Source organism: Rhinolophus hipposideros (assembly GCF_964194185.1).
Source record: "Rhinolophus hipposideros genome assembly, chromosome: 24".
Classification (NCBI taxonomy): domain Eukaryota; kingdom Metazoa; phylum Chordata; class Mammalia; order Chiroptera; family Rhinolophidae; genus Rhinolophus; species Rhinolophus hipposideros.
Window position 1 is genome coordinate 10,685,372 of NC_138070.1, and position 144,179 is coordinate 10,829,550.

Here is a 144,179-nt window from a genome sequence, read left to right on the forward strand (position 1 = left end):
GTGAAGACTGGCGCCTAATAGTTAGCCATTATTCTAATTAACTGACCAGCTTCTGTAGAGCAGGGCCGAACCAGCACTGAGAAATACCCTGATGGCTGCTCCCTCTCTGACCTGCAGCTCGCCCTGAAGGTCATCTTCAGAATTGCCTAGGACTTGGCCCAAGTTTTGGTTGTGACAATGTCGCAGCTCAGGCTTTCCCTCTGACTAGTTGGAGAATGTGCTCCCCTCCGCACTCTCCCCTTTCCCAAGACCACTTCCCAATCAGCCTCCTGCCCCCTCTGTCTCAGGGTGGGCTTCCTGGGGGTGGGGGGTGGGGGGTGTGTGCCCTGGCGTGTGACAGTGGGCCAATGCGCGAGAAATTCCCACGTGTACTGAACAAATGACAGCGGTCAGCCAAGTTGAGTTCACTTTTTAATGTTTTAACCATAATGCAAACAGGCAGAAATAGACTTTTGTTGAGTTCCACCCAATGAGAAGATGAGAACTATACAGAAGAAAGGCATGCGGCAAACACAGCCTGGGCAACCTCGTAAAGAGCGTGGGGTGGGTGTCAGTCCTTCAGGGAAGGTGCCGGGAGCACACGGGACACTTGGCGGAGATCAGCAGCATCGAGAGCTCAGAGGTAGGGGGGAAGGCCGCGTTCCTGACAGTGTGTGTGTCGTGAGATGTGACACAGTTCTGCCCGCCTCCCCAGCTCCCCAACCCCGGAATGGAACCCCCAGGTACAGCGGTGTGAGCAACCGAATGAGCGTGCTCTCTCGCTAGCCTTCCAGGAAAAAACCACTGCTGAGCCTGGAGTGGGTCTTTACAATCACAGCGACAACAAGACAACAAGGAAAACAGGGTGGAGGTGGGAGGCAGGGCACAGGTGGGCACTGAGCCTCCATGGATCTTAACCAGAACGGATGTTGAGGGTATCGCATGGTACTGACGTGGAGCTGCCAACGTGCTGTCTTGGGAGGGAGTTTGTGAAACCACACTTTTTAATTAATTCCTCCATCACAATCCTTGCAGTCTCAGTTGGGCAGCTGATAATGGAAACAGCCATTGGGCTGAGGAATGCTCTGCTTAGTCCAGAAGGCCTAGGGCAGCCAGGAGAGATTCTGTGGCCCCCCAGAGACATCTGGCGATGTCTGAAGACGTATTTGGTTATCACGCTTGGGGGGACTGCTACTGGCATCATCTAGTGGGATGGAGGGCAGGGACACCACTCAATGTCTTCCAATGCCAAGGTCAGCCCCCACCACAAAGAGTTCTTCAGCCCCAAATGCCACTAGTGCAGAGGTGGACAGACCCTGGGCTAGAATCCCCTGTAGCTGAGGTGTCGAGTCGGAACACTTGGATGCCCTGGAGTCATTTTCTAGAAGACTGTGGAAAGCAACATCGGAAGGAAGATTGGTTCCTGCCCGCCAGGGCCAGAGTGGGCTCTGTCCTGGGCTGCACAGACATTCCCTACTCGTTCAGAACCACTCAGATCATCTTGGACAAAACGAACCCATACGCATAACAAGTCATATTTACGCCTGACCGCCCCCCTTGCACGTGGCTTTGACAAGAGCAGAGACCCCAAGCACATGTTCTTTCTAAGGATGCAAGTTCACCTCGGTCCTCAGGACAGAGACACATCCGTGTTTGGGGAGAGGTGGCTGTGCCTATTGCCACCAGGTAGGGAATGGCAGTGGACTGAGGACAGGGTAGGTGTGAGAGAAAGAAGAGGCCAGGCAGGCGTTAGCCCCCCAAAGGCCAAATTCAGGTTCCTGGGGATCACGTGTGTTGAGTTCCTGGGAGGCAGACTGTCAGACCTGTGTTTCCTCCATGCCAGCTCCTGGCCTTTCGTTCTTGAGCCTTTAATTTGGATGCAGGAGACATTGTAAGGGTTGGGAGAAGAGAGGGAGTGTGGCCAGGTCACATAGGAAGCCCAGATTAGTAGTAGTTCTTCCTTCTTGTCATTGCAGGCAGTCGCAGTTTAATGTGCCAATGCAGACAGAAGGCGTTGTGGGAAAGCGGGCCTAGAGACATGCTGGGATCGGGGCCGTGGAGATAGAAATACACAAGTCAACACAGCCTGCAGAAACCAAAATCTTACAGCCACAGTTTTCCGCATTGCAGGGATTAAAAGGCTGCCCTGGGGGCTGGTGCTGTGGGGGTAAAGGGGCCCAGACATCTGGCTTGACCATTCTGGCAAAAACCACTCTGAGTTAGAACAATCTAACTTGTTTTGGACTCAGGGCAAAACCTGACCTCCTTTTGGAGCCCAAAGCAGGTGGCTGCTGAGAGCAAATCTGGCAAGAAAATCCTGTGTACTGAGTCCAAGGTCTGCTGACCTGGGGTCAGTTCTCTTTCTGTGCTTCTAGGCCTGGCTGGACCTTGGAAGGATTGACCCTGTGGACTCAGGGAGAAGCTGGTTATCATGTCAGCATCTCAAACTCATCTTTCCCTTGAGCCTGTTTGTGTTTCAAAAGGCCCCTTTCTCAACCGAGAGGCAAGAATCTTGACTTTCTTGTTTGTTTTCATCTTCCACAACAGATCGGTCCCAAGTCCTGTTGATTCAACCCTGGAATGTCTTTTATCACTACATCGGCTTCTTCCCTCATTCCAGCCTTGGTTACTACAATCAAGTACCGATAGGTCAACGGGCCGGCCATCATGCTCTATGCTGCGGTCAGAACATTCTTTTCCAAGCATAATGCCAGTCGCCATATTTCCCCCTTTCGTAAACACTTGAGGACTCCCTGTTGCCTACCAAATAAAGTCAAAATTCAGTAACATGCCACTCCCCTCTCCCCATCTTCTGGTCCCTGACCACCTTCCCAGCATCTCTCTCACCATTCTGACCCTCCTCAGCCTTCCAAAGCTGGGCTATGTCTGAGGCCATGCCCCATTCACCCTACGTGCTCCCTGTCCATGCCTTTCTTTTCACTGTTTCTACTTCCTGGCAAACCTGTCTCCCCAAAGCCGATGGAATCCCACCCATTTCTCAAACCCCAGACATTTACATCAATTCTAAGATTGGGTCCCTACATGCCAGACTCTGTCTAACCTGTAAGAAAAGAACTGTGTTTTGCTCTGTATGCTCCACCATGCCTTCTGATTACCGGAGAAGCAGGAAATGTTATAGATGAAGTGAAAACATAGAAATTGATTGCTTACATGGGCCAAGTGTTGTACCTGGGCATCTTAGGGGCAGTCTCTCATTTAATCCACCTTGTTATACAGGTGGTTATGCAGGCTCAAAAGGTTAACAATTCACCAGCCTACAGCTGTCTGCAGAAACAGAGGGAGCGTTAGCATTTGGACTCAGGTCGGCTTCCAAAACGCCATTTTAGTGGGTCTGAGCATTCCCCTCAAAAGAAAGCTACCTGGCTGTCTCCCTCTGTAGAAACCAAGAGAAAGCCATCTCCTCTCAGGGAGCTTAACTACTTCTGCTTCTTTCCCAACACTAGGTACGGGAATTACAGTAATGATAGAACATGACAGTTGCAGCTTTCCGGTTACTGGGGTTGGATGACCCATTCTTCCTGGCCAAACTTACTTTTGTTAAATGGGGTTGGAGCTACTGCAGGCCAATTCAAGGGGGAGAGGTAAATAAAAAGTCTATAACCTGGGTAACCCCCAAATGCCCAGTGAACCCTATTTTTGCTCACCTGTTGTTAAGACCAAAGTGTGCACCTATTTTTGGCTACTTGGACTGAACTAAAAACCACCACAAGAGGGCAGCACTTACACACCCTGGATCAGAACTAAATCCTAAATCAGAACTCTATTCTCCACTTCTTAGGCTTCTTATAGCCAGGCTTTTGGTACCAGGGATTCTGACAAACGAGAGGAAACAGATCAGCCCAGTCTCCTGTCCTCTAGCCAGTTGTGAAGCAGCTGTGTTGGGGTTGAAAGGTATTTACTTAAAAAAAATAATTCTTCTTGGGAACAAAAATTAGTCCTGGTTACATAATAATTTCTTTGGCCTTTCCGATAAAACAGAGTGTTATTTCCACCTGTCTGCCTATTGCTAGAGGAACAGAGATATATGAAGAAGGTGCCTGGCACAGAGTAAGTACTCACACGTATTTATTCGTTGGTGGAAAAGCATTCTTGCATAAAGCTTAATTTAGAGAGGGAAGCACGCTCCCTCTTTGAGGGAGGTTGAGCACAGCAGTTCAGTCCGTGGGGAGCTTTGTGATATCTTAGCAGGTATCTCCAAAAGGCTCAAGGGGTTGGAAAGAAATCCCCTAGGAGGAAAGCTACTAGGAGCCAGAATTGTGTGGGGTTTACAATAGGCTTCGCTCCAGGGTCGAAAGGGTTGGGGAGCATGCTGAGTGCTTGTTCTCTATGCCCATGGAAGCCTGAGCAGGAGCAAACAGGATTAAAGGCAGGCAGGGAGATTATAACTCTGTCCCAGGGATGGGACACCAGCGAGAGCTGCGAGGGTGGGTGGGGAAAGGCGAGATAGAGTTTGTCCTTGAACGTTAAGAGTCTTGGAAGTTGTCCCCCCCTCAACACCTCTTTGGCACCCCCATACTAAGGCCCTTCCAAAGAAGGCCAGGGTACTTTCTCTTTGGCAACCCCCCAAATTGAGCATCAAGAAAGAAATGCCCATTGTGCAGTATATAAAGGAAGTGCCATCTTTCTGTGTGACAAAACCAAACCAAACAGAAGGATGGGACTGGCTGAATGCTTCCCTTCCAATGCTGGGGGCACAGGGTAGGTCCCTGGAGGCTGTCCCTTGTGTGTGGGGCCACTGGGATTTCTTGGCTCTCTCTGGACTCTGCCTGCTATTGCTTTTTAGCACTTAAGTGTATAAAGGGACTCTTCCAGTGCATTTACTTGGAGAGGGTAAACTCAGTAGGTTGCCTGCCAGGCAGAAATTATACCTGCCCTGATTCCTGCTAAAGACTGCTGCCAATTTTTGATCTGAGTTAAGGATAATTTATTTGTCAAAATTATTTTGTCAGGTTAAACATTTAGGGGATCACTTTTAGAAAGCCAAAAGACTGAAGACCAGGTTCTTCCTACCCTGAGCTACGGTCCTGTAGGAGAAACCATGCGGTGTTCCATTACGCTTCCCTCCCCAAACCGGTTCCACTGTGACTGGCTTCCATTATTTTACCTCCAAGGGTGAAACAGCCAGCCCCATGTGGGAGACTAAAAACAGAACCATGACATCCTTCCTTCATATTGTTTCCAGTCTTCACAGCTTTACAGGTTGACCCATTTATACCTTTTAGCTTTATAACAACGAGGGGAGACTGAGGACAAGTGACTTGTCCAAAGTCACCAGGTGGCAAAAGCGAGAAGATTCTTATTTCCAGCACGCTCCCTGGGACCACACTACTTCTGGCCTCGAGGGTGGAATTGCCTCTGAGGGCCAAATCAGATGACTCCGGCTGGGGTGGGGGGAGCGGTTGCCCCATCCACTAGATGGGTTAATTTCCCAAGGAAGACTCCGCTAACTGGAGCCAGAATCTAAATACATCGAATTCGTTGATTTCCCCCTTTTTGTTAATCATCACATGCCCTTCTCCATGCCTGACCCTTTATAACCGGGACCACTTCCAAGTGTTACAGGGACACTAGCACAGACCCTTAGTTATGGAGTCAGCAGAGGCTGGGGCGCGGATCTTGGCCCAGGGGGTCTGGAAGCAACACACTCGCAAACAGACGAGAGGATGGTCGCGCCCCAGGCCCGCTGCGATGCGCACACACGCACAACCAGAACATCATTATAAAAAGGGTAAGGAGGGACTTCAGTGGCCGAGGGACTGGCTCAGAAAACGCTTCTGTGTTGCCCCTGCAGCCTCTCCAGGGGAACCGCAGAAAACCAGCCGTGCCACGAGCGATGCCCATGTTCCAGGGCTTTCACGCACCGCTGACGTCTCCTTGTCAGGAAGGGTGGGGGTGGGGGGACAGTTTTATAAGAGCCACTGCGGATTATAAAGGCATTGCATTGCAGCAGGAAAACTCAAGGAGGAAACCCAAGAAGGGAAGGGACACTGAGAGGCGAGAACCCAGAAGAGGGAAACCAGGACACGCGGCGACAGGACGAGAGGCAGAGCGGGGGCCACGCGCGGTCCCGTAGGAAAGGTTCAGCAGTGTCCACGCTTACAAAACCTGCTGCCACCCCGGCCGGAGCGCATGGGGCGGCCCCCCTGCCATCCGTCTGGGCAAGAGGATCCGGTTAGGAGTTAAAAACTCTGTGGGAAGAGAAGTGGGCAGGGGGTTAGTGCCACCGGAGCAAGACTGCTCTGTTTGCTTCAAGACCCAGAGAGAACCACCTAAACTGGGGGCAGCGGCTTCCACTGTCATTTCCTCTGTAGCCCCAGTGTCCTAGACGGGACCTGGCACCTCGTTGGGGCTTGTCTTGAATGAACGAACGAATGAATGAATGAATGAATGAATGCTTGCTCACTGACACAACTACCCAGGAAGGGGGACATTTAAAGGAGCTTTGTGACAACCGCTGGAGTTGTGATCTTAATGGCAAAGCACGCATCTTCTGGACATAAAAGTATGTTTTTGAGGCTGCCGTGTCGTCAGGGGAAAAAAGGGAGGATGCTGGAGAAATGGAGTGTGTGACCTATGCTCCCGAAAACGAGACGGCTGAATTCCTACCTAATTTAATGTAAAGGACACTGGGGTCTGCAGGCAACACGCCTGCAGAGGCGAGAGGATGGTCGGTTTCCAGGCATTCTGTGGCAGGGAATGGGGGAAGTGAGATTACAGTCAAGGCTCCTGCACTGAGGTCAGGTTTAAACAGTGAGATTCAACCCCAATATTGTGGGGCCCCGGATTGTTTCCAGCAATTTCCAGTGGAGAAGTGAAATTGGCAAAATAATGCCACTTGGGATTTGCATCAATGAAACGGGTTCCCAGCAATTTGCCACGCGAGAGAGGTGCTGTCAATGCTGGAAATACATCGTTCCATTAGGGGGAGCCCCAGGCAGAAGCTGGCATCCAAAACTGGGGCTCCCACACTGGAAGGGGTCTCAGAATCTCCCAGAGGGCTTGCTGAAACACAAACTGCTGTACCCTAACATAAGAGTTTCCGGTTCAGCTGGTCTGGGGTGGCCTATTTGCTTTTCTAACACATTTCCAGATGCCGCTGTCCCAGGAGGACCCCTCTGTGGGAAAGCCATAGTAATGAAATCAGACATCCCTGCCCATCAGGACCCAGAAGAGAGGGCTCTGCCCCCCCTTTCCTGTGGGATGGGGCCAGCTTACTCGTCGGTGTCTTTTTTGCTCTCCTCAATGAAGGCAATGGATTCAGATCTAAGGCGGTTTGTCACTTCGTACGTTCTCAGGGTGACCCCGAAAATATCCTCATGGTAGCGATTATCATCCTAGGGGACAAAAACAGTCAGGAAACAGCCCTCAAATGCCAGCCAAGGTCACCAAGAGGCGGTAGACGTGCCGACATGCAGGAATCGACTATCCCTAAAGAAAATGGTTCCTAAAGAAAGGAGGCCTAACCCAGTACCCCCTGGAGGCCCGTTGGTCTCCAAGACTGTTTCAGCAAAAGCCTTTTTCCTCCAAGGCATTCTCCAAGGGTTCTAGCCAAGATGGCAGAAAACACTTATGCTCCTGTCCAGGAACAGCGCTGCTGCTTTGTCAATTCTGAGGTCACATGGAAACCTCACCATTTTCCCCATTCCTCCCAACTCCTTACTCCTGCATGTTCAGACCTGGGCATGGCTGGGTTTAGTATGAAACATCACAGCCCTTAGAGACCAGCAGGGATGGGAGAGAAGAAAAAGTACCCGCTTAGCACTCAGGGAACACCTTCCCCGTTGCCAAAGTGGAGAATTCTTGGGCACAGTGATGCACTGATTTAAGTTCAGAAGGTTTGAAAGAGAGTTGTTCATGTGTAGAATGGCTTCATTGTTTTTTTGTTGGGTTGGTTTTTCATCCTTATTCTGCAGGGTTCTCAGGAATCTATTGAAGTATCTCCTGAGGGTAACAGCAAAGAGACTGAGTGAACGGGCCCTCTGCAGCTCTCCTTGGATCTCTGACATTTCTACCAAAAAGCTTTTCCGTTTTTTAATCTACTGGGGTTTAGCATCAGATTCAGAGCAAGGGCTTCTTCTGCAAAAAAATGTTGATTATTGTTCATTTAGGGAAGTAGGGAGAAAAATGGGATCGCTCCTGAAGCTTCGTGTAAGTCTAGATTCAGTTTTTTCTCTTTGGGGCAGTTGGTCACACAGTTAGGACTTCGGATGTAGGGCGGCTCCTAACCTTTGTGCAAAATAGGAAAAGGCATGTCTCCATCTGGGGTGGACCCAGTTCCATGCCAAGGTGAATGGCTTGGAGAACTAAGCATGGGACAGCTTTCAGCTCCCACTTGCCTCCCTTAGACAGACCTTTTTGTGCAGTGCCCAACCTGCACAACTGCACAGGAGAGTGCTACTGCTTGGTTCTGGGGGCAGGAAAACTTGGGTTAGGATGGTTTCTGTCTTGCTACGCAGTAGTTCATCCACTCGTTATTTTCACACACCACAGCTCCAACCATATTTAATACACTTACCTGCACACCCCACCATCCTTCCTTCTCTCTCAACTATAAGGGTAAATCCTCTATCCCCAGCCATAAACGGAAAAATGGGAGCAGGGATGTCATCATGGCTCCCCTAATCATTGAGACAGCTGGGGTGAGGAAGAAGAGACAGGACATCCCGGGGATGCCGGGAAAGGGATCCAAGAATCCAGCCCATCACTCACCCTCAGCCGGCTGATGAACACGCCAGCGTCCTCCACTGAGAGTTTTCCCTGCTGGGTCATGATGCGCTGGATGGCTTTGAGGACATCAGCGGCCATGGTGACGTCCCCGCAGACATAAATGTGGCCCCCTTGCTCCTTCAGGGCTCGGTACACGGGTTCCGCCAGCTGCTCTTGCAGGATATCCTGCACGTACTTCTGTGGGGAGCGTGAGGACCAGTGAGGAGCCGGGCTGTGTAAAGCTCCTGTGCAGCTCACTCCGTCACAGGGAGCAGAACCTGACACGGGAGCTTGTGGGCAAGTAGTACAGTTCTTCAGGTGACCCCAGGGGATTGTCGAGTGTGAAATCAGGGAAGAAGGAGATCCAGCCTGAGGCTGTATGAATAAGCTGCTTTCTACTTCTGCTGAGGACCCTCTAGGCAGCCACGTAGAACACACCCGAGAACCACCCAGTGGAGGAGCATAAGCGGGGGCGGGGCATTCTCTACCTGCTCCTCTCTGCAACAAGCAGTGGTCCCCCATGGGGTGTGAATGCCTGTACACTTGTAGGAGCGGGGGTTCTTACTGCAGGCATCCTAGGCGGGAGTGCCAGAGAAGCCCCAGGCGACAGCAAGAGATGGGGCAAGGTGAGGAGATGTCAGGTTATTCCTGTGCAAAGCCGGCTGCTGCAGCAATAGCTGGTGTAAGCAGTGGGCTAAGAGAATATCAAGCAGGCCCAAGGGTGTCCAATGGGATAAACAGCCCTCAGGGAATTTGTCTCAGTTGCTCCTGATGTCTTTAAGTTGTGTAGGAACCAACCCCTCGCCCGCCCCACCGTCCCCACCAGTGATGCTGACATTTAGCTAGTTAAGTCCTGGCAGGCCTATCGCGGTGGTTAAAATGTTGCTGTGCTTCTACACCCCTTGTCAAATAGCCACTACCCAGACCTCCAGAACGCTCCCCGCTCCCGTTGTCCTGGCCCCTTCCCTGGACCATCCCCCCGCCCACCAACCCAGACCTCCCCAAGTTCCAGTAGAAACAGGCTCCCATCCTGTGGCTTGTGTCCATTCTGACTGGTAGGGCTTCTTATGGGCTGTTTAATAGTGTGGTTTTTTTTTTTTTATATTCACATTAAAACATGTTTTTCATTGTGATAAAATGTACGTAACATAAGATTTACCATTTAACCATTTAAAAGTGTGCAACTCGTGGCATTAAGTGCATTCACAATGGTGTGCAACCATCACCTGTATCTAGTTCCAGAAACTTCTCATCACCCCCACTAAAGCCTCGTACCCAATGGCAGTCACTCTCCATCCTCCCCCCGCCCGCCCCACAGTCCCTGGCAACCACAAATCTGCTTTCTGTCTCTATGGATTTGGCTGTTCTGGACATTTCATGTAAGTGGCATAATATAAGATGGGCAATTTAGCATATGTTAAATATTCTACATTGATGTTTGTAGGCTCCCCGCTTCCTAAAGTACAGAGCAATTTCATGGAGGAGCATGCAGAAAGGGTAAAGGGGTTTCTGGGAGGGGGCGTGTGGGCTGTGGAGGGGACCGAGGCCAGGCCGGGGTTACCTTTGGTTTGTCTGGCTCCCGGGAGTAGGCCGTGTACAGTTCTCTGAAGACCCCCGTGCTCCTGGCCTGTAGGGTCTCCTCCCTGTAGATGTGATCTATCTTGGATTGCCGGCACCCAAAGACCAGGATCATAGGGCAGGGGCTCATTCCTGGGGACCAGGAAGACCTCGTGTCACCGACAGCTCTGACATCTGCTTTGAGGTGGTGCTGGGGGGTGGGGTGCTGGAAACCTCAGTGCTGCAGGTGCCATACAGCTAGGGGCCCATGAACGCTGGGGCAGGCCAGTATATGCTCTCTCTCTCTTTCTCTCTCTCTCAAACAGGTAAAATGTGCTCAGACTTTGGCAGACCTCTCTTCTCTGGGTCTCAATCTTCCCTCCTGCCCCGTGTGGGAAGTGCTAAAAGCCCAGACGTTGGAGCTGTGGCGCCTAGGTTCCAATCCCAGCTCTGGGTGACAATGAGCACCTTCCTTAATGCTCTGTCTCCGTTCCTCATGTCCAACATGGAAATAATAATAGCAACTACCTCACAGGGTCATTGTGAGACACAAATACCAAACATCACAACTCTGCCTGGGACAGAGCAAATACTTTATAAATATTAGCTCTTCCACTAGAACGACAGTTCCGCAGGGGCATTTTGTGTTTTTAAAGGTGCTTCTGTCTTGTTCATTGCTATGCCTCTAGTGCCTACAAAAGTGTTTGCCATTTATTAGGTGCTCAAGAAATCCCTATTTAATGCATGCCGCCACTGTGGGTTTCTTTTCCTCTCTCCTCTCAAAGCTGATCTGTGCGTCTGTCACACAGCAAAGCCTGCTGTTGAGTAAGAGCCTCTGAGAACCTCATAAACACACATGTGATAAGGCTTCATGCTTACCCTTTCTAGGGCTGCTAGGGCTGCTTGAATTTTAAGAAGGGGGTCCTATCTTAACAGTCAGAGAAATGTGGAATTTCAGTCCCTAGGATAAGCTGAGTGGGAGATTTGTTTGGACAGGTCTTTTTTTTTTTTTTTCCAGGTCAAGTTGTCCTTTCAGTCTTAGTTGTGGAGGGCACAGCTCAGCTCCAGGTCCACTTGCCATTGCTAGTTGCAGGGGGCACAGCCTACCATCCCTTGCAGGAGTCAAACTGGCAACCTTGTGGTTGAGAGGACGCGCTCCAACCAACTGAGCCATCCGGGAGCTCAGCGGCAGCTCAGCTCAAGGTGCCATGTTCAATCTTAGTTGCAGGGGGCGCTGCCTACCATCCCTTGCGGGACTCGAATTGAACTGGCAACCTTGTGTTTGAGAGCCCATTGGCCCATGTGGGAATCAAACCGGCAGCCTTCGGAGTTAGGAGCATGGAGCTCTAACCGCCTGAGCCACCGGGCCGGCCTGGACAGGTCTTTTGAATTACATCATGGGTCAGGTCACTACCATGCCCTCCCCCCCACCCCTCCCCCAGGCAGTAATGCATTGGAGAGAGAATGCCATCACGTCTCCGGGCTGCTGAGACATAGGTGGGCCTCCCCAGGTCCAGCGGTGGAAACCAAGTGGCTACTGGACCATGACCCACCTTTGTGTTGGATATCAAATTGCCGCTGCTGCCAGAAGCTTCGGAAAGGGGCGATGCCGGTGCCCGGGCCCACCAGGACGCAGGGCACTTGGGGATTTCGGGGCAGGTGGAAGCTGGGTGCTCTGTTCAAGGAAGAGAAAGCCAGAAGGCTGGCTGAGGCAAATGGGCTCAAGAACAGCTGGGTCTTGGGAAGACCCGGAGGCTGGCTTGGGTAAAAACACAGCAGAACTTGCAGCTCTTCAGCCTGGGCCAGGTGCCCCCTAGGGTGGGACGTCCCGCAGAGTTGGGGAATTCCCAAAACAGGAGGTCCTCAGAGTTTGGCTATCACTCCATTTCTCAATTATCCCCTTTGCTGAGCTGAGCCACCAAGGGCAGTGGGATTGATTTAACTCAGGGTTTCCCTACCTCGGCACCGCCGACATTTGGGGCTGCATACTTCTCTATGGTGGGGGCCTGTCCTGGGCATTGAGCAGCACCCCTGGCCTCCTCACCCACTAGATGCCAGGAACAACACCCTCCAGCTGTGACAACCAATACTGCCTCCAGACGTTGCCAAATTTTGTCCCTGAGGGTGCACAATTACCCCCAGTCGAGAACCAGTGACTTAAACATCTGTGAGCTCTCCTATAATCAGGGAGTCACAGACTTCAGTGTACAAAAGAATCACTGGGGTGTGTGAAAAACGGGTGCAGATGTCTGGGCAATGCAGTTTAAGTCTGGACTCAGAACTCTGTATTTTTGAAGCTCCCCTGACGCTCTGTGCACCATCCCATGAATGTTCTACCCTCAACAGTTGAGAAAAATGGCTGGCCGAGGACACCAGTCAGATAAAGACGTCCCTGGCTGACAAAGCCGGACCTAGCGTGGGACTCAGCTCAGGCATATCCTTTCTCTTCGTATTTTTTTAAAGTTATATTTTTCATTTGGTTGGTTGATTGTGATAAGAGCACTTAACATGAAATCTATCCTCGTAACAAAATTTTAAGCGTACAATACAGCATTGTTATTACCTCTAGGCAGGAATATCCTTTAAAACTGAGTTTGGGCGGAAAGGCTTTGATTGATGGGGTTATGGGCAGGTGTTTGGATCTTACCTGTCTCTAAGAATCTGGGGGTACCTGGGGTGTCCAGTAGAAGGTGGATGGAATTCCCTGGGGTGCAAATTCCATGAAGGCTGAGCCTGCATTTGCCTGGTTCTGTTCTGCAGCCCCAGCGTCTAACGCAGTACTTGCACTTGATACATATCTGTTGCATTGACTTGACCTTGAGTAGAGGACGTCCTTAGCTTCTGTCTCATGATCCTGTTTCCTTGACAACTCGGAAGGATGCAGAATGCTGACCTCCATCCCGTCTGGCTCAGCCAACTCTCTAGAACCCTTCGGGCTGGTCCACCCACCCCAATTCAGGACATCAGTGTGCAGATTTGGGATGACTGCTCCTTTCCCTTCCTTTGCCACTCACCCTCTCACGAAACAGGGGACCACTTCATCAGACTGTATCCGGTTGAGCCAGGAGGAGCACACGCCGTGGTGAATTGGTCCTTCTCCATCTGGCAGAATAATCAGGGTGGTTTGGCTCACCTACTGCCCCCAAGCTTCTCCGCCATTGGCCTCCCTCCTCCCTTCTGTCCAGAAGGCTCACAACCCCATTGCCAAGTTTCTGTCTTGGAGCTCCTTCCTTTGAAGGGAAAGAGGAAATGGTATAGCTGGGGGGTGAGCGTGTGGCTGGGAGAGTGCCCAGGGTTCTGCTGGGTGCGGGTGGGTCGGATTCCAATCCTGCCCACTGAAAGGGCCTTGGTTAGTGTGCTCTCGGTGGCCTGCCGGGATCCTAGTCTCGGAGCTCTCCCAGGCACCGTGCATTTGAATTGCTTTATCAAGGAAGAAAAGCATGGGAGGAAAATGTCAGAAAAAAGTTGGGTGATTTGACTGACCTACAAGCAGTGGGATATCCTGCAGCAGAGAGCTCCCTTCTCCAAGGAAATGGGTGATGGTGGCTTGTTCTAGCGCCTGCTTTGAAGGTGTAAAAAGGGGTCTCAGGTTTGGGGAGTAATACACATCTCACCTCCTTCCTTCCTAATTCTGCACGGAGTTGGCTCTGCCTAAGGGGACAGTTTGCCTGCTCGGCTCCTTCCCTCAGTGTCCTGGTTTGGGGGTGGGTCTCTGCCCAGGGGTTTGCAGACCTGCAGAGGCCCCTGGGGGAGGGGGAGCGGAGGCGGGAACGCAGACTCAGAGCCTCTCCCAGCGCGTGTGCCCACCTCGGGTGCGGTAGGAGACGATGGCCACGGTGAGGTGTACCTCCTCAGGGTACATGTCTGGGGAGGAGCTGATGGAATAGTAGCGAGGCTGCAACAGGTTCAGCTGGGTCAGGAGCAGGGTGGCCGGCATCTGGATGGACCGGAACTCCTCCAGCACCTCCACGATGGTGGGGTTCTTGCCCCATTTCCATTCCTCGTATTCCTGCAAGCCCTGGGCCAAGGAGAGGGGCAGAGGAAAACTCGTACTCAGCTCCGGGTACAAATATCCAATGAGGGCTTGAGCAGGTCCGGGGAAAAAGGCCAATACAAATAATACTAGTTCACACTTACATAATAATTGTTCTATGCCAGGGGTTCATTCTCCTTACGACCTCATGAACTAAGTGTGATAAGTGTGATCGTTATCCCAATTTTATAGATAAGGAAACTGGGGGATATAGAAGTCCCCTGGCTACAAGGTGGTGATGCTGAGTTTTGAATCTAGGTCGGGGGTGGCAAGCTTTTGCCTGCAAGCCAAACCGGGCTCACCACCTGCTTAGATGTTTAAATGGTTGGGTGGGAAGGAGGCGGGGGAATAAGAAGAGCACTAGTCCATGACACAAGAATTCAAATTTCAGTGTCCATAAATAAAGTTGGATTGGAACCCAGGCACACCCACTCACTTATGTATTATCTACACTATCGGTGCTATAACGGCAGAGACGAATAGTGGGACAGAGACCAAATGGACCGTGAGGCACTTACTACCTGGCTAAATATTTACTACATGGCCCTTTATGGAGAAAGCATGCTGACCCCTGTTCTAGGCAGTCTGGCCCCTGAATCCTGACTTCTGACCATCACACTCTCCTGCCACATATAAAGGTCAAGAGAGACACTGTGGAGGAAGTCATGGCTTGCAGGTATAGCATGCAGACCTGTGACTTGTGGGTTGGCCAGGCTGGAGTTGCTTCTGCACTGAGCATGCTCAGACCGTAAACGACAGCCCTGAAGTGAACAGGTTAGGGTGTGGGGGACCATGTTCGGGGGAGTGTTGACAACAAAGCCCAGCTGTTACTAGGGAACAGAGACACTCCTTGGGGGCTCTGGAGTTATTTTTCCTACATCTCAGAAGCTGCCCTGGGCAGTCCTTATTGCTTTTGGGAGGCTCAGATTTTGAGGAGAGATAAAACCCATTATAAGTGCATTCTACAACAAAGACTTTTCCCACATCCCTAAAGACCATCCTTGCTTTATTTATAGGGGATGGCATCCTTGAGGACGTGCCTTCCAGATCTCTAGCCTCATTGATCTCCCACTACAGGGGCACGGGATTGGCCAAGAGCCCCAGCAACTGCTCTCTGAAAGTGACATCCACCTGAAACTGACATGGTCACTTGGGTGGCCCTTCTTTAGACTGCAGAGGCAGCCCTGGACTCTTCCATTCAAACTTCCTTTCCTTTCCTTCACTTGGCATTAGACTTGTTTTGAGGTCTGATAGTTCTCCCAGCCTTATCTGACTCCCTTCCCATTTTCCTCACACCGGTGTTTCCCTTAATAAAAATCCTCGCTCATTTAATCCCATCTTAGAGTTGGTGCTCTTCAGAAGAAATGGACTAATCCATACAATTATAGCAAATTCTACTTTAAATAATCCCATGCAAACAGTGCAAGCTCTGGTTCCTCTTTACATTAGCCATCCCCCCTCATTAATTTAGAATTTTAAATCGAAGTTCTACATGTTTAAAAAGTTTAAACTCTGCACAGCTTATAATGAAAGATAATGCTCGCCTGTTCCACCTCTCCAATCTGTTTCCAACTCCCCAGAAGTAACCATGTACAACTCTTTTAAGTGTTTCTTCTGCTGTTTATTTTCATATTTCTAAATAATATGCACTCCTTGAATTAGCCTCTTCCGCACTGACCACCTCTCCTGGCCAACAGAAGAAAGCTAAACCATTCTTTGGTTTTTCCAGGTAGCATTTGGATCTGAGCAAGGCTTTGCAATAGCTTGGGGGAGATGAGTCTTTGGTTTCTAAGCAAGGGTGAGAGAAGCTGTGTTAGTTGGGTTCACTTTGCCATCAGAGGCCTTCTATACCTTGAAGTCCTACTTACAGTGCCTCTGCATGGGAAAAGGCTTATCTTTAAAACAGAGCCCAATGGGATCCTCTGTCTTTTTCTTCTAAGCACTGGCTAATATGGACACTCAAGGGTCCCAAAGGAAAGAACTTTGAGAATCAATGATGTCACTCTTGTTCTGTCAAGCCTTAGAACCAGGGTGGATGGTCAGGACGAGCCCAACTGCACTAGCCAATATGGTGACTTTCTGCAAACTGGAAAATGGCCATCCTTACCCAAGACTGCCATCTGCTGGAAAAGTGTTGTAATAACTCTACGTCTCTCCGAGGACGAGGAGGTGAAAGGCGCCCCCTAGAGGTTGTAGGAGGCCAGGGACCCACCTTGCTGAGGACCAGCAGATGCTGCCTCTCTTTCTCACTGGTGGCCAGGGAGGCAAACTGCTGCAGCTGCAGTGGTGTCGGGGGCGTGGTGATGTCCAGGTAGTACTTGAAGGCCTGGAAGATGGTGCAGGGCGGGAGGCGGTGCTCATCCGTCCAGTTACTGATGACTCCTGTGGAGGCACAATGGAGGTTAGGGGAGCGTAGGGGAAGGAGAGGGTCTGAGCTCTGAGGGCTTGGGCTCAGCTCAGCTCTCCATCTTCCATCTTCCACACCTACACCCAGGCTCCTGGGTCCCGCGTGATTACCTCATGTGTGCAAGGAGCCTATCCAAAATCAATCGAGCAAACTAGTCCGAAAGTTTTAAAATAAACAAATATTAAAATAGCACGAGACAGTCCCCTGGCATTCTATGCAGTGAGCCACCAACTGCGTGTGAGCTGTGAGTCTATTTTGGCTCTGTCTGTCCTCTCACGGTGTCAGCCTCTCCCTCTTTTGAGTGGGATGATAGTGTTTAAAATTACAAACATGGTTAACACTTACCTAGTACTTTCTACATGGAAAGTACTATTCTCAGCACTTTATATTATTAACTCACATAGTCCTTCTCATCTCCCCAAACTCACAAAACCTAAGTGATAGGTGCTATTATTATCCCCATTTTGCAATTGAGAAAAACGAAAGCATAGAAAAGTTCAGGAATTTGCCCAAAGTTGCACAGCGCATAAGCATGACGTCAGGCAGTCTGGTTCCAGACCTTGTTCTAACTACTATACTATGCTGGCTCTGTGTACTTTTCATCTTACATAACGCCTACACACAAGCCTCTACTTTATCAACCCAAGATAAAAAAGCATAGTTCCAACACGGAGTAAGCAAGAACTGTCTGGGTTGGATGGATTACGAGAAGGTGTGTCTCCAAAGTGGTGCCTTCCTACGGGATTTTCAGGAGGCTTTGTCTGCATACTGTTTTCACATTCTGACTTTATACCCCTGCTCCTTTGTAAAGGTGATGGATCACAGGCTGTCATGGAAGCCACTGCCGTTCCTCATGCCTGAGCCCTGAGCTCACCTGCATCCATTGAGACAAAGCATTGAGAGCGGTTTGCCTCTGAAAGTTCTTCAATGGGGATGTCAAGAATGATCACTAAAACAGGTGATCTTGACATAATGACGTCAGAAATGTGATTCAATTCTTAACTGACCATCGAGCTTCATATCGTGCCTTTTGGTTCTCGGAGTAGGCAGGGTCAGATTCCGGTTGCTATTTACTTGTGGGGGCAGTGGGGCGGTGGTCACAAGGAAGGAGAAGGAGTGGGCACTGCACAAGTCAGTTTCTAGCTGATAACGGAAGGTAGAAGCCCCTTTGCCCACCGATGAACCACGGATGTCCTGGCCAGTGGACCAAGGTCGTTCAGAAAAGAGAAATGGGGCATCTTCCATTTCATAAACTGGAGGTGACAGAGACCCACTCTCCTACCTGGATTGGCGATCGGGAAGAAGAATGGCTCTCCTCTTCCCCAGACACCAACTGCCTCTGGAACTTTCTGGAGAAGGGAAGGGCCCTTGGGAGGGGCCAGGTGGGGTGCCCCGCATGGCCATAGTTACCAAGAGCTGTGTTCCGCTCCTCCAGCAGCTCCACTTTCACCAGCTGGTTGACCGGGGGTGCATCCTCCAGCCGTTCAATCAGGGCGTTCACGAGGTCCTCGTGATTGCCAGGGAAGACGCCCAGGTGGTCCCCAGGCTGGTACTGCAGTTCCTGATTCCCGTTGGTGTGGAGACGCACGAAGATGGTTGATCGGCTGGAGGGAAGGACAGGGGGCCAATCAGAGAAGGCCCACCCGCTACTGCCCCCTTTCTTTGCTCCTTTGTCTGTCCTATGACTGCAGTTCCCCTCTCCCCATTCTCCTGAGGCCCTTGCCAACCAGACTTCTGTCCCCATTATCCATTCACGGCTTGTAGCAAGGTCATCCAAGTGCTCTTCATTGCAAATCCAATAGCCGGTCCCAGGCTGTTGGTCATGACCACGGGTGCAGCACTGGACACGGCTTCTCGTTTCCTCCTCGTCATGGATTCCAGCCCCCAGGCTCTCCTGACCTTCTCTCTGGCTGCCCTGCCTCAGTCTCCTTTGCTGGTTCCTTCTCATCCCCCCAAACTCTGGGCATTGGAGGCCCCCAGGGTTCAGTCCACAGACTTTTTGCTTTTCTATCTTCCTGCTCCTTCTTTCCTTTTCTCTATAGCAGTTACTATCATCTGACCTATAGTAGAGTTTACGTCATTAGCTGGTGTGTGGGTGTCCCCCCCCTGGTTCCCCCCCTTTTGGCTCCCCCCCACCCCCCGGTCTCCAGGACAACATAAACCCTCGAAGGCAAAGAATTTGTCTGTTTTGTCCACTGTTCTATTCCTGGCACCTAGGACAGGGCACGGTACATAGTAGGTGCTCAGGAAACATTTGTTGATGGAAGGAACCTCAGTCTCCCAGCTGCTGAAACAGGCTCTGTTCTCAGTACCAATCAAGGTTCTCTTAGCAACCACCACCCCCTTGGTGCTGAAACAGTGACGTCCCCATTTTGTGAAATTCCATTTCTCTTAGGAATCCCAAGCTCCATACCCTTCTGCAACCAGGGTCTTCATATTGTTATGGAAGAAGGAAAAGGCCTTGGCCTTCAGCTTGGATTCTTGTCATATACAAATGCACAGATACTATAGAATTGAGAGATCTAAGGAGAAACCCAGAGAGAACCTCATTTATGCCTGCTGGGTCACGCCCTTTCACATTGATTTTTGTATTTCAGGTGCAGGAGGCCTGGGCTAAGTGAATGGCTTCCAGAATGAATTCTCAGATTATGATTATTCCGGTCTTTGATAGAAGTTTCAGTACAGATATTGAGTTTTTATACAATACCTGAAAACTTTGGGATTGATTACGTTGGTAAATCAAATCCTCTGATGTGCCTTTTCTTCATTGCCAACTGGTTTTCAGTGGAGAGACACTTGATATTCAACATGAAGTTGGTACATTCTCCGTGGTATGTAAATTAACACTTGAATAGACTAATGGGACTCGTTATTTAAAGGAATTTTTGGCACAACCAAGAGCCTTTTGTGCTGCAAATAGCCACCATTATTAAAAATAGCTGTGCTGGCACGTTTGCTTTTTGGGGTGTCAAGTGTTTTCTTGAGGCAAGGAACCCCTTTCCTTAGTATGGTGGGGAACTTGGTGACTGAAATGGTGAATGGGGGTGTGAGAGTGTGGAATCCCACTCTCCTTTCCTAGATGGATTTTGCCCTCTCTGAGGTCCTAATTTTTGTCAATTATATGGACTTGCCTGAGTGGTTCTGCTCTGAGCTCACACCCATCTTGGTTCCTGGAGAGCAAAGACTTCACAAACCCTTGCCAGCTCCAGGAAGGGAATTAGCAGAGGCCCACAGCCAGCAGGGGGCGCTGTGGGGTCGCTAATTTGGGAGCATCTTGAGACAACCACAGGAAGCCTTGGAAAGGCTCGCAAATCAATTCCCACTTTCTCCCAGATCATCACGATTCCTTTCAGAAGTATATTTGCCTCTGTTCTTTTGGCCGGTACAAAATAGAAATGCGGAGGACCCGAACTTGCTGAGCTGGCTCACGTTCATAGCCACTTCTCCCAAGTCCTCGTGAATGTGGCAGAACGTGGTCAGGCAGATAAGGGGCAGGAACGGGGATGAGGCTGGCAGGTGGGCCCAGGCTCTGTCTGGGCTGGGAATTTAACCAAGGGGACTTTGCAAGCCACTGACCAGGTATGGCTTGTTGAGTGGCTGCATGGTCCCAGGTCACCTTGATGAGCCGGCCCTTGAAGCTTTGCAAGAAGCTGATCCCTGGCGGATAGCACTAGCCTGGAGACAGACTGTCTTAAATCTCAGTTCTGTTGGGGGTTTCTAAGTACAGGATTTTGCAGGCCACTCATTCATTCATTCATTCATTCATTCATTCATTCATTCATTCATTCATTCATTCATAAAGCTTGGGGCACGCATAGATCATTGAAAGTATTAGGGGAGGAAGAAAGGGTAGTATTGGGGAGTTAGCAGCCATCTGGGCCCTCTTCACTGCTCCCTCAGAGTAGCTCCTGTTTGTGATATATTTATATCCATATACAGAAGCATAACACACACACACACACACACACACACACACACACACATACGTGTGTGCACTGGGCAGTGGTTCAATGACAGTTTCTCAGATGAAAAGAATAATTTGCTAATGTCCAGCATTAAATAAAAAAGAAATGAAAGCTAATATTCATTCTTCAGTGAAAAGTGTAAACATTGTCCATCACGAGCGGTTTGAGTTAATAAGGTTCATTTCATTCAACAAATTTATATTACGTGTCAGGCATTGTTCTAGGGTGAAAGACTGATGGAGAAAGACAACAAAGTACCCCATTCTCATTGAGAAGTAACTTAGAAAGATCTCAGATGGGGTTGGTGACATGGATGGGTGGGTGGTGATGGATTGGGGGCACTGGGCTAAGAGACTACCAGATAGGATGATCAGAAAGGCCTCTATGGTGATTTGACATTTGAGCAGAGCCCTGGACAATGGGGAGCGTACATGCAAAGACCTGGGGGAAGAGTGTTCCTGAAAGGGGGAGTAGCATGTGTCAAGGCCCTGAGGTAGGAAATAGCGTGGCACGGTCAAGGGAGAGAAAAGAGGCTGGAGTGTTTGGAAAGTGAACAACGCAGGGGTGAGTAGTGGAACCAGAGAGCTGGGCGGAGGCCAGATCAGGAGGGCCTTATCATGACCTGTCATGGCAAGGAGTTTGGAAGTTTCTGACATCCAGCGGGAAGCCATTGGAGGGTGTGAAGCTGTGGAGGGAGAGGCTTCCATGTACGTTTTAAAAAGATTACTCTGGGTGCTATTTGGAAATTAGATCTTGGAGAGAAAAGCCAAGAAACCAGGAGACAGACTAGGTGTCTATTGCAGCCAATCAGATCCTAGGTGATCATGGCTTTGCTCACGGTGGCAGCTGAGAGTGGGATGAGCAGTGTGAGAGGTGAGGAGGACACTTGAGGTTTTTGGCTTAAGCCAACTGTTGATGTCCTCTGTTGAGATGGCGAAGGCTGGAGAGAGGCAATTTAGCTGAGGGGAGATGGGAATCAATTCTCCAATCAAAAACTCTCTACTGTAAGGTCCTGCCACTCTCCAAGATAGTCCAGTGCTCTGGTCCCTTCTGCACTTTTATTCCTGCCATTCTCTTCCTAGATGTCCCTTCTCCAGTCTCGCTAGCTTATCTAAAGCCTACCCTGCATTTTCCCTCCTCCTTCTGACTTCTGGGACTTACATCTGTACCCCACCAATTAGTGCTCCATTATAGTCTCTTCTGCATTGTTTGCTAATTGTTCATACATTAGAAAATTTATTTCTGGGCCAGGCAGTCACTGCGGTCACTTTTCTCTTTAGATTTGCAAGGACCACCCTTGCAAAAGGCTGTTTACTTCCTCTTAAGCACTTTGCTTGCAATTAAGGGTCTCTAGTGTGGTGATTTGTGATATCCAACCCAACTGTGGCCTTGGGCAGGGGAAAATGGGAGAAAATGTTATGCTTTTTCACTCAATTATTCCTTAAAAAAAACCACCCCAAACCTTAAACAGCTGCCAATGGTAGTAAGCCTGAAAATAGGTAGTGCTACAGAGCATGCTTTTAAAGAGAAAAACACCTAGACACAATTTGATCCTGTTTGGTGCTAATCCTGTCTTCCAGTTTCTAACCTTGTTGAAATAGTTTCTTGTAAATCACTCAGCCTAGAGTCAGTTGCCCTTTCCAGAGGTAGGAGAGGGGTTTATTCTGGGACTTTGGTCCAACTTAGCATCAAAACATTTGCAAATTAACTTGCTTTTTATGGTTTAGGGAGTCATTTTCGAGATCGGGTCTTTTAATGTTTCTTGCTGAAAGACATTTCCAGGAGATTCTCAGTCCCTTCTCTTACAACGCTACTTAAGTCATACCTTTCCATGGGACGGAAATGGAAAGTAAGATGTGTAGTGTTTCACATGCAGAGTGCTTCTCTATATCGAAGGTTGTTAGACTCTGAATATTGCTTTTAACTAGTTCTTCAGAGGGATCCATTTCCCAGCCCATTTCTTTAATGTTTGAGGACATAGGAGACGACACGGAAGCCATGGGACTTCATCTTGTTGATCACTTGGATCAACGTCTTTCAGTCCACGTAAGAGAGCACGCACACTCAGTTTGCAGGTTACATGAAGCTGCGCTGGGTAAGGAATAGCAATGGGAACACACGATCCACGATTTCTTCAGAGCAGCCTTGCCACGCGGTGGAGACCATACATCTAGGCGCTCAGCATATTGACTTTGGAGTCAGAGAAACGACGTCTGTGTGACCTTGAAAAAGTCACAGACTTGCCTTTTCTAATTGTCATTTCTCATACTTAAAATGTGCATGGTATTGGCCCCTACTTCCTGGGCTGGTCAGAATTATGGGAGATCCTCCAGAGTGGACTCAAAATGGTGCATGGAACACAGAAAGCATTCGACAAACATCAGCCACCTTTATGGCCACTATTTTCGTGCTCGGTAAGGAGTAGGGGCTCAGAGGACCCGAGGAACTTGCCCAAGGTCACACAGCTGTCGCAGGGCAGAGCTGGGGTCAGAACTCAGGGCTGTCCAGCTCAACAGCCCACTCTTTGTCCTGTGCTTTGCAAAGGATCAAGATTTCAAAAGATTTTCATGGGCTGTAACTGCAAAGTGAAAAAGATTCCTTTCCATGGGGATCGATGCCAAGATGTTCATTAGTGCTACAAAAATTACTTATACAAGGGGGAGGACGGACAGCCTTGGCTGGACCATTCTGAAAAGACGTGATAGCTAAGAGTAGCAAAAATATAAGCTTCATGGGAGATCGGCACGGCTGATAGAACAAGGCCCGCAATCTCGGGCAATATCAGTGTGTCATGCTCAGATCAGGGATGGTAATAATAGCCTGAGCACACTTGGCAGAGATCACAGGACCTCCACTGCTCTGTGACCAGGTCTGAGAATGACATTCCCAGCAGGACAGAGCGTCCTGGGAAACAGGTCTTAGGAAGAATGACTGGAAGAAATCAGGACCCAGGAGAGGAAGGTCAAGGTCCTTGGCTCATTGGAGGTCTCTTATGGGGAAGACCCAAATTGGTTTTAGTTGTCCCTGGAGAGTGTAACTGGCATCAAAATGAAGTACTAGTTAGATAGACTTTGGAGCTAAGCCATAGGGAGATAATGACTAACAACAAGGACTTCAAAACACAGAATGGGCTGTTTTGGGCAGTAATGAGCCTCTTGTCTTTCCAAAGGAATTTAAGCAGAGTCTGGGTAGCCATGTTTTCAGGACTTCAGAGAAGATTCATTTACAAGGAGCAAGTGCCTGGACTGAGAGATTTCTGACAAGGATGCTATGGTACAATTAGCAGCTCTACAAGGGCGTGGTCTATATTCAAAATTCACCATAAAACCATTCTCTTTCCTCTTCCCACCATCTCCTTTTCTGTCACTCCAGGTTGGAGTTTGGCCAAGGCAAAGCAGGAAAGCAAGATGCTACAAAGCAACAAAAGGGTCTCCATGGCACTTGGGTTGGTAACAGGAAGCTGGTTCTTAAGAGTCAACAAGGACTCCTCCCTTCTTGTGGGGACATCTGGAGCAGAGGTGGGTAACCTGATTGAACAAGGTGTCCCTACCTGGATTTAGGACTCTGAAGGTTTTGACGGCTGAGGAGACGAGCAGCTGCGACCCGCTTTTTGTGGACACTGGACAGACCTGTGGGAAGAGCAACAACAGTCTGAGATGGCTTAAACCGTTGTCAATCAAAAGTCTGCAGCTTCTACTGACACTCTACTCTCGCTTCCACTGTGTTCTGGAGTCAAGGGAAGAGATGAAAGAGAAGAGGTCAGAGAGGCATTGGGCGGGGTGGGTGGCGTGGCTGCGGATAATGCAGAAGACAAAGCAAATCTGGTTGAACGTAGTTGAGAAGAGGATGGTTCAGGGTAACATGCCGTTCTGCTGGAGAGAGAACCTTCCATGCCTAGGTTTTGCTGAGCATGGGGCAGTAGCAGTGTATTCATCTTTGGAGGACTGCACTAAACGGGGACCAAACTACTTTCTTCTAAGGACCTTTCGGAGGTGTCTCTAAGGACCTTTCCTTTTCCCCCACTGTCATGAATGCCTCCCCAGGAGGGGGGTGAGAGGTACCTTGTGTAAGTTCCGGAGCTTCGGCCACGTAGGTGAGGCGGAACTTGTTCCTCTTCCAGCTGCGGTCATTGCTGATGAGGGAGTTGTTTGCTTTCTCAATGTTGACATCATCTCCCACGCAGAACACATCACAGGCTGCCTGTGGCGCACATAAGGCTTTCAGAGACCTCTTTCAGCCAAGGCCCTCCATCCACCCTTCTATCTATCCACCCACCCATCCCTTCCTTTTTCTTTCCCTTCCTCTACTCCCTCACCCACCCACCCATCGACCCATCCATCCATCCACCCACCCATCATCAATTTATCCATCCATCCACCCACCCACCCATCCTTCCATCCATCCACCCATCTATTTATCCATCCACACATTCATTTATCCATCCATCCATCCATCTGCCCACCCATCCATTTATGATCCATCCATCCACCCACCCATCAATTTATCCATCCATCCACCCACCCACCCACCCTCCTTCCATCCATCCACCCATCCATTTATCCATCCATCCATCCATCCATCCATCCATCCATCCATCCACCCTCCCACCTACCACCTACATATCCATCAATCCATCCACTAATGCATCATATATATTTTTAATGCCTCCCATGTGCTGGACATATCACACTATTGATTTTAGGACCTAACCTCTATTTAACACATAACTCTATGTCACTTCATGAAGTGTGGATGACCCTTGAAAACATGATGCTAAGTGAAAAAAGCCAGTTCCAAAAGACCACAAAGTATATGATTCCAATCATATAAAACATCCAAAAGAGGCACTTCTACAGAGACAGAAAGTAGAGTAGTGGTTACCAGGACTGGGAATGGGGTAGGAGCATGGGGGAGGGGTGATGCTAAAGGACATGGTGCCTTGTAACAGGCCCCGCTTCTGGGATGCTCCAAGTTGGCTGGTTGAAGTCAAGAACCATACAGTTGTCTCAAGGTGCGAAAAAAGCCAAGTTATCTCTATTCTCCTTGTCTAGGAAGAAATGCAGGAGCAGGCTCCCCACACAGGTATCGTTATAGCTCAGGGGCCTCAGTTTCCTCTCTTGCTCTCTACGATGAAAGGTGTCAATTCAATGACAGAAGACTGCATAGTTCCCTTTCTGCTGGGGCTGCTGATGAGAGTATATTCCAGGCCCCAGGAAGGAGCAGGTAAAGGTGGGTCCACCGTCATTGCTGTTTTGTTTTTTCCCAAGGTGGACAATTGACTCATGTCCCACATATAGATGGAAGGTCCTTATTCATTTATTCTCCTGTGACCTCATGTCTCGAATAGTTCTGTTCAACAGGATGTTTTATTAGGATGGAAATGTTCTGTCCTGTCTGATGTGGTAACCACGCGCCACTTGTGGCTACTGAGGACACGAAGTGTGGCTAGCGCTGCTGAGAAATGGAATTTTTAACCCAATTTAATATACATATATAATCTAATACAGAAGAATAATTATAATATATTAAATTAATACAGAATGAATATATAATATATAAATTAATTCTACTTGATATATAATTAACATATTATATATATTTATATATATGTATATATATGTATATATATATACACATATAGATAGAGCAAGAAGAGATAATCCCTATAACATAAAATTCACCATTTAAAAGCGTACAATTCAGTGGTTTTTAGCATACGTATAAGGTTGTACAACGACTACCACTATCCACTTTCAGAACATTTTCATGACCCCAGAGAAACCTTGTACCCATGAGCAGTAACTGTCATTTCCATTCCCCTAAAACCTTGGCAACCACGAATCTATTTTCTGTCTCTATAGGTCGATCTATTCTGGACATTTCACAGACATGGAATAATACAATACAGGGTCTTTTGAGACTGGCTTCTTTCAAGTAGCCTCATGTTTTCAAAGTTCATCCATGTTGTAGCAGGTGTCAGGACTTCATTCCTTTTGATGGCTCAATAGTATTCCATTGTGTGAACACACTACATTTTATTTATCCATTCATCATATTTGAATGTGAGGTACTTTAACTTTGCATTTAAAGAGCCACATGTGGCTAGTCGCTGCCACATTGATCAGTGAATATCTAGTATAAGAAGAATAAGCTTGTCAAAGTGGACAAATCGTGAGATCTGTGTTTCAGGTCGAGACATGGCCCCTGGCTTGGTTAACCAACACTGTGTGTTTCGTCTACTTGTCTACCAAAGGTGAGTGAGGGATGGATTCTTTCCAGCCCTGAAATTCCAAGACTCCATAATATTTTTCATAGGCCAACTCCTTAGTCATAATGCATGAGGTTGGATTCAGGGTGGAGAATGTGTGTCTTAAGACCACCTACACGCATCTGAGTTGGTTAAAGCTGTCTCCTGGCTGGATACATGGGGGAAATACCAGGGCTTCTCTCAAGTCTCTTCTGTTTCTGATGGTTTAGGTACTCTGTCTTTGTGGGTCGTGGGGGGGATGACTTCTCCCCCAGGGTCTCTAGATCTGGGCACGTGGTTACCTTGAAGACCTTCTTGGCCCAGGTCCTGAAAGCCTCTTCCTGCCCACAGAGCTCATCCCCCTCCCTCATCTTCAGGATTCTCTCTCCTCCCAGCTCTTCCAGGAGGGTGTCCACGGCGTGTCCAAAGGCGCAGAAGTGAGGGTATGCCCGTGAGCCCAGGCCGAACACCGAGAACCTGCCAAGAAGACAACAGAAAGTCTATGCTAGGATACTATGGGGGTATTTGGGAAAGGGGTGTGTGGTGATACAGACAGAACTATGTACCCCCCAAATTCATGTGTTGAAGCCCTAACCCAGCATGACTGTATTTAGAGATGAAATCTTTAAGATGGTAACTGAGGTTAGGGCCCTGATCAAATAGGACTGGTGTCCTTATAAGAAAAGGGAGAGACACCAGAGCCTGTCTCTCTCTCTCTCTCTCTCTCTCTCTCTCTCTCTCTCTGCATGTGCATAAAGAAAAGGCCACGTGAGGACACAGCAAAAAGGTGCTGTCTACAAGCCAGGAGGAGAGGCCTCACCAGAAACCGTCCTATTGGCACCTTGATCTTGGACTTCCAGCTTCCAGAACTGTGAGAAAATAAATTTGTTGTTGAAGCCCCCCAGTCTGTGGTATTTGGTTATGGCCACCTGAGCAGGCTAATACTTCTGGTATCTCAAGAAGGACTGTGTTTAGGTCAGACAACCCCAAGCATATCTGGGGAAGGCCATCTTAAAACCTGGGAGCCCTGTGGCTTCTTCTCCCTTCCTCTGGTCTCTGCTGGGTAATACTATCCTCAGAAGAAGATTCCCCATTGGTTCTAAGGCGGATGGGTTGGGGTTCATGATGACCCAGAATCACTGGCTGTTTCTTGTGTGTCCGTTTCTAAGCTGGATTAATTGGGGGGAAATTAGTCTACATTATCGGAAGAAAGCTTGAATTCTACAGGTTTTGTAATTCTACAAAACTAGATCAGTTTTAAGTACCAAGATAATGAAAACTGTAACATTGAGATGTTCGGGGACCTGTATTAATGAGATCAGGAGGACTGTTAAAACCCGTCAAACGACGGTGTATAAACAGGTTTTTCTAAAAGGGCATGAAAGATTTATAAATATAAATATGCTAGCTCCACCCCTTGCAGTGCCTGTCAAATGAATCTGCCTCGCAAACCGTCTTTGCATATATACCTCCAAGAAAATGTCAGTGCTTGCATCAATGGGGGTCAAGTTAATAAGAGCTTTCTCTATGTTGAGGTGGGGTTGCGGTGAAGTATGGGAAGTGGAGGGCTATGACGGAGACGGCCCCTCTTGCTAGTTCACTGTGTCCTACAGACACTATGTGACACTTCCAGGGCTTGATTCCGGCTGTAGTTCTCAACCGCATTGGGCGACTGGTTCTCAGGTGGGACGAGAACCCCCACCCTGCTTGTTTCTCAGGTCAGAGTGTTCTGCTGTGGATGTCATCTCAGACAGGCCAAAGAGTGGAGCTGTTTAACCTATTCCACGTAGGATCTGCCTCTGCCCCCTGAATCTCCTTTTTAGGATGAGGGGGCCAAGATGGTGAAAGATTGAGATGGGGGCTGAAGGAAGGAGGTGAGAAAGCTGGGAAAGGCCTCTCTGTCATTGGAGAATGAACCTGAGATAGGTTTAGGTGTCCTACAGATCAAATGAAGGTTAACAAAGGTTAACATCCACTCCTTTCAAATCCACATTCATGCGTTCTCATCTCACTCTCCTCTTCTTTGCTGCCCTCTTCCCTCCCCCCCAGCCAGAATTCCAGACCCTTTCCAATGAAAGTGTGTGGGATTAGGCAGCATTTTCCCCATCACTCCTTCATCTATGCTCTTCCTGGACCTTTTCCTCAAAGGACAATAGCTTGATGGGTAGAGAGAGCTGGTGACCAGGAATGGAATGGTTTGAGGGGTGCCCTTAGTCTAAGTAGATTTGGAAATCCCTAGCATTTGTCATGCCATGTGGTTAAGGTATGGCTCCCCCAACCTTCCCATTTTTATGTTCACTACATCCGCCATACTTGACTACCACCCAGAACATTAGTTACTTATCACGCTGTTTAACTTGCTTTTCATTTGTGCTCACCAGCTCATCAAGCCCACTTGTGTTCACTAACAGATGGTTCAGGTGATTAATTCATTAATACGTTTCCTGAAGCACCTGAAGACCTGCTTCACAGTCATGACCTAGACTCACGTTTCCATCACAATCTTCACCTCATGGTTTCAAAATTCTTATTTTAAGCCTCCAAACCAGGAGTTGACAAACTTATTACATTTGGGGCCAGACAGTACCTATTTTGGCTTATAAATGTCAAAGCTATTATGTGGATACTTACATAACAAGAAAGAAAACTTCCTGCACATTTTTTATCGACAAAGTTAAGCGTATAATAATAACGATAATAACAATTATAGTCGAGTACAATTGTTTTAGTAATATAGTTCTACCAATGAGAATGTAATTCTTTTTTTCCGAGGGTAACATTTTGCTTCATTGGGGCTCAAAGGCAGTGCATTTTTAAACATCAAATGAATTGCAAAGTTGATCTATAAAAACCACTCTTGGCTCATGGGTTGTATACAAATATACAACGGCCAGGCTGGATTTGGCCTGCAGGCTGCAGCTTGTCACCGCTGCTCTAAGCCACGGTAGATTTAACAAGGGAAAAATGGGTCTGTCACACCACAGATGTGAAGTGTCAAGCTAAAAAATGTACTGATGTCCAACCTATAGAATGTACAATACCAGGGGTGAACCCTCGCGTAAACTATAGACTTTGGGTCTGTGTAGATTCATCAGTTATACAAATATACCACTGTCATGTGAGATGTTCACAGTAGAGGAAGCTGTGTGTGTGTATGGGTGTGGGTGTGGGTGGAGGGCGGGAGCGGCAGGGGCACTGGGCATATGGGAAATCTCTGTACCTTCCCCTTAATTTTGCTATGAACCTAAAACGTGTATTGATGGACATAATACCTCAACATTTGGGAATCCCGTGCTCTGTATTGCCTACTAAGTATGGCCCTCAGCCGGTGTGGAGAAGGTTCAGTTAGTGAAAGTGAGAGCGTGGTGGCCAGGCCTGGACACTCTGCTTTTATATCAGCCTCATCTTGACGGATATCTGTGAAACTAAGGGTTTGACATCCAATGTTATTGCCTTCCAAATACCCACTAAACTGAATACACGAAATATGTGTGTCCAATTACTGCTTGAAATTATCTCACGGTTTGAGACTGTGCTTTGGAGAACACGGTTTAGGCCAGTAGTTTTCAAATCTGACTGTAGAGTTCCTTGGGGATAAACAAAAACAAAACACAATGCTTGGGCCCAATTCTAAACGAGTTTCCCCAGAATCTCTGGAAGTGGGGATTGGTTCTAAGTAGACAGAAAACATCTCCAGGTGACGTGGATGTGCCTCCAGGGTGGAGAATCACTGGGTCATGGATGGGTGTCTCCAGAAGTTTCTATGAAGTGTAAAACATATCCCTTGGGAAGGGCAGCTTCTTGAGTAATTTCTAGAGGTCAACATTCTTCAGCACAAACGATGTGCTGAGAATGGGGTGAAAGTTGTGTGATGGTGAAACATGGGTGATGGGGTTGTGTGGATAGGAAGCAGAGTCAGGGGCAGCCAGGTTGCTGCTGGTTGGCTGAGGGATGAATGGTGTGGAAGGGAGAACGACCCCCCACCAACAAAAAGCCCACTTAGCAACGAAGTCCAGTTCCTCAAGCGCCTCCATCGTCCCCAGTGCCCTCCTAGCCCCTTGCTCACCTCACGTTCGCCAGGGGGCCAGTGCTCTCGAAGTTGTCTCTGAGGTCTGGCCCTTCACCCGATGATTTGCGGGCATCGGAATATGAGGAAACACTATTGAACCTGACCTTGTAGCTCCTGTCAAGATGAAAGAGAGTCATGAGCTTGAGCGTGGAGCCCCTCCCCCCCGCCGAGAATAACACCACAATGGATCTTCAAATGACCAGTCCTGGTTGCAGGACCTTCTCTTGCACGTTGAGTGAGACCACAACACTTCTCTGGCCTCTTCTAGAATGTATCAACTTACCCTCGCCCACCACAAAGATAGGTAGCCACCTGCACTGGACACTACCTATATTTAAAAGGTTTGTGACCACACTCAACTCAGGAAACTTGAGATCCCAACAGGTAACATGATTTAATTGGCAGGAAGTCAGGAATAGAACAGACCACCCCTTAACCATTAGACCATGCTATCTTGCTCCCCAAATTTCAAGGTGCGTAAGAATCAGCCCCAGGATCTGTTTAAAATGCAGATCCTGATTCAGTAGATCAGAGACAGGGCCTGAGATTCTTCTCCCAGGAGGTGCTGATGCTACTGGTCCTTGAACCTCGCTTTGAGTAGCAGGAACTACACCTGCGTTGTCTACTATGGTAGCCATTGGCTACGTGGGTCTACGTAAATTTACATTAATTTAAATTAACTGCAATTAAAAATTCTGTTCCTCATGTGCACTAAGCATTCGCCAAGTGCTCAATAGCCACACGTGGCTAGTGGCAGCCATATCGGGGGGCACAGATATGGAACATTTCCATCATCCTAGAAAGTTTTATTAGATGGTGCTGGACCACCCCTTCAATACTCGCTTTCATAAAGATATGATCCTTAGACATTTCAAGGGTCTGTCACATTCCACATTTCAAGTCAATATGAAAAATGTTCAGCACTGACATGCGGCATGAAAGTAGATTGGATTTCTTATTAAATTGCTTCAAAGGGGAAGGAAGATGTCAGTGGGTCTCAGACCTCAGTGTTACAGGCTCAGGAGCCTTGAGATTTAAAAAGAAACAAACCAACCCCAGTTTTCCTCTAAACATGGTAAGTTTTGTCCTCAGACAAGGTACAAACAAAGCAAAGCAAAACAAAACAAAACTTAAGATCAACCCCCCCAAACAACCAAACAAAACACCAAACCCCAAAACAAAACACAAACACTCAATACACAAATCCGAGTGCAAAAGACAAAAAAAGCAATCACGCATTCTGGCAGCAGGGTTTCTAAGCTGGATGTTCTTCAAAGATTTTGCTCCAACATCAGGAAAGGTCTAAATATATGTAAGTGTATTTTCTGCCCTGAAATAGTCTCACGTTGACTCACTTCTCTAAATAAGTCATGCAACATATCAGGGGGTGGCTGTGTTGTTAGTGTGGGAGGGATGGTTGATGCTTGTGGGGTAAGAATAATAGCACGTGTATTTGTATGGGATTTGAGGCTTTTCCCAAATGCTTTCCTCTTTGTTGTTATCCTTTGATCCTCACAACAGCTCCCAGAGGTGGTCAGGGCAGAGGGAGTTTCTCCCCATTTGGCAGATGAGAAAGACTGAGGCCCAGACACATCAAAGGACTTGCTCAAGGTTGCTTAGTGAGTTAGTGGCATAGCCTGGGTTAGAACTCAGGTCTCTTTGAGACCCGGATGTAGCCTTGGCTGTTCTGGCATTGGGCATGCATGCACACACATGTACATACACATCTCCATGCACACGCACAACTGCACACACATGTGCACACACACACACATGCACACACACACGCTCTACCTGTGCTGGCTGTCACGGGCTGCAGCCAGATTTCGGACTTCTGTGTTACCTCGGGGGTGGGGAGACCCTTTACGGGGAAAGAAACGCAAGGGTTCCGGGTACCTAGAGGGGAGAATGGTTGGTGCCCTATCTCTCCCTGAAGGAGGGGTGAAGGGAACCTGCTGGAGGCCACTGATGGGGTGGGATGGAGAGGGGCAGGGAGAGTGAGTGCTGGAGTTGACCACAGAACGAGGGCTGACCATGAGGGACTCAGCGATCCCCAGATATGAAATGTATATGAATTTGGCAACATGTGCTTGGCTAAAAAAAAAAGGGATTTTCTGCATCATACAGCCTCTAACCACCAGCCAGCTACGTAAGACACTGATGCTCAAATGGAGAAGACACAGGGGTTTGCTCCATTGTAGAGGAAATGCTGCGCTGGCCTCATTGAAAGGCAGCTCGGCAGGCACGTGCCATATGCTCTCTACTTTGTGGGGGATTTAAGGGCTTTTCAAGGGTAATTTTGATTACAGGGGTGTTTCACCTTGCGAAACACTGTTAGAACCCAATCCTATGTTAGATGCAATTTCACCATAAACATCTTTTGATTACAGCCACTTTTTTTTTTGCCTTCTTTTGAATGAAACTTCCACAATAGCTGCAACTGCATTGCATCAGATGGAAAAGTTCCAGGGAAAGCACTAATTCTGGATGTAGGTTCCCAAAGGCGGGAGAATAGAACCAATACTTCAGTGCTCCTCGCTTTTCCCAGGACACGGACATCTATTTTCTAACTTCATTCTTACAAGTGAGAAAGTTCAAGCAGGTATAATAAACTCTATTTGATGGAAAAAGAAACTGAGGCACAGGACTGTGATGTGACCAAGCCAAAACCTTCTAGTCAGAGACCAAAATATCAGGTCCAGTGGGGCACAGACACCCACCCACTAACGTCAGTCACAAATGGACTTCAGGTCACAACCACCATCCATCTAGAACTCAAATGTGAACCCCAGGTGCCAAAAAGACAATTTTCAGTTATTTCCCCTCCTCCCCCGCCCCAGGGTGTCATGTGACACAGGAGGATGATTCACTTACTTCCTTTCCTCTTGCACAGAGTTGGGGTGCCTCATTTCCATCAAAGCACAGCCGAATTTCTGGAGGTCAAAAGAGATGAATGACATGTGAAGCATGTATGATTGACAGTGGAATAGGGTTGAGCACTGAGGGTCTGGGGTCCTGGCCGGTGACAGAGGAGCCGATGCTTGGGGACCAGGGAGTCACAGAGGGTCAGAGGCTCGGGCTGGGCAGCCATGCCGGAGCTGCCGCTGCCCGGGGAAGGGCCAGCTGTTGAAAGGACTGCAGGTGTGGACTCCCTCACCCCAGTACACAAATCCCTTGTGGCTTTCTCTTGATAAAACTATTTGTCCTCACTTCTGTCATCTGGAACAGGGGACACCAAGCGTTTGGTTGGAGCATCTAGTCTAAAGAAGTAGCTCATGTTCACTAGGGAACTAGGGACATGTTCACTAGGGACCTGGAATTGCCCCTCGTCAGTGGACACCAAGAGGTGGCGGACCCGGAATTGTCCAACCTTTGCTGAACTTGGATCCAAATTGAAGTCACTGGCTTTGAGGCTCTGGAAGGATTTGCTACTGAACAGCAGGTAACTGCTGCCCCTCCGTCCCCCTGATGGAAACACAGGCCAGCACAGGGGAACACTGATCTCACCTCCCCGTTCTCAGGGGGATCTCCGTTGCCAAAGGTGCTGGTGACCACCAGGACCAGAGTTTCATGCTCCAGATGCACAATGTCATACTCCTCCATGGACATCACCTGGGTGGGAGAATGGGGGAGTGGGGAGGAAGGAAGAGGTGACGAGGAGAGACAGGAGGTGGACGAGAACAATCATGATGGGGGAAGGAGAAGGAGAGAGAGAGGGAGAGAGGAAAACGATGAGTCATCTTGAGCCATCTCCTTTGGTGGGGGAACCAAGAGTTCTGGGTGTCACGATTTCAATGGGTTCAAGTGGGCTGAACCGAAAGCTTTTGGTAGTGTGGGACCTTTCTGTGGTCACTGCAGCCTGAAGGAACATCGAGAATCTGGGGTAAGGGTGCAAGGGATTGGCGGCCAGTAAAGACAGATTCTGTGTGGGACCCTTGAGCTTCTTATAACCGACTGATCCTGGAATCTTCTTGACCACATCTCGGCTGGGAATGACCGGGCTGGCTGGATCTGACCAACTCCTCAGCCCCCTTTCTAATCCTTCTTCCAGCGGTGAGGAGGATCTGGACCGAATAAGTCTGAGATACCTGCTTTAGGGAAAGATCACTGCCCTATATCTTAGAATCACTGGAGCAATATTTCTCAAAGAAAGTTCTATGGAAGCCCATTGGCCTGAGATGCACCTTGAAAATAAGTGAGCCATAAACAAACACGCTTGGGAAACATTTATATTTGCTCGATTCCTCTTTTGGAGATTATAACACATACTTGCAGGTTAAAGGCTCTGAGAAGTCCTGCAGCAAAGAAACCCACTGAACTGTATTTAATGTAGAGCTTGTCAAACTGACTCCAGAATTGATTTCCATTAAACCCTCTAACATTTTGCTCTAGAGATGGGGGTTTCTTTTTGTGATTCCTGGGCTCCTGGAGGATTCACAGAGAGAGGGGCATCACCGTGCCCTGAAATCTATGCAAATGTGCGTAGTGTGAGCTGAAGGGCAACTTGGGGTGTGCTTTCATCCATTCTGAAAGGGTTCTTCTCTGTTGACTTCCCTCTCTCCCCTCCCAACTTTATTTACCACGAGGGGCTGGAGACCTGGCACTGCCCCCCTACCCACCTTGGCATCAAAGGCGTGTTTGAAGATCTCACACAGGGTTTTGGCGTAGGCCTGCGATTTGCCTGTCTCTGTAGCATAAAGGATGGTTGCCTTGACCCTCTTGGCCATTGCCTGCCCCATTAGCTTGGCTGAGAACTTGACGGCTCTGGGAGAAAGAGGATAGAAAGGAAAATGGGAAATGCTAGGCTGGGACTTTTGGGCATGAACCACGATCCATGAAATACAATAGGAGAGAACTTACTCTTTTGATCTGTCATGGCTCAGGGACATTTGGAGGTGAGTTCAGGCGCCGTATTGAAAGATACCCCTTTACTCTTTATTAAATCCCTCCAGAGAAACTAGTCATGAGCTAAAATGGTTGGTTAGTTTTATTTGGTTGTTACTTGATCAAGCCCAGTCTTGAGAACCTTGCTTTGCCAAGTGTTGTCCCCAAAAGATGATGATTCATTCATTTGCTTATTCATTTATTCATCAAATGTGTGTTGAGTGCCTAACTACTGTGTGCCAGACATTGTTATAGGAACTGAAAAACAGAGAGCTTGTTGCTCTGAACAAGCAGATGTCATGGGGGGGGAGCGAGAGCGAGAGCAAGAAACGAATCATTAATAAGCCACCAGGTATTGAGGTCAAAGGGATTTTAGAGGTTTATTGATCCACAAATGAAAAAAGAGGTCTGGTTTAGTCAGCCATGCATATCCAGGGGCTTGCATAGAGCCTGGTACCTAATAGGTACTAAATACATACAAAAGGAAGGATGAATTTGAAAGATGCTGCCTTGGGGAATTTAAATGTCAAGTCCAGGCTCTTTCTAGCGAAACTGAGCATGCAGAACCAACTGGTGTTTCTAACTTCCCATCCATGAGGGCATGGGGGTGGCCCACAGGTCAGGGGCTGAGGAATGCCTGTGCTCACCTGCTGAACAAACATCCCTGTTCTAACCAGGAATCTCACTGTAGACAAATGGCTAATTACTCCCACCTGGGGATTATTGGTGGTAAATTCATCCTTTTTTAGAGTCAGGGGAACCACCCAAGCTACAGGAGCAGTCTGGCTAAGGGGGAGAAACAGAAGAATAAAAGGTGCCTGCAGGGTTCCCTTTGAATGATTGGAGAATAGCAAAGCAGCTATAATTAACTCCCATTGTTTCTACCCCAAACTTAATAGTGCAATTAATGTTTTAGATTTCTCCCTTCTTTCTTCCCTCAGTGACAGATGAACTGAACAAAGCCAAAGGCTGCCCCCCCAGAGAATATTTGTAATTCTCTCCTTAGTGAAAGAATGGCTGCTGATGTGTCCTTGCTGAGCTGGAAAATGAGGGTAGGTGGAAGCAGAGGGAGGAAGAGAGATGCTTGGGCCATATTAATGGAGGCAGGACCTAGGTTTGAGTTCCTGGAAGACCTACCATGTCTTGCTTCTGGGGTCAGTGGCGTGGATGGCACCTTTTACACAACTGGGTACCATACAGAGAATTCTGCACCGAGGGCACCGAAGAAAAACAATTAGAAGCTCAGTGCATACCTACCCTGTTTCCCTGAAAATAAAACCTAGCTGGACAATCAGCTCTAATCTTTTGGAGCAAAAATTAATATAAGACCGGGTCTTATTTAACTATAAGACCCAGTCTTATATAATATAATATAGTATAATATAATATAATGCCAGGTCTTATATTAATTTTTGCTCCAAAAGATGCATTAGAGCTGATTGTCCGGCTAGGTCTTATTTTCGGGGGAACACGGTAGCTCCTCTGAAAAAAACGTTACCTCCAAACAGGGGAGTCTCAGAGTAGATCTGTAGAGCTCTTTCTTTAGGAGAAGGCTGGCTTCCACATTCAATCATCTCAGTTGGCTCTGCCCCACTTGTCAGCTGGTCCCTTGGCTGGCCTTGCGTTATTCAGGACTTAACTATTCAGACTTAACTCTTCTGTTAACTCTTCAGCTTTGGCCCATAACCCCCCTTCCCTCCCTTATTTTCTCAGTTGTCTTATTCATCTTATTCTTCAGCTCAATTGTCATCTCCTGCAGGAAGCCCTGTCTGACTTCCCAAACTCAGTTAAATCTGCTTATGGCACCATGAATGGTTCCTCGACAGCACTCACAGTGTTTACTATAATGTGTGATTCTTTGACAGATGAACGGCTGTGAGTTTCATGAGGGCAAGGGCCATATTCATCTGGCTCATGATGGCATTCCTGGAGAGCAGCACAGTGCCTGGCACTCAGTATTCATTTGGCACTCAGTATTCATTTTGTTGGATAAATGAATGAATGAATGAATGATGAATGAATGAATGAATGAATGAAGGAGTGAAATTAGAGTTCAGTCCTGGACAAGAGCACTCTCTAGGCAGTGGTGTGTTGGAGCCAGTTCATTCCAGCTCCTCTCTACTACGGGTTCAGTAACTTCCTGTTGGTAGCGTGAAATTGGCCACAGTGAGAGTATTTACACCATGGAAATTGGCAAATGTTACAATTATTATTCCTACTCTTAACATTCTTCTTATTAGGAAAGCTGGTTTACTGACACACCACTGCCTCCAGGATAAGAACTTATGAAACTGAGTTGAGGAAAGTAAAATTGGGAAGGAGAAGTGTTGTCGTGACATTCACATCTCACACTCTGAGGCAAAAAAGGCGTGAGGAAGTCGGAGAAAACAGAGAAATCCTATCACAGAAGAGGTCAGAGGCAGGACCGTCAGCCCGGCCTCCTTTTCTGGGGCTCTGTGAGTTTCGGTGGCACATGCACCCCTATATCAGGAGACTTACTCTGCCAGCTTCTTGAAGCCGATGGCTCTCCTCTTTGTGGGGGTCCCGTTGGTCCCTTTCCAGACATGGGTGTTCCAAGGGTCAGGCTGGGAAGAGAGGACCGTGGTCATTGCAGTGAGGGAATTTGGCTCCTCTTGGGAGACGCTCAGGACACCTGCACACTTGTGGCTGCCCAGCCATGCCCAACCCTCAGCCCTTGGAGGGAGTGATTCTGCTGGTGGTGACCACAGGGGTCCTTGCACAGAGTGGCTGGCCAAGCCTCCCTGCACTGTCCTGATAGACCTTCCCACTCAGCCGTCAGTCCCTCTCCAACACTTTCCTCGGGACCCCAGACTACTCATTTCATCTCCATTCATCTTTCTTCTAGAGTTGTGCTGTCCAGTATGGTAGCCACGAGCCAAGCATGGCGATTGAGCCCTTGAATGTCCCAAGGGCTAGTCTGAATGGAGACGTGCTCACAGCATAACACAGGCAGGGTATTGCAGACTTTAGTGCAAAGGCAGGCAGGGAGGGGGCAGGACCTGGTATTCGAAGGAGGGGGTGAGCCGGTAGTTGAGCATCTCCTGATGGAAAACCGGGGTGATGCTGCCAGACATGGGGGGCACAATCCACACCCAGTCGGCAGGGCAGCCCCCCCGGCAGCGGTACTCATTCTCCATGTGCTTAATGAAAGACTCGGTGGCAGAGTGGTGGTCAACAATGGTCACTTTGTCACTCTGTGGGTGGAGAGGGGACAAGGAGTCAGAAGGGAAGAGACACCCGGGTATTTCAGGACTCCCTCCCCCACAGAGCAGCGTTTCCCAAACGGTGGTCCTGGAGATGATTTTAGTCAGTGTCAAATGCTTCTCTGCACTTCTCTTTCGAGCCTTGTGAGTATATCCAGGAGAAAGTCTCCGTTTGGTGCTAAAGTATCTTTCACGCTTCTCTTGCCCATGTCCCTCTTCCCCTCCTCGCTCTTTAGTTTAACAGGAAAGAGAAACCTCTCTCTTATCCAGTGAGAGTCTAACAATGTTGTTTTGTTATTCTGTGTGCTTGTTTGTTTATTTAAATCTACAATTCTCTTCTGTTTATGGCAACTGATATTGGCTCTCCATTTATGGCGGTGATACGGAATCCTCTTAAAAGCACATTTTTAAGTAATAAAGGTTTAAAAATTAAAACAAGTAAGTCACAGCAGAGGTGAGTGCACTGACTCTCCAGGTAACCCAGCTGGTTTGAAGTCAGATGTTACCCAAGCAGCGCTTTCCCGCTCTGCCCCCAAACCCTTGCCTCCTTCCTGCACTTTTCTTTTCCAATCCCTCCTCTCACTCTCACCCCTGCTGGTGTGGCTCCTCAGTCTTCATACCAGTCAACCAAACCACGCTCCATCATTTTCAACAACTGAAACCTCATTCCTCCATGACTGAGAGGGAAGTGTCGGCGGGAACGTGGATGGGGGGAATTCTTTCCCCAGACCCCGTCTCAATTTGTCTTTTCCCTGGGATATTCCTCTGTGTACCCATTCTCCCTACTCCTGACGTGGAGACCTATGGTTTATATTCACGTCTGCCCATGACTGGATATGTTCGTTCTACTGTCTGCGTGTGGCTTCCATGTACATGGATGAGGACCCAGCTTCTCAGACGGGCAGCCCCCAGAGGACAGAGCGGGTCTCAGTCATACAGCATGAGTTCTGTTCTGTGGGTCTCCTGGTTTGCCCAGGAGAATCCTGGCTTCTGTCCATTGTCCCAACACAATTATGAGTGGTGTCCCTCTTCAGCTCTCAATGATAAATTTTATAGCCATCCTACTATAATACCATTTACCATGGGGACACGTACATTGGGTGCTCATATGCTTCTGATAATGACCACGAGGATTTGTCTGTTAAGCGGTAGTCTGAGTCCCTGAGAGGGGGCAAGACACAGGATACCTGCCATCTTAATTCCAAAACATCATAAGCGAGAAGTCACCCCTCCCCCATCTATTCATCTCTTCCTCAAACGGTCCCCACCCAGGATCCACAGTGGAGAGGAAAGCATGCATAAGGGGACGTAGGCCTCACTGGTGGACAGCTCCCCCCACATGCAGTTCCTGGCAGTTAGGAATCTTGACCTTCTGCTTCAAGGCTCTGAAAGGTTTAGTTTCCCTCTGAGGCTGGACAGCCTGGATCCTGGTGTACCTGGAAGCTGTAGAGAACTGCAATGTTGATCTCCACCAGTGCCTGGTCCTTCCACAGGGAGGATGTCTTCCTCATGTCCAAGTTCATCTTCTTGGCCACTTCCTGAAAGGGGAAGGAAACAGACTCACAGGCGGGAGCACCTCAAACTAAAGAGGGGCAGGGCTAGCTAGTGCCACCAGTGAATTTCTCAGTGCATCAGGGAATCAACTCATTGGCGGACTGGTGACCTCATTCACGCTACAGATATCTTTATGGATTTTTCCTACTGGTCGCAGGAAACTAGAGAGACTTGGTCAGCTCTTTTGTTATGGAGTATACCTTCCAGTGGGGAAGAGAGTTAATATTGTGATCAGTGCTAATTCCTAGGAAGAAAACAAGACAAGGAAATGGGATGAGGAGGGATACGAGGGGGCAGGAATAATTGAACCAGGATAGTCAGGGAAGGCCCCCTGGAGAGGTGGCACTCGAATGAGACGGAGATGAGGAGAAGCAAGACATTTGCAGACGGAGGGAGGGTAGGTTCTAGGCAGAGAGATAGCTTTGAAAGCCCGTGACTGGGAGTTGGGACTTGCACCATCTGAGATGCACAAAGGCCAGTGTATATAGAGGGTGGTGAGCCAGGGGGAGTTGGTGAGAGAGAAGAGCAGGAGTGGATCATGCAGGACCGGATCATGCAGGACCGGGAAGGATGTGCCAGGATTTTATTTATTCCAAGTGTGACAAGAAGTGTCTTTGTGGGGTGTTAAGCAGAGGTGTGAGTCTGGGAGTGACATCATCTGCTTCCTAGTACGAAAAGCTCCCCTCCCAACCTGCTCCTCCCCTGCAGTGGCTGCTACTTGCAATGTAGACCATGGATGTTTTGAGCTCATGGGGACACCTGCCTGACTCCATCTGACAGAGGAAGAAATGGAGACTCCGCAGGGTGACTGGATTTGCTCAAAGACCATAGAGCCAGTTGGCCTTGGAGCTGGAGCCCAGGAAGACCCTTACTGCCCAAGACCTGGGAGCTGCTCTCCAACCAGCTGACTCCTTTGGCGAAATAATTAATACTTGGGAAAAACAACCCCTGACATTTATGTTACAGCTCAAGCTGGAGTAGGAGCTGATGTCAGGCGCGGGGAAGACCTAATAGCAAATTCACTAATTGGAGCCTTGCTTTTTCACTCACTCTGTCAATTCTAGTCACTTGTGGGAACCCAGGTCTCATTATGGGGCTAGAATGTGACAATTTCTCAGCTTTGGGCAAATCGCTTCCGACCCCCAGCTGTCAACATTTGTACATAATGGCAGCTGGAATTGGAGGGCCCAGGCGGGAGACAGTCTCATTTAAGTTACCCAGTGACTCCTTGCGATCGGAGTGGAAGCAGAGACCAGGAAAGCAGACTTGTTATTAAACTCACTTTTTGAGGCTAAGGCATTAGGTTCTGCCTGGGGTCTTCACAGTGACACAAATGCAGAAAGTGAGACATTTGCTGCTTTACGTAAATACATATAAAACTCGAGTTATTTTATAAAAGAGGAGAGAGTTTATAGCCCATTATGTTATAATTGTTACGTCTACAGCATTACTTTGGTTAAAAGAATAGAAATTAGTTGCAGCAAAAATTCAAAAACCTTATGGGACTTAAAAATAATCCCCAAATGTGAGACTGTAGCCCCATCCATAAAAATTGCCTGAAATGTCTTTTCCTTTCCTGCCAGAAGTTTGGACAGCTCAGTGGCTGCTGAGTGGAATCTTCTAGGGAGCTTGGGAGAATGCTGAAGCCTAAGGCCCATTCTGGAGCAATTACATCTGAATTCTGGGGAGTGGGATGTGGGCATCATAAAACTCCCTAGGTAATTCCAGTGTATCGCAGGGCTGGACCTTGGCTTCTGTTATCCAGGCTAACACCAACGGAATTTTTTAGAAATTGAGATATAATTGACATATAACATTGTGTAAGTTTCAGGTGTACAAGTTTAAGGTGTTGGTTTGCTACATTTACATATTGCAATACGATTGCCACTGTAGCATTAGTTAACCCTTCTGTCACATTATTTACTATGTGACATCGGCTCAGCGCTCAATGTCTCTGTTTCTCTGTGCCCTATTTTGAAACAAGGCCAACTACTGCAGACCGTTATTAGGAACAACATTTGCTGACAAAACCAGAGCAATCCCGATGCTTTCATCCAAGTTGAGTTCCAGGAAGCACTCCGCCCCAGCACTTTTTAGTAGATAAGGATGACTCAGCCCAGAAGGAAAACAGACCCCCCACGGAGAAATGGACATGGTGGGGAACCACTGCCAACCCTCCTCCCTTGGTTTTCAGAAAGCAGACAAAAAATGGCCCAAGTTCATGGGGCATTCTCAAACCCTTCTAACAGAGTTTGACACTGAGAGGCAGTGTAGCAGAATGGTTATGAACTAGGACCATAAAACCAGAATGGGTTTGCATCAGCTCTGCCATTTGCTTGCTAGTGGTGTGACTTTGAACTTGTCATTTCATCCTTCCAAAAGGCCCTGGTTTCCTTATCTGTGGAAGGGGGATTTTCATATCTGGAAGTTGTGGTGAGGATAAAACGAGCATGTTAATACGAGCCAAGTGCTTTGCACAGTGTCTCACCCACAGTACATTAACTATTAGGGCCAAGGATGTCTCTGGAGTTGCCAGGGGTTTCACTGGAATGGCAGGTTCTGTTTCAACCCCAAAGCTCCGCTGTGGGAAAGGACTGCTGAGCCCACCTCCTCTGCCTTGTGCTTTCCTGTCATGGTGACTAAGGAAGGACCTCACCTCTAGGATGTTGTACCGAGAGTTGTCACAGTAATCACGGACACCAATCTCTGTGCCCATGTACCAGCCACTGAAGGGACAGGCGCTGAACTCCAGGCCGCCAATCTCCAAAAGCATGTTGGCCACAGCGGGGAGGCCATACCACTTTAGCCCCAGGTCCTTGAACCACTCGAACCTGCGAAGAGCAACATAGCCCAGCTCACTGTGGGGCAGAAGTCTCATAGGTGGACACATGGGTGAGACAGTCTTAGTCTGGGGATGCTGAAATGCCAGCGACTGGCTGGGACTGACTATATCAGAACCCAATTCCTGGGCTCTGCTTCAGACCTGTAGAATCACAGGTTCCAGAGCTGGGGCCTGAGAAGAAGCATTCTTCACATGTTTCCCAGGTGATGCGGATGGATATCCAGGTCTGGGAACCACTGCCTTGGGCTCCTGTTTATCTCCCAAACCCACTCTGAAAGTTAGTCCAGGAGAAAGTGAGGTCCTTCCTACCTCAGGACCTTTGCATGGCAGTTCCTTCCTCCTGGGAGCTTCTCTCTTCCTTCTGTGTCTTTTCAGGTCTTACCCCCAGTTTAATTCTCGGCTAAAATGGTGTTGAGTCTGGGAAGTCTTCCCGGATGACCTGCCTGGGTTGGGTCAGGTGACTTCGTGCCTCTAAGCACCATAAAATCTCTACTGCACCACTTTATTGGAATTAAGTGGTTATTAAAACTTTAAAGAAAGACAAGATCCCACCTTGTACTTGCATGACTCACCTGGCTTGCCTCATTCTAATCCCAGCCCTGATCTGGATCCCGCCTTTATTTAAAATTGTGATATATGGTGCATTATGGATTTTTTTAAAAATTAGTTTCATTTTTTCAAAAAAAAATATTGCATTAAAATAGTATTTAATCTCGATTCCTGAGTTTTTTGGCACCTGCTTCAATTTTGCCCTCCAGGCCAGTGCCTCATTGTGGATTTCTTTCACTCTTACAGGGTAAATTCTGCTTGTGTGGCTGGCCCCAATCCGTACAGCTCCTTCCTGGCTCCAAATTCCTTTAGGACTTGACCCCAATCAGGTTATGTAAAAGTTTGTGTGCACAACAAGACAGTAGGTACTTCTGCTCTTCCAACCCTTAGGGCTGGAAAAAAAGCAGGTCCTGGTTAACTGCTTAGGAACGGATTGAGGTAGGAGATTATAATACAAAAAAGACGGCAGTCCCCAGGCTCGTCAAGAAGGAGTTATTGATTCTTGGGGGGCCCAGTCTGCCCAGGCCCCATGGTGGGGATTGGAACCGAGATCCCCTTTCTGCCTATGTCTAGGCTGGAAAGAGAGCCAGGGGAATATTGGGCTGGCCAGAGAGGGCACTGGCGAATCCATTCAGCCTCACCCACCCCATGTTAGTTCCGCTTACTTGGGGTGCCTGATGGGCACTTCCAACACCAGCTCTGGAGGAATCTGGAAGAGCTCAGGGTCATTGCCGTTGGCCTGGAGCAGGAGTGGCAGGACATCGAAGCGGCCTCTGGGGGGTTTCCAACCTTGCTGTATGCATATCTGCAACCAGACCCGGCCAGGTCAGGCCACCAGGCCCTCCAAACACGATGGCGAAGGGGAGCGGCAAAGACCCCAGGGCAAGCCAGCGGGCAACCCCTTCTTCCGGAGGCTCTGGGCCAAGTGCCCTCCTTTATCAAGTTCTCCCTGATATGACCATGTAACTAGTATCACACCTCTTGTGGTCCCACAGGACAGAGGGCAAGCCTGTCCCCCAGCACCGCACCTACTTTTGGTTTCTGGGTCTTCCCTGCCCACTGGGAACCCCTGAAGGGCAAGGAGTGCATCTGCCTGTTGCCTCATTGGCAGCGCCTTCACACACAGGGCCTGGCACACAGTAGGTGCTTGCCTGGCAGTGTTTGCATTGGGTGCCCTGAGATATGAAGAAAATCTACTGAATTTGGTGAGGGCGGATCTATTAGAATTAGTGAATAAAACGCATCTGTTAAAGCAACTGTCCAATCGAAATATAAAGCGAACCACACTAATAATTTAAAATTTTCTAGTGGCCACATTTTAAAAAGTTTTAAAAAGACCAAACAGATGAAAATAATGTTAATCGTATATTCATCTAAAAATATACATTTTAATTTCAATAATACGGAATTATTAAATTAGTAGTCATCATACTTATATTAATTATAGTGATATTAATATTAATTTATCAATACTGTACTAAATATTAATATCAACACATTTTGATGTATTTGAAATTAAAATTAAATAATGTAATATACTTACTAATCTAACCAATACGTAAAATATATAAAATGTCATTAAATGTATTAAGTATCACCATTAACTTATTAATGATAAATTATTCAATGTTATTAATATTAATATATTTAACATAAAATTAAATATATTTATTAATCCAATACATTAATTTATTAATAAATATAATAGATATGCCCAATATTGTCCACAATATTATTCTTTCAATATGCAATTAAAATAAACTATTAATAAGATATTTTCCACTCTTTTTTTTTGTTCTCTGTCCGGGAGATCTGGTATGTATTTTACACTTACCCTTGTCTCAATTTGGACTCACCACATTTCAAGTGCTTGCTAGCCACACGTGGCCAGTGGCTGCCATATTGGCTAGAGCAGAGTGAGAGAGTTTCAAAAGATACAGTTGTATGGTTATGTTGGGTGATTCTTTCTGCTGTGTTAGTAGAAAGAGGAAGCATGAACTTACGGGCTTAGGAGAACATGTCCTGTCAGTGAGGCTTCTGGAGACAGAAGGAGAGGAACAAGCTGGGGCTTTTATGTTCTGGTGGCCACGAGGACAAGGTCAGCCAAGTATACAGTTAGCGCTCAGCCAAGTGGAACAGAGAGTCTGGCTGAGTCTAAAATAGCACAGGTGTGACTCCTGGTTGCCCTGGTGATAGCCCCCTCCTCAGGATAACAACATTTCAATAAGAAAAGGCACATGCAAATAAAGTCAGCAGCGACTGAGGGAATGGAATAGCCCTTGCCATGCCAGCTCCATCCTGGGGGAGGTGTTGGGGTAAAATTAGAGGGGGGTTTGAGGAAGGACAATAAATGCTGTGCGCTGCCATGCTTAGCTGTGCTACCTGTCTGCACCCCCTGGAAGGAACCTGGATGGTGCTGCTCATGTTCCTGGTGGCTTTTAGGAATTAACTTGGGCTGCCAGCAATGGTGTCGGTGCTGATACCACAGAGAGTCCAGCCCACCCAAAGATGGGTTGGTGGGTAGAAGGGTTGTATGAATAAATGATATGAGTCTGACATATTAACCAACTCAGAAAAGATGGATGTCAGACAAAGCTTCCACATGTCAGCTTCTCTCCTCCCGGTGAGAGGCAGTATATCTGTACTTCTAGCTTTCCCTCTGTTCATGTATAGCCTTGGGTAACTCATTTGGCCTTGGTGAGACTCAGTCTACCCATTTGTGAAATGGAGCAATGGTTCCCATCATGAGGGTCGGGCAAGGTAATGGCATGAAAATGACCAAATGACCAGCTGTAAAAGAACCAGCTAGACTGGGGGAAGCCAAAAGGAAAAGGAGACCTGGGGAAGAATAAAATGCATGCCATTTGTTGCTTTCCTTGTGATGATACCATTAAACTAAGAAAAGTCTGTAGATAAAGACCGTTTGGAGGGATGAGAGCCGGTGGGGGCAGGGTAGGGGCATGTACCTCTGTCAACTCCACACTGGCTGGGTCCCCCAGGATGGAGCCGTCGGGCTGCTTGTAGCCAGCATAGCGAATGAGCTGGGAATTCCAGACTCGGAAATCATGCCTGCTGTCGATCCTCTGGGGAAATATGGTGATGGCAGACCTGTGGTAGAGAGAGGGGGACAACTGGTGTCAGGGCAGGTCTTGCATTTTGGGGACACACTGGGAAAAGTGTTGTCCAAGCCAATGATGGCGTGAGGCTCAGGGTGGGATTACATTTGAGCCAAGGTCCCCGGGGCCATGGAGTAGGTGTTGGAAGAGAGGGACCTTGCCCTGTGCCTCCATGGGACCACTGGTCTGAGGAAGGGTGGAGGACGCGAGGCCCCACGCCAGCTTGCTGAAAGAAGGAGAGTGCTTCTCCGATGGGACTTTTAAACCATCTTGACTTGGGCCAGTTTTCCAGGGAGTTCTTTGGCAACAGATCATCTCCAGGGAGAGAACATCGGAGCTGCTTCCCTTTAAGAATGCACCATCAATGTGTAGTTCTGGTCTTTCTCCTAACATCATGACCACCATCTTTAATTCTTGCCCAATTTGTATCCCCGCCGCCGCTCCCCATACGACACCAAAGTCTATACAGACTTACAACTAAAAAGAAATCAACTTCTATATGTAGTCATATTTATTTACTTTAAAACTATAGATCGCCACTGGCCTCGCCTACCTAAGTAGGCCACTATGAGGCCACACACCGATATTAAGTTGTAGAAAGACGTTGCCTGAGGGAGGCACCTCGCTAGAGCCCTGCTCTCTTTTTGTTCAAAGGACATCAGCAGTGTTAGAAAGGCGTTAACGATGGTGAAGCACCAAACTGAGACTTTCTCCTTGGCATCATCAGAAGGATTCCAAAGAATTGAAAGGAGAACGGCTCTTTCCTGATGTGGTTCAATGTTATCTCATTCCGGGAGCTCCTGCCACATGGACTCATCCATCCCAGCAGTGGACGGAATCCCAGGCTATGAGAGACACGATCCTAGCTTGTGTCGCATGGAGGTCACATTTGGGTCCAGCCCGTTGCTCATAGATCTTCTCCCATACACATCCTGCCCCTGGAACTTTGCCTTGCTGCCGCCTTGGCTGAAATCCCCCTCTATGGTCATGTATCCACATGCAAGGCCTGACTTGAATCCACTTTCCCCACATAGCACCTCCTGACTCCTCATCGAGTTCTCAAGGTCTTTTTCTCTGAGCACATTTAGGTCTTACAGTCTACCCAGGACAATACTGCACTTAATAGTTCAGGGGTGAGTCTAGAATGGGGCTCAAGGTGAAAGTCACACAGAACCAGAGGTGCTCTTAAAAATCTTAGCAATGTCTCCATATTGGGGATGGACACAGAATGAGTCAAACCATTGGTTTTCCCTCCAGCAGTAAAACACATTGCTGTTTCTTTGGTTGGACACCAGATAAAGAGTGTTTGTGTAATATATATATTTTAAAAGTATGTTTAGAAACACCAGAATCACACACAGCGGGGTGGGACGCTTCCTATGTGTGCAGGAACTGAAACCAACGGCAGAAATATAACACATTTATGCCTCTCTCGTCTCCTGCGTGCATTTCCTATGCATAATCTCATTGAATGGCAGGTGGACTGCCTTTCCCTGTTTAAATTCTCTCTCTCTCTCTCTCTCTCTCTCTCTCTCTCTTGCCTGCCTTCTCCTCTGTTTAGATTATTTCTATACACAGAATATATTCTCTCATGACCTATCACAGTGTCTGGTGCGTGGTTTAAAACGTTTTTAAAAAAGAATCACCTCACTCTTTTATTTAATAAAAGATCTTATCTTTATAGTCCCCAGTGGGTAACTGATAAAAGTGGAGCTTCATTGCCCGTGAGCCGCCTCCCCACCCCAATATCACCTGGTCACAGCAACATTTGAAAACGACCAGAATGGCCCACAGAATCCTTGAGGGCAACACCTTGACCCGGCCCTCCTGTCCTCCTCAAGGTATGCAGGATGTTTTCTGAGGGGTGAGGTCTTTTAGGACAAAGATATATAAGTAACCCTTGAAGGATGCAGGGTTTGGGGGTACTGACCCCTCGTGCAGGTGAAAATCCACGTCTAACTTGTGACTCCTCCAAAACTTAACTACTGACAGCTTACTTGACTGGAAGGCTTACCAATAATATAAACAGTCAATCAACGTGTTTTGTATGTTATATGTATTATATGCTGTATCCTTGCAATAAAGTAAGCTAGAGAAGAGAAAATATTATTAAGATCACAAGGAAGAGAAAACACATCTACTGCGTTTCTTGGGGGTGGGGGGGGAATCTGCCTATAAGTGGGTCCTGGGCGGTTGAATCCAGTGTTGTTTAAGGTTCGCTGTAGTGATTCCCCGTGCAGGCCCGGAGCTTTGATTCCAGACACTTTCCTTACTGGCAAACACTGGCTCAGCTGGCAAACACTGTCGCCTCCTCAAGGAAGAGATACATGCAAGAAAACCCATGCGAAATGCTAACAAGCATTTGGGGATGAGCTCAGTGCAGCCTGGAGACGGGGCTGGTCCTTGGGAGCTGGGCACAGATGCCAGCACAGGGCTGAGTGAGCAGGATGAAGGACTGCAGCCGCCTGTCTGCGGGGGCCCCAGCTGTTCCTGTGCAGCTGCTCCTCTCTCAGCTGCGGCCTGCCAGTGTGGAAAGCCACCAGCTCACACCGGTGCCATCCTGCTTTGGCTTTGCTGCTGGGTGGCTTTGTTCTTTGGAGGGGGCCAAAGGAATCCAAAGTGTGTGGCCTGGCTTGGTGGAACCTGAAGGAGCGGTCCCCACAGCAACGGGAAGAGACACTGCCTTTGACACGGAGCGGGGATTCAGACAGAGGTGGCTCCAGGCAGCAGAGCAGGAGCTGGTAAAAGCAGGTCACCGCTGGCAATGGGATTTCTCCGAGTCCTGGGAACAAGAAACACCCCTTCCTGCCCCCTCCATGGGGGGCAGATAATGAACTGTGGGTTGAATGTGATTTTGGTGGTTGTAGCTTTGCAACCCACACAGGAGTGTGTTTCTCCCAGAAGAGATGGAACACAGGGTGGAACCAGGATGCCGGGCCGTCTCTCCCAGCTTGGTGCATCTCCCGGAGAGGAGAAGGGGAGCATTTTCAGACCCAAGGGGCGGTGCTGGGGTGACATGAGACTCCCCTCCCCCAAGCAGGTCAGCTCACCTGAGGTTCCCTTTGTTGGTAGCATACTTGATGTGGTTGCAAATATAGTTGAACATGCCATGGGCCGTGGTGCAGTCCCGGGCATCGAACACCTGGAAGAGGTGCATTGTGGGGTTGGGGCTTCCTCTGTCCCTTCTTCGCTCCCCAAGGGCCGTTTCCCACCGAAGAGAGGCCAGAACTCACGCCAGCGGCCGCCCCACTCTAGTAGTGAGACGCTGACTACTCCATCAAACCAGGAGAAATGCCCCTCCAAGTCGGCATGGAGTGTAAGTGATGTGGGAAAGGGGTGGTGAGTAAAGGAGAGACTTTCCGTAGGCTGGTTATAGTTCCTGTTGGGTTATTAGGGATTAAAACAACTAAAGCAAAAATCAAACAAATGAGCTTGGTGACTAATCTACTTCCAACTTGAAACGATTCCCCACAGAAAAAAGTCATGCCAGGGGACACAGAAGCTGATCTTTTCAGGGAGTAGGCAGATAATACAAAGAAGCAAAGAGAGTAGGAGTAAAACAAAAGGGAGTGGTAGGGTCTGCAATAAACTGGAGCGTATAAGCCCTACCAAGAGACATGCAAATTTATTAAAAAAAAAAGAAAAAATAAAAAAGCCAAAACACTGTTGGCTAAATGAGACATAACTATTAGGTTGGTGCAAAAGTAATTGAGTTCAAAAGGTTACAAATAATTGCAAAAACCACAATTACTATTGTACCAACCTAATATAAACCAGATTTGCTCATAATCTGAGAATTTGGGACCCCATGACCACCATCTGGTAGTTCATCATGGACTCCAGATGCTCTTGGTAGAAGCTGAGCCTTTTTAGAGCTCACCCCTCCTCTCATCACCCCCTCCACCAAAGGGATTGCCCAAGTATCTGAGCCTCACCCCTTACCTGCAGCTTGGACCACTGGATCCTGCCAACACAGCGGGAGGCATTCCTCCAGGCGTGCTTGGCTCCATAGATGAGCTCTGTGTCTTTGAGCTGGTAGGTGCTGGTGGTTTCAATCTCTTTGTTCACCTCTTCTAGCCTCTCCATGTGGGCTTTGGAGCCAAATCTTAGTGAGGAGGGAAGGGACACGGGAATGTCACCTTCTCTCCAAAATTAGAGGTTGGTGGAAAGTGTGAGTTGCTATTACAGGAGGCCGGCAGCCATAGAAAGCCCACGCTGATTTCTGGACACAGTAGTTCAAGCATAAAGCAGAGACTGCAAATTCAAATGCCCACCAAGGCCGAGCCGTGACTGAACTGGCTAAGTGGGGACTGCGGCAAACAGGTGAGCCCATGCCTGGTCCAAAGGGGACAAGTCACAACTCGGCTTCAGCCAGTTGTTGCCAGATAGGCATGGGGGCCCCGTGCTGCCAGATCTTCTTTGAAAAGAAATTGGAAATCTGATTGTTAAAGAAAATGCTTCTAATTTTAAATGATGGCAATGAATTTAATTTTAGAAAGGTAAAAATAATATTATGAAAAATTTTAGGATTTCAAAATGGTATAGATAATAATATAATATAATGAACACCAGAGCCTAAGAAATAATAAATAACTAAGAAATAAAATTATAGTTCCCTGGGGACAACTTTCCCATCATAGCCTACTTTCTTCCCAGAAGTGATTGCTATTTTGAATATGGCATTTACCATTCTCATGCTTTTACTTATACTTTTGCCACATGGGTATATATCCCCTAAATCATGGACAGCATTATGCTGCATGCTTAAAACTTTTATATAAATGGTGATGTCCTCAATGTATCCTTTTACAACTTGTCCTTTCTTTCTTCTTCTCAAAGTTATTTTTCAGCTTCATTCCCATGAACATGCAGAATTCGAACCCATTCATTTTTCACAACTCTATAACATTCCAGGGCAGAAAATACCACATCTTATTTACAGATTCTCCTGTCAATGGAGTTGTGGTGGTTTTCAGTTTGTTCTTTAATTTAAATTTTTTTCCTATTATAACAATGTTTCAATGAACATTTCTTTAAATTAAATTTATTGGGGTGACAATGGTTAGTAAAATTACATAGGTTTCAAGTGTATAATTCTATAAAGCATCATCTATGTATCACATTGTATTCTCACCACCCAGAGTCAGTTCTCCTTCCATTCCCCATATATTTGATGCCCTTTACCCTCTTTTACCAGCACCCCTCCTTCTTACCCTCTGGTTCAGTGTATATTTTTATGCATGCCTTCTTGTGAACCAGGGTGAGAGTTTCTTTAGGGTACATACCTAGGAGTGGAGTTACTTGAAATGTTTCCAATTTAAACACTTTGGAGGCCAAACAAAAACATTGTGGGGGGCCAGATTTGGCCCTTGGGCCACCAGTCTTCAACCTTTATATATGGCAGGCAGAGGAATTATGCTTATGCCTTGGTTCAATTGTCTGCAAAACTGGAGCAGACGTCTTTGTCCCCAGTACTTAGTAACTTATCCCGAGTCAATATAAACTTGCCTTTTAATTGACGAGTAGTACTGATCAATAAACTCTTTGGCAAGAGGGAAGAGCTGTTCTTTTGTACGAACGTCTTCAGGCCTTCGCACTTGCTGAGAAGCGTGCATGATGGAGCCCATACAGATATGCTCGCTGCATCCCGTTTCCTGGAGGGAAAACAGATATTTGGGCTATCACTTGGTTCTACCCAAGTGTGGCAGGTTTTGGGCTGCAGACCTGGATCTGATGTTCATGGTTTACAGGGGCTTTGCCCTAATGGGGATTGCTCAATACCAGCGTCAAATCATTGTTGGAGGTGGCCATTCGCCAAAGCAAAAGATGCTAAGCAGCATTTTAAGGTTCTGAAAGTGTTTGCTTGACTCAGCTGGGGGAAGAGCGGCTTTGTGACTGAACCACTGGTACTGTATGCCAAAATATTGTCTCATCCCACGTTGATCAAGAAGGAGTTAGAAGAGTGGCTACAGTAACTCGTTTGAACACATCTATGGTACTTTGATGGCCAACAATAGCTCCAATTCTTCCCCTCCCTGTATTCACACCTTTTGCAAGTTGACTTTACAGCAACTCTCTGTCATGAGGTGGCATTTATTCCCTCACCCCTTGAATCTGGGATGGTTTGGCCAGTAGAATGAGGTAGAGGTCACACTTTGCTGATTTAGAGCTTAGCCCTCAAGAGATCTCGTAGGCTTCTGCTCATTTTCTTAGAATCCTGCACACACCACGTGAACAAGGTCAAGCTGGCTTGCCGCAGGATGAGGAACCCTATGGAACAGAAGTGAGGTATCCCAGCCAGGGCCATCCTTAGCTGACTGCTAACGGCCTACCCTTAGCTGACTGCTCAGATCACTGCAGATACATGAGGTCAACTGAGATCGGCCGGACCACCAGCCAGTCCGTTGACTTTTGAAAAAGAGTAAGTGGTTGCTGTTTGAAGCCATGAAATTTGGGGGCAATTTGTTACACTCCAATAGCTAACTGATACAGCGTGCCTCCACGAGGCCCATTTTTTTTTTTTTTTTTTTATTAATTAATTTATTTATTAGTTTCAGGTGTACAAAACAAGGTAATACTTAGACGTTCATCATTTATATCCCTCATACTGTGAACCCCCCTCCCCCCATCCACTATCCCTCCGACCTCACACTGAACCATCACATTATATATATAAAATTATAGTTGGCATTCATTAATGTTTAGCTTCTGATGTACAATGCCATGATCAGGTATCCACAGTATCCCTGAGGTGGTCTCCCAAATAGGACGCATGTCCATCGGATACCCAACAAAATCTTTACAACATTATAGAATACCTTCCCCAAATTAATTTTCAAAAGAAAAACCCTGAGGCCATCTTGTGGTTACCAGCTGCTTCCAAATCCCTTCACCTTTCCCCTTATCCCCAAACCCCTCCCACACACCCATCTAACCACTCCACGAGGCCCATTTTTAACAAAAATTTAAAGCAATACATTGTTGACTGTTAAAAATATGATATAAAAATTTAAAGGACACACTGTGAAAGCAAGGAAGAATTTGCTCAATACTCCATCCGTGGTCAGACTGTGAGAGACAATGTATTCAGAACCAGCAACACCCCTTAGATTCTTTTTGGTTCAAGGTACACAAATAAAAGTATTTACACGAGTGACTAAGTGTCCAACAGCAGTTGTCAAACCGGGAGGTGAATTTCCCACCCAGGACACAGCTGGCAATATCTGGAGACATCTGTGGTTGTCACAACTTCAGGTGGGCTACTGACATGTGGTGGGTACAAGCCAGGGATGATGTCCTATAATGCACAGGACAGTCCCCCCAACAAAGAATTATTTGGCTCCAAACATGGATAGTGCTGAGATGGAGAAATCCTGGTCTACGCCCTCCTGAGACACTCACCAACGTGCTCTTCAGGTGGAGAGTGTCCGTGAGAACTACGTCAGTCTCCCAGTTCTTGACCTTGAGGAAGCGGGGGCACTTGGAAGGGCTGCCATTCTTTGGGGGCGACTGTCTTCCTGAGGCAGGGGGCTGGAGGAGAGGATGAAGATGGGACGTTAGGCTGGGTCTGGAGGACACTGGAAAATCGTCGCTAGGGGGTGGGGAGAGGCGCTGGTCTTCCTGGAATCTGCTCCGAGTTGCAAACTGTGTTCACAGAGAGAAGGATCTGACTCTCTCTGCTCGACACGTGCAAGGTGGCTGGGAATCTGATTCCTCCACCTGTGCAGGAGGGGTGCCGTGGAAGAGCCTTTCAGGTTCTGTTCTGGGAGTGGTGTCAGGAACTCGGGGCGGGGGGAGTCTCAGCTGCCTAGCACAGGGTCTGGCACATAGTAGGGACTCCATGAATGTTTATGGAATGAATACATGACTAAAGGACACCATTAGCCTCTCTGAATAGCAACAGCTCCCAGGGCTGAGGAATCAAACCTGAGGATGATGGGTCAAGTTACTTGGAATTCTGGCCCTCCCTGCTACAGCTCCGACTCACCATTTCTAGCAAGTACCGGCAAAACAGAAGGTTAAATTACTGTAATAGAAAGGTTGGAAGCATAGAACATTTCCCCCAAATTTCAGGTTTCTGTCTCTCAAAAATGCCAGGTGTGTCCCTGCCTCAGGGCCTTTGCACGTTCTGTGTCCTCGGTCTTGAACACCTTCAGTCCTCCTCTTCTCTTCACCTTTACTTCACCTCTGTAGTAAAATTCCCGGTCGGTGAGGGAATTATCCTGACCAATGTTGGCTCCTCCATTTCCGACTCATGGATAAAGATCACATTCGGTCTTCCTGAGTACTTGTCTACCTGCCTGGGCAGAGGTGTGCCCAAGTATCAGACAAGAAGCATCAGTCACTCAGCAACTGTAAGGGAGAGGTAGCCCCCATACCCTGATGCGACTGCTGAGCAAGGGAGGGGAGAATAGCCGATGTTGAGTGACACTCATGCTGAAGAGTAGAGCAATGGGCAATGACCTTGAGGCAGGGCATTCATACATTCAACAAGCATTTATGGGACCCCTACTATGTGCTAGGTGTTGTTGGGCATTGGGGACTGTGGTGAACAAGACAGATGGGGTCCTTGCTCGGAGCATTGTTGTAGGAGAACTAGAAATAGTAAGTAAATGAATGCATGAACATATAATGTAAGGTGGTGGTAAGAGTATCATCAGAGGGAGGTGTTGGTAGAGGGGAGAAAGGCAAGTACAAAGGTCCTGAGGTAGGAATGGGCTTGTTAAGTTCAAAGGACCGGCAAAGAGGCCAGTGTGGCTGGAGCATACGAGTCAGGGCATGTGCAAGGAGATGCATTCAGAAAGGAGGCAGGATCCACATCTCATCAGCTTGGAGGAATTTAGGTGGGTGAGGGAGTTGTGAATTACCATTAAATGGGACAGCAATCACAGCGAACTCTGAAGGACTCCTACTAAAAACTAGCATTCTATGAGCACTTACTGTGTGCTATGTACCAACCTTATCATCCCCCATTTCACAGATGAGGAAAACCGAGGCACAGAGAGGTTAGCTAAGTCATCCAAGATCGCAGAGCAATCTGGCTCTCAAACCATGCCCTTAACTGTTTGATAATCCTGCCTCTTGGCCTTTATGTGTAATTTACTCATTATTCATTCACACAGAAGAGGCACTTGACCCAGAGCGTTTGACTTCTACGTCAAGACCTGAAGGACAAGTCGATCTTAACAAAGCAAAGAAGGGGGAGCAGTGTCTTGCAGGCAGAGCGAACAGCTTGTGCAAAGGTCCTGAGGTGAGAGGCATAGCTGCCTTTCTGGCCAGTGGCCACCTCTGTGCTAAAGCATCCATGCTGCCATGCTGGAATTGAAAACGCAGAAGGCAGGCGAACAGCACATTATTAAAGATAACTCCAGAACAGCGCAGGGAGCGATGGCAGAGAACAAATGGAGAGTGCTATGACTCACGATCTCCGAATCCTCCATGCCCTGGCCAGATCCGGTCATCCCTAGTGGGTCCCATCTCAGTGCTGGGGGCCACCATCCATCCACCTCTGCACGCCACAGGTGGGAGGTGACCTGTACGTCCTCCTGCGTACCTCCCCTACCAAATCCATGTCCCACTCCCATCCACTTGAGCTTTCTAAATAGCTCTAGAATCCATCCACTCCTCTGTCCAAGCCACCATCATCTCTCACTCAGATGACAGCAATCATCTCTTCAACGTTAGCCATTACTTATTACAATTGGTGTTATTATTCTGCCAGCACCAGCACAACTTCTAGTATTATGACTACGACTCTTGCTGTAGGTATTACTACACTTCTACGATACTGGGAGCAGGAGGAAAGGGATTGGCATGAGTTCTTCCCTTCCATCCACGTTTGCACTTTCTATCCTGTCAAACTCTTAAATTAGTTTATCCGTGTCCCCAGGTGAAGCCATGTACCAACAGCCCCACTTCCTTGGGCGACCTGGAAAGTCATCTTAAATACTTCTTCAGGCTCCTGTCTCCACTGCGGTCTCTACCGGCAGACATGCAGGCGATGGAAGTCACATCTGGGCAGGCCTTGGTTATGACAAATTCCTCCGATGGGGCTGACAACCTGTACCCATGAGCAAAACCAGTCCTACCTCGCCCATGTGGGGAGGCACCAGCCATCCTCCCTACACACTCGGCATCACTCAGCCAGTGTAGAAACTCTCTGGACCATCGACATTAAAGCCCTGGAGGCTGGGAGGCAGCCGGAATGGGGTGGGGAGCATAACAGAGGTGGTGCTGGCCCAAGACCTACGGAGAGGGTGGGAGGGCAGACACGGGTGGGGAGCACAGCGAGGAGGGAGGAAGAGGTGTGGGGTGTGGCCAGTGGGCGGGCAGCAGGCAGCCTTGATTGGCAGTGAGCAGACGGAATGAGCGAACGGGTCTAATCAAAAAGGCCATCTGTTGAGGTTCCAGATGTGCGAGGGGTGGTCATTACAAGCCAAGTAATTAGGGGCCCAAGCGCCAGCCGTGCCACTCTCCACTCTGGGCTGGGCTAAACCGCACACTTGAAACCCAGCATTAGGAGGCCTCTGGCAGGGCTGTTGTACTTGGGGCTTTGATGTTTTAATTAGCCAGCGGTAATATTAGATGACTCAGGAGGGGACAAATGGGAGATTAATATAACAGTCAGGGGCCCTGCACGGGGGATGCAAATGACTTTTCAGAGTGGAGACTGAAGTGCTTGGGTTCAAAATGCAGATTAGTGGCACTTGGGAGTAATTATGCTGGGGACAGAGCACACGTGGGCTTTGGGCTGTGGCTACATGTGTCCTTTTCTGGATGTGTGTCCACGGTGCGCCATGGAAGCTTTTCCGGGGCAGGAAACACTGACTTGATCTAGTGGGTTTTGTGGGAAGGCGGCCTACGTTGCCTGCTCCTAGATTTGGAAAGAAGGCTCTGCGTTTACGGCATTTCAAAGGCTGTGTCAACGCCTCTTTGCTTCAGAGCCTGCCAAGGCAGTGAGGAAATGAAAGGAAACGGCCTTGCAGTCCAAGAGGAGACAGCCAAGGTGAGGGCATGTCAACCTGGGGGCTCCGAGCCAGGAATTCACGTTTGTAGTATTTCTGACACCCTGATCTATTCTCCCCTCTCCTTCCCTCTTTTCTTTCTCTTCTTCAACAAATACACAGGGAAACTACTATGTGCAAGGGACTGTGTTCTAGGCCCTACAGTGGTCCCCATTCTCCTCCCATAACTAGGAGAAGTACCTTACAGCTGTTGCTCTAAAGCAGGGGTCTGCAAACTGCAGCCTGCAGGCCAAATCTGGTCAGACTCCTGTTTTGGTACAGACGATACGCTAAGAATGGTTTTTCCAGGCTTGGTAAGTTAAAAAAAATAAATAAATAAATAAAAAAGAATGTTTCATGACACATGCAAGTTACCTGAAGTTCAAATTTCAGTGTCCATAAATAAAGTTTTATTGACACACAGCCACGCTCATTTGTTTCTATTTTGTCTGTGGCTGCTTTTGCGATATGACAAGGCAGAAGAGGAGACCAAGACTGTATGTGCCACAAAGCCAAAAATATTTCCTATCTTATCCTTTATAGGAACAGTTTGCAGACTCATGATCTAATGGATTGAATTCCAATGGTGGAACTCTAAATTATTTTCCATTCTCCATCTGCTTAAATGTTGCTGTATTAGACAGCTTTCCTGATCATTTGTGAAAACAACAAAACCCTGTTGCCCTCTGCTTCCTCACCACCCTTACTATGCTTTATTTTCCTTCACAGCGCTTATCACTGCTGGCAATTGTTGTGAGTATGTATGTATTTGCATGTATATATCTATGTCTCTATAGCTTATAGAGTTGTATATGTAGCAATGGATATTTAGACACATCCTTCTGCCTACCCACTGTTCACTTTGCTCTATCTTCAGCTCCTACACCAGTGCCTAACATGTGGTACATGTTCAACTAACATTTGAGGTTTGCTGTGGACTGAACTGGAGCCCTCCCAAATTCATATGTTGAGGCCCTAACCCCCAATATGACTATATTTGGAGATAGGGCCTTTAGGAGGTAATTAAGATTAAATGAAGTGATAAGGGTAGGACCCTAACCTGATAGGATTGGTGGCCTTCTAAGAAGAGGAAGACACATCTCTCTCTCTCTCTCCTTCTTTCTCCATGCACACACAGAAGAAAGGCCATGTAAGGACACAGCAAAGGTAGCCGTCTGTAAGCCAGGAAGGGAGCCCTCACCAACCGTGACCATGATGGTACTGTGACCTCAGACTTCTACCCTCCAGAACTGTGAGAAATAACTTTCTGTGGTTTACACAGCCCAGTCTGTGGAATTTTGTTATGGCAGCTGGAGCTGACTAATATAAGGTCTAAATGCATTTCAAAATCGTGGCGTCTGTTAAATAGTAAGCCAGAGACTTTGGTCTTGATTTAGTAGACAATGGAGAACCCCTGAAGCTGCCTGACTGGGGGTGATCTTATCAAAGCTGACTTTTGGGAAATATGTGACGGCAAGACTGCAGTGCGTGGGGGCGGAGAGGGCGAAGGTAGAGACCCCTGGGGGGGCTCCTGCAACAAGGTAGGTGAGAGGCTGCAAGGGTGGAAAATACAGCTGTCGTGGCAAAGGGCAGGGAGAGAGGAGATGGAGATCGTGGTGCAGGAAGTAGGACGAGCGCTTTGGAGTGTGAGAGAATGGGAAGGAAAAGGACAAAGTTGACACTGACACAGAAGCTTCCAGTCTGAGTACGTGGGAGCCTGTCGCAGAGCCTGTTGGGAAGTAAGGAGCAGGAGGGATGGGAAGGTGGAGGGAGGGAGGATTTTAAGGCAGGAAGACCGACACCAGACTTCAGCATCTGGAAGATCTAAAAAGAGAAGCCAAGCACCGTGCCCTTCCCCAGTTATAGGCTGTCACCACCAGGAGCCTCGCAAAAACCGGGACAAGAGCATGACAGCAGGGAGAGAGGCACCTGTGAGACGGAACATCTCAGGAACTGTCATGGGTTGAAGTGTGTCCCTCCCAAATTCCCATGCTGACATCCTAATCCCCAGTACCTCAGGTATGACCTTAGTTGGAGTGTTTTTAAGGTCATTAAGTTAAAGTGAGGTCATTAGGGTGGGCCCTCATCCAACATGATTGGTGACTCATAAAAAGGGGAAATTTGGAGACAGACATGCATCTAGTGAGAATGCCATGTGAGCATGAAAATAGCCATCTACAAGTAAAAGCCAATCAGAGGGGCTTGGAGCAGACCCTTCCCTCATGGCCCTCAGAAGGCACCAACCCTGCCGACACCTTCATCTCAGATGTCTGGCCTCCCAAACTGGGAGACAATCACTGTCTGTTCTCTAAGCCCCCCAGTTTATGGTGCTTTAGGAAACGAATCCAGGAGCGAAGGCCCACACTTGTACAAAGCAAGTAGCTTCTTATTCTTTCACGGCTGGCACCAACCATAGCTCCTCCATTATAAGCCTGCAGCAACCTGCCCCGCTTGGCTTGTCCTAAAAGGAGGGCAGTGCACTGAGGCGGAGCCGGGCAGCAGGTCATTCACACCGGGGGCCAGGTGCCACACACCGTGCCCTTAGCTGCCGTTCCCGGCAGCACTGTTCCAACCTGTGGGCACCACCTCTTCAGGGCAGCAAGTGCAACCCTGGGCCAGGACCACAGACCTGCAAACCAGCAGGTACGCACCCATCCGTGCAATAAAAAAATTGCTACTTATAAAACTTAATCAACTGTGTTTAGTACCTCGGAGTATAATTTCCTTGTAGTGTATTCAAAGCAGTATTTCTAAAGTGATTCATTCTTTATAATAACTCCAGGGAAGCTTGAAATCGCTTATTCTCTCTCTCTCTCTCTCTCTCTCTCTCTCTCTCTCTCTCTCTCTCTCTCTCTCTCTGTCTCTCTCTCTCTCTCTGTCTCTCTCTCTCTCTCTCTCTCTCTCCCTTTTCTCCCTCCTTCTTTCCCCTGATTCAGTCAGTGGAGGAAGATTAAGAGAGGGGGTGCTCAGAAGTTAGCTTCATCACAGTTTGGGTCCACAGATGAAGGCCTTTGGAGAGTAGGGGGTCTTTAAGTTAAATTGATGTTGTCTCCAAAGGGGCTTAAGCTTACAGTCGCAATGATGTCTCAAGATAATCCGATGTTATTAGATAACTTGAAACCTGGTTCCATTCCCAGCCCAAAACGTATATGTGCGCTATGAATTAGTTTTAGAATAAATCCTGTAATAATCTTGTGGTCTACCCCCATTATATTGCATTGGACTATGTGTGTGTGTGTCTATTAAAAGCATTAACTTGTTAAACGTAAATATTTAAAATGCACAAGCTTTGTGATTATGTTTTAGCCTTTTTACCTTTTAAAAATATCCTAGGACCGTCAGAAAATGGAAGTGGGTAGGATCTCTATTGACCTCTGAGAAACTGTTGGAGGGGGCTTTGGTCACTGATATCGGTTTGAAAAGAGAGAAGGAAAACAGACTTTGACCCAACTTGGCCCATCTGGGGAAAGAATAAGGTTTGATGCAATGAATGAACATAGAGTGGTGTCACTGAATCCTGACCCAGAATGTCATTGTCCCACGCGGAAAACAGTCCGGCCAGCTTGCATAGAATATATTCACTATCAAAATAAACAGCAAAATAAGTGGAAATTCCAGCAGGGCTGAACCCAAACCCTTGATAATTCAGGCTCCATTTCCTGGCTCCACCCTGCCTCTGACCACCTAGCGCAACAGGATACAGAAGACTGATCTCATGGCGATATCACCTGTAAAGACCCAGGTAATGGCGTGGGTGGAGGGAAGCAAAATGTCACCAAGATTTGGATTCTGCTGCCCCTGGGGCCTGCGGGAGACTCTGTTCAATATAAATTCCTGGAGAACGACTTTGTTGAGGGTCCTTTGTCCCCTGGTTGAGGGCCCCCAGGAATACTGGATAATTTGAGAAAGGGGAGGGGACTACAGATGCTTTGGGGAATATCCAACCTGGGTGTCTAACTCTAGTCATGAGCCGGATCAAGATAAGGGGGGCAAAAATGAGTTTAACAGCAACGTATAGCTTGGGATTGGGGGGAGCCTCCCACAGAGAGAAATTAATCTCAAAGTACAGGTTTCTCAAGTGCTTCTAAGAGGCTAAGGGGAGGGCGTTATCAACAGGCACTCCAAGATGTCAACCTGAACGGAGCCAAAGGAATGTGCTAGAGCCAGCCAGGTGGGGAATGTCTGTGCATGATTCTGCAAAAGCCCAGCTATCGCGTTGTGATAACGGCTGTGTGTGTGTGTCTTTGTTTGTCTCTTGGCTTGGAAGTTTCTGGAGGTCAAGGCAAATATTTAATGAAAAGATGATGCTTTGGCTGTGAATACCCCAAGGGCAGGGATCACGTTCAATTTCATTTAATTTTGAGTAACGTTTAGTAAATGCCTATTTTATGCCTGACCTGGGCTAGGTCTGTGCATGTCCACTGGTTCACTGAATTCTCACGGTGACCCATTTTTCGGATGTGGAAACAGAGGCTCTCAGAGGTGAAAGTCACCAAGTTAATAGGCACCAGGGCTGGGCATGGAATCCAGGGCCTCAAAGTTCCTACCTTTCCACTCCAGGTCTTACTGCTTTCCCCTCTGTGTATCCCTAGAGCCTGGCCTCCCGGAGGCACGCATAGCACAGGGCACATTGATTTGAGTGAGCAGCAAGGATGATGATGTGGTCATAAAGGAACAGCGTGCAGGTCTGTCACCGAGATTCAGGGAGTGCTCACTTCCCTTTCTGGGCCACAAGGGTACCATCTATAAAATAGGAATAGTGCTTCTTGCCCGATCTGTCTCACATTACCAATATAATAACTAATGATATAGCCATATCTAAATCAGCAATGTAATACCTAAATTAGCAACGTAATAATAGCCAAATGATAACAACCACCATCACAACAATAATAAAAAATACACATTTTCAGAGCACTCGTTCTATGCCAGGCACTGTAGAGTGGGCTCTGGGGCTGTGGGTTCAAGTCCCATCTTCCCCACTTACGAGTCATGTGACCTTCATGAAGCTACTAAACCCGCTGTGCCTCAGTTTATTCATCTGTAAAATGGGGACAGGACTAGTACTTCGTTGGGTTGGGCTCGGGATTCAATAAGACTGAGGACCTCAAATGCTTAGCGCTGTGCCTGACATGGCTCAACGAACATGAGCTACGATTGTGACAGGAGATGCTGTCATCACATACATTGTGTCATTTCATCCTCTCCACACCTCCACGGGCCTATTCATCTCTGTTAGGAAGGGAAGGCACAGCATAGACGCTAATTAGCCATCTGACCAAAGTCACCAGTGGGAAGAGGCTGGAACATGGGCTGACCTCAGAGCTGAGTGCTTGACCCAGGGCTGTGGGTGAGTGAGTCAGAGGGTTAGAATGGCCACAGCCCCATTATCAGTGTTACTGTTGTTTATCCGGACATCATTACTTCTCAGGAAGTCTGAGTTCACTTAGGTTTCCCTGGGGCATGCTGGGTTGTCCCTGAGAGCCAGGGCTGGATACAGCGTGGCTCAGTCTGGTTACCCCCTTTTCGGTTTTCAGCAAAGCCAGTACCAGCTTGGGGTGTGTGCTCACATTGAGAGGGGCCCTGGTGGCTTCTGATCCTCTGAAGGTTGGGGACCCACAAGCATTCTCGACTTGCCTCATAATTTGGAGCTCTCCAGAGAGGCTGGGGTGAGGCTGACACTTACCTGGAAGGAGAGAAAAGCTTCTCAATAGATTTTGACATTTGGAAAGCAGCCAGAAGCCCTATGTCCCCAGGGGTGAGGAAGTGCCAGGTTCCTGATGAGGTGGTGGGGGTGGGGAGGGGGATTTCAATAGAAGTCATCTCTCTGACTACCTGATAGCCTTTGTCAGCAAGAGGCTGGAGAGGGGCAGCAGGCTGAATAAGAGAGGAGAAGCCAAAATGGAAATCTCACCTTCCCCAGGCCTGAGACCCCTTCCCATCCACTAAGGATTAGAATGATGCTTAATTAGTATCTGAAAATAGATAAGCAGAGCGCAGTTCTACTCCTTACCTCTTAGGAAAGCAAATCAGGCAGGCAAGGGAAACAGCTGCTTAATAAGAAGGGAAGGTGAGAAGGCTTGATTCAAATCCTAAAGTTTTACAGGGAGAATGGACAAAGAGCAGTTTCTCATGGTATTTATTCAGGGAAGCATTTTCACTTCAGAGGATTATTATGAATGATGTCAAAATTCAGTATGTCTCTCAGATGGTATTAGTACTCAAGACAACCTCAGGGATCTAATAATGATCCTTAGCAAGAAAAAAAAATGCAGTATATCAGCCACAGCTGTCCCTTTTGTTGTAACGCCGTTTCCTACTTTCTTCCAGGCAAACTCCTATGTAATCTTCAAAACCCAAGCCAAACATCACCTCCTTAGGTAAACCTTTCCTGATACCTGCTGAGGTATTTATGTTCCCATAGCATGTTGGGTTCCTCTCTATGTTAGGATTAATTATACTGTATCCATGTCTGTTTCCCACATTCATCCGTGAAGTTCTTAAGAGCAGGGAGGACGACGTTTGAGCTATGCACATGGCAGGTATTGGGTGAATGACGATGGGCAAACTGATTCATTCTATGTACCAGCCCAGGCCAGATACAGTTTACAAGGGGATGTTAAAGATGAACGTCAAAGTCACTCACACACTCTGTTCTAGTGACCAGGGACTTGAGTTTCAACGGCCCTTCCCACTGCTGACCCAGACTATTCGGCAAGAGAAATGACCACTAGATAAAGATTAACATCTCAGCCTTCCGAGATTTATTTACCTCGATGGTTGATTTTCCTTGGATTTGGACAAACGAGAGCATCTAGGAGGGTGGGACAGACCTCACTATTCCTTCAAAGAGCTTATAGTCAGTCTCCAGAGTCAGGAAATTCCTTCTCATGTCAAGCCTGCATCTGCCCTGCTTCACTTGGGCTCTGTTGCCTGTTGCCCAGTCTTTGAAGAAAATGCAGATTCGGCTGCTTGTCTGCCCCCTCCTGTCTTCCTGACTCAGGAAAGCAGGTAGTAGCTGGGTCTCTCTTTGTGTTATTAACAATGCTACCCACTCCCCTCCCAACGGATGCTTAAGAAAAGCAGAAAATGTGGGTTACCCCTGGGAGGAAGGAAGCTGATTCCAGGAGCTCCAGGTAAAAGTGGCTCTGAGCAGGTAGAGGGGAGGCTAAGCATAGGAGCTGGTCTTTCAGGTCGGAAAGAAGAACACTGTGTTGTTATTTTTTTTTTTAATTTAAACATTTCTGAGCCCCATGTCTATGGAGATATCTTAGTAAGAGGTAAACCGGGCTGCATCCTCAGCTCTGGGACACAAATATAACCGAGTGCTTGGGGCTCTGCTCCTTTCAGCTCTATCTGGAGGGGCATGTGAGAAGCTGAATCTCAGACAACGTACCCAGTGTGATCTCTCAGGCCAGTGGTTTTGCACTTTCTTTGGCTCATGGACTACACTGAGGATTTGACAATGAGAAAGCAGTGAACGTAAATCCCAAGCACCGCTGGCCCGTGTGTCTTGCTCCCAGGAGCTCCAAGTCTAAAGCTATTTGGCAGTCTTAACCTTAGAAAGTCTCAGGCTTTCCCCCTTTCTCCAGAACCCTTCCTCCTTCTCCAAGGACATGGAACTGTCATTTTAGAGAAGGCCCTAAGGCAAATTCTTACCACCTCTCCCTGATTGCTATAGACTGAACGTTTGTCTCCCCCCAAAATTCATATGTTGCAACCTCATCCCCAATGCGATGGTATTAGGAGGTGAGGCCTTTGGGGGGTGATTAGGCCATGAAGGAAGAGCCCTCACGAACGGGATTAGTGCCCTTTATAAGAAGAGACCGCAGAGAGCCCCCTCCCCCCTCCTGCCACGTGAGAGCACCGCGAGAAGACCACGGCCTATGAACCAGGAAGCAGGCTGCTCCAGACATTAGATCTGCTGGCACCTTGATCTTGGCCTTCCCAGCTTCCAGAACTGTGAGAAATACATTTATGTTGTTTATAAGCCACCCCGTCTATGGTATTGTTACAGCAGCCGCCAACTCAGACACAGATCATTTCACCACGATACCCTGCAAAGGCGGCCAGGGATCCTATTCATCACGCCTGCCCTGTTCCCACTATTGAGCCCCACTCCTCAGGCCTGAAGTTCAAGGTTATGCTTTTCAAGCTGTCACTGTCTGACCGAGGCGGACGGCATGAAAGAAATAACCATAGTCCTGCCATTGCTCAGATTTCAGCAAGATGCTCGGGGTCCTTCTGGTGGGGTCAAGGCCGCCTCTGCTTCTTCCCTATACCCCAGATCTCAGGGGTTACTCCAGACCAGCAACTACAAACCCTGATACCTAGTGGGGGCAGGTCGGGAAGGTAAATCGGCAAAGCAGGCTGGGTCATTTCAAGACAGAACAGTTGGCTGCATATTGAACACATAAGAATAGTCTTCATTTTCATAAAACATGAAATCATTCTCATTTTTCCTAAAATATATAAACCTCTCGGTCGACCGCTATCTGCCATTTACAATAAAGACATGGAGACACACAGATTTAACTTGCACCCTAACTTAATGAGAAGGACATAATAGGAAGTGGAGGGGATAATGGCAAACTAGAGAGCCCACGTCCTGTCTAGAGGGGGCGGCTTCTACTCAGACCAAAAGATTATTACCCCATAAGAATATAAGCTCAATATGGTCAGATTGTCCACATTTTTGAAGTTGTCAATATGATATTTATATAAAAGTTTTGAAATATTGGCAATAAATTCAAAGTACAAATATAAATTGTCTCTTAAGGCGAGACAGGGCAGACCTAACAAATCATGTCTACAGCCTGGATCTGGCCTGAGGCTGCCTCTTTCTGTTCTTTGTCTTGGGAGGATTTGCATTACGGCAACACCTTTTTATTTTCCACTAAGAAAGAAAATATTTGCTTTATTTATTCACTTAATCATTAATGGATAATGGTCCCGTCATGTTCACAGTGCGAACTTGATTTTTGAGACAGCATAATAGGAACCTCCAAACATTCCCAGATGTCACTGCGAGAGGTGAGTCCTTAGTTCGGGGGAGCATGGGTCTGACCTATTGCAGAATCTCTCATGTTCTTATCTTCCTGGCTAGACATCAACAGCGAAGGAAAGCACTGCCCACTGAGGCTTTGCAGTGTCTCATCGTCCCCTGGGAAGCTATGGAAAGAGTCTTTGAGTCATTGCTTAGATGAGCTGGTGGTGAAAGGTGCCATAGATTATGCACCAGAAGAAAGAGCTTGGCAGCCTGGCCTGTGCCATCCAGGGCCTGGGGCAGGGGGAGGGAAGGAAGAAGATGGCCTGCTGAGACCTGGATCGTCTCCCTGCTGTGACCTCCCACTGGTCAGTCCACCTGTACCTCACTGCAACACAGAGGAGGGCTGGGAAATTCACATGCTTCCCTAGGGTCGTTTTGACTCCATCCATTGGCTACCTGGGCAGATGAGAAAAAGGCACTGCTGTTCTCCAGCCAAATCTAGCCACTCTTAGGAATGATATCTACTCCGCTGCCAAAATACATCGTGGCAAATGGGCAAAGGCTGAAAAGTTTGATAACACATGGAGCTGGAGAAACAATCACGTGCCTACTGAGCCCGTAGGATTGGTACAGTCTTTATGCTGAGCCAGTTTTCAATTTCAGCCCAAATCACAAGTGAATGCGACCTTTGATCCAACAATTCCACTTCGAGGAATTTATTCTATGGATAAGCCTGCCCGTGTCAAATTAGGTATTTATACAACGTCATTCATTGTAGCGATGTCACAGCAAAACAATGGCAATGACCTAAGCATCCATTGGGGAGGACCAGCTCAGTGACTACGGTAGAGCCATGCAACAGAAAAGTACGCCACTGTAAAAAAGAACCAGGACTCTTTTTACCTACTAATCAGGATGAATCTCCAAGATATGTTGATAAGTGACAAAGCAAGGTGCAAAACAATATGTATAACGTGCTCTCATTTGTGCAAAAATAACGTGCATGTGTATTTGCCTATGCATAAAGGATTGCTGAAAGTACGACAGAAACAATGGGGAGGGAGACTGTGTGCCTGGGATAAGGGGAGAGAAAGAAATTTTCACCATGTATATTTTATATCTTTTAAATTCAGAGCCCTGGGAGTGACTTTAATGCAGAAACAGAATTAAAATGTGAAAAATGGCAAGCTCACAGAGAAAATAAAAGAAATCAAAGCCAAAATCCATATCCCAGGATAGACATTCGTGGCCTCAGCTCCCCACCCCTTCCCCCCAGCTGGCACCACCCACTTACCTGCTCCTTCTCTGAATATGGGTTGTTGAGGACCACGGGCATGTTGCCCTTCCCCCACAGGTCATTGAAAACACGGTCATTCTCCACGCCGAGGGGCAGAGGTTTGTGTGACTTGCCATCCAGATCTCTGAAAGGTAAGGCGAGGGGAGGTGAGGAAAGTGTGGCATGAGGAGGGACCAGCTGGTGGCCCTGGTCTGGAAATCCTGAGTCAGTTCACAACTTCCACCATTCACCCAAACGATTCTCTGTGGAACCAGCAAGCTTTGGATGACCAGCCCGCTGCTTCGGGGGGTCGTCAGCAACAGGTGGGAAGGTAGTCCCATTGTCAAACACAAAGGTGGGCTCATCCAAGCTGGCACTGATGGCTGGCCCACACCCGTTGCTGTGGACGTCCTTTCAGGATGGCCATGACATGGATTTTCATAGATCTAGGGACACAAGAGGCCCCTCACCTAGCAGAACCCATGGACAAAGCAATGGCCATCAGACTTCACGGTGTAAGAAGTAGGAGGCAGGAGGGATGGGGAAGGAAACCGGTCCTGTGAGCCAGGGTGTAAGTCATTCCAATGCTGACTAAGTAAGGCGTTGATAGCAAAGACTAATGACACCAGCCCAGGATAAACAGGAAAGAGTCTGAAAATAATGGGAACACGGCAACAAAAACAATACTATTAAGAAAGGTAGCTAGCATTGCTTAAGCACGTGCTATGTGTTAAACACTTGGCATACGTTTTAGTTCATGTAATCTTTGTGACAACCCTAGGAGGTATGCCTACTAAACACTGTTTGACCGATGGCAGAAGCGAGGTTGCTCAGAGTCACATATTCCAGCCTACCCGGCACACGCATTCTGCAGTGGAGGCTCTCGTGATCTTCACCTTCATTCTCATGATCCTCACCACTATCACTGACATAGGAAACACCGCCCAACTTCTCTTCCTCAGCACAACCCTCAACCGTCGTCATCATCACCCTTCTTCTCAGCATCACCACTGCCACCATCACTCTCACCATCATCGTCACCAGGACCACCATCCTCCTCCATCATCACCATCAGCAGCAGCGTCATTTCCACTGTCACCATCCTCCCAAACATCATCAGATGAGGAAACTGAGGCTCAGAGGGGTTAAATCACTAGCCTAAGACAAGTTGCCAGTGATGGTGGAGCTCGGTTCAAACCCAGGCTTGTTCCTGACTGTAGAGCCTGACTTCTTCACCACAAAGCGTCCCTCGCTTCCAGTCTTTGAACTCGAATAGGTTCAGGAGGGGGCTATCTCAGCGTCTTTCCACAGCCTGGCCATCCACTGAGAGGGAGAGAGGTCATGGCTGAGGTGGGACGGACTTTGCATTAAAATCCAGATCTCTTGCTCAGCCCTGCCTCACCTTTGTTCTCCTGCCCTCTGAGCGCTGCCCTCCTGCTTCCTGACACCGGCCTCTTTTTAACCCTCCTACCCAGCTTGACTCTGACTATGGCATCTGTCAGTTCCCCAACTTTGGGCACTGTGGCTTGTACTGTGGCCCATTTTGGCTTTGGTCCCAGGCATCCAGGCTGGCCCTCGTCTAGCCCTCTGTTCTATGTTCCCAGCTTTGGGGACTCCTGGTCCTGGCTCGAGAATTTCCCCTGACCCCCCCAACCTGGTGTTGGCAGTCATTTGGGAAGAATCAGAAGCCAGGGCCCAAGTGAGTGCCTGGCCCTGTGTGGCCACTTCAGTTGCTCACTCGGGTCCAGCCAGTCCCCCTCCTGGCTGTGTTTCACATGCTCCTGGTGGCTCGTGTCACTTTTGCTCTTCTGCTTGGGGAGGTCTGCAATTGTCAGAGGGGACCTACTGCTTTACTGTCTTTAAAATGTCACCAAAATATACCGGGAGTGGTTCTTAATTACAGATCCCAAGTCAATGGTTCACCTACATGGTGAGAAACAGGAACTGTCCGTTGAGAGGGCTGCTCTAAACATCACGCAGCTCCCTGTCAGCTCTGAAACCCCTGCTTCTATATCCCAGGACCATAAATGGGGATTCAGCAGAGAAGGGAAGAGGTTAACATTGTTTGGGCATCTGTAACATACCAAGCACTTGCACAGACATTATTTCATTTCATCTCAATGGAGACATTAAAAGCCCAATTGTACAGATATAAAAACTGAGCCCAGAGAGGTTATGTAAGTTTCCCAAGGTCCCACAGTAAATACGTAGTGGGGCTGGGGTTTGAAACTAGGTCCGACTGCTGCTCGGTTCAGATCCTTCTTTTTTTCAAAGAGAAAAGCTAGTCAGGATGCTGACACTAAACCAGAGGCTAAAGAGCAAGTAATCCAACATCTCTCACCCAAATGAGGCCAGTTTACAAAAATTACAGGGTACAATTACCTAGGCAACTCTGAAATGACTCACATGGCTCGTCCTGTGTGAATCTGCAGGAAGAGCTGCTTTTATCATTATCCTTTTTTTTAAAGCCTTTAATAACTTTGTTTAAATAATGCATTTGAAGTGTTTTGTCAACACAACCTTATTTAAGAGTCCTGTGTGATGAGCAGGGAAGAATATTTTTAATATGGCACCACAGGGAACGTTACAGGGTGAGCTGTTTTGCTTCCATTCACCCCGGGGCAAAATTAGAAGTCGATTTAGGTGGATTCGCAACCCCCAGTCTGTCAGTGATAAGCAGGTCTGAGGGAAATATCTGGCTCATTGCCACGAATTTGCTCATCCTGGGACCTGCTTGATGGACTTGTATGGACAGTGTAGCCTGCTGGTTAAGAACATGGGCTAGGGATTGGGTGAAATTGGATTCAAAGGCAAACTTGGCTTTGACGGTTATAAGCTGTGAAACTTTGGACATTCTGGATACTTAACCATTCTAACTCTCAGTTTATTCAGCTCTAAAATAGGGTTAATAATGAAATATGTAGTTCACAGGGTTGCTGCAATGCTTAAATGAAGTGACACTTACAGCACTTAGGGGTGTGGTACCTGCTGTCAGCATTACTACTAATTTGCTTATGGGTAGATCGGACAGAAATAGAGGGGGGGAAATGCTCGGCCTGCGCAAAACAGTCAAGATTCCTTTTATCCAGTGTGGTCTGGCAGAACTTCCTGGCATGATAGAAACATTCTACCTCTGCACTGTGCAGTATTATAACCACTAGGCCCACGTGGCAATTGAGTACTTGAAATGTGGTTCTTGTCAGTGAGGAACTGAATGTTTAATTTTGTTTAACTGTAATTCAATTTAAATAGTGGCTGTAGTACTGGACAGTGGCGTTTTAAGTCTTAATATCTCTGAAGACTGGGACATGAAGGGATAGATGGCTCCTAGCTGAGAAAGGGGCATCTTTCCTGAGGCTTTGGGTCACAGGCAGAGATGTCTGTACTCAGACCTTTTCTAAGCGGTCAAGTCTGGTTCATGGAGCCCCAAGATTTGGGAATTCTCTGCTTCCCTTCCAAATTCCCACCTCCCATTATTCTCAGCCCTCATATCCACTCTCCCCTCTTCCTGAGGAACACACTGTGTCCACTCCTACATTTAGATTTGCCCTTTCATCTTCCGTCTGCTGAGAGCGAACTCCTACTCATCCTTCAAAACCCACTACATGCCCCACTTCTCCTGGGGATTAAATGAGGTCATGCACAGAAAATGCCTAGCACAAAGCCTACACTAATTAAACATGTGTTATGGTTACCATCATTGACAGGTAAGGAAGTTGAAGCTCAGCGAGATTAGATAACTTGTCAAAGGTCACGCAGCCAATGAGCAGTGGAGGAAGCTGGGAAGTCAGGTGTCTCCGTCTTGCTGTTCTCCTGCCTGAAAACCACTGAGAACAGGGCTTATTGGGTGGGCAGGGGAGGGGAGAGCCATTTGCTTGGACCTCACACTTGTGAAGAATTTCAAATTTAGATACTGGATGTTTTCTCCAAATGAGGTAGAGGTTGTGGAATGCATTTCTTGGTTAAAATGCGATGTCGGTAACTCTAATGTATTGTTTCTCCATTTAAATAAGTATATGGGGAACTTGCAGATGGAAGTGGGCGGGGTCTGTCTTGATTTCTGAGAAGCCTGGATGGTAACTCTCCTTGGCCGACACTCTTGAGCCCTGGTCTCACCTAGCCGCCTGGAGTTTTCTCGGTTTAGATCTGTTTCTCAGCCTGGAACTATTGCGATTGGGGGCTGGACAGTTCTTTCTAGTGGACGCTGCCCTGTGCATTGTGGGATATTTAGCAGCTTCCCTAGTCTCTGCTAACTAGATGCCAGTAACATCCACCTTTCCATCCCTCACCAGCGGTGCCAACCAAAAACGTCTCCAGGTGTTCCCCAATGTCCACTTGGGAAGGAGGCAAAATGTGCTCCTCCCTATCGAGAAACATGACTTAGGCCCCTGGCCTCATGCTTCCTAGTTCCCCCCATCCTTGCTCTGTCCCACCCAAGGACCTAGGAGAATGTGTTTCCTAGTTGTCCCTTGTTCCCAGATGGGATCAAGGAACCTGCCTTCACTTAGTGGCTCCCACCTCCTCTCAGGTGTCCTTACCCCCCCCCCCCCCCCCGAAAGGCCATCCTCTAGTGGACTTGGTATTCTGGGTGGCCCAGTGTCCCCAGAGTCACGATATGGACACAGTTGGTGATTCTCAAACTTTAGGGTACATCTGATTCAACTGAGGGGCTTGTTAAAATTTGCCTGAGCTACCCCTGGAGAGTCTAAAGTAGTGGGTGTCAGTGGGGACCTGGAATCTGCATTATCAGCAGCTTTCCACATGGCACACAGACACCCTGGAAGACCCATCTCCCCAGGAGTGCTCTGGGCCCAACAGGCTTCCTCCTGGTTAGAAATGTCACCCTCCCTATCTCCCTTCATCCCTCCAGCCCATTCCTGTCAGATCCCGCTCTGCTCTCCCCACGTAAGACCAGGTGTGGGGCGCTGTCTCCCACCTGACGAGCCATTTCTATGCTTTCTGGCAAGGACTAAACTTTTCCTTCCACTTTGCCAGCTGGCGATCACACTCAAGCCAAGAGTTGGTCTAGCATCTCTAAACCTTCTGAGAACTCTTGCCACATCCTTCCTGGGAGCCTGGACCCTCTGACCTCTCCTGCAGGGAGGACTGGGGTCCTGGGCCTGATTCCACAGAAAGTTTGTGGAAGTATTGGTCACCCCAGTGCTCACTACTGACCAACCCGAGGAGCCAGGGAGAGGAGCAGCTGGGCCAGGCCTGTGTGCGGGGCACAGCCGGTAGGTGGGGGCCGCCTGCTCAGGCCCAACCAGGCAAGGAGGCTGCTGAGGAGCAGCTGGTCCTGGCAGGAAGCCCATCCCGCATCTCTTGGCAGACAACACACTCTCTCCCCAACACCCCCTTCATGCCCTCCACACTCCAAGAGCCTTGGGTTTCTGCCTCCACCTGGTCGCTGATGCCGGCCAGGAACTGAGTTCAAACAAGCAGAGACTTGGGGACTGTGGAAACCAAGACTCGGGTCTCTGCAAATATTTCTCTTAGAAAAGCTGTCTGGGAGGAGAAAGGTATGCTCTGGAGTCAGAACCTACCGGGAATGCTGTAGCTTAGGAATCCTCTGCGCTTAGGAACAGTCATGACTGATAACTCATATCACAAAAACTGGGTGGGATGCTAAACCTCCAGTGTCCACGGGCTTGGGGTGGGTGGACCGGGCTCAGTTTGGACCCTGGGAAACTGGACTGCCCCCGAGAACCCCTGCCCCGTTCCCAAGACTCGTTGTCTCACCAGGACGTGGACGTCGTGCTTAACAGCTCTTCGGATATTTTCTTTGAAAAGGCTGGCACGCAGTTTTAATGTGAGATCTCTTGATTTTTCTGTTGCCACAAATGTTTCAGGAAAGTCTGCAGGCCAAGTAAACCTTCTGGAGGAGCTGGGCTGTGTGACCCTCAGCTCCCGGTGTGTGACCTCTGACCTATTTCAGTCCCTCCTCCTGGGGTGATGCTCTGGAAAGGTTCGAATGGCGAAGGAAATCTTCCAGGTGTGGCTCGATGGGAGGGGGACTGCTCAGTCGCCCTGAATGGTTGTTCTGGAAAGAATGTTAGGGTTCATCTGGTCCACATCCTACTAGTTTTACAGATGGAGAAACTAAGGCCCAGAGACATCAAGGGGCTTTCCTAAAATACATCCTTGGTGAGTGGCAAAGGGTGGGGACTAGAAGCAAGGTCACAATGAACCCAGTCCAGGAAGACCTCGTGGTGATGGTGGCGGGGACCGCTGTTGGTCAGCCCAGGGCCTGGCCACACGACTGCTCAATGGGGCTGGTTGGATGAACGTGGTAGGCTGAGTAATGGCCCGAAAACATCAGGTCCTAACCCTGACATCCATATATGTGACCTTACATGGAATAAGGGTCTTTGGGGGCGTGTGATTAAATTAAGAATCATAAAAATGGGGAGATTATCCTGGATTATCTGGATGGGCCCTATCTACCACCACAAGTGTCCTCATAAGAAGGAAACAGGGAGACTTGGTGACAAAAGACGCAGGCCAAGCAAGATGCTGCACTGCTGGCTTTGAAGATGGATGAAGGGGCCACAAGCCAACAAAGGCAAGGGATGAGGCTCTAGGAGATGGAAAAGGCAAGGAAACAAATTACTCTCTAAAGCCTCCAGACTTAAGACCTACAGAAATGTAAGAGAATAAATGTGTGTTTCAAGCCACCAAGCTTGTGATAATTTGCTACAGAAGCCATAGGAAAATGATACAAGGAGCGGACGGTGGCAGGGACAAGGAGAGAGCATGGTGGCAGGAGGGTTGATGGCCCCTGTCACATGTCCTAACGCATGGCCGACTACTGTCCCCCTGCTCACTACCCTCAAAGCCCACAGGCCTGCTTGCAGTTCCTTGAACAGCCCAACTCCTTCCTGCCCCAGGGCTTTTGCTCCTGCTGCACCCTCCGCCGGGCACGCCCTTCTCTGGATTTCACATGGTTCGTACCTTCCGGCCTCAGTAGAAACGTTGCCTCTTCAGAGAGGCATTCCATGACCCTCTAATCTAATGTTCTAGTCCACCCTAAGCCACTTTTCTCCAAATCACTGTCCTATTTCCTTCATAGCATGTATCATTAAAAGGACTGCTTGTGTCTTTTTGTTTAGTATTCATTTCTTGCCTATCATCTGACTCCATCATGGCAGAGGTTCATCAGTGGATTCCCAGTTCTGAGGACGGTATCTGGGGCAGAAGAGATGCTTCATAAATATTCGTTGAGTGAAAGATGGTGAGGAGCCCCGCTGGGTTACACACAATTTGGGCTGGGTGTGGGGGCTTATTCCATAGTTCTTCCCCAGAATAAGGAGCTGGGTGTCCACGTGATAAGATGGCAGGGCCTCTGATGGAAAGAGGGTATAAGAGTCATAACTCTAGAAATAGGACCTGTCTCCCCTACCCAGGAAAAGAGGGAGTGAGGAAGTCACTTGCATTCCAATGGTCAAGGTGAGAAGGAACAGTTGCACTGAGAGGCGGTGTGAAGGCCACAAGGTTGGATGCAATTTCTTAGCGGAAAAACGCCGCCAGAGTGATTCAAAGCTATGAGGCATGTCCAATGCATCACAGAGGAGACCCTCTAAGGCACCAGACCTGGAATCAATGCTGTCATTGGTCGGCCTAGGTCAGTTCTGCAGGGGATGGTACCTCAGGACCTCAGTTTCCCTTTTGGACTCTGAGAAAATATTCTGATGTCCTCAAGACACTTGATGGCTAGTGGTCAAGTGCACTGTGGCCAACAATGCCATCTCAGTAGAGCATGGGCTCGGAGTCAAGTCCCGGCTTTGTTGCTTGCTAGATGTGTGAGCTGGGGTAACTGCACCTCTATGAGCTTTGGTTTCGTATCGGGAAAACAGGGTGCTATGAGGAGGAATGAAGGAATTGCTTGATGTAGAGACCTCAGCCTGGGGCCAGGCCTGTCCGGAGTGCTCCCTAGAGGTTGAGCATAATGATGATAAAAATCAGGCCACTTGTGGCGACACAGATAGACCTTGAGGGCATTATGCTAAGTGAAATAAGTCAGATGAAGAAAGACAAATACCATATGATTTCACTTATATGTGAAATCTAAAACAACAAACAAAAGAAATACAAACTCATAGACCCAGAGAACAGATTTGGTGGTATCAGAGGGGAAGGGGGTAGAGGAGGAAGGACGAAATGGCTCAAGGGGATCAATTGTCTGGTGAGGGATGGTAACTAGTCTTACAGTGGTGAACATTGTACGTGTATACAATTAGCAAATTATAACGTACGCCTGAAATATAATCTGGTATACCAATTTTACCACAAAAAATCCCCCAAAACAAAACTCAGACTTGTCACGGAAGGAGGCCTCCTCCCCCCAGGTAAGCTGATTCTCTAGGGGTTGAAATTGACTTCTGTACCCCCAGCCACATTCTCTTGTCTGGCTTCTCTTTAACTCTGGACGCGCATTGTGAGATTTCTAGGTAGAACCACAATAGTGCTGTGTGACGTAGGGCAAGTTGCTTCACCTCTCTGAGCTTCAAGTCCCTCATCTATAAAAGGGGGTTAAAACCACACGTCCTACTTAGGGAGCCGGATTCACGCCAGGAGGTAATCTGTAAGTAACCGAGTACCCTGTAAGTGGAGAAGTTATCAGAGCGCAGGGCGAGGGTGACCGGCTGGTCCAGATGGATGCTGGACCAGGGACCTTGGCCTCTTTAGAACCCTCCTTCAGGGCAGCAAGCTGACAATCTGGATATCCTCTGACATGCAGCATTTTAAAGAGACTGCTCCCAAGTACAGAAGGTCCCGGGTGCCCCTGGATTTCACTCCCTTACACTCCCTCACATGCGCCACCACCTGCCAAGGCCACCTCCCCCCTGGGATGAAGGGATGAGGCTGTGTGTAAACTAAACATCACTTCTCCTCCCAGAGAAGGCCAGCACCCCCAAACAACAGAGCTAGGGATGCCCCATGAGGGGAAGAGATGAGGTGGAACAGGAACATAAGTCTGTGTCCAGGAGGAAAAAGGAAAAGAAGGAAGAGAATGAGGCCAAGAGAGCAGAATGTGAGGAGCACTGCTGAGAACCAGTGACGGCGCCAGCCTCTGCTCGGACCCCAGAAGTCACAGCCTAGTGAGTATGACCTGGATGTGGGGCTCTGCCTCACTGTCACCTGGTCATCCAGCATCCAGGATACCGGTTCTGCCCCCCACCCCAAAAAGCAGCCCGGATGAAGAGGCCCCTCGGGGGATAAGTAATTTCCAGGCAGCCATGTGCTCCGAGGGGTCTGCAACATCCAAGAACTGCCAGCCCTAGGAGGGACCCCAAAAACATTCTGTCTCTGGGCTTCCTCTTCCTGATTTGGGACACTTATTCTTAAGGAGGCACTTGTGTCAGCCACTAGGGAGGCAGTTTGGCAATTTGGGGGAGGCACTTTTGGTTGTTATGACGATGGCCAGAGGGCTCCTAGCGTCCCAGTGGGAGGGCAGTGGCACCTGAGGTGGTAGACATCCTGCAACACCAGGGACAAACCCAAACAAGGAAGAAGGGTCCCGATAGCCATGCAACCTTTGAACATCCACACATTAAACAACAACAACAACAAAAAAACCCAAATAACCACCACGCTTAAATTCTTAAGCCATAGATCCCAATTTGGTCTTCAATACAACTAAAGCTTTAAAATATACTGAATTTTCCATGCATGCCACTACTGCCAGTGAATCTAAGAAAGACAGGGCATGGTTCTATCGGGAGCTGTTCACCATTTCGGAAAATCACATCACCAAGGTGACGCCGCTGGTAGCATTTGAGTTGCCAAAACAACACACCTGTGCCAATCTGCACTGGACGCGGAGGTGTTTGCAGCAGTTCTGTGTGGAGGTGCAAACATCTGACCGTTCCAGCGAGGTCATGCCTGTGCACTGATGTGTACGTTACAGGCTCATTTATCATAAATTACTTTTATGCTCTCCTATATTTTATAGTTAGGACATCATACGGATTTTTAAAAATGCACAGTGTGGCTACATGCTCCATGAATTCGCTTCTGGTTAGTAAAAGGGGCATTTAAAACATATTTGGTAAAAAACGGGGAGGGGAGGGGCCGTGTCTTTGAGTCCAGCATGGGTGTGAGCCATTAAGCTTGGGGAACATGTGCTATTTTGGAATATTCCTCATCCTGAGAACCATTTACCTTAGTGGGTGTCGTGGAGCCCGGGGTCACTTCGTCCCAAATCTTACTTCCACCGAAAGAGTTTTTTTTTCTGCTGCTTTGGTCAAACAATTTACCACATGCAAGGATGACACAGGATCATCAGAGGGAGACCGTGATGGATGAGGGCGGGCTGAGAGCTCAGGTGTGGCCTCCCAAGTTGGAAAAATAGGTCTGACTACACATCAGACTGTCGTGCCCCTCCCTCATCTTCAGGACACAGAGGAGGCTTTGCTGAGATGGTGTTTGGAAGGAGGCTAAGGCCCGGCTGACACAAGGGCCCCCGTTAAAGTCCTTCCTGTTTGACACCTTGTGTAAGCCTGCTGTCCTGCCCCGGCTTTGGTGTCCTGTGCTGTTGGCTGGGAGAGAGGGTCACATGGGCTCCTTGGAGGGAGGACCCAGCTCCCAATAGTGGGAGGGACTTCTCCATGCCACACACAAGATCCAGAGTCTTGGGGCATTCTGATGCTCATGACCTCCTGCTCACACCGTGCCCTGCTCACAATCAGAACCAAGTGGAGAGAGCAGTAGGTACAGGCGGGGTTCCTCTGGCATGCAAGGTATGACAGCCCCCACTCAGTGTCTCTCTGCTCCTCGTGGGAGAGGCAGTGTGGAGGGTGAGGCAGGCATGCACAAGATAGGAGGCGTGGGCTGGAGGGCAGAGCATCAAAGGGCAGCCAATGACCCTTAGAGCCCCTCTGCCCAGGGGCTTCTGACAGAGTGTCACCTTCCTCTTTGGGGAGCTCTGGGGTCTTACTGGAATGGGCTCAGTTTTTGCCCAGGTGTGGGAAGGTGGGAAAACCCAGGATGCCACAGGTGGGCTGCCACAGACGGAGGGGCCCGCCAAAGGGCTATTTTGGGGCTGCCCCATCAGGAAGGAGGACTAAATCCCATGCAGTTCCCCAAACAAGCAGGCACACTCGCACCTACGACCTTGGCACCTGCCGTTCCCTTTGCCTGGAATGTTCCTGCTCTGTAAAGCTACAGGGCTCCCGAACCCCTTGCCCAGGGTCTTCTGTGTTGTCTTCCTGTGAGGCCTGCCCAGCCATTCTATCTAAAATCCCACCTGCCCGATACTCCCTAACCCTCCCAGCTCTGTTTATCTCCTTAGCAGGGATCACTAAGGAGACTGCATGTTTCGCATTTTTATCTTGTTTATCCTTCATCTTCCCTACCATACTGTGAACTCCCCATGGCCTGTATCATTTCTCTCAGAAGTCAGAGGACTTGTCTATTCCATTCATTGTTCTACCTCTAGTGCCGAGAACAGTGGCTGGCCTGTAGTAGGCCTTCAATGAATGGTTCTTAAATCAACGCAGGTGCCTGGAGAGATTCTTTAATCCAGGCCCCTGAGGGACCTCTTGGTGACCTCTAAATCCTCTTGGGACACACAGGGGTCCCTGGGGAGGGCGCTGGGAAAGTTTGGCCTAGATTTCTGGGGGCCCTGAGACCTGAGCCTCCGTCCATACAGGGGCGTAGATAAGAAAAGTCTGCCTACACCCACTGGGGGCCAGAGTGTCAGTGCTGGACCGAAGGTGAGAGTGGCAGGGGGCAGAGTGAAATTTCTCTCATATCTCTTGACCGCTATCTTCTGACCACCTGACTCAGCTGCCAATTTCTCCCCAGAGAAAGAGCTACCATCACCCACCATTGCCAGCTTTGCTCCCCACAGAATCAGAAAATGCCAACCTGGCAAACACAGAGGGTCTGCCACTGAATTCTTCAAGTTCTAGCCTTGGCTCTCACATAATCCGAGCAAGAGGGCTGTTTTGGGGAGTTGGGGCTCATTCTCTACCTGGATTCCATTCCCCTCTTTTAGAACTTTCCTTGCCCTTGACTGGCTGTCACAAGGAGAGAACAGGTCTAAGCTGAGGGACGCCCGGTACTCAGCTTTCCCTCTCTCTTTCCGGGGCGGCGACACCCATCCCACGCTTGAATCTGCCATGCACACGTGCCTCTCACTCTCTGGGCGACCTCAGGAAAGGCCCGTCCCCTTGGAGCCTCAGTTTTCTCACCCGTGAAATGTGGATGGCAGAAGTACCCACCCGATGGGGTTGCTGGACGATTACGTGGGATAAAGATTGGAAGACACGACGAATAGCTCTGGGGTTCATGGGAAGACATACATACTAGAAGGGATGCCCATTCTGCTCTTGCAGTTGCAATTTTAAGGGAAAGAGGCAAAGTGGGGGGGGTGAGTGGATGTGCTCCTGTAGATGTCAGAGACAGCTCAGGTGGCTTCTGGGCTGCGATGTTAAGTTGCAGGACATGTTCACATGCAAGATACATGTGTGCACACGTGTGTGCACACCTGTGGAGCTTACCTGTCCACCTGCACTTCTGCGTCTTGTGTCTCTGCCTTGGTGGGTCCGCCTCCATTGATCCCTCTGTCACCACTGGTGAGAAGGCTCAGCACAGGTTCTATCTCTTTGAGTAGTTCATTGCGCTCCTCACTGCCCGGGATGGCGACCCCGGGACTTTTCTTGGCAGGGTCCTGGCTCGGGGGCCTGGGAGCCAGGCCATTGGTGTGAGACAGCAAGCCAGGTTCCTGCCCATTGCTGTGGGCATGCTGTGGCCCATTGCCAGGACCTGTGGCCCCGTCCACTGCCAGTGGCTGCTCTTTGCAGGTTGACGACTGATGTGACAGATCAACGGCTGCGGTGGGGGGACCCAGGGGTCGTGTCACCCGGATGGTCTTGGGGGTCCCGTCCCCAGTGAAGGTGGTCTCCAGGTGCGTGGTGAAGCCCTCAGGGCCCCTCAGGATGAGGACCACGTGGGTCTCGGAGGCAATGCCCCTGAGCACCTCCAGGGCGCTGGCATAACTCAGGTCCACCAAGGGCTGGCCATTGACCGCAAGAATGATGTCTCCAGCCTGGATGAGGCCGCTCTGCTCCGCGGCACCCCCACGAATCAGGTCGGAGATGATCACGGGGGGCTTGCTCACCCGCTCCTTCACCAGGAATCCCAGGCCCCCCACTTTGCGCTTGAAAAGGCGGACCGAAATCACGTTGGGCTGGATTTGCTGAACACTGAACATGTGATTCTCCATGACGTCTAGTGTCCAAGGGTCTGAGGAAGATCTCAGGCTATGTCCAGCCAAGGCGACTTGACCAAGAGGCGCTCAGCTGCAGGCGGCGCTGAGAAGGAGCTGGGGCCTGGCGCTGCAGGGGTTGTGGGGCGTCTCGAGGGTGAGCTGCTCTTGGGCTTGATCTTGTCTGTCTTTGACGTCAACTTGGTGTCACCCACTCATTGTCGTTTGGCTGTCGGTGGCATGATTTCCTGCGTCTGCTTCCTTCCTTGTTCTTTAAGGACGTGATGGTTGATCGGGCAGACGTCAGAAGAAGCTGTGGGACGCGTCCCTAAGCAACAGGTCAGACGGACTGGAAGGAAAAGTGTCTGGTGGCTGTGTCTAGAGGTGACGCATGCTCTTGTGGACTATTCTTTGGGCACTGGCAGCCCATGAGATGCAGATTAGATCTGGGGCTTCCTGAGCTGAAGAAAAGGAACAAGGGAAGGGATGATGATAATTAAAAACGAGAGATTGGTGTGGTGTGCCCAACGCCACCTTCAAAACTAAGATGGGAAATGCAGCCAAATGAGAAGGCTAGCTATCAGATGATCTGAGTTCTGAAGACGACCTAGAAACAAAATCTTTCTTCCTGGAGGGGGATATCTTCCCAGGTAGCTGCAAATTGCCTGGGTTCATCTCCATGATCAAAGCCCTGGGGAAACCATGGACAGTCCCAGAAATCAGAAAGCAAGAACGATAAGGTCTTTCTTATTTCTTTCCCACTGCAAGAAGTCACCCCTCCAACTTGTCACATGGCCTTTGTCTCCCCATGTTTCACAAACACGCATCCATCCACAGGTCAGGAGCTTAGCCAGCACAGATCTCTGGGTTCTCCATTCCGGCCACTCTCAAAGGCCCCACAACAAGACTCCTGGAAGGCGAATGACGCCGCCATCCATGGAACTGCCTACAAAAGCTGTCCATTGGCCCTTAGGACCATTTTTGTAATTATTAGCTGTTCCAGGTTCAAAAGGATGGACTTGGCCACATTAAAAACCATTAAAACCAATCTGGGTATAATAAATACTAAAGACATGGGTCCACATGAAACTCTGGAAGACATATGTACTCCTCAGACCATCTGAAACCCTAATGGAGAAACATTAGGAAAAATGGACTGTGTACCCTGAGGTGAACATAAGCAGGTAGCAGGTGCTCAATGAGGATTTGTTGAACGAAGAAGAAAAAATCCCAAAAGACTAAACATAGTGGACACTAACTGAGCACGGACCCCCTCCTTTGATACACACCGTAACCCTTTAGAACATGAGAAGACCAAAGCTTGGGAAGGGTCAGTGACTTGTCCAAGGTCATGTACAGAATGAGGGCAGAGAGAGGATTGGAACTTAGGTTGGCCCCACTCTTGAGCCTGAGCTTCTAAACAAATACTCTAGTTTTTAAAAATGTATATTCTAGCTATTTTTGCAACTCCCACCAGCTCCCCTAGGCTCGGGGAAATGAGGTGTGGTTGGGGTACCAAAGGCCAACAGGGGGCCCAGCTGGACGCCTGTTGGGGGCCCAGGTGAGGTGTGTGCAATTGTGGTACACACACACAAGGCAGTAATGTGTGTCTTCTGCGTATGAGTTAGGGCAGGTGATCTGTAGTTGTAGGTGGAGTGGGGGGCACATGGGAGTAGCAGAGAACCCCTCCATCTCTTTCCTCATCCCCAGTTCCATCTCTATCTCTGCACCCCCTTCCGCAGGCATCTTCACCAGCACAGTGAGGGAGCTCCCATCTGCCACTACTAACGAAGTGACACTCCCTCGTTTCCCTTTTAGTGGCTTCCCAGGGTCACCCCAGGGCTGAGGCAGCTGACAAGCTCCCAATGTCTCTGAGAGCAGGAGATGGGTGCAGACACCCTCCATGAGAAGGAGGTGCCCCTTCCTGGATCCCCTGGGGGGGTGGTTAGCAAGTTCAGCCTCCCCCTTTTGCAGCTTGCCTTATGTAACTCTGCCAGTCTCGTGTGGGTGAGGGAATAATGACTACCCAGGCCCAGCCTGGGCTGCGTTCTCCATCTGGTGTTGCTGTGTGTGTGTGTGTGTGTTTCTGTGTATTCATGCATCGCCCTTGTGCTGTGTCATTTCTCTGCTGTGTGCGTGAGCGTGTGCGGCCCATGTGTTGACCAAGTATCTGTCAGCGTCTTTATGCTGGGGTTCTGGTTTGCAGAGAAAACCATCCAGAACCACTGTGCCCTTCCTCCCTGGGGAGAAGACTGGTCCACCCTGCTCCCCTTGCTTCCTTGACTCTCCCCAAACCTCATCTCTTCCCGGTACCAAACCCAGGCTGTTAGTTGTTTAGTTGGAGACAGACAGCTGGGACCTGCAGATCACTCTTGAGTGTCCAAGTTTGGCACTGAGCTGTGGTCTCTAATTAAAGAAGGGACTTGAAGGTGAGCTCTTGAAGAGATGAGGCCCCTAAGCTCTCTCTTTCCACACATTGGCTTGGGTCAGACCTTACCACATGACAGAGGCTGGGCTTGGTTTAAGAAAAAAGACGTAAAAGAATCCACGAACCTGCCCAGCCACTCTCAGCCTTGATTCTTTCTGAGCTGCTTTCGAAATTAGAGGGGGCTGTTAGCTGATGCTTAGGAAACTGGGGTATTGTTTCTCAGACTTTGGTCTAGAAAGGCAACTTGATCTTTGGAAGGAATTGGAATGAGGCTGGGCTTGGGAGAGGCAGAAATAGTCAGTGTCTGGAGAGAGAGAGAGAGAGAGGGAGAGAGAGAGAGAATATGCAAGCCCTGGGTCTAAGCGACTGGATTCTGAGCACTCACCATGGTCAATCCTAACCCTGATAATAACCCCACAACACTAGGCCTCCCTCCTTTTCCTCCCCAAAGCACAACCTCCTCAGTTGCCATACTTTTATTCTCACCCTGATCAGTGTCAGGTTTGATTATCCCCATTTTACAGATGAATAAGTTGTGCTGCTATAGGGAGAGCCACTTATCCCAGCTTGCAAATGTCTGGTGTCCAGCAGGCCCCTCAGTCCTGGGCCAACCAGGACAGCTGGCCACCCTCTGCCACAGGGAAGAGTTTTAAGGCCCTTTCCATGGGTTTCTAGGTGAATTCTTTATTTCCTCTGAACCTCAGTTTTCTCATCTGTAAAATGGGGTCATTAAGTAATTACCACCTCCCTGTGTAACTGGGGTATTAAATAAAACAATGAATGCAAGGTGCTCAGCAATGTCACAGGGCAAATGCTCAGAAAAAAAATGCTTTCCTGTTATTGTTATATAACATGTAATGATCCAGGCTTCCTGGCTTTTAATTCAGTGCACATTCTACTCCATCACAGGTCAGGGGTACTTCATGTGCGACCTAGAAGGGGGCCCTTTGCTTGAAACCACACTGAGGAATCTCTTGCTAGTCCCCATACGGGGCATTGATTATAACCCAGCCTCCGCCCTTTGGAGATGCGATTTTAAATAAATCACATGTGCATACACGCCAGATTACATACCATGGAAATAATACTTGGATACGGGCCTCATTCGAGTAGTTCCATGGTTTCCCTGTATTTCTTTCAGTTACCTTGCTGCGAGGAAATTAGCGGCTGACTTTCGGGGCTGACTGCCAGCGAGAAGGAGGGAGGCAAAATAGGGCAGCGTCTGCTGCTACCATCTCGCAGTGTGACCTTGGGCTGCATTTCTACAACCCGAGGATTGGTAGCAGCAGCAGGTTTTGAGCCATTGAGGGTTTACTGTGTGCTAAACACACTGCACAGGTGTCATATGAAGGAAGAGCTGTTTTTATCTCTACTTAACAGACAAAGTGACTAAAGTTCAGAGAATATGCCGAGGAGGCAGCCTTGGGTCTGAGTGATTCTGAGTACTCACCAGGGTCAAGCCTAATAACAATCCCAGAAAACCATGCCTCCTTCCTTTTCCTCCCCAGAGCACATCCTCCTCTACTGCCATAGTCTTCATCCGCACCCTGACCAAGGTCACATTCCATTGCCCCCATTTTACAGATGTGGAAATCAAGCTGCAGCAGCGAGACCTGCTTTTTCTGGTTTGACCATGGCTTTCCGTTTTTAGCACTGAAGGTCAGAGGACGTTAGGCATCAGAGACCGTTGGGGGGTCTACAGCGAGGCTGTCGAATAGGGCAGCCACTGACCACATATGGCCATTGGACTCCTGAGCTGTGGCTGGTTGCATTGAGATGTGTTACATGAATAAAATGCACATTGGGCTTCAAAGACTAGTAGGAAAAACAGAATATAAAATAGCTCGATCATCTTCCAGTATAGACACGGGTTGAACTGAGAATATTTTAGATATGTTGGGGTAAGCACAATCATTATGAAAATTCATTTTACCCATTGCTTTTCACTATTTGAATGCAACCACTATACAGCTAAAGGTCACATTGGTGGCTTACATTGTATTGTCATTGGGCAGTGCAGGTCTGGAGTCTGACTCTAAAGTCAGCTCTTGGACCAAGGCTCTTTCCTGTATCCCACTGTCCCTTAGGTCCCTTCAAGAAGCTACTGATAACTTAGCTAGGCAAAAGACACTTCTTTCTAAAGAAACCAGAAAAATGACCTAGAGGGTGAGCAAACATCTCACAATTTTTGGAGGTTTGAGGTTGACCGCTTGGAATAAGCCTGATGGGAGTAGAATGGTGGAGAGTAAATCCACCTAGAACCCTGTGAAGACAGGTGACAGTAGGGTGTCACCTGGGCTAACAGTCCAGTAACAAACATCCTGCTGCCAGAGCGTCATTTGAAAGCTAAACCATCTGTGCAATGAATGTTTCCTTAAAAAGAATAAGGCAGATCCCTATTTACAGGTAGGAAATGATATACCTTTAGGTGAAAAAAGAAAGGCACAAACGTGTAAAGCCTGCACGCATAAATGCAAAGAACCTTCTGGAAGAATGAATATTGCTGGTTGTTTCTTACGAGGAATACTGGATGTCAGAAGTAGGAGGAAGCACTATCTTTTTTTCCTATTTGAATACCATTTAAATTATTTTTAGCACATGTGTATTACCTTTTAAATGAACAATATTAGAAAACAACACCCAGCCTGTGAACACCCAAGTGTTTTCAGTTTGCGCACCCACAGTATCTCTGATGGAGTTACAGCCCTGGCTCCTATCTCCCTTCAATCTCACTTAAAAACAAATTCAAGTCCTCCATGTCTAAAAGAATCAAAACAAAATACTGCCACCCCTGATGCAAACAAAAGACCAAAACCATAACCCAACTGCACTTTAAAAAAAACCTAAAACACACACAACAAAACAACGAACTTTCTTACATGTCCTGAACAGCTAATTTGTAGTCTTTTCCCCAGAGAGAACACCAGTGGGAATCAAGCTGACATGTTTTCTCCCACGCCAGCAAAGCATAGCTACAAACCGGCCAACCTCTGCAACGCAGGGGGTAAGTTGGCATTCTGGGGCTTGGGGATCCCAGAGACAAGAGCACCCTGGTTCCGTGGGGTCTCCCCAGCCACGTCATTTCCCGTTTCATGGCTACATTTTGCCTGTGATGACTTTGATCTTCCCAGATCTAACATCCATACCTCATGGGCAGGAACGGGCACGAGTTAGGGGCGTGAGGATTAAGGATTAAAGCTTGACAGTATATCCTGTCGCTGAGGGTTTGGGAAACCCACGTTCTCTTACATTGCCACTTTGTACCATCTCTTTGGCGGTTTGACAATATCTACCCCCAAATTTAAAACACACAAATCTTTGGCCTGGCCATTCAAGTTTTAGGACTTTCTCCTGCAGATAAACTGGAAGGAACACCCTTAAACTTATACGAGTACACACGACTCTTCCTTGCAGTGTTGCTCAGAAAATCAAGAGATTGGGAAAATCTCTTGTCGTAGGGGAGTAGCACATCCACACAATGGAATCCTATGCGGGTATTAAGTAAGGGGGGATTAGATCTCAAAGGATCAATGAAGAATCATCTTCAAGACACATTACCGAATTTAAAAAGCAAGGTGAAGAACACTGAGAGAGAAATATATTTTTATATTCACCCTCTATAATTTATCCATACTTCCACAGAAGCGTGGAGATGCTTTGAACATCTCTGGGAAAACATTCCAAGATACTGGCACCCGGGGTTGCTTCTGGGAAAGGGGTCTGAGTGGCTAGGCGTTGGATGGGAGGAAGGCGTCCTTTTTATTGTATATTCTTTTTGTGTGTTGTATATTTGGAACACCAAAAGAGCAGAATTTGGTATGTTGAAGCATGGAACTCAAGAAAGGCAGCCACAAACGCAAGCCCAAATACTTGGTGGTGAGTCAACACCCCTGAGGTAGGGTGGGGCGGTTCATGGGTCAGAGCTACAGGGCCGGCTTCTCTATGTTGGATCTGGGGAATTATGGAGCCTTCGTTTCATCTTCATTTTGCAAAGCTCATTTTTATGAGCTAGTTCAGCCTGCTATAGAGCACGATATCCACCACATAGATAGAAAATTCCAGGGTTTGGAACTAAGATTCTTCCATTTCTTCCATCTACAGACCCCTCAGTGGCACAAAAATCCCCAGAGATGTACCCCTCTCTCCACCCTTGCCAGAAATACCCCATCACCGGAAGTGCAAGTAGGGGCTATAAGGCATGGGCCTTGGAGCCAGAAAGACAGGGTTTGTGACTCACCTGTACCACCTATTAGTTTCAGATCCCTTATCTTTAATATGGGAACAATAAGTTACACAGGATAATTAAATGGGAATGCATTTGGTGGGATAATGCATGGCCACAGTTAACTACCCTGTTTTACTGAAAATAAGACCTAGCCAGACAATCAGCACTAATGAGTCTTTTGGAGCAAAAATTAATATAAGATCCGGTCTTATGTTATATAAGACCGGATCTTATATAAGACCTGGTCTTATATATAGTAAACTAAGACCAGGTCTCATATTAATTTTTGCTCCAAAAGATGCATTAGAGCTGATTGTCTGGCTAGGTCTATTCTCAGGGAAAACCAGTATGATTTTGAGAGTCAATTTAGATTATACCTCAGGGAAAAATGAAGCATTTCAGGCCAGATACGCACACATAATCATGGTCAAGAGGATGGCCTTATTACTATAGAAAGGAAAGATATCACCAGTGGTCTCTGAAGTGTTCCTGAAGAACCATTAAAAAATAAAATAAAAAGACAGAGCATATTTTCTACCCCCAATAAATCTTAACCTTTTTTACTTTCTTTTTGTTCTTCTCCTTTTCTCTCCTTCCCTTATTTTCTCTCTTCCTTTTCTTTCATCCACGTCATCCATTTATTTATTAACTCTTACATAGCTCCTCCCTGGGTCAGAGAAGAACTCGGCACTGAGAATACAAGGATGGACAAGAGAGGGACCACATCCCTGCCCTCAGAGCTCACAACCTGGGGGCAGAGCGGGTAGAGAGAGATATTAGCAACAAGTATAGTGAGTAGAACAAAATGGAAATACAGCATGCTAATGGCAGCATGGACAGGACAGCTAACATAGCCTGGGTGGTTGTGGTCAGGGAAGGCTTTCTGGAGGAAGAGTTGGCCAGATGAAGGAGTGGGTGGTGGGAGGGAGGAGTGGAAGAGAGAAGGTACTGAAGGGGGAGGGAGCATGTATTAATATTTGAGGCATTGGACAAAGTCCCCTGTGGCAGGAGAAGAAAGTCAATGTCCTATAAAGCTGGAGAGGTCTACGGGAGCTGGGTCATGAGAGTCAAGTGAAGGATTTTGGACTTTATTCTTAGGGTGATGGAAAGAATTGGGGGGTTTTGAGAAAAGAAGTTCCTTGGTCAGATTTGTATCTCGTAAAGATTGCTCTGGCTGCTGGATGGAGAATAGATGGGAAAGGCGAGGCTTTTCTAGCTACCATGTTTCCCTGAAAATAAAGAAGAAGACCTCACCGGACAATCAGCTCTCATGCATCTTTTAGAGCAAAAATTAATATAAGACCCAGTATTATGTTATATTATATTATATTATATTATACCCGGTCTTATAGTAAAATAAGGCTGGGTCTTATATTAATTTTTGCTCCAAAAGATACATTAGTGCTGATCATCTGACGAGGTCTTATTTTTGGGGAAATGCGGTATGAGAAGTCCACTTAGAAGGCTGCTGGCCAAAGACGAGAGATGATGCTGGTGAGGGTTAGGGTACTGAAAGGAAGAAGGGAAGTCGGTAGATGGAAGCGATATTTAGGAGGTGGAGTCAACAAGAGTTGGTGACTGATTGGATGGAGAGGGTAAGAGAGGCGGTGCTTTCCACAGTGGCTTTCCAGCTTCTGGCTTCCACAAAGAGACAAACTGTGAGGGTGGGTAAACAGGGGGTGAAAGAAAAGATAAGAAGAAAGGAAACTCATCTGATAGAATTATCTTTCCTGAGTAATTAACTTAACTGTGGTCTAACATATAGCAAGCGTCAACATTTCTTTATGTCATTATTTCTTTCTACAATTTTGAGAACTAAGAGGGGATCATGGAAAATACCCTTGATTGGACTTATTTCCCAGCTGTGCCACATACTGGTCATTTACTCTTGGGAAAGTCATTTAACATTTTGAATCTCAATTTCCTTCTGTGAAACTGAAAAAGTAAAAACAACTACTTCCCAGGGTTTTTGTGAACATTACGTAAGATGGATGCTGTGAAGAACACTTCTTTGTAAACTGTAAATGTCAACTGTCGTGGTAATGTTCAGTCTTTATTTTTAGGAGGACATCAAGAACAGCACCTTCCAAATTACAGCTTTGTATTAAATTGACACTCAACCAAGTTTCTTCTCTCACGCCTGGCATCCTTGGGTGCCCCCAGTGCAGGGAAGCTGGGTCAAGAGGGAGGCAAAAGGTGCTCATGGAAGGAAAAAGAAGAATGGTTATTGGAAAGGAGCAGTGATAATATCTGTTCCCTTAACTTGCAAATTCTCTGTAAATAGATCACAGAATCCACATAGGCCTGACTCAGTTGCAAATGAATATCAGAAAAGGGAGAACATATTACATAGAAAAACGCAAGCTCCAATGGCAGGAATAACTCCACCTATGTCAGATATATCAGTAATAACAATAAATATAAGTGGTTAAACTTGAGTAAACGATCAAGATTCTCAGTTTGGATAAATGCATTTGCAGTTGCCATAGGTCAGCATATGTTAGCACCTAGTAAGTACAAAATGAATATTTACTGAATAAATGATCAGCTACCCACAGCAATATCTTTTATTGAATTGTATTAGCTTGAACTATGTGAAATCAGCAGTTCGGCAGATGATCAAATTCACCAGTCTCCTACAGTTCGACCTAATATTTTGAACATCTTTATATGCAAGCGCATTAGTCAATTATCTAATTTCATTCTTACAACAACCCTATGACAGACGTGATATTACTATTCCTACTTAATAGAGGTTGAAACTGAGGCTCAAAGATGGTAATTAAGCCGTAGATATTTATCCAGCTGGTGTCAATGAGGGGGATTCAAACCAAGTTTGTCGGAACTCAAACCTTTGCTTTTGTTAAAAATCTTCCTAAACGGTAAATTTAGTAATAGTTTTCACTCTCAGATTTTTAAGTAGATAATCATATAACCCATACATAATGACAGCTCAAAGTCTTTGCTTTTATCCCTTCAAAGTACGACTGTGAATTTTTATTTCAGTTGGCCTGATCACCACCTATGATTTTTGTCACTGAAGTTGAATGTGATCCTAGGGGTTTTCTATTCCAATGGTTCATGATATGGAGTCTATGGACCCCCAACAGGGCTCAGGGGTGCCTGAAAATCCTGGAATCGGGCACAAAAAGTACCCATGGAGAGACAAACCATAGCATTAATATGGCTTTCCACGCACTTCATGAGCCATGAAGCAAGAAGAGTGGAAGTTACTCAGTCAAGTTTTACAGATAAGGAGTTTGAGGTTCATAGATGGGGAAGGATTTGCTGAAGGTCCTCAGAGATGGAGTCAGAACTAGGATTCTGGTCTCTTGCATGATTTCTTCTCAAACTCAGGTGACATGCTCATGTTTCATTGGCTGCCCCATGAAATTAGGATATTTACTCAGGGTCTGACATTCGACAGTAATGCTAAACTCAGGATGTGAGCTGTAGCTTTTTCAGTAGGTGCCCTTTCTATCTAGTTATACTGTTTCTTGATTATTTCAAATAAGCCCAAGGCGTCAAGTTACTTCCTCAGCCCTTCCTTCCTGGTGAACCACCTCCAATTATTATCTGTCTCTCTAGGATTGATAACAGAGGGTCTGAGAATACTATGACAGGGGGAGGGAGGGGGCAAAGTGTCACAAAGTTGTGCACACAATTCCAGGATTTTCCAGTATCTGTCGGGATCCACAGACCCCATACTAGTTGCTTATCAGGATAAAGGTTTAAAAGATCAATTTCATAATTAGGATGAAAAGCTGAGTACATTTGCCTAGTATTGCTGAAGGAAGCCATAAGTGACAATGTCGTTTTTAAAATTAAAAAAATCAAAGAAGGATCATAGCATGAGAGATCCCTGCCACAACTCCTTCATTTATTCAGCTTTTGAGCAACTACTTTGTTCCAAAAGCGGGTCATCCTAAAGAACTATTAGGCTGTATGCTCCTTGATGACGAAGACCATGGTTCCTTGGTTTGCGGTTGTACCCTCAGTACAGCAAAGTGCTAGGCACACAGTAGGTGCTCAATAAATCAGAGTCTCAATCGCCAAGTCTACAATGCCACAGTTAGAGCACCATCCCAGAGGGTGGCGCCATGCAGGAAGGCAGGGCTGGTATCAGTTCCCTTCCTGCCAAGCGGTGGCAGGGAAGTGATAACATGGCCCATTACAGATGAAATAATGAATGACGGAGTCTTCACATACTTGGGTAACAACAACTCGGATTCAGAATAAAGAGAGCGAAAGAGGGTGTCGCAACGGAATTTGTAAAATGACCCATGATGGACGTGGTCTAATACCTTGTTACACCATGTGGCTCATGGACCAGCAGGCATCCCTGAGAGTTGCTTACAAATGCAGAGTCTCAGGCCCCACTCCAAACCTATGCATCAGACTCTGCATTTTATGAAGATCCCGAGGTGATCGGTGTGTGTATTAATTATAGTTCGAGAAACCACTCTGCCTCGAATGCCTGCGTTACTTTTTTGCAGTCCCACGATCCTTCAAGTAGAACACTTCAGTCTAGGGAGTGTAATAATATTTAGGTTGCATCGTGCAAAATTGCGGATATTCAACTATTTTGTGACTTACAAAAATGGCAATTTCAAATGAAATTTCAGTTTCAACCCAAACTATAAACTGTTCTGCCCAAAAGTGCTTCAGACCCAAGTTATCGCTTGTTTCCAAAAGGCTCTGGTCAGGTTCGGCAAACACCCATAGGCATACAGATGACTTTTATTTGGTTAACACAGTTAAAAACTAGAAGTGTCACATGAAATACAAGTTTCTGGTGTTCTTGGAACATTGGAAGGTGTTGGGTCTGCCTTCCTGAATGTCAGGGCCCCATATGATAGGGCATGAGCTCGCCCATTCCCCCGGGACGCCCAGGTGAACCCTCTCACTCATCTGTTTCTTGCCAGAACCCTGTGGGTATTTATCTGATTGTGGGGCCACTGCTAGATAAAGGGAATCTTTAAAGGGAAGCAAGGATGGTCATCTTTAGAAGATGTGCAATAAAGGGACAGATGTGCTCAGTGATTTGGGTCCTGTCATACGAAGGTCTGACAATTAAGTTCGCGAACTTGTCACAACGCTGTGGCTAACCTGTTTTGACATCAGAGGGATTATTCATTATGAGTTTGTACCAACTGCACAAACAGTGAATCAAGTTTACTATTTGGAAGTGCTGGAAAGGCTGCGTGAAAAACTTAGACGACCTGAACTTTTCGCCAACAATTCATGGCTCTTGCATCACCACAATGCACCAGCTCACAGGGCACTGTCTGTGAGGGGGTTTTTAGCCAGTAAACAAGTAACTGTATTGGAAAACCCTCCCTACTCACCTGATCTGGCCCCCAAGGACTTCTTTCTTTACTCGAAGATAAAGGAAATATTGAAAGGAAGACATTTAGATGACATTTAGGACATCAAGGGTAATACGACAACAGCTCTGATGGCCATTCCAGAAAGAGTTCCAAAATGGCTTTGAAGGGTGGACTAGGCACTGGCATCAGTGCATACCTTCCCAAGGGGAGGACTTCGAAGGTGACCGTAGTGATATTCAGCAATGAGGTAAGTAGCACTTTTTCTAGGATGCGTTAGCGAACTTAATTGTCTGGCCTCATAGGTGCCCCGGTTGATCCAGGTGCCCACCTTCCTGAGAGCTCCCTGCATCTGTCCTAGCTTGTGTCCTGGGGCTCATGCTCGTCCTGCCCTCATTTCCCCTGGGGTAAATCTGCTGAGAATGGTACAGCCTTTCACACCTTAGTCATCCTTCACTCCATATCCGCTTCTTCTCTCACCTCAGTGTGTTTACAGAAACCCTTCCTCGAGTGACACCTTTCTCTCTAAACAGAGCTTTTTCTTTTGATATCAAACCAGTCTGCACCTACTCATTCCAACAATAGCTGAATGGAAACCAGCCTCCTCCCTCTTTCCAGAGGGAGCACACAGTCCCACATCCCACATGTTGTGCTTAGTGCCTGTGCCTCGGGGTAATTACCCAAACTGGCTGGGCCTTTCATTCTCGGCTCATCAGTGTTCCTGCTTTGCCTCTAGGAGACAGCCCTTCCGTGGCACTGAGTGACCTACTCCCATCTGATTCAGCCTTACCTAACAGAGCTCTGCAAATTGCCCCTGAAGTAACATCACAGAGGTGGGAAGGAAGGCTTCTGAGGGAATGTCATGGTTAAGATGGTAGGTCCCGGGTTCAAATCCTGACTCTGCCATTTACCGACTGTGTGGCTTTGGGAAGACATGTAGCATCTCGGTGCTTGTATTTCCTCATCTGTAAAATTGTGACTAATAACAGTATCCACTTTGCGGGGCTCTTGTGAGGATTACATGAAATAGTGTCATATTTCCCCCATTGGTTTTTTTAGGTACCTTCGTTTCTTTGTGTCATATCTGTGTCTCACTGGTGCAATTATTTATTTACAATTTCCCCTTCAAGTTGACTCACTTTGTACCTTGAATACTTATTATAACCTCATTGTAAGGAATGATAATATCTATGAAATCATAGCACGAAGGTTCTATTATCTATCAAAACAAATGTTTAATGAGTAAATTTTAAAAAAGGATACCAACTCATTGCCATCACGAGTAAACATTTAACAAACTCAAATTGAGGGACATTCTACGAAACAACTGACTAGTAATCTTTGAAAGTGTCAGACCCATGAGAGGCAAGGAGAGATTCACAAACTGTCACATATTGGAAGAGACTAAGGAGAAATAAGCACTAAAAGTGGTGTGGGATCCTGGATAAGACCCTGGAACAGAAAGTTCATTAATGGAAAGAGTGATGAAATTCAAATAAGGTCTGTAGTTTAGTTAATAATATACATAGTATGTCATTGTCAATCTCCTGTTATTGGTAATTATACTATGGCTATGAATTATGCTTACATTAGGGGATGCGCAAAAAGGGGTATAAAGGAACTTGTTGCACTGTTTTGCAACTTCTCTCTAAGTCTGAAATTACTGCAAAATAAAACGGTTTTTAAATGGGAACCAATGAAGCAGTCTTTCGCTTTTGCCCCCTCCCTTAGGCACCTGGCAAGCACTCATTAGCTTTTGTCTCTCTGGATTTGCCTGTTCCAGGTATTTCATACAAATGGAACCCTACACAACATGGCCTTTTGCGCCTGGTTTCTTTCACACAGTACAATGTCTTCCAGGCTCATCCATGTTGTAGCATGGGTCAGAACTGCATTCCTTTTTCTGGCGGAATACTATTCCATTGTATGGATAGCCCACATTTTGTTTATCCATCCATCTGGTGATGGACATTTGGGTTGTTTCCACCTTTCGACTATAGTGAATAGTACTGCTGGGAACACACATGGACAAGTTTTTGTTTAAACACTTGTGTTCAATTCTTAATGGGTAGGGAATTTCCTATTAGGGTGATGGAAATGTTTTGGAACTAGATAGAGATGATGGTTGTAAAACATTGTGGGTGTACTAAATGAATGCTACGCTTTAAAATAACAAATTTTATGTTATGCAAATTTGACCTCAAAAAAAGAAAATGGGTGTCACCCGTGGAGGGTCTACCACATTTTGGAAAACCTGTGCTTATGTGAGCCCAGCACTTAACACTGTACCACGCCCTTAGCAAGTGTGAAAAGGATGTTGGCTTGTGTCATTATCGTGACTCCCAGCTCCCACTCCCGTGTTCTTTCTACAACATCATGCTGCTTTCACCAAGCAAGTTCCTCCTAGTTTAATCTACTAGTCTCCTTGAAGGTCAGCAATACAAGTCTAGGGTCCCTGGGAAACCACCACTAGGACGCCTTGCTTTGCCATCCAAGAACTTCTCCTTTCACAAGACATGTGCCCGCCTAACATGACACAGCTGGCCATTGCCCCGAGATCTGTGCTCAGAACAACACAGAGTGGACATTTAAAACAGACACTATGCTGATTACTTGTTGATGGAATACCAACTCTATTTCAGTAGCTTATTCAAAAAGCCTTACCTGCTCAATAGACTGAGCGCTAAATTTATTTATCCTACAATTTGCTGGTTAAGTCGCAATGCCTCAGCAACAGTTTATTTTTTATTTTTGTATTTTTTATAGTTTTATTTTATTTTACTTTTACATCCCTCACACCGTGAACCCCCCTCCCCCCATCCACCACCACCCCGACCTCACACCGAGCCATCACATTATACACATAAAATTATAGTTGGCATTCATTAATGTCCAGCCTCTGGTGTACAATGCCATGACCAGGCATCCACAGCATCCCTGAGGTGGTCTCCCAAACAGGACACATGTCCATCGGACACCCAACAAAATCCCCAAACACTATTGAATAAGTTCCCCAAAGTAATTCTCAAAAAACCCTGAGGCCATCCTGTGGTCACCAGCTGCCCCCCAATCCCTTCCCCCTCCCCCCCGCCCATCTAACAACTCTCGGTTTTTTGTGTCCCCAAAACTGTTTCTGATTAATTCATACACATATTCTTTTCTTTAGATTCCGCATATAAGTGAGATCATATGGTACTTGTCTTTCTCTTTCTGACTTATTTCACTTAACATAATGTTCTCTAGATCCATCCATGTGCAACAGTTTATTTTATGTTATAATGCCCCGTTCCATTTCCTCAAAGTACCTGGGGGATGCATTTCAGTGTTTGAAATGAAAGAAAACGCCTGATTTGTGCTGCGGCTTCCATGAGGATCCTACAGAAAACTGGAGACACTCCAGCACATTCCAGATCAGGGAAGTGTCTTTCTGCTCAGAGCTGATGAATTGGGTTTTGTTTTATTGAGGATTATTAGAGAGCGCTTCCTCTTTTCCCCATCTGTGCTGGTGGTTCTCCATCCTCTTAGCCCAGATCCATGCTCCACGGTTCTCCAAATTTATCTACGCACCCAGGAGGAGGCTGAGCTTTATGGATATCAATGGGTTCCTTGCCCTCTGGCTTCTGACAGGGTGTGGTCAACGGGAGGCACCCAGGAGGTGGAAGCGGGGGAGGAGAGGCTGCTCCTCCTTCCTCTGCTCCCTCTGGCCTTCCTGCTGTGCTCTGGAGAGGTCTGCACTCCTCTCTGAGCAGAGCTTCTGCTGGGAGGTTCCAGCCCCCCAGCCATTCCTTGGCCCAGGGGCCTTCAGCCCTACTATTCCCTCCCCGGCTTTAGCAGGCCCCAGGTGGTCCTGACTCCCCCTCTTGCTAATTCCTGGACACGCCACCCTCCCTTGTTGCTGCCTTAAACTGTGTCCTTAAGTAATTCTTTCATTAAATTATAATATCTTGGAAATCCCAGCTGCAGCGGCCTTCTGTTTCCTAGTTGGACCTCGACTGACAAGCCTTCATCCCGTTGCACCTGGAGTCTAGAGATGAAGACAGTCAGAAGCAGCCCTAATAGTCAAGGGTGTACAGGGTGTTTAAGTGGGGTTACTCAAATAGTCCTCTTCATCTGAAGCACCTGACAAGCATCAGAACTTTATGGTCCCTATAATCCAGTGAAGTGGAGTTATCCCCATGTTTACAGAAGAGGAGGTTTAAAGAGATGATTCAATAACTCGCCCCAGGTTACAGGGGTGAATAAGGGGCAGTGGCTGAATTTGAACCCAGCTTAGATGCGCTCCAGAATCCTGCCTCCTCCCCACCGCCTCCCATCTAGAGGGGTTTAATACATTCAAGAGCCAATGTCATGACAAGTCAGTCCCCTGTGCCTGGGAGAGAAGCTTGGCGACCCCAAAAACAATGTCACAGCCGCAGCTCTGATTCACTCTTTGGAACTCAAATGCGTTCAGGCATGCCAAGGCGATACAGCCAGCAGCGGAAAAGGCAACCTGGGATGATATTCCAGGGATGAACCTCAAGCTCCTTTCTCAACTCCTCAAGAGACCCAGAGCTTGTTCCGCCACTGACAGAGGGAACTGTCGCCTGCTCATTGCTCAGTGCCCCTGATGTAATGCACCACGGAAGAGGGCTCAATTGGGATGTTAAATAGCCGTAAATGACATTGTCACCAGCCTTCATAAAGCACCGTGACTCACAGCTCTAATTAAAACGCTGAGGGAAAAATGTAAAGAAAGGCTGCCATGGAAAACAGTGACACTCTGCAGAACTGCAAGATTATTTCTTCCAGGAAAAGAGGTGCTTGTGAGTGTGTGTGTGTGTGTGTGTGTGTGTGTGTGTGTGTGTGTGTGTGTGTGGAGAGGGGGCATAGAGATGAGAAGGCTGAATACTATTCTCCTAAGAAACGTGAGAAAATTTGACACAGAGGAAAGTCTAACTAAAGCTATTCCTGACACCCAACTTTTTATTATGAAATATTTAAAGGGAGAAAATCTAAAAGACTAGTACAACACCCATAAACTTTCAAGTACATTTAATGACTATTAGCATTTGCCATATTTTCCTTGTGTGTCTGTTGTATCTATTGATTGATTAATCCATCCTTCCATCATCCATTGATCCATCATCTGTTGATCCATCATTTCTCTCTTTGACTTCATCTAGCTAGCCATCTATCTACCTACCTATGTACCTACCTACCTACCCAGCTATCTTTTACACTGAATCATTGGAAAATAAGATGCTTCAGCCCTAAATTCTTAAGCATGCATAGCCCAAGAATAAAGACAGTCTCCCACAAAACCCACAGTATCGTTATTACACCGAAGAAAATGAACTATACTTGCAAAATTTCACCAAATATCCAGTTAAATTTTTTTTTTTTTAAACAATGGTAACCTTAGTAGTAAATCTAATCCCCACCGCCTAGGAGAGAGAAGCCAGTCTACTACCCAGAAATTGGCTATCAAGGGGTTCTTGAGCAGGAAGATTTTTGGCTTCATGGGAGCTGGTTCCTATCAACAGAGTCTAAGATGAAGTGGACAGGGTAAACGGCTTCACTTAGACACCAGTTTGGGACCAGACAAGAAATCCAGTCTGATCACACCATGTTGTTTTCAAAAAGACCCTTCCCCCCAAACTCAACCTCCACGTGATTTCGTCCAATGTCATCACCCTTTTTAACCACAAAATGTGGCTCCTGATGACATCTTGCTGTTTCTAAAATGCACATACACCCTGAAAAGCCCCCAAACGGTATCAGCAGTAGGGAGATGCAGAAAAAAATATCATACTTTCTAAAGACAAGTCTTGAAGGAGGTACCCCCAAGAAATCCTGGGCACAGAGGGCAGCAGTTAAGGAAACATTTATCTACGTAGGAGTTTTGCATGTTTGCTAAGAAATAATAATAATAAAAAAGAAATAATCAAAAACAATAAAAATATCAAGGCAAAAAAAAAAAAGCCATCCGGTTTCATTATTTTATCCCATGCGTGGTGACAAATAAAGGAATTTCCTTTTAGTGACTACCACATTAGGAGAGAAATGACAAGTGAAGGTCTTTCCAACTGAGACTTATCTTAATAAACGAGTGCATAGATATTATTGACTCTTTTCATTACCTGAATTCTGGTACACGAATGTAATTGGTTTTCATTTTCCTTATTGAATATTTTAGAGCCGAGAGACTCCTTCAAAAATCAAAGGGAAAAATATGCTCAAAATATGTCAGTTGCTATCGAGTATTATTCTGATTTATCCCTGTCGGTTGTATCTTTATGCTTAAAATTCCTGGAATGAATGATCACAATGTGATCCACATAGCTGTCCTCACAGCCGAAGAGAAGGGACTGATCAGATCTCCTGCCCCACTGCACTGCCGTTACTGCCAAGTTAACCACTTTCTCGGATACCGGAAGTCCTTGAGGGCAGGAATGGTATCTCCCATTTCTCTATGCCCCAAGCCTGTGGCACAGAGCTGGGAGTCAGGGCTTATTGTTAGATGAAAAAGAGGCTTTCCTGACTCTTGCTGATGACAGGAAATCCTCTAGCTGAGAAGCACTGGCTGCTCACCTATATTATCTGAGGTTGGGCAAGCTTTTTGAGTTTACAAGCTCCCTTCTTCATTTCTACCTTGGAAACAGATTCCAGAAAGGCCCACCGTTTTAATTCCCACAATAGCAATTTCACTATCAGGTTTTGCATAAAGAAGAGATTCCTGAGTATTATCTAATGCTGGTGGGCAAAGTTTCCCGCAGAAGCTGGGACACTTTTCAGCACACCCCTGGAAATCTGAGGAATTGCTTTCGGGTGCCTTTAGTTGAAGGCTCCCAAAGCATCTCTCGCATGGCCAAAAAGAAGGCCTGTGTTGTCTAGGGAATCCCAAAGGAGAAGAGGTGATCTTATGATGCCAGGTGACAGAATATGTAAACCAGAGGTGAAGAAAGGCCGGAATGGACCTGGGAACTCTGCTCCCGCAAAGGGCTCTAACGGAGCAGCCTTTCTTTCAGGAACTGTCAGCAGAAATCACAAATTCAACTGATGGACAAGTTTTGGGCAAATGTTCATCTTGGGTGAGGCAAACAATGTTATGGTTAACCAAGTCTTTAAGGGAAAATACTCTTGGGGTGGTAAACTGAACTGTCTTGATTCGTTAGGCAAGTGACAGAAATAATATTTAATGAAAAGGTCTGTGACCTAAAGGCAACAACAACCCAAACGACCAAACCAAACCAAACTAAAACACAAAGCCTGTACCAGTGAAAGAGAACATACCTGCAGATTTCCGAATGGAGACGCCCTTGAATTCCAACTCCACTTCACTGAAGAGAAGATTGGGGCTGGGTGAGTGGAAGGGGCACAACGCACGTGGGCTGGCTCACTAAAGGGGTCTCTCATTTTTGCATTTCTTTTGTTCTGATCATCGAGACGGGCCTGATGCTCTCCTCTCCCCAGAGATACACATTTATGCTCTTGCGGGATCCTCCTAACAATCCCATGCAGTAGTTACAATCCCCATTTTATGGACGACATGCCTGAGATGCAGCGAGGTTAACACACATTCCAAATCACAGATTCCACAAGTGCTTAGAGCCAGTTGCTTCCCCAGATGACGTCCTCTTTTTGATTCTTACTGCGACTCTCTGCCTTTCAACCGGGCTGCACTTGACCCAGTTTGGCACCGGAGACCCTATCCCTAAGAGGGTGCTACAATTCAGAAGGCTCCGATCAGGAATCTCAGAGGCCGTTTCCTCTGAGAAGTCCTCCCTGATACCCCCAGTCACCCATCCTAAGTGTTGCAGCAGCATTTCACCTCTACCTCTCTTACAGAACCTTCACGCCTGGTACAGGGCTTGTTTGGTGCCCACTGCCTAACCAGATGGCAGGCTTTGTGCCCACTGCCTAACCAGACGGCAGGCTTTGTCAGAACAGGGCTCACACCACCTTAATCCAGGCACCTGGCCTTGGGGCCCAGCCCTGGGCCTCCCATCTAACACTCATCATTACACATTTGACAAATGTGCTGACGCCTGCCACAGAACCACACATAACTGCTGCTCAGCTTCGGCTTATCACTAAATACGGTTATGCCAAGATCCGCTGCCCGCTGTACCCTGTTAGCTATGCTTTTATTGGGGACTTAGGGGCGTTTTCTGTTGACAGATCATTTTCATTTAATAGAGTCAAGTGGACTCAATTTTCCAGCCTTGCAGGATGCTGCTCATAATTCTCCTTTCCTAGGAACAGGCATGGGAATGGCACAAACAAACGCAGGACTTGCAAAGGTTGGGTGGGGGACTGACTTAGCTGTCGAAATGACTTTAATCCAATGGCTTTGGTGAAACCAGTAGTCGTTAGACAGGGTTTATTAGCTCATAGGATCACCTGGTTCCCGAAGTTGTACCTGATAAGTCATTTTTAAAGGGATTGTCTCTCTGAAAGGACAGATGGGTCAACCCATGGGAGTCAACCCCTGGTTAGTGGGGACTCCGAGCTCATGTGCTCAAGGTCAGGGTGGGAGGAATAAGGCTCTGTCTCTCTGACCAGTTTGTTTAATCTATGACAACAACTGGGAAAGAGACAGAATTAATTGTCCTTTCAGTTCAGAATCTATAGGGCTTCTCAATACTGAATCCAACACGACGTTATCATATATGAGCACTGGGCAAAGACACTGAGCTTCTATCCCAACTTGCTGTGTGAATTTCAGCAAGTCACATACCTTTTCTGGGCCTCGCTTTCTCCATTTGTAAAATGAGGGTGATGGACAAGAGCTGAGGGCATTAGTATGCCCTGGAGAAGTCTCATGAAAACTACAGAACTTCAATCTCCATTGGGGAGACTGATTTGTTAGATCTGAGGTGGGATCTCTCTGTTTTTAAGCAGTACCTTGGGGGAGTCTGATGCTGACGGTCTACTGGGTTGACGTTTGGCATTTCCTAGATTAGATGATGTCTCAATGCTGCGTATATTAGAATGAGGAAAATGGTCATGTCTACCATCATTGCAGCCTTTGTATGGTTAACCACACAAACCCACAAACTGCCTCATGGTGGGGAGTATGTCCCTTTGTTCACACAAGCCATATGAAAATTGATCCTGGAATACGAAATTCAATTTCTGTGCAATACGGGTTTGAATAGGAAAACGCCCCAGTTCTAACAGGTACAGACAGTTGCCTGTTGCTCTCAACCATGTTGCAAGGCTCACCAAACTGCACACAAACCCACAGACACTGAGTGACATGCAACGTGCCAAGTCTTGTCATAACGCACCCCAAAACATACACCCAAGAAGGCAGTACCACTAAACCTGTGTGTAATCATAACACGCAAGTGAACTGACCCCCAAATCTTCCAGCATCCTTGGAAATCGGCACCCCCAGAGCAGGGAAGTTTTTGGACAACTGTCTGGATGGTACCTTGGACAGCTCCTGGAAGGTCAGCTCCAGAGACTCTGGAAAAGCAGACCACTCCCAGCCTCTGTGAGATATCCTTCCTGGTGTGGTTTTTCCCCATGGAAGACTGGGATGGACGGGTGGCTTTGGCCATTTGGGGAAAATGAATAAGAGGAAAGATGAGCAAAGGACAGGCTAGTCTGGAAACCACATCCACGCTTATTGGCCCCAAATGGTTGCTACAGAAGACTTCCTTCTGGAGTTCTCTTTCCTGTACAATCACCAATCTTGGCACAAAACCATTGTTTCCAGAAGAAGTTTCACATACATTATCACAAAACAACCCCTTGTGGGAGTCACTCTTCTCATTTTGCAAATAATGGAACAGAAGCTCAGAGAGGTTAAGTGACTAGCCAGAGATCACAGAGCCATAGAATGAACTAAGCTTAGCCTCAAGCAGAGATCCTTACCAGATCTCTTTACTGTGTTGCGTGCTCTTTCCCTACATGGGCTGAGACTTTGGGGAAATCACAATTTCTGGAGGCACAGTCATGCTTCTGAGTGTTGGGGTAGCCTCTGGCTGAAGAGCAACCCCCCCTCCGTCCCCCCTTCCACACACACACACACAAATTAAGGAGCCAAAAACCAGGACCGGTGAGTCTCCAGTTACTAGCGAGGTGACCACGGGCAAGTTGCTTGGCTTGCCCTGCCTCAGTTTCCATATCTGCAAAATGGGGTTTGGATCATTGTACTGGTGACCTGGAGGAGCTTGGGGGAGTATTCCTGGGATATTCCAGGAACATCTTGTGTGTGACAGTGGCTTGGAGATGGCACAACGCTGTGCGCCCTTCGGGGCTTCTGGAATCAAGGCTGGTGGAAAGAACAGGGGTGGTGGTGGTGGTGGTGGGCATGGCGGGTCAGAATGTCTCCCTTCGGAGGCCTGCCAAGGCTTCTGAAGTCTGTTTTAGCTTAAGTTCAAAATAACAATGGGGAGAATCAACGCTCCCTTGTGTCTTTGTGAACCCACAGTGTTTGCCCAACCCTGATTAGAGAAATGAGGAAAAAAAGGGGAGGGGGGGTTCCTTCATTCCCTTGAGGGTCTGAGTGGCCAGCCCCTTCCTCCCTTATCCCAAGGTCCTGGGCCACCAGAGGAAGAGGTCAGATGATGCCCCCTGCGCGTGCTGGCCAGCACTCCCCCTCTGCGGAGGGGAGGGACACAGAGGGAGGGGAGGAGCACTTCTTCCTACCCCTTGTGCGTTCTTCTGGGGCCTGAGCTCCTGGTTTGAGCTGGGCTATAAGGGTCTCATTTGCCGGGGAAGAACGTATGCGTCTTCCTCCCAGGCAACTTGGGTCCCACTGGAGGTGAGCGCAACCTACTGTAGCCTGGGGACCCTCAGAGGCGGGCCGGTCCCCCAGTTCCCATGGGCAGGAAACCCACAACCATCAATCTCCCAGGTCTGGTCCCACAGCATTAAAATAATAAAACAGCAGCAACGTTTCCTGCGAATGGCGCGCTTGCCCTAGGCTTTACATTCGCATTCCTGATTTTTTAAGGTCCTCACTACAGTACCGCGAGAAAGGTACGCGTCGTGTTCCTCATTTTCCAGACAAGAGAACGCTGGCTTAGAGAGGTAAAGGGATTTGCCTAAGGCCAGACAGTAAGTAAAGGGTAAATCTAGGAATAGAAGCCAGGGTTATCGCTTGAAAGTTTCCTGCTTCTACCGCTTTCTCGGCGCACACCTCTCCTCTGCGGGTCCGGCCCAGACAGCGCGCTCCGAGCTCTCGGAGAGCCGCGAGCGCACGGGTCACAGTGCCCTGGGGGTGGGGGCAAGCGTGTGGTCTCCAGGGCACAGTCCGGAGAGCCTTATGCGCCCCCTCAGGCCCAAAGGGCCCCTTGGGTGGCCCTGGAAGTTGGATCTCACGGGGACCTTGCTCCAACCCTTGGCCACCTGGGAGCAAACATACCGCGCTCAGTGGTGCCCTGCCTGGCTCCGAGTGAAGCGCGCCCCTCACCCGTCAGGAAGACGCGCCGGGAGCCCGAGCGCCTGTTTCTAGCGGAAGGCACAACTTTCCCAGGTTCTGGAGACCAGCGCTCTTGCACAGCAATGCCGTCCGGACCGACCACGAGGAGCAGGCGGCCCTGCTAGCACCACCGGGGTGCAGTGAGGATGCTCGCAAAGTTGGAAGCTGGGCAGAAGCGACGTTCCCAGGAGCAGAGCCCGCCCGGTCTCGGCCCCCCGCCGGGGATGGCTAGCAACGCCAAGGAGTCCACCATTCACGCGCGCGCACAGGTGCCAGGCCTCGGGAGCGCTGGGCACGGAGGACACCTTCAAGTTGAGGTTGGGCAGGCGCCCCGATTCCCCGGGACCAGCGTCCCCCCAGCCCCGGGCTGTCCGCTGGGGGGGAGCAAGCGGTGCCCAAAGGTTCCGCCATTACCGCCAGCGCGCGGTCGGCGCTGTGTCGTGGCTGGAGGGGGACGCGGGTCCCTGCAAAGTTGGAGTGGGGTGGGCGTGACGACCCCCACGACCGGAACCCCGGGCCCGGGGCCGCCCGCGGGGAGGAGACCCAGGCAGCCCCAACCAAGTTGGGACGCGGCAAAGCCCGCGCCTCTCGCGCGCCCTGGGGGCTGGCACCGCAGCGGGGAGCACCGAGGGACACGGAGGGGACGCGCGCCGCGTGGGCCGAGAACTCACCGGTCGGCGAGCTGGGCAGACCCGAGGCTGCCTCTTCGTGCTGCGCACCCGCCCGCCCGCGAGTCCGCTCGCCTGCCCGCCTCTTCCTCCTGCTTTTCCTCTGTCTCTACCTCCTCCTGTTTCTCCTCCTCCTCCTCCTCCCCCTGGTTCCGAGTCCTCGGGGCCTCCGACCCGCGGGCTGGAGGGCGGCAGTCGCCCCGCTCACCGCCGGGAGGAGCGGCGCTCGTCCTTCCCCCTTCCCCTCGGCTTTGTGCCTCTCGGGTCCCTCCCCACCCCCTCACGCCTGCCCCCCCCTCCCGTGTCCCCTCCCCTCCCTCCGCCCAGCGAACCCAAGTTGGGGATGGAGGCTGCGGGCTTCCCCGCGCAGAGCCCGGTGCCCCGCGCGCCCCTGCTCACCCCGTCCACCCGGAGCCTGCCGGCCGCCGGGCCGCCCCTCGGAGGAGCCGCGGCGCTAAGGACCTCCTCGCGCGGCGGCTGGAAACGCGGCCTCCATGTGTAGGGACCGAGCCGTGAGCTCAGCGAGGGTCGTGAGGGGGAATTTATTTCTTAATGTCCCTCCTTATCCTCTCATCGCTGAAACGAATTAGTGGTGACGTCCAACCCGGCTGGTTTATGGGTGTGGGGAGGGAGACGTCGCAACCCTCATTAAAAGAGCCGCTCTGGGCTCCAAAGCATACATCTTTTATATAACCTAATTTCCATTTTTTCCCCCTATGAGGAAACACACACACACACACACACACACACACACACACACACACACCCCATGGCAGTTTCTGGGAACCCGGAGGGGGCTGAATGTAGTAACCACAGGACAGGTTTCTTAGGCAGAGGGGCCCCCAGGGGAGGCAGGGATGGTTATTTCTGTCTCCACATCACTGTTGGGATAACATTCCTTAATGGGACAGTGGGGTGCACGGCCTCCCACGCTGGGCAGGGCTGGGAGTCCCCAGGAGCTTCAGGAGGTTGTGCCTGAGCTCTGGCCCTGGCTCTCGGGTGGGCAGACCCAGACACTGGCAGCCAGTCCTGTAAATGTTGCCTTGCTCTGGTCTTCCCTGGGATCAGCGCTGAGGCAGGACAGCAGGGGAGGGTGGATGGGGGAAGGGATGTGCTCACCTGTGGCCTGGTAGACCTGCAGGCAGGGAGAGGCCAAGGGCTCGGCTGGGGGAGGGGAAGATGCAGAGAATCAAGCTCTCCTTCCTTTTTTAGGGGCCCTAACATATGGGTAACCATATAAACCCGTCTGAAAAGCTGTCTTTTCCTGGGCAGATTGCAAAGGATTTTGCATTTGCTGCTGCTCACACACTCTTGGGGGAATGGGGAAAATCAAGGAAAAAAGAGAATTCAGTCTCTCTCTCTCTCTCACACACACACACTCAGCACCAGGCTCTGAGTGGCTTCATTTTCCCCCTTCCCAGCCTCACCAAGGGGAGCAAGCCCACTCAGGCTGGAGCCATGCAGAGAAGAGGCAAAGAGGAAACCACCGGCCCCCTTGTTACTAATAAGCGCTTTTCAGACTGTGTTGCACCTCCAGCATGAGAGAAGGGGGTGTGCGTTTCGGGGCAGGAAGAGGGGTGTAGGGGATGAGGAGGGAGGAAGGATTAAAGATTAAGCTGGTGGGGTGCATGGAGGTCTGTGTTGTCTTCAATGTGCCCGAAGGAAGACTCGAGAAATTCCTTCTCGGCTGTGGGCTCTGCCACTTCCCGACTGTGCTACATGGGGCAAGTTCCAGAGCCTCAGTTTCCCCAGTGGTGAACCGTGCCTGGCGTCACTGTGAAGCTGCATACAATCAGACGATACCGGTGAAGCTCTTGGCATAGTGCCTGGCACGTAGTAAATGCTCAGTAAACAGGAGCCAGAAATAATAGTAACGATGGTGAGAACAAGACAAGTGACATCAAGGCTGGGTGGGGCATCGCAGGGCAGCAGGGCTGGAGCTGAGTTCTTCCAGCCCCGGCTGTGCTTCCCTGCCTGAACCATTTCAAAGTTGAGCACTGGGCTTCAGTGGTGTCACACTCAGAACCCTGCTCCCCTCAATTACCATGGCAACTGGGGAAAATCAGGAAGCCCGCGGGGGAAGGGAAGCTGCTTTTCCACTGGGCTGACAGTTCACCTGCTCAAAACAGGGACGATGCCTGCCCCTGTGCGGCTCAGGCCAGAAGAGGCCCGCGGTGAGGCACCTCTTCTCCTGGAGCACCAGCTGTTTTGAAATTGGGGAGAAGGGTGGTTGGTAGGGAAAAGGGCAGCCGTGAGATGGTGGGGTCCGGGCCAAGACCGGGCTGTGCCTGCAGAAGGCAGAGTTGGCCTGGGTTCAGGGAAAGGGCAAGAGAAACCCCACTCCCCCAATTGTGTTCTCACCACCAGGTGGCCTGGTGCAACTGAGAGCAAAGTACTGCAGGTGACATAACTCTTGAGGTCGAGATTTGGGAAGACAGGACCTCTGAGCCCAGACCAGGAGCTGGTCATCACACGGGGTCCTGTGTGTGGGTATGAGAGAAAAAGATGGGCAGAAAGAACGAGAGGGTAGGAGCGGGAGAGATGGAGACAGGCTCTTTTTCCTTTCTCTGGTTGTTTCCATAGGGGTCTATAGCGGACTAGTAGCAATACCAATTGCAGTAGTAGAATAATAGCAATCTTATACTGAGCACTTAACATTTTGCCAACCTGGAACCAAGCATTTTATAGGAACATCTCATTGAATCATCATAAAAATGGCAAGAAGTTATTCTTTTTCTCATTCCCATTTTACAGAGGGGAAAGCAGAGGCTCTGAGAGGCAAAGTGACTTGCTCCAGGTCACCCAGTTAATTGGTGGTAAAGCAGCGATTAGAACTCCGGTTCTAAATGAACCCAAATCAGGGCTCTTCCTGCCTCCCCACCACTGCCTTGTGGAGAAAGAGGGGAAGTAACTATTCAGAGCAGTCTTTCAGTGTGGCAGGGGAGTGTCTGGCTTTGGGGGACCCGCTTTGCTTGTGCTGGGCTGTGACCCCAGAGGGCTTCCACAGCTGGCTCTGAAAGGCCAGAGTTCATAGCCACATGGGCTATGCAGAGTGATGGTACCCCAAAAGCTCACGGGCACACTGCTTCATGAATTCTTTCCTCCTTTGAGGCTGCCGAGACATTCACTCTAATCTGATTCCACCAGGAACCCCTTGGTGTTCAGGGGTCGATGTTGATAACGCCATTCTTCTCCGGGATTCAAGCAGAACAGACACATCTAGGGGTCAGAGCAAGCTCTCCATAAATGGGCACCATGATAACAATTATTCTTGGATCTTCCCACGGGTCCTCACCCTCCATCCCTGTGTGGATGACAGGTGGATAAAAGGCCTCTCCCAACCGAATAAAGGCTTCTCCCTCTCCCCACTCCTTGCCTCCTGGACCCTAACCAGCCTCCACCAAGCAGCAGAGAGATGGCGTCTTGGGGTGCGGGGGTGTGTGTCCTGACAGAGCCAAAGGGAAGACAGGGAAGAAGGAGGTTCACCGATGTGGCTGCCACCAAGGGGGTAATACATTATCCAGGGCTAATGAAAACATAATTATCTTCTTTTGGCTGCAGAGAGGGGCTAATTTAATAGGCTGCGATCGAAAGGCATCTGCTGAATTCACCCAGCAGTGAAAACACTTGAAGGGCTTGGGCAGCAGAGGGTGGAGGGAGCGGGCAGAGTGCAGCTGGCCAGGCCCTGCAGCTGTGTCAATGTGGCAGCTCCCCCAGGGTAGGGGGACATTAGGGTGCAGGGCAGAAGCAGCAGAGGGGGTACAGCAGCTGACAGGTGTCCTATGAACAGACAGACTGGGCTACTATCATGCTATATGATCTTGGGCCAGTTCTTTACTTCTCTGAGCCTTAGCTTCCTCATCTGTAAAATGGGGTTAATCCTGCCTCCCTCCCATTGTCTGGGAGGAGTAGATGAGAACTGGTGAGAGGGCTCCTAGCACATTCCCAGCATGTGTTTAACAAAGCTTTCCCCTTTCCACTGCTTTGCTGGGCTAGTTCTATTTAAAGGTCTTAGCATAGACACCCCCTCTTTGGAGACACCCCTGCTCTGAGCTCCCACAATGCCTTGCACCTCCCCTTTCATAACACAACACACTTTAAAATATGTACTCCTTTAGTGCTGGACTGAGAAGAGCTCCAAAAGGGTGGGGAGGGTCTGTCTCATTTATGCCTTGAAGGCAGTGCTGCTCAAAGCATGTTTCCTGGTCAAGAGGCGTCAGCATCCCCTGGGAACTTATTAGAAATGCCAGTTCTTGGGCCCTGCCCCAGACCTGCTGAACCAGACACTTACGTTGGGGCCCAGTGATCTGGGTTTTACATAAGCTCTCCAGGACACCCCGATACACGCTCAGGTTTTAGAACCTCTGCTCCAACCAAAAACTGTATTGATGTTTGTTGAATAAATGAAGAGCTTACCGAGGGTCCAGATGTCATAACAATAAGTCTCTCTTTTTAGCCAACCACTGTCTATTAAACCCTGTTATTATGTCACTAGACCCCCCCCCCCCTTCTCCATCTCTCAGCATCCCTCACACTCCTCCAGCCCCAACAATGCCCTTTGGTCTGCCTCTCTGTCCTGAGTTGAAGACCCACAGGGGGTGTTGAAAGACCCAGGGGGTGCCTCCCACCCACTCAGGGCCTCTGATTCTGGAAAAGCATCCAGCTTTCAACCCTGACCCCTAGTGCTTGGCTGAGGAAGTCACTCAGACGTGTTTATGAAAGATCATGCCCTTGGGTCAGTCTTGCACAGTTGGAGTGAGAGGGGCAGCACTGTGGAAGGGCCTATGGAGGTGGCTGTCCCCAGCCGGGCATTTTACACACTGGGCAGGCCAAGGACCAGAGAGGCTCGGAGATTTGTCCAAGGGCAACAGCCTTTAGGTGGCTGATCAGACACCTGTCCTGGCTCCCAGATCAGGAGGCTGGTTCTGGGGCCCCTAAATGATGGTGGTGGGGTCACCACAGTGGCACCCCAGGGATAACTCTGGAGGAAGAAGGCCAGGTAGCAGGAAGCAGAGTTGTCTGTGAACCTAGAACCTTCAGGAGGGGTGGGGGTGCTGCAGTCCCTGGGATGGCTGCTGACTGGTCAACGCCCTCAACCCCACAGACATTCACAGGACTCTGGCAGGGAAGAAAGATGGAGGAGCCCTTTTTGGCTTAAAGAGGCAGCCTAGGCATAAGAAAGAGCATCAGATTTGAAGCTAGAACATTTGGCTGCCAGACCTGCCTATGCCACTCATGGGCTGTGTGAGCTTGGAAAAAGCCCTAAGATCATCTCTGGGTCTCAGAAGGTGATCTTAACCGGAGGATGGCCAACTCCCTGGAATTCCATGCAAAATCAAGTGCAAGTGTGGTTTTCTGGGGTAGAGGGTATATAGTGATCAGTGGCTTATTAACAAGGTCTGAGATCTTGAGGAGGTTAAGAGCAACTGAACTAGATAGTCTCTCCGGGTGCCTTACTGGTCAAAACAGGAGGCAACTCCTTGCCTGAGAAACCCCGCTGGCTTGTTTGCAGGTGCCTTTTGCTCTCTGCCGCCCGGTCGGCAGAGATGCAGTTTCTTAAATGCCCGACAGATGGCGCTAAGCCTTCACTGTAGCCTTTTCGTTTTCCTGAGACCGGCCAGGTCGGTCTGAGCTTCTGTTTACTCAGCTTTGGCGACTTCCAGGCGTGGGTCTCTGCTAAACTGGCTTGAGTGGGACCAGAGTGCTGGGCCACCCCGGGGACTGTCTGTTGCCACTGTATCTTGCAGCGTCTGTCCACAGAGAAGGCATCAACAAGGATGTGGGGGCATGAGGATGTGGCTGGGAGTCTGGACACCCCAGGGGACAAACTGAAAAATAGGGAGGAGCCCTAAGCTTGCGGTTCATACCCCCAGTTTACTCCTTTCGTTCTCCTCGGCACCCCCCATTACAGGGCTCCCCGCCTGTGCTTCCCCATCTCAACTCATGGCCCTGTTATCTCAGAATCCTCCAAACCTGGAGTGTCTGATGGTCTGTCACACCAGGGTCTGAGGGCCAATCAAAGTATTTGCATTTTGAAGGCGATGGCAGGGAGAAGCCAGTGCTTCCAGGGAGCAGATGGCTTGTACCAGGTCTGAGACATCGGGGAGCGGGAGGGCCTGTGGCTTCCCAGAGGGCATGTCCCTTCTACGGTAAGTCACGACTATGTTCTCAAGGCAACGCTCCACCAAACTAAACCACTTCGGCCACTGGTGTGAGAACTCTGACCAAGAAAATGGATTTCCGCGCCTGTGAGCAGAGGGGTTTGAGTTCACGAAAGGTCTTAATCAGAACGCAAAGCAGTGGCCCTTTGCATAAGAATTGCCTGAGAAGGAGAATACCTTCCTTGGGGGGCTGCTTCCAAAGAGTCTCAGTCTGTAGGTCTCAAGTGGGACCCCACAGGTTGTACTTTCAGTAAGCGACTCAGGGTAAATGGAAGCAGGTGGCCTTCTGGTCCCAAGTCAGCTACCCTGTGCCAGTGAGGCCCCCCTCCAGTGAGTTGGCTGGGTCCTCATGCTCAGCCTGCTGATGCCTGGAGTTCAATGATGCAGCATCTCAGCAATAAGGACATCCAACCTCCCCCATCAAAGCAGAGACCTCTTATGATTCAGCCCACACCCCCACTGTACCACAGACATGCACAGAAAAGATAACACAGCTGAGCTTATTTCTAAGAATTAGAAAAGTTCTGAGACTCGTCCCTGGGAGAGGGTAATAGGGAAAAGAACAGATAAAAATTCCAGCTCAGTATTCTGGAAAGCTACCAAAATCAGGGTTAAAGTATGAGACTTCTCATCCTCCATCCATTCTCTTCTCCATCCACTCTGTGATATTGGCTAGGCCCCTTTCCTCTCTGGGTCTCTGTTTCCCCAAATATAAAAGTAAGGGGGATTGGACTAGATTATAACTTCCTCTTCTGTTCTAGAAGCCCCTTGGGTTCTGTGTCAGTGTCTTGGTGGCCATGGGTTGTGTACGTGGAGTGGGATAGCTGGGGAAGGCTGGGGACAGGTACTGTGCCCTCCCCTAGTCTCCCCCTCCATTCAGAGTTGACCTGTTTTTCATCCATGTATCTGGCTTCCTCATTTAACTTTCATTTGAAAAACAAACTGGTCTGGGAGTTCTCCGTGGCGTCTTCTATCGTCCATTTAATCATTTACTGCTAACCCCCTTTTTGGTGGGCCATGTGCCAGGCACGGTGCCAGGGGCTGGGGTAACTGGGACCCCCAGGAGGATTTCTGTGTCCTGGATCACTCAGTCTGATGGGGAAGCCACACAAGCTCACAGTCCATGAGCAGTGACAAGCCTCTGCAGTCTATACTACGGCCCCGAGTCCCCGAAAGGGATCCCGCTGGCCTCACCCTCACTTGTAAAGCCTTAATGAGAGAACCCACGTTCTTCTCTCCAGCTGACAGCCCAGAGCTCTGTTAGCTTCATATGCTTTGGCATTTGATGTATTCAACCTGACACTCGAGCAAACTGTCTCATACTCTTCTCTAATTGTGTGGAAGAGGGGCGCTTACAAGAATATGGTGTGACTTAAAAGCTTTGGAGTCAGTCTTCGTTTTTGCCACTTCTAGCTGTGTGACCTTAGGCAGGATAATTACCCTCTCTGAGCCTCTGCTTTCTCATCTGTCAAAATTGGGGATGTTGATAGCCCCCTACCTCATAGGATTGTGATGATTCCATGAGGCAACACCTGTGAAGCCCTCCCACAGTCCTTGGCACAATGGTGGCTCCTCCTCTTTTTGTTATTAATTTGTGTGGGGTTCGTGTCTCTGTTTGGAGATTAGAAGCTCTTTGAGGGGTACGAGCCATGTCTGAATCCATTTTTTTTATGTCCTCCAACATGCCTAGCAGTTTGCCGGTACACCCCATGCACTCAATAACTGAATTCAATTGCAGGGAGGAATCAGAATAATGTTTCTCAAAGTATACTCCGCAGAGCAGCAGCAGCAGCACCACCTGGGAACTATGGAGAAATGCAGAGTTTCTGGACCTACTCCAGACTATATGAACTCTCACCCATTGGGTAAGTGGCAGACCCAGGATTTGAACCAAGAAGGACAAGTTTCGGGGTCTATGCAGTTAAACACTACACGATGCTTGCTGATGTTGGGAGGAAGCAGGTAGAGGAAGCAGTTTGGGGCACAGAAAGATGGGGTAACAACTGACTAAATAAGCTACACATCGCTTCTTCAAGATCACCATGGTTACCATTTCTTGAGCACTTACTATGGGCCATGCTACCCCACCTTAATCTTCGCAGCCACCCTGTGAGTGGGGTGTTATTGGCTTACTTTGGGGGGAAACTGAGGCACAGAAAGGTAGAATTACTTGCTCAAGGGACACACAGCTCCAGAATTTGAATGCAGGTTTATTGGACACAAAAGCCTACCAATCTTAAGGCTGAGGTGAAGCCCTGGAGGCTTGGAATGACCTCAGGGGAAGAGGGTCCATTGACTAGACCTTGGACAAAGTTGGGCTGACCCAGACCTGGAGACAAATAGGAGACAGAGAGGTAAAGAGGAGGGGTGACAAAAGTGGGGGCCAGCTCAGGGTATCCATATCTCTGTTGTTCTCCAGCAGCTGACACTATAAAAGAGGGAGACCTAGTGGGCACTGAAGCCCGATAAAACAGCCAAATCCCGGCTCTGCCTCTTGCTTGCTGTGTGACCTTGGACAAGCTACCTAACCTGTCTGAGCGCCACTATCTATCTGCCCTTCAAAAGCTTTGAAAATCACACTAACAAACAGCTACAAAACTCCTGGTATGTAGTCAGCATTCAATAACATCCATTCATACATTTATTGATTCATTCAATAAATATTTACTGTAGCACCTTCTGGCAGTGCCCCACCCATATCCCCGTGGCACTTACCATTCCTATACATGCTAATCCAACTTCCAGCTGCCAGCACCTGCAACTCTTTTGCAGAAGAAATGTCAGTGCATTAGAACAGCCCCCTACAAGTGCCCGCAACCAATGACTAATGGGAGTTGGGATAGAAGTACCCTGCAATGGGATAACTCTGAAAGGTTTGGTCTACACTGACTCCCAGGGCTGCCCCACAGGATTCAGCTCCGGTTGCCGACAGTGGTAACTTGCCCGATAGCACACTTTTTCCTGGCCCCTTCCCTTCCCTGTCTCACCTCCCCACGCTCCTCCTGGTGTTTTCTGGGATCACCTCCCAAAGAAATTCCTTGCACACCAACCCTTGTCTCAGAGTCGGCTTCTGGAAGACTGAAACAAAAGCTAAAGTAAGACGTTCCCTAAACTCCTACTATGTGCCACACACCGGACGCCATCCTGTGCCGAGATTAATGCCTAGCTGGACAGGCACGGTCCCTGCTGGCAGCATTACGATCCATAGTCAGGCCAGGCCATCAGAGGAAACGGACAGAAAAGAAAGTAGCCCCGAAAGAAGTAACTGCCGTCAGTATAGGAGGCCCTTTCTCCTTCTCTCTCTCCCCGTGCCCTGGGAGAAAGTAAGACCCCTCTCTTACAACACACCCAATTCTTTCCAGAGTTATCATTATTTTCCCTTGACCACCCAACAAATAAGTATTTTAAGGCCAGAATCTACATCTTACTGTGTGTGTGTGTGTGTGTGTGTGTGTGTGTATTTTTTTCTCTGCAAAATGCCTGGCCCAGCATGTTGCATTCATTCATCTGCTAAATAGTCAATGAGCCTCCAGTGTATGTCTAGGTTGTAGGGACACAGGAGTGAGCAAAACAGACCTGGGCCTGGCCCACACGGAGCTGACATTCTCACTGGGGAGGTTGACCGCCAAACAATAAAGACATTAATAATATAAACATTAATAATACAAAAACAATATTTAAAAAACAACTAAGTAATATAATGTCAAAGTGTGATCTATCCTATGAGAACAGTAACAAAGCAAGGCAGCAGAGAGGTAAAAAGAGAGGGCTGGGGGTAATTTTAGATAACGTGGCCAAGAAGGCTTCTTGGAGGGTGTAGATACAGTTGGGGCTCAATAAAGGGTTTTGAATACGGGAAGGGAAATCTGTAGGTATCTAGCCAATGAATAATGCCACAGGTGAGGGCAACACCTTCAGTATAAAAAAGAAGAGTTTTCTAAGCACTTCAGGGACCCCTAACCCCTCTCAGAGTTGGTGCCGTGGGAAAGGTATCAATGACTCCATTCAGCAATCTATTAGGTCCCCAGCATATAGCTCTTAAGCCAATTAAGACCCCCGACAGGAAAGCGGCCTTGATATTTGATCAATGCTAGTAGGAGAGCTGCCAGAATCAATGAAGGGCTGTTTAAGGTCTTAGGAAATCACATAGCACTGGAAAAACAAGGGCCATAGCAGTTCTGCAGTAAATCTCACGACCCAGAAATGGTTACGGCCAGTCACTGCTAAGACCTACTGCCTGCTTATCCACTCCAGGCACCATGTTAGGTGCATTGCAAGGGCCATCCTGTTTAAGACTCACAAAAGACCCTGTTAGGTGGCCAGTATTATAACCCCATTTTCCTGAGGAGGAAACAGAGGCTCCGAGAAGGTTAAGTGACTCGCTCAAGGTCACGCAATGACAGTGCAGTGTGTTAAGGATAATGATGGGAGGTGGTGGTGGGTGCACAGAGAAAGCATACCTTCCCCTCTTGTGGCAAAGGAGCTCCTACCCCATGGGGGTTCCAATTTCCAAGCTGAGGCTTGGAGAAGATTGGAGTTGGCCCAGGGAAGGTGGGCAGGGAGGACAGAGAGAAGATCATTCCAGAAATATGCAAAGACCTGGAAGTGATGGCACATTCCAGAACATCTGGGGGGTTGTGTTTTGCCGAAGGTGGAATTAACCCCCTGCCTCATTCTGTGTATCTCAGAGTTTAGCTGGATGAAGTTCACATTTCTGGAGCCATGGTTTAATTCTGGGCTGCCCCACACTCCCCAGAAATGCTGTGGGGAGGGTGTGGGAATATTCTGGGTGATCAACAGCTATGGTGGGTTGGGGGGACTGCAGCATCTGACAAGTTTGCCAGCACATGCTGCTGGCATTAAGAGCATCTCATCCCCTCACCCAGGGCTGCAGTCCCCACCCAGGCCCACCCGTGGGGCTCTAAGCTGTATTTAACAGCTTGATTAACTTTCATATGTATATAGTCTCAAAGGTTCTGACTGTGCCCTCAGGTCCCAAATTGTTTGATGTCACCCTGTCTTTCCTTCTCTATGACGCTTCTCCAGTCTGGGCCACTGTCTTCCTCACCTGGAACACTCCATCAGCCCCAACAGGCTTCTTTGCCCCCTGCAATCCGGCCTCCCCTCCCAACTCAGAGGTACCTTTCCACAATGCAAATCTGCCCATGTCACCTCCCGAGCTTGAAGCACTTCAAAGTCTTCAATGCCCTCTGGATGATGCCCAAATTCTTTAGCATTCCTTGCTTCATTTATTCTTCCAACCCACAAATGTTGATGGAGCACCAATGGATGATCCTTTCAAGGTATGATGAGGCATTAGCTTTCCAACTGACTCACTTTTATTTTCTTCTTGGTAGGAGTGAGTCTTGTGAGGACATCTCTCGTTTTTGTGGACCCAGCATTCACATCCCTTCTCTGGTAACTATGCTTCAATTTTCAGTGGGAGCTCCCCTCCCCCTTCACATGCAGTCCTGGGGCTCTAGTTCCTGCCCCTGAGGCTCAGTTGTTCAGTTTGTCCTTCAAATCTTAGAGCTACCCTGAATCCTCCAATATGTTCTTCATTTTGATGAGAGTCAATTTATGGCGCTTGCAGCCAAAGGAACCCCGATGGATGGGGCCATCTCTTATCTTTCAGCCTGAAAGGTTGGTAGGCTGGTTATCGTCTGTGCCTCTTCATGTCTACTCCTGCTTCTGTACCTCGTTTGGTGCCCTTGGGGGCTGACCCAATCTGCAGAGTCCCTTGCTTTTGCTTTCTGATTGGATTCAGCCAATGGAAAGCACTCGCAGGACAAAGAGGGTGGGGTGGGAGGAAAGTGAGGTGGGGTTCATTGCCTGTTAGGTCCCTCCCTATGTTCCTCTTTTATTGGCAGTCCTTTTCACACAGCTCTCTCCCAGGTTCCGCTAGCTGCTCCCTTCTCCTGCGCTTCATTGATCTCTCCACCATGACACAGTTTACATCCCTTCTTGTCGGGACCCTGACTGGTACAGGGAGGTGTCCACCGTGATCTGTGCCTGTTCAGGACCGAGAGGAGGTGATGAGTCTCACAGGGTCCTGGGAGGTGGGACGGGGACAGATGATCTGGGGGAAGACAAAGAGAAATCTCCCGAAGTATCCCCACATAGGAACGCTAAGAAAAGACCCAGCTAGAAAGAGCTCTGAGCTGTACGTCCACCATTTCCTTGCTATGGGACCTTGGGGAAAAAAAACACTTCCGGTCGCTGATCCTCATCTTCTTACCCGTAAAATGGGAATAATAGAATCTACCGCATTGGGTTGTGCTGGGGAGTCTATGACATCACGTCGTGTCATTCATTCATTCATTCAACAAATAGGTACTGAGCCCCTACTATGTGTCTGGCAATGTGCCAGGTGCCGGGGACACCACAGTAAAGAGCTCTTACCCTCCAGAACCTTACAGCCTATGTGAGGAAAGGGACCAAACGAGGAGCCACACAAATAAATATCCAATTATTGACTGTGGAAAGCCCTCCTATAAGGGGCTGTATGTGGATTGAAAAGTCCCCTCTGAGGAAATGGCTAATGTTTGTGCTGAGTCTTGAGCTGAAGTGGCAGGTCAACCAGGTAGGAAAGGTGATCCAAGTGTAGATAACGGAGGATGTCAAGGATAGAGGTGGTTGTTGGGGAAAGTAGAAGACAAGGTGGGAGAGGTAGCAGGGACCAGGCTAATCAGAGCTTTGCAGCCCTCAGTGAGGTGGTTTGTACTTAATTTTGAGTGAGAGGAGTGACATGGATGGTCTTATTTACAGTTTGAAAGATCACTCTGGCTACTGTGCGAAGAACAGACTATGGCAGGGTCAGGAATGGAGTCAGGGAGACCAGCAGGGGACTGTTGCAATCACTTGAGTGTGACATGATGGTGGAAAAGTGGCAGTGAGGATTTCCACCAAGGCTCCACTTTCACAGTGTATAGTTGTGGCTGGGAAACAGCTGCCCAGCCAGAGACCACATTTCAGTGCCCTTTGCATCAGAATGAGGTCATGTGACTGGTTCTCATCAATGAAATGGGAGAAGTGATGGCATCGTTTTGGGGCTGAAGTGGTTAACAGCTGTGTATCTTCCCTGCCTTCTCTTTTCCTGTCCATTGGTTGGAAGCAAAGTCCCTAGGGAATGGGGGAGTCATAAGATGGGAGCTCCCTGGATCCCTGAATCACCATCTGGATCCTTCATTAGACTTTATTTGACCTAAGAATCCCTTTCTATTCTATTGAGTCACCGAGATTGTAGGGTCTACGTGTTATAGCAGCTAGAATGACCTTAACTAACCAATGGGCAGATCAGTTAGGAGAAAGAACCAACGGGACTTGGTGATGGATTGGCTGTTGTGGATAAGGGAGAAGGAAGTCACGAATAACTTCTAAGTTTTAGCTTGAGCAACTGTGGAGATGAAGTTAATGTTTCCTGAGCCGGGGAAGATGTGAGAGAGTCAGGTTATTTTTCCTTTTTTGTGGGAGTAAAGATTTGAGTTTAGAACCTAATGTTTGCAATGTCTGGGAGACATTTGAATGGAGATGTCAGGTAGAAGGTTAAATATAATGATTCGGAAGAGGTCTGAGCTATTGACATAGTTTAGGAATGTGTTGTCTTGCAGATGACATTTGAAGTTTATAGAAGGCACTCAGTCAGTGCTCTCTGAATCAGAATGTGAATTATGTCTTCCTTACTTCTACTCAGCATTTGGAAATTGATGGGTACAAATTGTCCAAAAGTGAGTAAAGAGCCGTCACCCCTTCTAACCTGACAGCAAACTAAAAAACCACCTATTTCTTGTTCCGCTCTCGTATGCCCATTGAAGAGGCTCTCTGAGCTCACACAAGCCTGAAGAATCAAGCTATTCAAAGGTTGAATGAGGATAATTCTGACGATACTCAAAACTACCTTCTTTCATGATGGGTAAAACACTCACTCATCTTTGATGCAATGAAAACCACTTGAATTTCTGCCTTTTATTTCTTAAAGAAGCTTCACCTAATAGGCTGGGGTTTGCAAACAGAGTGTGAAATAGGCAAGGTTGGGCTTCACCTGCCTCTGCATGAGGCCACTTTCTTTCTCCCTGGGCTACAGGCCTTTTATTCGATGGGGGTTTTGGAGAGGCTGCTGCAGAAGGAAGAGTTTCTGGGCAGGCTGGAGAGGCAGCTTGGATGGGAAGAGACCCGGAGTAAGCTGACATTTTCACCCAATAGCCTCTACTCCCAGGGTAGCAAACTCAAATGCCTGCAGGAGCCAGCCAGTTAATGACTCAGAAAAATGGGTCACATGGGGGACCCTGGAGACTTGAAGAGCACAGGTCCTGTTAAAGGGGTGGACGCAACATGGCTCCAGCCAGCTGTTGCCATGTGGAATGCAAGCCCAGCATCACTGGGTCTTTCGGCTTCTCAAGAGAATCCTCAAATTCAGGTTACATATGAAACCTGAGTTTTAAATGATAGGCACTAATTACATTTCAACAGTGCTCTGTGGGCCGAAGAGCATGTGATGGTATCGGTGATGCCTGAGCTTAAACCCAGCTTGAAACCCTCAGGGAGTTATGGAATGGACACGTGTCCCCTTCTTAAGAAATTGCCCGAGGTGGGAAATATGTAATCATTATGGAATTGTTAATAAACCAACACAAGTTCACTGACTCAGCTACGTAAATCACGAACCATTACTCATGGTTCTTTGTATCCCCCCTTTGGTGAGATAAACATTTTAAGTTTTTCAACAGGTGAGAAGAAAAAAATGTAAAAAGGAATTGTGACTGAGCGTGAACTAGGCTTTGAGTGTGAGGGCTGTGTGTGTCCTGTTCACTGCGGAGTCTTCAGGCCTGAATAGGTATCCCAGACATATCGTTGAATAAAGTAATGAATGGAAGATAATGGGCAAATCAGAGAACAACCCCAGAACCAAATTTCCATGTTTCAGGGTGTGGGAACCCGTCGTAACCCAGTCATTCTCCCAAGTCCCACATTTTAGTTCTGCTACATTTAAATTATTCTCTAAAGAGGACATCCGTAGGATGCTGGTGCAATGTATGGTGGTCCCCACCGAGGCACATGAACTTGGCATGGACAAGATCCATGCAGCTGGCCTCTCAATCTCTTTTCACTTCTCTCCCTGCTAGAATCCTCTCAAGACTTTAAGCTGCAGCTCCAGACTTCTCTACAAAGCTGTCACTGACCCACAGATAATAGCACCAATAACCTTCCCATTTAATGAGCAGCTACCACATGCCAAACACTGTCTTAGGTGTGTGTAATCGGTTTTACTGAATTTTTAGTCATCTTAACTCTGATAACATAGCCCACTCCCCTGGCCATAGCCATGAGTACAAGACGAAGGCCTGGCCAGGCTTAGTACCTCATACCTTTCCCTCAAAATGATTGGGCTGAAGAGTGAGCATGTGACTCAAGCAAGACCAATCAGGGCCTGGAACTCATATACTGTTACTGGGTGAGGGAAGCTCTCTCTCTGCCAAGGCTGCTAAGCTGAGGCCGTGGGCAGCCCTGTCCGTGTCATGTGGAAAAGGCTCATCTGTAGGAGAGACTGGGCTTTCCAACGCAGAAGAAGAGACAAGCAGAGAATGGAAGGAACTAGGGATGCAATGCATTCCCTTTTCTGCCTGGAATTGTGTTTCTGTCACTTAACCAAAAGAATCCTGACTAATACAGCCCTTTATATACTGTCTCACCTAACCCTCTCAATAACTCTGTGAAGCTGGTATTAATAACCCCCATTTTATAGATGAGGAAAGTGAGGCTCAGAGAGGTAAGGTGACTTGCCCAAAGCCACACAGCCAGCAGGAGGCAGTTCTGATGACTCCAGACTTGCATTATTTCCACTGTGCTATTCTGCCTGTACTGAGGAACCAGCATTCTGAGTTGGAGCCTATATAGTATTTTGTATTATTAACGTAAGCTCCTGTATGGTAGAAATGTCTTCTACTAAGAAATCCATCATGTCAGGACTTAAAAGGCACTTCAGAGGTCAGCTGGACCTCCCTGGAAAGAGCAGGGTACTTGGAGTCAGAAGGCTCCCAGGGTGAGTTCTGTCTCTTACTAGCCGGAGACGTCACTTCACTGGGCATTTGAATTTCCTCATCTGTGAAAAGGAGATAATGCTCAGGGTAATACTCAGGATACAGGGTTGTTATGACAATTGAGGGAGATAAAGAATATGAAACTGTCTTAGAAATGTGAAGTCCTATACGAGAGTAAGGTAAGAATCCTGTGGCTCACTCATATGATACTTAATCATGTCAGTCTGTGCTTCAATGCCCGCCAATATGGAGCACTCATCCCCTCTTAAGGCAGTTCTTTCCATCTTTGGACCATTCTGATTATTAAAAATTTCACATTCCTAGTTGGAAGAGTTCCTTCTTGAACTCTTCATGGGATTCATGGGGTCCATCCATTCATCCATTTCTTTCCTTCCTTGCACCCTCCCTCCGTCTCTCCCTCCCTCCTTCCCTTCTTCCCTCCCTCCCTCCCTTCTTTCCTTCCTTCCCTCCCTCTCTCCTGTCTCCCTCCCATCCATCTATCGCTCTGTGCTGCTTCACAACGGGGATGCATTGTGAGACATGCATCGTTAGGCAATGCCATCATGGTGTGAAGATGGCAGAGTGCACTGACTCAAAGCTGCATGGTCTGGCCTCCTGCCCCCCGGGCTGTATGGTACAGCCTGTGGCTTCTGGGCTACCAGCCTGTTCAGCATGTTACTGGACTGAATACAGTAGGCAACCGTGACACAATGGCCAGTATTTGTGTGTCTAAACATATCGAAATATAGAAAATGTGCAGTGAAAAAAATATGGTATAAAAGGTAAAAAATGGTCCACCTGGAAGTTGCTGTGGATGAATGAGTGAGTGAGTGAGTGAGTGAGTGGATGTGAAGGCCTGGGTCACGAGTGGACACGACTGTAGACTTCATACACACTGGACACCGAGGCGACACAAAGTTCATAAAACAACAGGCGCTTAAATCAAGCCCTAGAGAAAATAACGCCATCAACAGACGTGGTAAACGTGAGGCCACTGCCAGTATAACATGGCTTACTGTTATGCAGCACACTTTTTGAATAAGTAGGAAGCGTACACTCTAAAATAGCCATAAAAAGTATAGTACAGTATGGTAAATACATAAGCCCGTCACACAGTCATTTACTCTCATTATCAAGTATTATGTACTACCAATTATTGGTCGTGGGATATGTTTGTACAGCTGGCAGTGCAGCTTTGTTCACACCAGCACCACCACACACGCGTGAGTAATGTGTTGTGCTACAAAGTTTTGATGGCTATGACGTCATTAGGTGATGGAAATTTTTCAGCTCTGTTACCGTCTTATGGCACCACTGATGATATGTATTCAAAACATCATTAGGTAGCCCCTGTCTGTTCTAAGTACGAACATAATGAGAATCAAGAACACAGTCCTGCGTCCACAATAGCTTCACCCCATCCATTCGATCCATCCTCCTCACAGCGGTGAGAGTAATATTATTCTAAATACTTCAAGCTCATCAATGGTCTTCCATTACCCTCAATATATTAATAGAATGAGCTACAGACCCCTATCTGATCTGGTCCCTGCCCACCTCTTCAGCCTCAACTTTCCTCTTTCTCACCTAGAATCCAGCTGCAAACAACCACTTACAGTTAGTAGCCTGAGCCATTGTCTGCCACCCCTGGGCTTTTGCACAAGCTTTTCTTTATGCCTGGAATCCATTTCCGCCCTTCTTTACCTGGTTTATCCCCACTTATCCTTCAGATCTTAACTGAGATGTCACCTTCCCCAGGAGGCCTCTCTTACCTCCTGAGACTGGGTCAAGTGCCCCGCTCTGTGTTTCCTGAGTACCTGGGCTGTTTGTTCCATGGGCTGCTTCTCTGACACCAGAAGTATCACAGGGTACCTCGTACCCTGCACAGATCACACTGCTCTTGGTTCCCTGGTTGCTTGTCTGTCTCTGTCTCTGTGTCCTGTTCGTGATTGGCTGGCTCTACAGGGCCTAACAGAGTTGCAATAGTTTTGAATGAATACCATGTCTCATTTCACCTCTGCCTCCTGTCCCCTTCTGCAATCCCTTAGGACCCGGGGAATTACAAAGAGAGTTCCTGGTCCTCCACATGGTAGGGAGTGAGGGGCTTGGAGGGGCCCCCTGCCTACCATAGCTCTCACATACCTCAGTGCCAGAAATGCCACCATAAGCAAGTCATTATCGAAGGTAAGCATTGCCCCCTGTGGGGGATCGTCAATAGAGACCCCACAGTCAGCCTGTGATACTTCTGGTGTCAGAGAGGCAGCCCGTGGAACAAAAGACCCAGAAAGGTGTGCGTGCATGTGTTCCACACAGCAATACTTTGCAAGTCTCCCCAACTCAAACTTGCCAACGGCAAGGCCACTGGCGTCTGTGTAACAGGCTACCTCTACGAGGCCGTGTGGTGCAATGTTACCTTCGCTGCCTATGGTGTCCAGTGCCTTGGTTGAAATCCTGACTCGGCTGTTTCCCAGCTGGGTGCCCTTGGCCAAGTTACTTAACTTACATATGCCTCAGTTTCCCCCCCTCTATAAAATTATCTTGACACGAAAAGCACTAACTTTTTGGGGTCAGGATCGACATTCGGTGCTATGATGGCAGCGCCGTGTTCAGTGCGGGGCTGGGGTGTAGGAAGAGTTTGAAAAACCACACTTACGGTCATCATTGTCCTTTAAATGAAACCTGAAGTTATCTTGCTCATCCGGTCCCAGCACTGCTGCTGACTCGCTGGGTGGCCCTGAGCACGTAGCTTTCCTTCTCTGGGCCTTCCCAGCTGTTCTCCGATTCTCCCGCCTGGCTTGGCAGCTTTTGCCAAACAGCTGGGAAACAGCTGTTGGACTGGCTGGCCTCTGTCTGCCCTCTCAGAGGAGGGGTTAGAAGGATGCTGTGTGGGAAGTGGGTCTCAGTCACCCTGGGGCTGATCTGCCTACTGAAGCCCTGGGTGGCAATGGGTAAAGAGCCAGCAAACTGAGGAGCCCCAACGGGTAGGGTGACCACTTGTGATGGTTTTCCTAGGACCGTCCTGGTTTTAGTACTGAAAGGTCCGTGTCCTGGGAATCCCGTCCGTCCTGGGCAACCAGGACCATTGGTCACTCTAGCATAGCCAATGTCCTCCGAGCAGGATCATAACATCTAAGGGGACACCTAGGTGGAGGAGGAAACAGATGTGGCTACTGGAGACCGCGGAGGGGCTGCCCCACCCCCGTGGCACTGCTGCCCTTGGATGCAGGGGAAGGCAGAGGGGAGGCAGCTGCTGTTTCTCTTTCTGCACCTTCTCCCCCTAAAATAGCGCCGCCCCTGTGAAACGAAGCGGAGACTTTTCCAGTCACCGTGATCAGGTGGTCCCTTCTCCTTGGACCTCCCTTCCTCTTTCCTTTCCTTGAAAGAAATCTTACTAAGGGCTCACGATCAAGTTCAAAGTCAGGCCCCTGGCAGCGTGGGGCTCCAGGCACCCTGTGAACAGCCCTCTAGCATGTTGCTGGTGCTCTCAGATAAGTCACCCAAATCCCTCCCTCCTCGTCTGCACACCAGCAATAACCAGAGGCGCCACCTGTCGGGGTTATCAGGACAATGACCTGAGATAGGATGCTTCAAGTTCTCAGAATACTGCCTGGAGCAGCATGAGGGCTCAGTAAATGTTACTGAGCGTAATGGGGCCGGAGCAGCAACAGAAAATCATCAGCGATTGTGATAACCATGGTGAGAAGTTTGCATTTCTGCTGTCCTCCCTTCCCCCGCCCTGTCTCCCCGGGTCCCTTTCTCTTCTACCTACTTAAGAACTGGGCCCACATGTGTACCCATTCCAGGCTGGCCTGCAACTCTCCATATGTGTTTGATATAATATATGAATGATTTCAAAACTGCCTTTCAAAGGACTCGAAAGGTCTTTGGCAAGACAACAACGATAAGAACAGCTGACTTTTGTTCTGCATCTACCCCATGCCCGGCACTGTTCTAAGCGCTCTGCCGTCCCATTGCCACTTTCAACTCGGTAAATAGTAGCTGGTCTGGGGTGGCCTGTACCTATCAAGTGTCACTGCATGCCGGCATAACACAAAACACTCATCACCAGTGATTCTCAGCAGGGGCAATACTGGCCCCCAGGGAACACGTGGCAATGTCTGGAGACATTTTTTGGTTGTCACAGTGAGGAGTGGGGTGCTACTGGCGTCTTGTAGGTGGAGGTCAAGGGTGGTGCTAACCCCCCTACAAAGCTGAGGGCAGCCTCCACCACAAAGAGTCATCCAGACCAGTAATTCAACAGTGCCAAGGTGGAGAGACGCTGCTCTGCACGTGTTATCTCCTATTTCGTCCTCCCGATGGCTGCAGGATACAGGGGTCAGAGAGGAGGAAACAGAGGCTCAGACAGGTCATCCAGCGAATATCAAGTGGAGCCAGGACGCGATCTCTGCTGGATCTCGTGCCAGACTCTGTGCTCTGTGCGCCTCTGCTCTGGGGAGCAGGCTCAGAGGGGAGAGCAGGGCCAGATGCTCTTGGCTGGAGGGGAGGACCCTCCTGATTAGTCGGAGCACAGCCCTGTCTGAGGGTCACTGGAGGGTCGTGTCAGGGCAGAGCAACTTATCCAGAGCCCAGAGCTGGCCCATGGGGAATTCTTCTGGCCAGCCAGAGCAGCCACCAGATGCGAGGCTGAGTAGAATTTAATATCTGACCATCTGCAGCCAGCAGCCCCCAAACTCGGCAGGCAGCCCTCCCTGCAGATGGGAATGCTCTTCCTGCAACCCTGCAGACCTGTGTGCTCAATTGATTCGCCGCTGGTCCTGGAAGACCTGACTGAAGATAGCCTGTCTCACATGCCACGTCCCGGCCCCCCACCCACACATACACGGCCTCTGTCCCCTGGTACCCGGACCGCTGGTGGACACTGAAACTATCCATCTCTCTGTCAGATACCTACGCATCTCTCAGCACCCCTGCTGAAGAAACCTGGGGCGACTGAGCTATGATGGAGGGTCCCTTTGTCCCCTGTGTCAAGCTGAGGGGAAAACACCAAGATTTCTGTGAGTGGAGGCAAAATGCATCCAGGGAGGACATTTAGAGGTGGCAAGGGGGAGCGTCTCCCTCACCTGCACCCAGCCTACCCGAAGCTTTCAGAAATACCCAGTCCCCTGGCCTTCGAGTGAACTGCCAGTAAAGCCAGTGCCTGCTCTTTCCTGATCTGCTTCTAAAGGAAAACAACCAGCGTCACTCCTTGGGACCCGAGAGGATCCTTAGGTGTTGTGGAATTATCCTAAAGAAGCACGTCTCTGACTAGCAATGGGAGCTTCCAGTAATTGAGGATTTATATCAGGCACCAGGCACTGTGATTCATGTGTCACCTTCAAGTCCTTAGGACAGCTCTGTCGGTGCTGATATAAACCCCATTCTCTGAAGCTCAGAGAGGTTAAGTCTTTCTCCCAAAGTCAGAGAGCAAGTACACTATTTCAGGGTTTTCTAGTAAGTTGAGAATTGCCACAGGTCAGCAGAAGGGTCCAGCATAGAGATGGCATACAGCAGGCACCCCAGATTAATTCTTGTCCCTGTGGGGTCCTCGGCAAGCCCTCTTCAATGACAGACAAGTGCTGCTTCTACCCAGTGGCACCTGGCTGCCTCTCAGGGTTTGGGGGCACACTATTCTTTGGAGGTGGTTGAAACACATCCGATTGCCAGGCAGGGTGTTAACATCATCGACCAGTTTGGCCAAAGCTTTCTTTAGAAATAGGGCTGCGACCCACTTCACATCGACTCCACATCTGAGGATGGTTCCAACTCCTGAATTTGCATCTTGCAAGCCCTCAGCCTGTTCAGAAGATACATTCTCCCTTGATTCTCTAATTGATTAGCCAAATGTGACTAAGGGCCAAGTGTGTGCCACGCACGAGAAAGACAGCATGATGGTGGCATATCTCTGCCTGGCATTGTCCCAACATACCGAGAATAGCCACTGTTGGCTCAGCAGCTACTCTGCACAGGGCGCTTTGTGCACCTTATGTTTTCTCACCTTCACGGTGGTCCTGCAAGGTTGGATTACCATCACTTCTATTTGGAAAGTCTGCAAACCAAGGCTTAGAGGGGTTTGTGGCTTGTTCAGGGTCCTACAATCAGATAGTGGCACAGGTGGGGTAGGGAGCCAGGCCCAGCTGGGGTCTAAATTCCAATCCATTCTGGGTATGAGCTCTGCCCACATCAGGAAGGCTACAATTCTCTAGTAACTTGCAAGTTTCCAATGATTGACCAAGCCAGACAGGCTTAGAAGTTTGCCCTGGGCAGGGAAATCACATTACCGAATTACTGTTCGTTTGCAAGGTTTCCCCTGAGCAGCCAGGAGCTGGCTTCCTGACCCCATTAATCAGATATTCAACTTCCCAAGTTCAGGGCAGTCCAGCCAGTCTGTGGCTGGCTCCCAAAAGACAGTGGCCTGACCTTTGTGGAATTGGATGCCAATGATGGAAACACCGTTTGAATTCCAGCAGCTCCTCCTGATTTCTGGGCAAGTGACCTAACTTCTCTGAGCCTCAACTTCTCACCTATAAAATAGGAATAATAATAATGTTCTGCAAACATTTTTTTTTGCCTTTTAGTACCTCTTTTCCTTTCCTACCAGCGCCCCCATTTTTTAAGGAGGAAATTTGACTCTTCTCATAATCATTTGTTCTCTTTGTCTCCAGCCAAGGGGTGGGTAATACCTACCCACAGGGCCATAGTGGGGATTAAATAGGATGATGCCAGCAAAGCATTGAACCCAATGCCTGGCACTCAGTAAGGACCCAAACTGTCCTTTTGGGGAAGGCAGCCCCCACAACGTCCCCAAGGACCCCTGCCTCCTGGTAGTCACAGTGCATCCCTTGGACCCCTCCCACTTTGAGGGGGGCTGGGACCTAGTAACTTGCTTCTAACGAGTAGAATACAGCTAACGTGATAGGATGTCACTTCTGAGATTTTAAGGTTCCAAAAAGACAGAGGCTTCCATCTTCTTGCTTACCCTTGCCCTCGCCTTAGTGAGGATTAAATAAGAGAATGAAAAGTGTTTAGCCCAGTGTCTCGGAGCCCTCGGCCTGGGGAACGCTGGGGAGGAAGCTGTGAGCTGCCCAAGGAAGAGGCCCATGTGGTGAGGAGTTGAGCTGATGGCAGCAGTCAGCAGGTCCCCGAATCCTGCCAAGAGCCACGTGAGGGAACTGGGAAGTGGATCCTCCCCCAGTAGAGCCGAGATGACGGCTGGTCTACTTCCTTTCCTGGCCTTTAGCGGGATCCGTGGGAACTGAGGTGTTAAAGCATCCTGTACGCTCTGAAGCCCTCTAAGGTACCCTAGCCCCCCTTCATCTGCGGGGGATAAGTTCCAAGACCGCCAGTGGATGCCTGAAACCATGGATAGTACTGAATTCTACACACACTATGTTTTTCCTAGACGTACATACCTATGATAAAGTGTAACTTATAAATTAGGCATACCAAGAGACTAACAACAGCAACTAATAATAAAATAGATTAATTATAACAATATATTGTAATAAAAGTTATGTGAATGTGGTCTTTCATTTTCTTATTGATTGTACTCCTCTTTTCACATAAAGGAAGCACTCTACGGCTTCTCTCTGCCACATCCGAATTGCCAATGGCCACCACTTTTGCGCTTTGGGGCCCTTAGTAAGTAAAACAAGGGTGACTTGCACACAAGTACTGTGATACCCTGACAGTCGATCTGATAACCGAGGTGGCTACTAAGTGACTAATGCGCAGGGAGCATACACAGCCTGGAGACGCTGGACAAAGGCAGGAGTCCCGTCCTGGGCGGGATGAAGCGAAACACCACGAGACTTCATTACGGTACTCAGAACGGCACCCATTTAAAATGTACGTTTTGTTTATTTCTGGAATTTTCTATTTAATATTTTCAGACTGTGGTTGTCTGCAGGTAACTCAAGCTGAGGAAAGCGAAAGTGTGGATAAGGGGAGACTGCTGTATTTGCTATTTTTGTGAAGTATTACTCGGGCAACTGCCAACAGTAATCCCCACTGACCAATGGACTCTTTATGCACTGTGTTAAGCCCATTTACTTACTTGTTTGTTTTTAATTCCCATTTTACAGAGGTGAAAACTGAGGGTTGGAGAGGTTAAGCGGTCTGTACATGGTCACACCGTTGTTACATGGCCAACCTGGACTCAAACCAGAGTCAGCCTGGCCACTAAGCATTTGCTCAGGTTGGGCCTTCTGTAAAAAGTGCCCCAAGGCACCCTTTGCTCTCTCCAGGAAGCACCGTTAGCCTGTGCCAGGGTCAGTGAATGTCATCAGTGTGGTCTTGCCCCAGGGGTCACCCCAAACTGAGACTAGTCCCAAGAGACACAGATAAGTGGGTTTGCAGCACCTCCCTCTCCGTTGAGGAAAGTGCTAGGGCAGACTTGATGGAGGCTGGGGGAAGGCTGAGGTGACCTGTCCAAGCTCTGGCTGACCAGGGTTCCTCCCACACCCTCTTGGACCTGAGCTCAGAGGCCCTGGCCTTGGGCTTCTGGCTGTGGGTCCCTGTGTGACTGACGAATGAAGGACGCCCGCTGTCAGCCCCTTTCCCGGGGAATGTCATCTAAGGCAGCGGTTTAGGGTTGCCGTGACCTCATCCCCGCTTCCCTGCCCGAAATTTACGTTCATGTCCACATTAACTGATGTTGCAGAGACCATGAACTGGGCTAATTGTTTGCAAATAGCGAATTGAGAGGTTTCTTGGCTGATTATGGGGCATTAGAAGGGGAAACGGCAAGGTTCTGCTGTATGATAATTAATGAAGGACTTGGGAGAAGCCATCTGCCCGGATGGGATTCAGAAGCCTCTGCACGGCTTGGTCACCCAACAGCCTCAGACGCCCTGCAACCCCAGAGCACAGGAAGGGCACATCTCCTCAATGGAGCAGGAGGAGCTCTCCTCTGTGGAAATTCCTTTAACATCTCCCATTTTCCTTTGGGACACAGTTCTCCTCTTAACTCTCATTACGATGACACTGGTTGAGGAACAAGTACTTCCGGCCACAGCAGTTCGAGGCACCGCATATCCCCTGCATTCTCCCCGCCTTACCTCTTGCCCATTACTCTCCAACCCTCTCTCAGCTATAACTGTTTCGTTTTGGAGAGTTTATTGTCGTGACTTGTGTATTGTGTGTCTCCCCCACTAGAACATAAGCTCCAAGAGGGCAAGAACTCTGCCCATTTTATTTACTGAGGACGCCTTGGTGCTTAGAACAGTGCCTGGCACATAGTACGAGGTGCTCAAGAAAGACTTAACCGGGGAATACATGGTGACTTGATTTTGGCTGTGTGATCAGAAGAGAGCCTCTTTTTCCACTGGAGTTGCTAACCTGGTAGAACAAAATCCTGCCTTGAGGAGGGTCTGCTTGAGGATGGAAGCAGCACTAAGTGAGCAGAGAAAGATTCCTGATGGTGACAATCAAGCTATGCCTGAAGCAAGCTTGGAACCATTGCATTAGATCACTGTTTTCTCATTTACTAAGTGTAATTAATTATGTTAGGTGCTGGATAATATGTTGGTAAATAAAACTTTCATGGTCCCTGCCTTCATAGTCCAGAGGAGGAACTAGACAGCATACAAGCAAGCAAATGAACAAAAGCGAGAATTTCCAGCCATGATAAGGGCTATGAAGAAATGCCATAGGGTGCAGTGAGAAAGAATGACTGGGGAGACTTACTTCAGCTTGGTGTTCGGCAACATTTACTTTGTCTTGAAGCTTAACCGTGAAAGCCACGCGAGAGTCCCCCTGCCCTTCATATGATGATGAATTATTCTTGACAGAGAAAAGAGCATGTGCAAAGGCCCTGAGGTTGAAACAAGCTCAGCATGCCTGAAGATGCCAGAATCCTGATGTGTATAGGCTAAGAGCCCACATGGTTAGAGGTGAGTCTGGGCAGGCAGACAGTAGCTCATCCCTTGGACCAGGAGTTGGACATCCAAGTGAAGCATTGAAGCATCTTCTCTGATATGTATTGAGAAGCAACCGAAGGATTTGGAACAAGGAAATGACAGTCGCCTTATCCCTGGACAGATTCCTCTGGCTCATGAGACAAATGGATTGGGAGAAAGGGGGAAGAGAGGAAAACAGGGCACCAGCTAGGTTGTGATTTCAGGGCTCCAGGGGAGAGAAGACATGGTGCAGGGGGACATTGCAAGAAGTGGGCAGATTTGACATCAGTGGTCTGGTCTGGCTGCATTGTCTGAGGTCCTCTCATGTGCACCAGTTCTTTAGACTCATCCTCGTAGATCCGCTCTGAGACCCCCAACCCCCCCCCACACACACACACACAGTCTGGCCCCGAGACACATTCGTCATTTCGAGTCACAGCCTTCCAGGATCATTCCCGTACCGGCTTTTCTCTGTGTATTTTTTAAGGTCTTCATTACTTCCTAATTGTCCTGTTTCAGTTCTTTCTTGTTCTGGTCAAACACCAATTTAAAAAATGAGTCATCATTAACTTCACGTCACTCCTCATTTATAATTAGGCCCATTTCCCCTGCTCTTCCTTTCTCTCTCTCTTTTTCCAGCCTGCTTCAAAACACTGGGGGTGGGGGGAATATTATCCTTTCTGACAGCCTTTCTTATTTTTTTTTTAATCTCTTTGGTAGCACAAATGCTATTGACTGCTCCACTCTCTCATGGGTCCCTTCCACAGCCTAACTGAGCAGCCGTGTACTTCTGGCTGGTTTAAATACCCCATAAGAATCACAGCTGGGGACACGGAAAGGCTCCAGGATGCCTCAGGAGAAGGAGTGTGGTTGATGGTGGCCTTTGATGGCTCTTGGGGGTATTGGTCACTGAGCTCAACCTCCAGGCCTCGGGCCTCAACCTCTAAAACTGGCCAGCTCAGGTGTGAAGCAAGCTGAGGCTGCCCACTGGGGACATGAATTGACTGCTGATCTCGTGAGCAAAGCTGGCCTGGCTTTAAGTCACCCCTGGGAAGGTATCCTAGGTGCTTGCAGTGTAGCAATTCCAAAGACCAGCAAGACAGCTGCTTTGAGGGCGTTCACTTCATTCATTCAGTCAACAAACATTAATGGCAGATTGCAAGCCTCCTCTGGGAGGGAGGCAGGATTGCCCAGTGGTTAAGGGTAGGCTCTGGATTAAACCTGCCTGAGACTGCTGCTTACAGGCTGTGGGATCTGAAGCAAATGTCTTTCCCTCTCCAAACCTCAGTTTTCTCATCTGTAAAATGGCAGGAATATGAACACCCTCCTTACAGGGCTGTTTTGAGAACTGAAACAGGAGATGCAGAAATCCTTGTCTGGCTGAGGGCAATGAGAAGTCAGAGGACCTTGAGGGAAATGCATCTCACACACAGGAAGAAGTACAGGGAACAGCAAATGTCACTGGACACAGTCACTCAGACTTTTCGGACTGTTTTTAGAGGGAGAAATAAAAAATAAACTGGCCACATATCAAGAAGGGGCCTCAGGCACGGAGAGAATATGCCACGTGATTCCATCTTTGGAAGTTCAAGAGGAAGGCTGCTGGTTGGTGGTGGCAGAAGTCAAAATGGTGGTGACCTCTAGGGGGTGGGTTTTTAATTAGGGGGCTGCATGAAGGAGATTGCAAGGTGTGATGGAAACATCCTGCATCTTGATCCAGACGGTGTACACATGGGTGTATGTTCGTGTAAAAATCCACTATGTGTGTGCACTTTACCGGGAGTCCATCATAACTCTATTAAAAAAGACACCATTGAAAACTTGGGGGTATGGGGGACTTTGCAGAAAAGGCTGGGTGAGGGAAGAGAGGAGGACTATAAACTCAGGGACCAGGCTGAGTACCTTGAACCCCAGCCATGCTAATGTTCCATTTTCTTAAGAAAGGAACCCCTCTATAATGCGGCTCTGAGTGTTGTCGGTAGACCAGCTGCATGGGTGTCAAGTGGGAACTTGTTAAAAATGCCAATTCCCGGGTCCCATCCTAGATGTGACTCAGGGTCTGGGGGAAGATCAGGACATGTAGCTTTTTTTTTTTTTTAAGATTTTTGTATTGGAGAAGGGGAACAGGACTTTATTGAGGAACAGTATGTACTTCCAGGCCTTTTTTCCAAGTCAAGTTGTTGTCAGTCTTAGTTGTGGAGGGCACAGCTCAGCTGCAGGTCCAGCTGCCGTTGCTAGTTGCAGGGGGCGCAGCCCACCATCCCTTGTGGGACTCGAGGAATTGAACTGGCAACCTTGTGGATGAGAGCCCACTGGCCCCTGTGGGAATCAAACCGGCAGCCTTTGGAGTTAGGAGCACGGAGCTCCAACTGCCTGAGCCACTGGGCCGGCCCCAGGACATGTAGCTTTTGAAGTACCTTGTAGATAACCCAACTGGAGAGGTCACTGAAGATGTATTATAGGAGTGAGGGATGGAAGAGGAAAGGAGGGCATGAATGGCGAGGCCATGGAGTAAGCAGAGTGACCTGGCTGCTGATTAATGGGCCGCAGAGGCCCTGAGAGAAGATGCACTGAGCTAAGCTGGCTCAGAGAGCGTGAAGCCCGCTCTGCTCCTTCACCGCTACAATGCCAACGCTTCTCCTACTGGGGATCATGGACTCCTCTGAGAATCTGAAGGGAACCACAGAATTTCTCCCCAGGAAATGTCCCTGATATACAACTTCACTTACCATTTCAGGGGGCTCATGACCCTGGAATCTCATCCAGGGGCCCCTGGTAGAGATCCCTGACCTGGAGGATATAATGTGAATTCAGGGATCTGAGTCTCATCCTTGTTTCCTCCATTCAACTTCCTGCAATATTCAGGAAGTTGAGCCCATTCTCAGGGATTTTTTTACAGTTGTGAAAAGCAAAACAGGTGGTAAAGTGAAATCCACAGGTCAAGAAGGGGATGAAGTGAAATCCAGAGAAGATGTTAAGACCAGTCCTAAGACCAGTCCTTCCTGTAAGAAAATGCCACATCTGCCCATTTTGCCCAGTTATTTCTTTCTTTTATCATTTTTCAATCCATCTATCCATCCTTCCATTCACCATTCATTCATTCACCTATCCATTCACTTATCCTTCCTTTCTTTTTTGTTTCCTTCCTTCCTTCCTTCCATTCACTTATCCATCAGTTCATCCACTCATCCATCCATCCATCCATCCATCCATCCATCCATCCATCCATCTATCCATCCATTTATCCATCCTTCCTTCATTCATTCAGAAACTAGTAATAATCCCCTACAAAATGCCAGGCACTGAGCCAATGATGAAAATCACCATTCCTACCGTTTCTCAGCTCACAGTGTGGGAGACAGAACCCAACTCCACATTTTCTGTGCACTGCAAAAAGTTCTACAGCAGGGGGAAAACAGAGCTCTGTACTTATACCTAGGGAGTCCACGGGCGGGGATGGCTTGGATGAAATGTGAAGGGTGAGTCGGTGTTTGCTAAGATGAGAAAGGGGAGGTGGCAGTCCAGGTGGGCATGCGTGGAGGCATGAAGGAGCAATTCAAGTTCTGGGACCCGCACGTTCGCCTGGCCAGTGTATGAGGAGTGTGGGTGGAAGACTTCCGGGTTTTGAAGGCCATGTTTGGAGGAACCTGTGGGAGCCCATGGCCCTGGCAGTATTAACTTCATGGTGCTCAGGAAAGGAGGAAACTACTTCTGAGGCAGGGGCCCGCCCTACACCTCCTCTCCATTATAAATAAAAACCCTTCCAAGACTGCAGGGACTTCAGTATAACTGCTCTTCCCTTTTCTCAAAACCTGGAAGTGCCTCAGTTCTGGCAGTAAAACAGGCCCCTTGGGCCATGATTGAACATCTACAATATGCTTAGCTATGTGTGCAATTTAGATTTAATAAGAGGGCTTCTGAATTGTGTAATAAAATACAAGGAGCACGTTATCAGGTGAGGTCTGATCTGTATTTAATTAGATGCCAGCTTCATATGGCTTCAGGGAATGGCAAAAGGACTTTTGGGCTAGATGGTGACTTTTGCAGCAGGGTCTATCTATGTTCCCTTCCAGGATATCTGCTGAAAGTACCAATGGGATGTAAAACCAGAGAAAAGCCTAAGCCTTTACCGGTGTTGGAAACTAGGAAGCTTGCATCCATATTGCCCCCGTGAAGATGGGATTAGATTGGAGAAAGTTCTGAATAGATCCATGAAAGATCGTGTGTGAAAGAATAAATCACTCTTGTCAGTGGAAAAGACCCCAGAGCACACCACTGTCAGGAATGGGGAGTAACAAACAAGTTCGTTTAAATCCAGCAGTGCCTCTGGGAGGGGTGCAGTATGGGCTGCCCTGTTGTAGGGAATCCCAAGTGGACACTGATCATCTGGGGGCATGGCCATGTCTGCTGCCCCTGAGGGGAGCCAAGCTTGGTAAGGTGTTCAGGGCATTGCCTTAGCTATTCCCCTGATGCCACAGTTATCAGAGAAAAGACATGATTTGACCCAACACTGAGCTTCCTGACGTGCTTGCCTAGGGGACAAATCTCCACCCTGCTCTCCCAGGTGGCTGGAATCTCTAACCAGAAACATCCCATTGCACCAACCTCAACTTGCTCCTTCTCCCGTCCACTGGGCCCGAAAGGATCAATAGGATTCCTAGTTTTAGAAAAGCCTAACTCAATTCCTTATATTGGATCAGCCGAGAGCTCCCTTGGGAAGAATGAACACACAGAGGAAACCTATTAAACATAAGAAACGATGACACATCTGAGAGAATGGGATAATGAATTCTTATGGGACGGAGGGATTAAAAGCAATCAGAGAAAACTTTGTCAAATTTCTAATTAATGTTTCCGAGACAATTCCAAGGGATGCTACGTCTAAGAAACTGTAGGAAGCATTGATGAAAGAGGCAGATTTGGGCTGAAGGAAGGCTGTGGGAGATACGAACAAAATTACTGAATTAAACAGTACAATGGAAGCATGGAGAAGAAGACTAAGTATTGCCGAAAAATAAACCAGAGAATTAAAGAAAAGCTTGAGGAATCACTCAGAACTCAGAAGAAAAGTTATGGAGACTGTCCATGTAAGAAACACCCAAGCCTGTAGAGAATTTTTGTTTATTTGAGCCAAACGGACAACTGCCAGGAAGCAAAATCAACAGATTGAAAAAAATGGTCCAGAGAATGGCAGTTTTGCAGCTTTGTTTATACATTAGAATCAAAGGAGGGGATGTAAGGAGGGTTACATACAATCCATGGGTGGTAGATTAAGGGGATAGAAGAAAGCAAAGTGGGGAAATCTCTGGGATTGGATAAAGAGTACAAGGGAGAGATACATACTTCTTTTACATTGACGAATACATGATAGTTAATAAATAACATTTACAGCACAAAGAGATGGTATTCGAGGAACAAGATAACAATGAGGGGTTCTGTGGTCTTGTGCTCTGGTGTGGTGGGCTGGACCTGAGGGGTCCGGAAAAAGGGATTACTCTGATATTCCAAGAATGTTATCTTCGATGCAAAAAGGACAATAAATAAGCAGTCTCACTTAAGGTAAAGATTGACTTTTGCCAAGGAAACTACAGGCCAAGCATGTGACTACCTGCCATGACCTGCTTTTAGTTGGGACTTTTTATGTTTAGACCATCCTATGTGGTTACTTTCAGTCTCTGAATTTATAAGGCCCACCCTGCTGGCTCCCCCTGAGCTTGTCAGGTTTAGTATGTGGCCCCTTTTCTACCCACAAGATTAATACAATGAAAGGAAGATACATGGCACACCAATCTGGAATCACAGAGAGGGCACAGAAAAAGTAGAGAAACATGATAAAAGAAATAACAATGGAAAACTGTCTTGGGCTTTCAGGCTGGGCTGAGTATCAGATGAATCTGACAGATATCAATGTTAGGAAATTTCAGAGATAAGAAAAACTACAAATATTTAAGAAAAAAACAAAGCAAAACTAAACAAAAAAAACCCTAAATAACAAAAACAACCCAGATTATCTTTAAAAAGAAATAAAATCAGGCTTGCCTCAGATTTGTAACTCTCAATACCAAAAGTCAAAGAAGTCAATGGACCAAAAGAGTTGTACAAGCATTTCACAAGGAAGGTTTCCAAACAATCAATAAGCACATGAAAAGGTGTTCAACACTAGTCATTAGAAAAATGCAAATTAAAACCGCAATGAGATTCCCCGCTATATCCATCATAATGGCTAACACACAGCAATACATCAACAAAACAACAATTTAAAAACACCCTGGCAATTTCAAGTGTTAATGATGGGGAACGAGTGTAAAATGGTCCAACCACTGGAAAACTGTTTGACAGGTTCTTACAAAGTTACACTCTCACCATCTCTGTGCTCTAGCAATTCCACTCCTACAAACGAGGTCTGACAATTAAGTTCAGAAACTCATCCTGGAAAAAGCGCTACATACCTCACTGCTGAATATCACTACGGTCACCTTCCAAGGACTCCCCTTGGGAAGCTATGCACCGATACCAGTGCCTAGTCCACCCTTCAGAGCAATTTTGGAACTCTTTCTCTGGAATGGCCATCAGAGCTGTCATCGTATTACCCTTGATGTCCTGAATGTCATCAAAATGTCTTCCTTTCAACATTTCCTTTATCGTCGGGTAAAGAAAGAAGTCATTGGGGGTCAGACCAGGTGAGCAGGGAGGGTGTTCCAATGCAGTTATTTGTTTACTGGCTAAAAACTCCCTCACAGACAGTGCTGTGTGAGCTGGTGCATTGTCGTGATGCAAGAGCCGTGAACTGTTGGCGAAAAGTTCAGGTTGTTTTCGTCTAACTTTTTCATGCCGCCTTTTCAGCACTTCCAAGTAGTAAACTTGGTGAACTGTGTGTCCAGTTGGTATAAGTTTATGACTAATCCCTCCGATATCAAAAAAAAGGTTAGCAACATCATCGCAACAAGTTCGCGAACTTAACTGCAAGACCTCTTTACATACCCAAGGGAAATGAATGCAACGCCCACAAAAGAACCTGAATGAGAACAGCAGTCCCAAATTGGAAAACACCCAAATATCTCCCACAGTAGAATGGATAAGCCAAGCATGTGGTATGTTCATTCAATGGAGTACGACTCAAATTTTAAAAACAGAACGAGTGATACACACAGCAACATGATGAATTTCAAAACACTCTGTTGCGTGAACTAAGCCAGACATAAGGGTCCGTACCTTATGGGTATGGATTCCATTTATATGAAGTTCAAGGACAAACAAAAGTAAACTATGGTTGTATCAGAATATATCATCGGGTGAGTGGAGGAATGACTGAAAAAGGGGCACAAAGGAACATATGGTGGTGGCGATATTTTATATCTTGACCTGGTTGATGGTTACATGAGTAAATAATTGGTCAAAATTTTAGTGAGCTGTAAAGATGTGTGCATTTTACTGTATGTTCATGATAGTTTAATACAGTACTTACATGTGCAGGCATACCCACACCCCTACCCCATACCCCTCTCCCCCACACACAATCCTGGGTAACGTATTGTGCTCCAAGAATTATACACCCTTCAAATTGCCTTTCCTGTGCTAAGGTACCAGAAATACATTCTCAGACATGCAAATACTTAGAAAATTTGCCACAATGTGTCCTCAAAAAAAAAAAGTACTGAAATATAAGGCCAGTTGACCAAATGATAAATCAAAATAATACAAGAATGAGTTTTAATCACTGATACTGAGTGATGAAACCAAGAAAACAAACAAACCATATGTGTGAACTTCAGAGCCAGACAGACCCAGTCTCAGTCTTGACTCTGCCACCTCCCAGCTGTGTGACTTGGACAAATCCTTTCCCCTTTCGAGGCTCCAGTTTTTTCACCTGGGAAATGGGTGTGGTAATAATGGTACCTGCGTGGGTGGGTTGTTGGAGGATTAAATGAGAGACGTCCACCCCACCCTGCCCCTCCCAGACTGGGCCCATGCCAGGCATGAGGGTGCAGGAGTGAATGGGACAGGAAGGGTCTCCAGCCTTGACCAGGTGACATCGTCACAAGTCATCATTCAATAACTGGGATCCAATCAGTCATAATAATTAAATGGCAATGTTTGTTCTCTTTCTTCTGCCCCAAACAACCCAAAGACCCATTATCCCAGTTGGGATAATCCTTCTTTTTATTGCCTCTGGCCTCAGTTCCCTCAGGCTTGTGGAATACTTGCTGGCTGCTCTCTGGGGTCTCTGGCAGGAGGGCCACCATGTACTGAACCAGCCTGATATTATTCCACAGACGTGGTCCCCCGGGGAGGACGCAGCTCTTTCCTGCTCTCTCAGAACCTGTGGCTTCTGAGACGTCTCAGAGCACAGAGGCTGTTTCTAGCAAATAAAAGAGAGGCTTTGCTGATGAGAGCAATTAACTGAGACCAGTTCAGGCTAAGGAATCTCAAAGTTTGCTTTTAGAGAAATAAACAAAACAAAACAAAACATAAAAGGGGCTCGTAGCCAATGCTTAATATTTGAACTTGAGTGAAAAGGTCCTGAGAATTTCTGGCAAAACGCTTGGGTTTTCCCAGGGAAAACAGACAGGAGGATTGATGGAGAATTACCGGAGGCTTGTCAGGCTTTGCTACTGATGAATTACAGGGGACTTGGCTCAGGGGGAGAGAGGCATGTGCCCAGTGTAAGCAGCAGGGCCTCCTTCTGTCTCAAGGACAGATAATAGAATAATAGCCCCTTCTTCCTCCACTATCTTATTGGAGCTTTATGACAACTTGTGAGGCAGGCAGGAAGGATATATTTTGCCTGTAATATAAATGAGGAAACTGAGGCCCAGAGAAATTAAATAACTGCCCAAGGCCATATAGCTAAGTAACTGACAGTTTCTAGAGCCAGATAAGGGCTGGTGCCAGCAACCATGAAGCCTCTACATGAATAGCTGACCTCATCCTAGATGTCATTGTAATAGACTGAAAAAATGGGAATAATACTTAGGGTGAAATCTATTTTCTCACCCCTTGGATCTGGGCTGGTCATGCAACTTGCTTTGGCCAACAGAATTCAGCAGAAGTGACATTTCCCAGCTCCCAATGTAGGCTTCAAGAGTCCTTATAGCTCCTCTCATGTACTTAAAATCCTGCCACTGCCTCACGTACAAGCCCGTGGACTAGCTTGCTAGAGGATGAGAGAGACCAGCTGGAGAAGAGATGAATCATCCCAGCTAAAGGCCTTCCAGATAAGCCAGCCCCCAGCAGACCTAGTAGCTGAACACAGATCCAAATTGCCAACTTACAGAATTATGAACTTAAAGAGTGACTTAAAATAACAAGCATTTACCTTTTGGGGTGATTTGTTACACAGCAAAAGCTGACTGATGCATCATAAGGACAGGCAGTGTCAAAGGCGATCATTGATCTGACATCTGTCAGATTTGGAGGATCCATAAGGATAGGACCTTACCCCCTCATGAAGATAGAGCCCGTAATTCATGCCGTCTCATGGTCAGTCCTCTTAGGGACTTACCCAATCTGCTTCCAAAGTGGGGACCACAGATGGCTCTTGAACAATGAACAGATGTATTTGCATCATCCCATCAGACGTCACCATTTTATAAGCTGCTAGTTAGTTGAGTAAATCTAACATAGTGTTTAAGAGTATGGGCTTTGGAGATAGACGGACAAGTCCAGGCACAACTGTGATCCTCAGCAGTCAATTTACCACTGCAAGCCGCTGTTTCTTCACCTACAAAATGGGAGTATTAAGAACTCCCACCTTATAGGATTTCTGTGAGGCTGAAGTGACCTAATAATATAAACTGCGTTGTACAGGCATAGTGTAGAGAAAACGACATGTGGTAGGTATTGTCACTTCTGGGCCTCTCTTTCATTGTAAGCTCCAAGGAGCAGGCCACATAGCGTTTTGACTACTCTGCTTGTATTTACAAGAGGAGAATGTGACATCTTCATACTGTAATGAAAGCTTAGGAATGGAGAAACACATAGCCCAGGGTTCTCAACCCCGGCACTATTGACGTTTGGGACCAGATAATTCTTTGTGGAGGTGGTGAGGGGGCCTGTCTTGTTCATTGTAGGATGTTTATCAGCGTCCCTAGTCTCTACCCACTAAATGCCTTTGGCACCCTCCTCCCCAGTTGTGACAGCCAAAGAGGTCTCCAGGCATTGCCCAATGTCCCTTGGGGGGACAAAGTTGTCTCCAGTGAAAACCACTGTCATACCCACCCTCTGATGCCCAAGAAACAGGGCAGAATGGTCTGCACCATGGAGGACAGCCGAAGGTGGAGAGAGACAGCTAAAAATAACGGCTACCTAATCAAGGATCATAAATCACCGCAAAGGGAGCTCTCTCACCCAGATGATGCCATCTGCTTCCAAGATGGGGAGGGGAGGCAGAGCAGGGAGGAGAGATGGCAAAAGCAAGGAAGAAATGGAACCAGGTGGGGAGGGAGGGGGGTTTGGAAGGCTGAGATGAGAAAAGCGAGTGTCTTTGGTTCGGTTCCCCAGAAGCAGACCCTGAGATTAGGATTTGTGTGATGGCGATTTACTGGAAATGTCTCCAGAAGAAATTGTGGGGTAGCCAGGGAAGGGAAGTTGACCAAGCGAGTCAGTCCCGTCGGGAAGCACTGCAGACAGTGTAGGCAGCACCCCAAAGTTGTCCCCATTAAGGACATGAGGGAGCTGCACCCCTTAGTTCCTGGTTAGGGGTCATCCCCAGGAGGATATAAATTCCCAGGCAAAGCGGGTTCTGGCTATCGAGAGTGAATGCACACGGAGGGCTGGTGTGCCCTCCATGGGGAAGCATTTTAGAGGATATGCAAAAGGCACGAACTGTGTCTACTGCAGACACTCAGAAAGACCTAGATTGACGAAACAGTAATACATCGGAAGTGCCAGGTACTATGCTCACCACCTAATGGATATGATCCCGTCTCATCCCCACAGTAAGCCCACGAGGTGGGTGTCATTCCTGTTCCTGCTAAAGGAGAAGTGACTGTCAAAGTCACACTGCCCCTCAAACACCAAAGCAGAATTTGAACTCAGCTCTCCTGGCACCAAATTCTGAGTTGTGATGACTAATGGTGTGGCAACAAGGAATGCTGGGCCTTTCCGTTCCACCTCCCACCTTCTCCTTTCCTTGCTGTCCTCTGTCTGACCAAATTAGAACTGCCTTGAACCTCTCTCATCCAGCCTGACCCATGGAGCAGCCCCGGTCAGCCCTCTAGGTGTGGGGGCTGGAAGGGGTGGCTGAGGGGTTAGCACCCTCCATACGACTGCCTTGGATGCCCGTTTACAACAAGGGGATGCTGGACAAGGACAGGGCTCTGCGGGGTATGTCAGACCCTGACATGGAGGGTACCAAGGCAGGGACCCCAGCCCCAATGCCTCCCAGGGCCGGGCGGGGTGTATATGACTGAGGAAGTGGGCGGCTGAGGGTGGGGAGCTGGGTTGAGCTGAGGAGCCCATTGTCCCATCTACTGGAGCACCCATCGCTGGCTGTCAGGTCTGACTGATTGTTCCAGGTGGGGACGTGGACGGAGGCTCCAGCGTGGCCAGATTATCTGATCTTTCACACGAAGCTAGAAATCTGGAGCATTTTTTTAAATGTAAAAATCTCCTGAATTTTAAATCTGGCAAACCAACTTCAAAAAGCAAACCCAACAAAATATAACACTGCAGTCTACATGGAACATGCCTACCTGTGTGTGACACTTTTACATAATATGTATGGGATCTCTCATATACACAGTCCTGAGGCCCGGCACCCAGCCATGTGGCAGCCATTCTTTTTAACGTTAACATTTGGGGTGAGAAGGAGAAAGTCACAAGCTGCCCATGCATTTCCCAGCCCCTATGCACTGTTCCGCACTCCTGATGACACACACTTGATCCTTTTGCTTTTCTGCATTTTCCAATTTGTCTACAAAGAACATAGATGCATGCAATTTTTAAAAACCACATGGACAATATCGACAAGAAAAGAAAGTCTGGCTGAACTGACTGCAGGTATTCAAGTTCTTGAATATACCTTCGTGGCCTTCCTTCTCGGCATCTGCCTCCCCACCTCTCCATCCTCTGTTCTCATACCAAGGGCTCCAGTTCCTGGCCAGTTCTTGCTATTCCTTCCTCTTAGAACCCTCTTCTTGTCCTTCCTTACCTGGCTCATGCTTACTCATCCTTTGGGTCCCAGGTTAGAGCCGCCTCCTCCAGGGAGTCCCCCTGGCTTCCCCAGGTCAATGAGATGCTTCCTCCATGTTCCCAGGGAACTCTTCCTCATCCAACCACATGTCCCAGGTCCCCCCACTAGCAGTCCCGTGTGTCTCCCTAACGACCTGCTCACAGGCCTGGCTCTGCAGGGAGCAGGAGCCTCAAATCCAGACACCCGACGTTATGCTC

At 48.2% G+C, this 144,179-nt stretch overlaps 1 protein-coding gene across 5 annotated transcripts; it reads right to left on the reverse strand.

Moving 5' to 3' along the window:
* Nucleotides 1-398: 398 nt before the first annotated feature.
* NOS1 (nitric oxide synthase 1) lies at nt 399-106,266 on the reverse strand (the record flags this gene model as incomplete). Of its 5 annotated transcripts, none has more annotated exons than XM_081037071.1 (29): nt 106,095-106,266; nt 80,925-82,092; nt 68,440-68,566; nt 54,555-54,683; nt 52,662-52,807; nt 51,096-51,258; nt 50,204-50,295; nt 47,004-47,145; nt 44,703-44,842; nt 43,303-43,477; nt 40,529-40,630; nt 38,889-39,083; nt 38,368-38,453; nt 35,604-35,748; nt 34,492-34,596; nt 33,859-33,917; nt 30,982-31,098; nt 27,218-27,392; nt 24,730-24,868; nt 24,219-24,297; nt 18,114-18,307; nt 16,509-16,678; nt 14,071-14,281; nt 13,278-13,365; nt 11,817-11,938; nt 10,268-10,416; nt 8,710-8,904; nt 7,216-7,334; nt 399-6,188 (listed from the first exon to the last, which is right to left on the reverse strand). In XM_081037071.1, exons 2-29 carry the CDS (start codon nt 81,647-81,649, stop codon nt 6,173-6,175), a joined length of 4,305 nt encoding a protein of 1,434 aa, XP_080893197.1. In that variant the 5' UTR covers nt 81,650-82,092; nt 106,095-106,266. The 5 variants fall into 5 exon arrangements, with proteins under 5 accessions (XP_080893197.1, XP_080893196.1, XP_080893198.1 ...); XM_081037070.1 differs by lacking the exon at nt 106,095-106,266 and adding an exon at nt 105,699-105,839; XM_081037072.1 differs by lacking the exon at nt 106,095-106,266 and adding an exon at nt 105,019-105,077.
* Nucleotides 106,267-144,179: the final 37,913 nt, after the last annotated feature.